Source organism: Schistocerca serialis, chromosome 9, assembly GCF_023864345.2.
Source record: "Schistocerca serialis cubense isolate TAMUIC-IGC-003099 chromosome 9, iqSchSeri2.2, whole genome shotgun sequence".
Lineage (NCBI taxonomy): Eukaryota > Metazoa > Arthropoda > Insecta > Orthoptera > Acrididae > Schistocerca > Schistocerca serialis.
This window is the reverse complement of record NC_064646.1, coordinates 319,387,691-319,518,499: the sequence shown is the minus strand read 5'-3', so window position 1 is coordinate 319,518,499 and position 130,809 is coordinate 319,387,691. Positions and strand designations below refer to the sequence as shown.

Genomic DNA, 130,809 nt, shown 5'->3' with positions numbered 1-130,809 from the left:
CTGTTGTTTTTTGTGTTGTTCAGTAATAATTTTGGATACCCAGCAAAGAGCAAAGTTTTCGAAATTTCAGTTTTTCAGTGACAATTTCATAAATTAGTGAGCATGAGATCTGCGGAACTTCCATAGCAACGGCACTAAGTGTAAACTTACTGTTGTGCTTAATCTTCTCTTCAGTTGTGTGAACCAGTTCCTCAGTAACCACAGATGGGCATCCTTTTCGTCCTTCATTGAACAGTCTGACCCACCTCCTAACCATTGAATCACTCATAGCATTTTGTCTGTAAACCTCGCAGATTTGCCAATGAATTTCCTTTGGTTTAACTTGAATGAATCACAGATCTGTTTTCACACATGGCATTTTCAATTACGACAGACATTATAAAGAAGCACTACAAAGCACATTTCAGCAGCAGCAATCTGAAAATGGCGTACATTTCTTCTCCTCTAGTTAGAGGAACTGCCGCACATACTTGGAACTGCGATCGTAATGCTGCCACGAATAGAAACTGAAATGGAACTTACTTTGTGGACGACCCTCGTAATAAGGCCACCTCCAAGTGAATAGTTCTTTCTTCCTGATCCTGTTACTGGTAACTACCACATCCCTGTGCCCTTATGGCAGTAAGCAGCTGCAAGAGCCACAAAACAGTGTTCTTACCTGCACCAGACGTGTTTCTGGATACTACTGAATCCAAATCTCGGAAGGAGAAACCAAAAACGAAGGCTGATCTGAAGGCCCTGAATCTGTCCCCATTTCACCACTATGTTAGTTGTTCAGGTAGGTGACAAATCACCCAAACCAAATCGTGAAGAGTTCGGCAGAAGATAGTGCCAACCCTCAATATAGTAAGGCATAGTCTGATTGTTATCTGATGTGTTGTTGAATGTATCACATGCTGAGAACAAAAATTTCTTTATGGGCTGTTAGAAAGTTATGTCTTCTATATTAATTGTTTTGTCATATTGTATTTATATTCTTGTCTTTGGAACTGAAACACGGGTACCGAGAAGAGAGGACGGAAAGGATTAGTTTGTTATAGTGTGTGACTAATTAAGAGGTGATGGAAGAAGACTGTTGGAAGTCAGAAGAAAAGGAAAGAATTGGCATACAAGGAGACCATATAGCAATCTGATTTTTATATTTTCTGATACTTATGCTACATGAAGTTCAGAACTCAAATAACCAAAGCAGTTTGACACAACTTTAAAAAATTCTCCAGAAAATTGATTTTGAAGTTTTCCAAGCATCTTTAACAATTAAAGTAAGAACATTTCTTCAACAGGCAGTGCAGCTCTGTGGTAGGGTACTCGCCTGTCGTGGGCAATGTTAGATTCCCAGTTGGTGCAAATTTTTTTAACAAAGATGCCTGTTGCATTTCCAAGACAGGTAAAGTACATAAAATTAATTTGCAATTTTTTGTTTAAAAAAATTCAAACAATCTTATCGTTTATAAAAGATGGGTAACTAAGAATTTATATGCACAATGAAAATTATTTTTTGTGCGATATGTAATTACAAATAAGACAACAGGCATTTTTCATAATAATAAGGTAATTAGCACATGCTTGATGAAATTTATTTTTAAATGATGTAGGTAATCAAACTTACTGGGAAAAAATGACTGAAATGAGACTCGAACCAGCAATCAGTCTGGACCACTACCATGGACTTTTTTTCTTTCTTTCCCCCAAAATACTTGCACTGGGGAATTGAAATCAGTCGGCTCACATGGAAGGCGAATACTGTACCACAAAGCAATACAGCCAGTCAAAAAATGAATCTTACTTTCATGTATTAAAGACTTGCGGAAAACTTCAAACTCCATTTTCTCAGAAATTGTTTTTGAGTTGCATGAATGCCTCTTGGCATTTGAGTTCTGATAGTCTTGAGGAGAGGTTGGTGGATGCTGATGTAATGCAACACATGCTATGTGGGATTCAAATCAGAAGAGCAAGCAAGCCTCATCATGCGTGCAATATCTTCTGTTTCTGAGAAAACATCAACCATGCATATTCTGAGGGTGAGTATTATTGTCCTTCAATATGAAGTCTGGGCCAATGGCACCTCACAACAACTGCACATGAAGTGTTGAGATACTGTCAATATACATGACTGCATTAAACGTTGCCAATTTTCATGAAGAGCTGTTCGAGTGGTCAGCATAATCCCTCCCCACACCATTAGGGATGTTCCTCGAGATCAGTCTCTCTCTGCAATGTTTGAGTCCTGAAATCATGTGAATCTGTTGAGACTTGCTCCCCAGACCAATTTGTGGCTCATCTGTGAGAAGAATACTGGCCCACTGTTCATAGTGTAGGTGGCATGTTGACTCCACTCTAGACGTTCCCTTGTGTGAAGACGCATCAGAGGTATACATATAACAAGTCTCTGATGCCAAATGCCACTCTGCTGAAGCTGTCTGTACACCGTTTACCTCAATGCAACACGTCCAGTGGATACTGTGAGGTCAGATGCCAGTTGCTGTGCAGGACTAAGGCAGTTCTGTTGTGCCCTTACAGCCAAATAATGGTCTCCTGATGTCACACATGGTCGGCGCTGCCCCGGAATTTGGGATACAGTTTTGGTCTGTATGAACTATCGCCACAACCAAGAAACAATTATTCACTCTTAAGCCATCGTGTCACATCAGTTTGAGACTGTCCTGCATCTGTTTTTCCTTTGGCTCTTCATTGCACAGTGTCTGATAGGTGTCTTCTGTGTACCATATTGCATCTGTGACTGTGTACACAGCAAGTGTGGGTGTGGGACTACCCGACAAATATTACCTCTTTTGATGGGTGCCGTGACGTAATCACTGGCATCGTTATCCTTTAACCAGAATGCCATCTTCTGTGTGGAACACGATCGTATGGACATCTGTTGACAGTTTGTATGATTATATCGGTACTTAGACACAGGATGAGAAAATAGCGGTTTGTTGCTTTAATTTTGGACACCAGTGTAATTCTAAATACACTCTTGTAAGTTAGCCCTTCCTTCTGCTGCTCCCTTCAGTTCCTTCCCTTTTGCACTGACACTGGACTAAATGTAATCTGTATTTTCATTACCTTGCTGGTCAGTATGTGCTCACACGTTACTCATTGGCTTGCCTTGTGTAGCTCCTCAGGAAACCTGATTCCTTACAACATACCGATATTAATCCATTTTCCTTGGTTATTAAGCTAATTAGAAGAACCAAATTGACCTCAAAAAGAATCTGGAGGTGTGAACATCAGTCATCAGGACCACGTCTAGTGATGAAATACCAGATTGGAAATTATGACGGCATGCATCCAAACAAATAGAGAATTCGCCCTTTGCAACATCTGTCCTCTTGTTGAGGAAGAGATGACATTTTGAGATATCATCAGTTGGACCTCCCAGTAACCTCCACCCTTCCTTTTACTGGGAGACTTTAATGCTCAGAACCCTTTATGGGGCAGTCTAAGGCCACTTAACATGGTAACTTCTTGAATCAGGCGTTCTTAATCTCGATTCTGTATAGTGAGTAATGGCTCCCATACTCACATTGTTACAGCACAGGTACCCTTTTCAGATATCAACCTAATGATTGGTAGCCCTAGTTTTTACCCTTTTATTCAATGGAAGGTTCACTACCTGGTTGTTTTATCCTTCCCATGCCAGTACTCATATAGACATCAGTCGTCCCCACCCCCACCCTCCGTGTACTATTCTTAAGAGAGCTGACTGGTGCATTTTGAGCAGTTCTCCAACACTTGGTACAGCTCCCCTGGCACTACTGAAGAGACTTTCAGATACACAACCACCAAAATCTTACACTCACTAGAACAAATGATGCCACTGATCATACAATCGAAGGTCAGTTCCATGGCGGGTGCCATGGTCATTAAATGCCACAGGATGGCAAACGACATGTGTCACCCAATGTTTGAAAGTCTATAACACACCTTTTTTCTGAGCAGGAACTTCTCGGCACACTGACAATGTGTTGCCTAGCCCTGATTGAAGACATAATAAAGTGTTACACTATCTGTCTGTAAAATGCAAGTGCAATGAAGAGTCCCCCTTTCCCCCAAAAAGGGAAAGTGCAATTATCCCACTTTTGAAATCTGGAAAAAATCTCCCAGGGAGTGGATAGCTACTGACTGATCCGCCTTACCAATGTTCTTTGCAAGTGATTTTGAGTGCATAGTAAACTAATGACTGTGCTGGTCCCTCAAGATGAAAGGTTCTTCTAATTCAGTGGAAACTGAAATGTCAAACTTTGTAAAAATCATATTCCATTAACATGAAGTTGCAGTACTATTGATGAGCAAAAATGGCAGTTTGTGTTTGATGTGTCACATTGAATATATTTTATATCTGCCTATATGGATGTAGATTTGATTTGATTACCTGGTAGAGATGTAGAGACTTACTGAAGTTATCTGATAACTTGTGTGTGCTCTTGAAGCCCGACTATGGGCTGTTAGCCGGCCGCGGTGGTCTAGCGGCTCTAGGCGCTCAGTCCGGAACCGCACGACTGCTACGGGCGCAGGTTCGAATCCTGCCTCGGGCATGGATGTGTGTGATGTCCTTAGGTTAGTTAGGTTTAAGTAGTTCTAGGGGACTGATGACCCAGATGTTAAGTCCTATAGTGCTCAGAGCCATTTGAACCATTTTATGGGCTGTTATCCTTGATGATATTATATTGTTGCTATTTTTAAGTGCGTGTCTGAGAGAGAGAGAGAGCGAGAGCACTAGGTAGTGTCACTTGAATCATTAAATATACTTTACTCCCGTTTGAATAGGATAGAAAGTTTTTTCAGATAAAAGCATTAAGAGTTCATTAAATAGGAGTTTGGAAAAGGAGATTTTTTTCCCCAACAGCATTCTATATGGCAGACTAGGAGGTGAGGGACAAGTACAGTACATGGTTAACAATGAAAAGTCCGAGAAGCAAGTAGTATGCTATAAAAGTACTACAGGAAAGACATGACAACTAAAGATCTGAAAGTATTTTGAGTATTACGTGAGACAAATAGTGTATGGGAATTTGGTTACCCTGGTAACAGTCATTAATCCATATATATTATAGAAATGGAAGTATGTTAGCTCCACATCTCCTAAACCCTATCAGAGGGGTGAGGGTGAAAAAGCAGTGTAGCCCATGACACGTGAATCCCATTATTTTATTCATCCAGTATTTGAGAATGAGAGCACTTAGTAATTTGCAACAAACTTTACACGTTATTTCAAACCTACATGAAATTTTATCTTGGTGACAACAGTCACAAATTGATGAAAGGAAGAAAGTGTATCCCATTTTTTATGTTCATGCAGTAAAAGTGCTACATGAAGCCTGACATTTTAATTTATTACTTCTTTACTACAAATTGTATTCATATATATCACTGAATGTACCAGTAAAATTATATCATTGCATGGCATGTTGTTCAGGTGATTGACTTCATAAACACTGAGATGCAAGAAAAACTGCGTGATGTTTAAATTTGTTACTTCTTTGCTATGAACTCTATTTGCAGCACATTTCGCAGACAATGCTCATGTATCTGCTGTATGTACCTACAATAATATATGATTGTGTGGTACACAGTTCAGGAAATATGTCATAAACATTGAGCTGCTTGCAAGCAAAACTACTGGGTGAAAGTAGCTAGGGACTGGTGGATACATATGGGGGGCGCCCCCCGCCAGTTAGCCTGCACACCATTCGCTTGTTTCTCTCGTCAATCAACTCAACTGAATCGAGTTATCGAGTAGTAATACTTCCCTATGTAGCACGTATATTTTATATGTTTCTGTCTGGCACATAGCTAGCTAACACATACCTATTAGAAAAGTCGCAGCCATTCTAGTGATCTCGATATGTTATTCTGCCTGGCATTTGTTCGAGAAAAGTTTAGAATATTCTACTGTTTTATTGTACAGAGAACCTTCGATACATAGCACGATAAATATGGACTATTCGATGAACAGGAAGCTAGTTTACATTCAGAAGCAGAAGGGTTAAGACTGAAGAATGAATAAGTAAAAAGTCCTAGTTGTAGCAAGTGCAAGTGTGAAGATTAGTCAAGAGTGAGACCCGACGATGTAATTAATCAATTTGCCAGAAAGTATAGGTGCGTAGAATTCATCATTTAAGGAAGAGAACCACAATTGTAACTTTTTTATATCATAAGATGGCAATGTCTTGTATATGTGTATAATCAGTTTAAATAAAACTTTCTTAAACTTTGTATGTGACTTGATTGTTTTTTATTACTGTAAAATAAAAGGTAGCCCAAGATATCCTTAGTGCCCCCCTTGAGGTTTTTCTGTATCTGCCACTGGCTAGAGGTACAGGTGAAATATATGTAACATGTTCATTTGTGGGCAAAACTGGGGTAAAAAGCTGCTTCTAAACCCGTCGATTGAGTTCAGTCGAACACGGTACATTATTACTTACTATCTGGAAAGAAATACTGTAAGGGTAATAACCAACAACCTCATATTGGGATGGGGATGATAACATGCCTAGAGAATGGGAGAGGAAGAGGTGGTCAGACGGAGGGGGGTGGGGGAAGGGATGGATACAGATATGGGATAGTGTGAATATCCAGGGTAACAAGGGACAGTTACAACTTTTGTGGATCAGGAGAGGATGCAACATCTCTATTACATCCTTCCCCCCACCAAGTCAGTGCATACATCGAGGTAAGAAGGAGTGCAACATCATACTAATAAGCGCACTCGTACTCCCAAGTTCTTTGTAAATTTGACTGTTTTGTAATTGCTGAAATAACATCACACCTCCTCTGAACTTGCAAAATAGTTTCTCTCCTCCCCCCCACCTCCCGCCCCTCCCCTTCTGGGTGCTTCACATCTTTTTCAGCCAGTGGAGTTGGTTACTGTAGAAAATCTTATACATACACGGGATAGGCAAAATAATGTGAAAAGTGGTAGTATTTGGATAGTTGTGTTTGACAGTCAACAACGTACATAAGGCACGTGTTGCACTGGACTGTGTGTGTTCAGTGCAACTAGGCATCAGTGCAGGTTGTTTACGAGTAGTACACACTTCGTATTTGGATTCAGAGGCCGAGGTCAACGTTCAATGAAAGACGTAACAGAGTTCAAAAAAGGGCAGATTGTGGCGGCACTGTTCACCAAGGACTCCACAAAGGGAATATTCATGGACGAGCTACTCTACTGAAACCATCAGTGACGACAACCAACGCAAAGAAGTGTAAATCATAGTGTCAGGAGCATAAATCCGGTACTGCTGGTCAGTGGAAATGCGCCATATGGTCCAACGAGTCAACATTTTCGTTATTTCCAATACTGGGCTGGATTTACGTCTGAAGAACCCCAAAATAAGCCTACAATCCTGATTGCTTGATTCCAATGATTAAGAATGGGGGTGGAAGTGTGATAGTGTGGGCAGCCATATCATGGTATTCTGCTGGTCCAATCATTACTTTCAAAGGCCGTGTTACAGCCAATGATTGTGTGAACATTTTAGGTGATCAAGTGCACCCCATGATTCAAATGTTGTTCCCCAACAATGATGCCATATTTCAGGCAATAAAGCACCCATTCATACAGCCAGTGGCAAGGCGCCCTAGACCACATGGCTACCCCGCGTGGCTGGAAAAATGTCAGGACCTTTCACAATTTCCCAAAACATTAAAATATGATTATAAACAACCTAAATACTTAAAAACACTTGATATGATTCCCTTCTTTAAAAAGGAATAAAACTTTATTTTTAAGAAGAAGGCTTTTCAGTTTTGTTGTCTCATTTCAGGTAAATTGTGCTAAACAGTGTTAGTCTTACTTTGTATATCTTCATCTTATTACTTCACATCCTGTGTGATGCAAGACATTGTCCTGTAATGACCAGTATTTCTATGTAGCAAGATATCACTTTATTATATATGTTCACTGTGATCCAATTTAAATATGAGGAGCATGCAACTGAACTGCTGCGTCTTCTCTGGCCAGCACTGTCCCAGGACTTGAAAATTATTGAACCATTGTGGGTGGTATTGGAGTGCAGAACCTGGAGCAGATTTCCACCTCCCTTGTCACTGCAGGAGTTAGAAGAGGTTCTGGTCGAAGAATAGCAAAACATTCCACTGGAGACTATACAGTCATTATATACCAGTATTCCACGAAGAATTGCAGCTATATATTGTGCAAATGGGGTCCAATGCCTTCTTAATAAACCATTCCCAAGTAAGTACAGGTGTTCATATTATTTTGCCTTTCCCCTGTATATGGTGCACAGGTCTGAAGCACATTCCATCCTAAAGCCAGTGATTGTGCTCAGGTATGGTGTCAGATGAGAGTTTAAAATGGACGTTCAAGTAATTCTGAGTTATTTTTCAGAAAGAGGTTTCTCCATGTTTGCTATTGAGTAGAAAACTGTATTGCTGGATAGGTCAGTGGAGCAGTATACATAAGAAATGCTATGCCAGTTGCACAGCTATAGCTGACTAGGTCCACAAGAACTATGGACCTTGCCGAGGCTGGATGGAAGCTTCAATTGTTAGAGAAAAATTCTTCCTTTCAGGTTGGGTGGCTTGCAAGTCTCAGTGACACAGCATACTTTTAAGTGCAACCACAATGGAGGGGTACTTGTGAAGAGGTCAGGTTAACATGTGGTTTCTGAAAAGAGACAGCAGCCTTTCAAAGCAGTTCTAGGAGCAACAGTCTAGATAACTGAGTGACCTAGCATTATAACATTAGCTGACATGGCCTTGCTATGTTGGTACTGTGAATAACTGACACCAAAAGGAGACTACAGCCATTATTTTTCATGAGGACATGCTACAGTATGGTTTGGGTAAAATATTCCAGAGGCAGAATACTCCCCCAACCATGATCTCCAGGTGGGGCTACTCAGAAGAATATTGTTGTCAGGAAAAACAAAACTGGCATTCCACCTGTTGGGGTGTGGAACATTGGACCCCTTCACTGGCTAAGTAGATTAGAGAATTTAAAAAAGAAAATGAATGAGTTTAAAGTAGATGTGGTGGAACTAGTGGAGTTCTCTGGCAGGAAGAATAGAACCTCCGGTCAGGTGAGTACAGAGTTATAGCTACGAAGTCAAATAGAGGTAACACGAATAGGTCGAATAATAAATAAGTAAATAGGAAGATGGGTAAGCTGCTATGTCAGGCATAGTGCATGTATTATTGTAGCAGAGATAGACATGAAGTGAACACCTGTCACACTGTTACAAGCTTATATGCCTACTAGCTCCACGCATGATGAAGTCATTGAAAGGATGAATGGCAAGATAAAGAAGTTATTCTGATAGGTAAGGAAGACAAATATTAAATCGGAACTAGGTGTACTCATCACTACGGTTTGTCTGTGATCCTTATTTATAAGACATTGGCCAAGTATGCTGAAACTGGACAGTTTTGTACAGTTATTACATACTTGATTGGAGGGGGACTGGAATTTGATAGTAGGAAGGAAAACAGCAGGAGAACATGAACGGGGGGAAAAGAATGTAAGAGGAAGTTGCCTGTAGAATTTTGCAGATAGTGCTATTTGATCACGAAAGACAGTTGCAAATATAGAAGACATCTGAAGACACAAGATTTCAGAAATCATATTATGTTGAGACTAAGACTTCAAAAACCATAATTTTAAAGTGTAAAATGTTTCCAGATGCAGATGTTGACTCTGGCCATAATTTATTGGTTATGAACTGAGGTTAAAACTGAAGATAAATTATGACAATGGACTCTGGACAAACAGAAAGCATTAGGCAACAATTTGTGAAATGGGAAAGAAGACAATAGAAGATGAAAGGCTGGCTTCGGGTGATGAAATATTGGAGGCAACAGAGGATGAAAGAGGCGAAAAAAGGCACTGTAGAAATCCTTGGATAATATGGGAGATAATGAATTGACAAAAGGAGGAAATGTGTGAAATGAAGCAGGCAATAGGAAATAAACATTTCTAAAATATGAAACTGACAAAGTGCAAACAAGGTTGTTGAAGCACGCGTGACTAGGGGGACAGGTAGAGGCCACCTACAGGAAAATTAAAGATACCTTACGAGAAAAGGAAATTAGCTGTATGAGTGTAAAGAGTTGTGGTGGCAAGCCAGAAATAAACAAAGAAAGGAGAGGTTTGAGGAATATATGGAAGGGGAATAAGATTGAAAAAATACTATAGAAAGTGAAGAGGAAGTTGATGAGATGGGATACACGATACTGCAAGAAGATTTTACAGACCACAAACACCTGAGATGAAACAAAGTCACTGTAGTAACCAACATTCCCTCAGAATTGTGAGATTTTTCAAAGAGCAGCCATGACAATACTATTCTATCTAATGTGCCAGATATAAAGGATGGCAATGTATCTTTACAGCCTTCTGCATGCCAGGAATGTCTCTTAACCACTACATTAAGCCACCGCTCTGCATAGCATTACTATATTTTACGCTCCAGTACAATGTTCTATAACCTTTTATTACTCAGTACACCCAGATGGGCCTAGACTCAACACCACACACCAAAATGTCTGCCCCCTCAAAATCGTGTGAATCTTAATATATTTAAAAATTATTACCTACATCATTATGTAAGACACATGCTTTTATTAACAGCTTATTAATTTTAATTCACTGTATAAAATAGACATATCCGATATGAATTTTAAGGTAAATAACTCCTTTTGCACCTTTAATGCGATAACTGAGCCTGCTTAGCTGCAAACGGTTGATTTGTGGCAGAATCATTGACAAAACAAGCCTCATTTCTTCAACAATGGGTTTGAGAGTCTCTCTCTCTCTCTCTCTCTCTCTCTCTCTCTTTGATGCTTTAATTTCAGGAAATGTCAAGAAGCCCAGTTCACACAATTATGTAGCTGAAAATGGTAATAACACATTAATTGCCATCTCTGAGATAGATGGGTATTTGCTGCTTATTGACAACCAAAATGTATCCAAAGATTTCAGTGTTTTTTTTCTGATTTCAAATACGCCAGTTCCTCTTGTAAGACTAAACCTAAATTATTTGGAAGATGTTTCAAATCCATGAATGGATCATGAACACATCAAAATCTTCAACACACTTCCCAGAACATATTTAGAAAGTCTACTGCAAGAGCACTAATTGTTCTTTAATTAAGTCCATTAACACCTTATTACTATCAGTAAGTGGCCATACAGTTGCGAACATCTTGCAAGATCCATTTTCAATTGTCTGTATCCACAAAATTAACGTATTAATAAATCCTTGAATATTATCAATATTACTCAGAATATCTTCATTTCTGTCTTGCATTTTTCTGTTTAGTTCATTTATGTGTACATAAACATCGAAAATATATACTAACTATACATAGTATATACATATATACTATGGTACCAAACTGCTAGGGTTATGAGTCCCTAAGCTGACTTGACACTTAACCTAACTTAAACTAACTTAGGCTAGAGCCAACACACACACACACACACACACACACACACACACACACAAGGGAGGACTCAAACCTCCATCGGCGGTAGCCGCGCGAACTGTGGCAAGGCGCCCTAGACCACACGGCTACCCCACGTGGCTGGAAAAATGTCAGGACCTTTCACAATTTCCCAAAACATTAAAATATGATTATAAACAACCTAAATACTTAAAAACACTTGATATGATTCCCTTCTTTAAAAAGGAATAAAACTTTATTTTTAAGAAGAAGGCTTTTCAGTTTTGTTGTCTCATTTCAGGTAAATTGTGCTAAACAGTGTTAGTCTTACTTTGTATATCTTCATCTTATTACTTCACATCCTGTGTGATGCAAGACATTGTCCTGTAATGACCAGTATTTCTATGTAGCAAGATATCACTTTATTATATATGTTCACTGTGATCCAATTTAAATAAACTTCAACTTACTTGTGGTTTTTATATTTATTTAATGATGCATTGCTTTCAAGCCTGCAGACTCAAAAGTTTCTTGTTTACTTCTCGTATATGTACATAGTTAGTTACTATTTACTCTTTCCCACATTATTACTATCTGAGGAATTGCTTGGCAGGTATGTGCCTACTATTCAGTCTCTAGAGTCAAATCTTAGTACAGCCTCCAGTCAATAAGTGTGGAACATTTCTGCTCCAACCATTGTTGTCTCTACTATCAGATAAGTCTATTCTATTATAGAACTAGTTTGGAGAAAACTTTCATATCGTGACCACCAGTCATTATACAGCTTCATACTTATGTATTCCTGCAATTACACTCCTCGTATGTGCAGTCACTGTGTCAAACCTTTATACCATGATAGATGTGGGGTGTACCTTTATTTCCATAAAAAAAAATATGGTACAGGTCACTCCCTTAATTGATTCACCTGACCATGATATAGATTACAACTTCTGGGGGTCTGTCTAATCTCCTACACATCATCCACTATTTGGATATGCGTCATCTTAACTTCATCAGCAAATGCAGCTACTAGTCCCCTCTTACCGTCTTTTATCACTCTGAAAGATAAGTTTCTCCCATAATTACTTTTTGCTGTCATTACCTGATTGCTCTCTATCTAAATACCACAAGTTTATCAAGACACTGTTGGTCCTGATTCTCCAACTCCTCGACGGCAATTCGGTGTAGATCCCTCAGAGTGGTTGGTGGGTCACGTCGTCCATAAACAGCCCTTTCCAATCTATTCCAGGCATGTTCAATAGGGTTCCTGTCTGAAGAACATGCTGGCCACTCTAGTCCAGCAATGTCATTATCCTAAAGGAAGTCATTCACAAAATGTGCACAAATTGTCATCCATGAAGACAAATGCCTTGCTAATATGCTGCCATTATGGTTGCACTATAAGTTAGAGGATGGCATTCATGTATTGTACAGACATTACAGTGCATTTCATAACCACCAGCGGTGTATGTATGACCCCACATAATGCCACCCCAAAACAGCAGGGAACGTCCACTTTGCTGCACTCACTGGACAGTGTGTCTAAGGCATTCAGCCTGACCGGGTTGCTTCCAAACATGTCTCCAAAGATTGTCTGGTTGAAAGCATATGCAACACACACTGGTGAAGAGAACGTGATGCCAGTCCTGAGCTGTTCATTCGGCATGTCGTTGGGCCCATCCGTACCACGCTGCATGGTGTCGTGATTGCAAAGATGGACCTCACTGTGGATGTGAAGTTGTGCATCACTCAGCCTATTGTGCACAGTTTGAGTCGTAACACGACGTCCTGTGGCTGCACGAAAAGCATTCAACATGGTGGCATTGCTGTCAGGGTTCCTCCGAGCCATAATCCGTAGGTAGCAGTCATCCACTGCAGTAGTAGCCCTTGGGCAGCCTGAGCAAGGCATGTCATTGACAGTTTCTGTCTCTCTGTATCTCCTCCAATGTTCGAACAACATCGATTTGGTTCACTTCAAGATGCCTGGTCACTTCTCTTGTTGAGAGTCCTTCCTGCCACAAAGTAACAATGCGGACACGATCAAACTGCGGTATTGACCGTCTAGGCATGGTTGAACTACAGACAATACAAGCCGTGTACCTTCTTCCTGGTGGAATGACTGGAACTGATTGGCTTTTAGACTCCCTCCATCTAATAGGCACAGCTCATGCATGGTTGTTTACATCTTTGGGTGGGTTCAATGAAATCTCTGAACAGTCAAAGGGACTGTCTCTTTGATACAGTATCCACAGCCAGCGTCTATCTTCAGGAATTCTGGGAGCCGGGGTGATGCACAACTTTTTTTTGTGTGTGTGTAATTACTAGGTTTAAACAATACAAAATATCTTATTCCTAGTATTTCTTGTTAGCTCTTTGTATCTTGTTATTTATTCCTCATGGACCTACTCCTTGTTGAATTCTAATTAGCAAACCCTCTCATTCACTTGTTAACTCTTAAGATCTTGCCTCTTATTTGGCTACACATGTTAGCATGCCATCAATTTGTCTTGCCTTCCATCTCCTACCTGGACTCTTCTCCCCTACGGTGTGTGTCACGATTAATAAGTTTCACTTACCTAACCTAACAAAAATCCTGTTTATCTATTGCCATTGTCATTCAAAAAATACTCACCACTGCAATCCCACCGTTGTAGGTTGTAAAGTCTGCTGTATACAATATAAAAAGAAGAGATCCTGTGATACAAACTTAGCATGTGGCCAAAGGAAAGACAGATTTGGTACACCCAACGGAGAAGTAAGAAAGGAAAGAGAGAGATAGGTGTGTTAGGATCGAAGAAGAAAAGAAGACAGTACCCCATAGACGGTTTCCCTTACCACCCCATACCCCAGGGACCCCATCTACTTGAGGTACTTCTCCGTGGCACTGTTGTTCAGCATTTCCTACAGATTTGACTTGCCATGGCTTCCCCATTGCAGAGACTTTGAAAGCTGATCCTAACAAACCTGTATAAAATTCAATGGAATGGGCAAGCATATTCACATAAGTCATTGTCTGTGATCAGTATAATTTCTGTGGTTGTTCCATTTGTCAGTAAATATTTGTTAGTGGTGCTATCACTACCAATGATTAACCTCCCTTAAAGAAAAAATTCAAATGTAACTCCAACCAGTCCATTCTTCTTTCTTTTAAGTTTGAAAGTGTACAAAACTAGTAACTTCTTATTCTAAATTCCAGAATATTTAACTTACTGTGTTTGTGGCCTATGCAAAGACCTAGTCAGTTAAAGATTTCTCCACAAGTGTCATAGTCTATAACGTTCCCACATAATAAAGCTAAAATTTTTCTTATTCTTATCTTAAGAATTTTCCTTAAAATGTTAATTTATAGTTAAGTTTATTAACTAAGCTCATAGCTGTCTTCATAAACATACCAATGCAATTATTATTGAATAAACACTAGACACTATGCGTACAGGTGTTGGGGTTGTATTATATATATATATATATATATATATATATATATATATATATATATATATATATATATATATATATATACACACACACACAAATATTCTGCACGTCCAGGGCCTCGCTGCGATGGAGCACTTCCTTTCACGCCTATCACCTGCCACCCTACCTAAAACCTCTTTCCTCATTACCTTGGCCAGCTTCATCCTGACCCACAACTTCTTCATTTTTGAAGGTCAGACATACCAACAATTAAAGGGAACAGCCATGGGTACCAGGATGGCCCCCTCGTACGCCAACCTATTCATGGATCGCTTTGAAGAAGCCTTCTTGGTTACCCAGGCCTGCCAACCCAAAGTTTGGTACAGATTTATTGATGACATCTTCATGATCCGGACTCACAGTGAAGAACTCCAGAATTTCCTCTCCAACCTCAACTCCTTTGGTTCCAACAGATTCACCTGGTCTTACTCTAAATCCCATGCCACTTTCCTTGACGTTGACCTCCATCTGTCCAATGGCCAGCTTCACACGTCTGTCCACATCAAACCCACCAACAAGCAACAGTACTTCCATTATGACAGCTGCTACCCATTCCACATCAAACGGTCCCTTCCCTGCAGCCTAGGTCTTCGTGGCAAATGAATCTGCTCGAGTCCGGAATCCCTGAACCATTACACCAACAACCTGAAAACAGCTTTCGCATCCCGCAACTACCCTCCCGACCTGGTACAGAAGCAAATAACCAGAGCCACTTCCTCATCCCTTCAAACCCAGAACCTCCCACAGAAGAACCCCAAAAGTGCCCCACTTGTGACAGGATACTTCCTGGGACTGGATCAGACTCTGAATGTGGCTCTCCAGCAGGGATACGACTTCCTCAAATCCTGCCCTGAAATGAGATCCATTCTTCATGAAATCCTCCCCACTCCACCAAGAGTGTCTTTCCGCCGTCCACCTAACCTTCGTAACCTCTTAGTTCATCCCTATGAAATCCCCAAACCACCTTCCCTACCCTCTGGCTCCTACCCTTGTAACCGCCCCCGGTGTAAAACCTGTCCCATGCACCCTCCCACCACCACCTACTCCAGTCCTGTAACCCAGAAGGTGTACAGGATCAAAGGCAGAGCCACGTGTGAAAGCACCCACGTGATTTACCAGCTGACCTGCCTACACTGTGAAGCTTTCTATGTGGGAATGACCAGCAACAAACTGTCCATTCGCATGAATGGACACAGGCAGACAGCGTTTGTTGAATGGACACAGGCAGACAGTGTTTGTTGGTGCACGGCCAGCACATCTTGGCACAGTGTTACAGCATCTGGGTTATCTGGATACTTCCCACTAACACCAACCTGTCAGAACTCCAGAGATGGGAACTTGCCCTTCAGTATATCCTCTCTTCTCGTTATCCGCCAGGCCTCAACCTCCGCTAATTTCAAGTTGCCGCCACTCATACCTCACTTGTCTTTCAACAACATCTTTGCCTCTTTACTTCCACCTCGACTGACATCTCTGCCTTTACAAATGTCTGCTTGTGTCTGTGTATGTGCGGATGGATATGTGTATGTGTGTGCGAGTGTATACCTGTCCTTTTTTTCCCCCTAAGGTAAGTCTTTCCGTTCCCGGGATTGGAATGACTCCTTACCCTCTCCCTTAAAACCCACATCCTTTCGTCTTTCCCTCTCCTTCCCTCTTTCCTGATGAAGCAACCGTTTGTTGCGAAAGCTTGAATTTTGTGTGTATGTTTGTGTGTCTATCGACCTGCCAGCGCCTTTGTTTGGTAAGTCTCATCATCTTTGTTTTTAGATATATATTTTTTTAAATTCTGTTTCTGGAAGAAGTGGTAATAGAAGGTATAATATTAATAAAAGATAATGGAAGAGTCCCCAGTTGTCATCAATCCACTAAGGATGCAAACACTCCTCGGGCCTCAAATCTTTCAGTCATATCTATATTATATAATCCTTTATCTTGCCCTGCATAAGGGTCTTTTAGATATACTGCTTTTGGGTGTGGTATATTCTAAAATTTACGACAACCACCGTAACAGTGAAAAAATGTGCTCCTTTCCTTCTTTAAGTTCAAGCTGTGATGAAAGTCACGTGCTAATATCAAATCTTTTATTTGAAAGTTTGGTACAACAGCCACATCGTTTAAATTTCTGACTTTTTTGTGGCTATGTAATCAGATTCACTTGTACCTTCTCTTGCAACATTTCCAAGTCAATCTCTGGGGAATTTGGCCATGTAAGCAATTTTAACAAGGGCTCTCCTATACAGGTTTTATTCACAATTTCTATAGGAGCTAATCCTGTTGACATATGCAATTGTGCCAAGGTAGTGTGCCGACTAGAACAGCACATTTTACACAATTGTCCTAATTTCTTTATAAAATGTTCACAAAGATTAGTTTGTGGACTATTTTTGGACAAAGTGACGTCCCACCACTTTCTAAGCCAAGAATTTCTTAAAATTGTGGCTAATAAATTATGGGTGATTATCAATTAATAGATGATGTGATATACCCACATCTTGAAAATGTCTCATTAATTCTTTTTCGGTTTCTTCAGAAATAGAGTTAGTATTAAGTGAGTGTACTTTATTTTGAACGGTAGAATTTACAAATTCATGTAATCATTCCTCCAAATTAGATAGCATTTCAGGTGTGTTAACTATTTCTCTAAGTATTTTACACTATTCTAATACAGTTAACATGCTCTTTCATCTCTCAGATTTGTTCTTTAACTTGTTTCAACTCTCTAATGGTAAATTGATCTACTTTGTTAAAATTACCATGTAATTCTTGGAATTGCTCTTTTACTTCCTCATGAACTAAATTGCATTGGTTATTGATCTCATCCTTCAACTCCTGAGGCAACTGTGTCAAAGTATTTGCACTATTAGTTAATTTCACTTCTATTTCCTGTTTGACATGTTCTGTTATTTCTAATTTTAGTTGTTCTTTTGTATTTTCTACCGTTACAGACAGCTCATTACTTTTAGACTCAACTTTGTCAGGTAGTTCCTTCCTAGTGCCAGATAACTCATACCTAGTATCACACAGTTTCTTATTTGTTGAATCCACTTTGTCAGATAATTTCTTAAAATTAGAATTCATTTCATCAGACACCTGTTGTAATAAACCATTAAACAATTCTGGAGCCTCTGCGACCATTTTTCTGCTAATGACTGCCATAGAGCACAAATATTCTCTATTTGTGACCCGTATTACACTAATAAATGTTTACTGCAGTTTTCTTACAACGTGATAACACTGTTTAGGCAAAAAAGTTTCCAAAATGGATTTATGTTATTTTCTGAACAGCTCATCCTTTCCAATGAACTGCACGCTCTTGTCATATAGCCAACGCAACTGTGTGTACATGGTGATGTACCATGATGATCTGCCCTGCTACGCACAGTTGATGTCTCGAACATAACAATAGGTGGACTGCACTGTGTCGTACAGCAGCAACCCTGCAGTGTTGCTCAGCTACTACTGCATCCCAGCCAATGTCAGGATTAGAAATCTTCTCCAGACCCGCTGAGAAAATACTGTCATATTTAAAATAATCTTTTATTTTTATGTCAACATACATAATCTTAATTGAAGTTGCCGTAATATTTATACCACAACTGTATGTGTATGGTTTTTCTTCAGATTTCGTGACTTTTTCTGATACTTCCTTTTGCTTTCTTCTTAACGTATTGGTATTGAGTTCAGACACTATAGTTATGTCTGTACTCTTATAGTTTCTCCTTTTCTTTAATCCTTGTTCCTCTTCATTTAATTTCAGGATTTTGTAAATTTATAGCTCTTTATTTTCTTCATTTTGCTCCAATGCTCCACATCCTGTCGCTGTTGCCAAATGAAGTGTTTTTCTTGTTGGTTTAGGGTTTTATGTAGCTGCTGGCTCGCTCCTTGTAGTTGAAGCTGAGTCAGAACACTTCTTGAGATGTGTCACCTGACATAATATGTGACGTATTTATCTTTTTCTTTTAATCCGGTCACCTTAGTTGATTTTCTTGAAGTAGAGGTCCTGCTATCTTGAAGTAGAGGTCCTGCTAATCAGTGCCTCTGAAATCCAGTGTGAAGCCAAGGAAAAGGATTGACATCTTCACATTCTGCAGCTGTTATCAGAGCAAAAGAAGATAACTTCTCTTATATTACAAAAAAATGCATCCACCACTTTCCTTATACACACACATATTTCCTTGAATGGGTGTAGAGATCATTAGAGTGACTCATGAATTAGAACAGAACACAACTTCTCATACTACACACACCCCGAAGGCTCAACATGATATTCCAGATTACAATATATTTTATCTATCACAAAACCATCTTGTCTTTTGTTTTCATTCTTGAAGAGTGTGGTTGCTCTTTGATGGCCGAGCCACTACCAAAACATAAAAGACCTCACCCACAGCAAGCGAAGCTATTTATTTGTTATCACACCTTGTCTTTCCCTAGTACTCCACACCTCCCGTTTAATGTCCACACATACAAAAAAAAAAAAAAGACGACACCTGTGCACAGCATATGTTCTGCATCTTACTCCCTGATTAATATTATTCTGTCATGGTCATCTTTTGTTGTACTAAATAAAAAGTGTGGAATGTTGTTTGCCTAAAGTAGGTACATGTAGACCACATCGAAGATAAGTTTAAGTTTTGGAGAAATGTCTGAAATCTCAAAGCAATAATGACCTTACATGTTAGACTGAAGAAAGGCAAACCTACATCTATAGCATTTGTAGATTTAGAGAAAGCTTTTGATGAAGCTTACTGGAATAATCTGTTCAAAATTCTGAACGTATAACGGGTAAAATAACGAAATCGAAAGGTTATCTACACCTTGCGCAGAAACCAAACTGCAATTATAAGAGCCGATGTACATGAAAACGAAGCACTAACTGAGAAAGGAGTGAGTCAGGCTTGTAGCCTATCCTCAATGTTACCCAGTCTATATTGGAAAAGATACTAAATTTTGGGGAGAAGTAGTAAAAACTAAGGTTTGCTCATGTCATTGTAATTCTGTCAGTGATGGAAAGGACTCGGAAATGCAGATGAATGAAATGCACTGTTCTTAAATAAGATGAATAACAATAAGATTAAAACAAGGCTATTGGAATGTAGTCAGATCTGGCAATGCTGAGTAAATTTGATTAGGAAATATGACAGTAAAAGTAGTAAGCGAGTTTTACTGTTTGTCCAACAATGAGACTGGATGTGGGTTTTAGGCAGTTCCCCACATACGACTCTAGTAGTGGTGGTGGTGGTGTTGGTGGTGGTGGTAGTAGTAGTAGTAGTAGTAGTAGTAGTAGCAGTAGTAGGAGGAGGAGGAGATTAGTGTTTAACATCTTGTTGACAACAAGGTCATTAGAGACAGAGCACAAGCTCCAATTAGGGAAGGATTGGGAAGGAAATCTGCCATGCCTTTTTAAAAGACCCATCCCGGAATTTGCCTGATGTGATTTAAGGAAATCATGGAAAACCAAAATCAGGATGGCCAGAGACAGGTTTGAACAATCGTCCTCCCTAATGCAAGTCCAGTCTGATAACCACTGCGCCACCTCGCTTGGTTACGATTAGGCGAATACTGGGTTGCTACTCAAATCCCCCCTTAGTTACGGGATACGATTCCACAATGGAGGGAAAGAAATTGGGGTCTGGAAGCCATCATCCAGTGGATACTAACATCGCCAAATCCAATACAGATTGACAAATTTTGACTTTTTGTCTGGGGTTTGCATGAAAATATGAAGTTCTGACTAAATAGACTCCGTTGATCAGGAATCTGAAGCCTGCTTCTCATCATCAGTTTTTTGCACCCCCCCCCCCCCCCCCTACTGTAATTGGTAATTGTCATTGTTAAAAAATGTACCCAGTGAAACTGGAAAGCACTTGCAGGACAGTGGAGGCAAAATAAAACAGTAAAATGGTCAAAAAAAGAATTGTGGAAGGCATATGAATTACAAGAAGCAAATTTTATGGTGGACACTTTCCAGGTATTACTTCCGTTGACATTTGCCCATGAATGAACACTTGATATCTGTCCCTGTGTGTGTCACTTCTCCTTTGTTACTACTGGCAGTAGTCAGACATCATGTTCATTCCCTGCTGACCTTGATAAGAATGCTTCAGAGTTTTAAGTTCCTGATAGAACCATTCACCATGTTCCTCTGATGTGTCAGCCAAATTTTCTTGAAAACTGTTTAAGTGTGACATTCAAATATGTAGTTTTAGAGAGACCTTGCATCCTAACTGTTTAAATAGCTGTAGCAAATCTTCCACTATTTCCTTGTAATTAGGCTGCTTATTCTGGCCAAGGGAATGATTAACAATATTTTTTAATCTTCTCCAAAGTTGCTGTTCTATTTCTGTCATTGTATTTGCAAAGTGCTCATCAGACGTCAACTTACATATATCTGGTCCAACAAATATCCCTTCTTTCAATTTTGCAGCCAACAGCTTTGGGAGTCAGCTATGCAGGTACTGGAAACAGTTTCCTGTATTGTCCTGTGCTTTCACACACTGCTTCAGCAATCCCAGTTTGATGTGCAGTGGAGGCAGTAAAATCTGGATTTTGAAAAAGTTACCATCCCCAAACTGAAAGTTAGATACTGGCATATTCCAACAACAACAACAACAACAACTCAGGCTACTTGCAATGATCAGAAGTCGACAACATTAAGTTTTGACAGATACACCAGTTAAGTATAAACTAAGAATGCAACATTACTAATTCCAATAACAGTAACATCAATTGCAACATACTTCTTAGAGAAGCCGAAGCAAACACAGTGTACAAAAAATTGAAAATTTCGGATTTAAATAGTTTATTATCACAACATGTTTAAGAACTGGATATGTTACAATGGTAAAGACAATTAGATTTTTTCTGGGAATTTAAAACATAGGCAGCAAATAGAGTTGCTGTGTACATTAAGCTATTAGACCAGATACTGGCACTGAGCATTAGATTTGTGTCTCCTGTAGTCCAGAACAGAATGACACAGTGGAAAGGACTAATGTATCAGTTTGTGAGACGGTACAGTGCACATTTGGTCTACCTGAGCAGTACTGAGCAGAGGCATGCAGTACAGCCATTTATATAAATAATCATGTTCCTGACACTGACTCCACAGGAGCTACGGAAGGCTAAAGTATCGTTTTCAAACCATTTTAAAGTATTTTGTTGTTAAGGCTTTGTCCATATACCAGATCAAAATAGAACAAAGTGAGGTTCCAAGGATAAGGAACTTATTTGTAGGTTACAATAAAATGACAAAAGATTGCTGACTAATTAATTCACAAAACTCAAGAAAATTTTGAAAGGCAGGAATCTTATTTCTGGAGGATGAGTGCATGCAGGACAAGGCAGCGGAAGTAGTGGTTGTCAACAGTGCTATGAGTGACAGTGCAGGCATAGGTCAAGACACAGACTGCATCCTGTATGCCGAGTTGGTGGTAAACATGAAAAGCTTCTGATGGACACTTGTAATCTAGAAGATAACCAGTCAGTAAGGAGGTCAGACTGTGTACCCAAACCCAAGAAGTACCTGTATTATGTCATCTATTTGCAAGTCTTTCCAGAAGAATGGTGTATGGGAACTTGTGGACTTGCCAGAGAGCAAAAGCATCATAGTTTACAAAATGAGTATTTAAAAGGATGAAGCAGCACCCTATCATGTTAGACTTATTGCTATGGTATTCACTTTTATGTCTTTCATAATTACAGTGTAATGAAGGACAAGTTATATCTATTTTTTATTTATTTTGGTCACAAGAATTTTATGTTGTTCTATGTACAAGAGATGTAGGACAAGTAATATACATAGACATTCAAAACTGTGACATGAAATATGATAGGGTAATAATAATAAAATTATATAGCAAAGCTCAACAAAAATTATGTAACTTACGTGTCAGGCTTATATATTACAATTTAGTAACACTGTCACATTCAAAGTAATATAAATTGTAATACTAACAATAAGTAAAATAAATTTGAGCACATCTTGGATACTAAATGTTAACATAGATTTACATCTCATTTTCATAATTTACATGTTTAATTTAGTAATGGACAAAATGTTTCTTAAAATTAATGTGAATGGTAATAATAATATAACTTGTTGCTCATTTCTAGCTTTGCTCTATGTTCCCTCAAATCTGCAAATGCAAATTAATTTCTGGTTTTTCAAATGTAGTGTTTAAAATGTTTCATAGATGAATGTAGACAGTGAGGTACTATCTGAGCATCTTGAAGTTAAATATCTAGGAGAAACAAAGTCATGTCTAGGCATGTCTATAACTATAAGGGGCGTTCAAAAAGAAACGAAACGGAGTCTGGAATGCGCAAACCTGTGACAGGAGAGTAATGTCGCGGTGCATGTAATGAGGTGTGGTTCCAACCACAACGTTCAAGTTCACAGCCCGTCGCTAGAGGGCATACGTGCACATCACGTGACAATACACAGCTAGCAGCAGCATGCATCAATCATCCAATGCTGCCAGTCACATTGCAAACAGTGACATGGAGGTGTCAAAGAGCAAATGGTTGGTGTTTGTTTTCTGACAGCCAAGGGTCAAGGTGTGGCACAAGCACTTCAGGGAACGGCGGGTGTCGTTAGCCGATGATGCATGGTCTGGAGCACCAAACTGAATTACCGATGACATTGTTCAGCTGGTAGATGCATTCATTACCCAGGACCGCTGAGTGACAGTGAAAGCCACAGCCGCTGTGGTCTGATTGAGTGTCAGAAGCGTTCACACCATCATGAAGGAACGACTGCACATGCACGAAGTGTGTGCGCCCAATGGGTGCCTCACTGTCTTCAACTACACCAGCACCAGGAAGCATGTTGAATGGCCCTCTGTCTTGCTCATCTGCGGCGCTATGCTCAGGAAGGGAATGCGTTCCCAGGAATCGAAACGACAAAGTCTCCAGTGGAAGCATCCAGGGTCACCAGCACCAAAAATGCCAAGGCCATCCACACGAGTGCAGGGAATGTCATGCTGACATCCTTCTTTGACCAAGATGTGCCCCTTGTGATTCACTTCCTGCAGCACGGGACAACAGTGAATGCCCAACTTTACTCGCAAACCTTGACCACCCATCACCTAGGACCAGGCAGTCAAACTCATGGGGTCATTCTGCTCCATGACAATACAAAGCCTCATACAGCCAACACAGTCATGGCACTCCTACAAAAATTCAAATGGGAGTGTCTCGTCTACCCTCCATACAGTATGGACCCTCTCCCTGTGATTACACCACTTTTGGTCCCCTTAAAAAGGCTACGAGGGACAAACGATTCACCTCTGACGACGACGTCCAGCTGTATGTGCATAACTACACTAGTTAACATTGCAGCCCTGTGAATTTGATGAGACAGCCATTCATTCACTGCCTTGTGTCACAGTGGGACAAGGGTCAATACTTCTAACATACGGGTACTGGTTTCTGTAATTATGCCTCCGGCTAGTTTCTTTTTTAATGTCCCTTATACAAACTGGGAGGGAAATAACATAAAACTCTACCAAAATAGTTATATTTCAGATGTGCTGAATGCTTTTAATATGTTTGACTGTACTCCTGTAGGAAAATCAGTGGAGACTGGATTAGAGCTGTGGGACGTGCGGTGTGATTAGGTTCAAGTGGCATAGAAATGACTTGTGGGATGTTCACCATCTATCACTGCTAACACAAGACTACACATAAATTAAGCAGCAAGTATTTTAAGCCAATATAATGGCAAGATCCACCCTATGCAAACCAGGGAACCTTGACAAAGTGGTATGGCTTGTATGCCCCAATGTTACATATAGCCATAACACAGGTATGGCCACGATAGAGGGGTATCTGTGGAGAAGTCAGACTAACCTATGATTCCTGAAGAGAGTCAGCTATCTTTCCAGTAGTTGTAATGGTAGGGTTGTAAAACTACAATAGACTATCATAAGTAAGCATAGACTACAGTAGTTTTTCTAGTAGCTTTGGTCACTTCATGTGCTACTCGCATTGCCTGTACATTAGATGTGTTTCATGTTAATCGGGCATTACCTCATAATGATCACTTTCTTTATGTATGCGATCAATAGCTTACTAAAGCCCCTAGAAACCATAAGTGATGAACCATTTAGAAACTGAGTGAGGACATATAAAGGGCTGTGTAACTCAGTTGTCCTCCAACAATGGAAAATCCAGGATGGAATGTAACAATACGAGAGAAAGAAAGTTGCTACCCACCATAGAGCGGAGATGCTAAGCAGCGATAGGCACAATAAAAAGATTCACACAATGATAGGTTTTGGCCATTATGGCCTTTGTCAGCAGTACACACACACACACACACACACACACACACACACACACACACCGCAAGTGCAACTTTCACACACATCTGCAGTCTGAGAGAGCTGAAACTGCACAGTGTAGTGTGTGCAAGTTGCACTTGCGTGTGTGTGTGTGTGTGTGTGTGTGTGTGTGTGTGTGTGCGCGTGCGTGCGTGTCTACTGCTGACAAAGGCCTTAATGGCCGAAAGCTATGATTGTGTGAATCTTTTTATTGTGCCTATTGCGGCTCAGCATCTCTGCTATATGGTGACTAGCAACTTTCCTTCTCTGGTATTGTTAGTTATCCTCCAGTCTGTTATATAAAAATAAACAGTGTTTGGAGCAAAATTGAAACTGCTGTTGTTTAGTTCAGGTTTTATTTGAAATTGTTGATTTGTAACGTGCAACAGAGGTATGTTGTACTAAGAATAAAGAAATCAATACAGATTGATCATATACCGCTAGAAAATACCACTACATCATTTATGTACTGTACCAAAACCACCAAACCATAGTTTTGGTAGAGCGAGACTCTATATCGAGGCAATAATCCAGATAGTTGACCCATGTGGCCCTGTAACATCAGCCAAACATGGCCTTGTTGTGCTGGTACTGTGAACAGTTGAAAGCAAGAGGAAACAACAAAGGCCTTACTGGCCAAAAGTATTATTTGTGATAGTCTTTTTGTTGTGTATCTGCGACTCGGCATCTCCGCTATATGGTGAGTAGCAACTCTCGTTTTCATAATATCGTTAAATTCCATCCTGGATTTTCCATTTTTTAATATAGTGTGGATGATTTGAGTTTCTTGAGCTAAGGTGCCACAAGAAATACAAGGTTTCTGACTGTGATACTTGCCATACTGTGTCAAACCTTTAACTGAAGATAATAGCTCTTAATGAGTAGATTATAAGGGCATTTTAATTTGTTTGATTTACTTAATTACACAAATTATTCAAAATCAAATTATTGTTGCCCCTGGAAAGCAGTACATACATAATCTGCAACTAGTACTGGTTGACTGTGTCCCGGTTAAACATTTAAGTAATCTACATCATTTGGTATGAAAGTACAACATTTTCGACAGGTTTTGTTAACAAAAAATGGAACTTCACAACCACGCCCTGCAAAGCAAATAAATCTCTGTTGACAATATGGTGGCACTAATTTTTAGTTATGCACATAAAAATCAGATCATGGGCAGCAGTGCAAGGGAGTGGGTGGAGTAGCAAATTGATAATTTTTAACACCAAAAGAGACTTGAAGAATTCAGTCGCGATGCTACTACTACACTGTGTTCCAAAGTTCCTGCAGTTTTATGTCAATGATCTTTGATTGGCAGTACTTAAAAAATCGTACTCTACCATGCCAATATAATCTTAAACATAATAATTATTATTTTTATTAAAATTGCTGACAGTTAACACACACAAAAGATTAAAAAAATGGGCAGTGAATCTGCTTGGCAGGACAGGGCCCAGACCATAGCAGGTGCTACATGAGTAAACTTCTACCGCTTTATACTGTGAAAGGAAAATTTGTGGCACCAATGATTGTTTAAAAATGTCCAAAAGCATAATTACTGACAGCTATAGCAACATTATTTCATTACAGTATCAGCACACAGCACAATGCAAGTGCCAAGTTCTGCATCCTAATGATTAAATAACTATAATAATTGAGCAGTTCTCAAAGTTTAAGACTCAATGCTTCTACACTTTAGTGAATTATCTCCTTTACTCCTAAATTATTTAAAATTTCATTTCATTTTTCTGTAGCTTCAAATCCAAGTTTTTACAATAACTACAACTAATGTAACAAGAATGAAATAAGTAACATACACTGATCAGCCAGAACATTAATATCATTGATATTGTATCAATATAAACCCGTCCAGGCAACAGCTGTGTCAACTGACGAGGAATGACTGCTAGTCAAACAAGTGCATGGCACATATACTGTCAGTGTACATGCTGCCCATGTGTAGAATGGGGAAGGTGTGTGGGTATCTGAATTTGATCGAGAGCAAACTGTGATGACCTGGAGGCTCGGCATGAGCTTTTCGGGAGCTGCATGACTTATCAGGTGTTCGAGGAGTGCTGTAGTGAGTGTCTTCAACACATGGTGAAAACATGTCCAGATGATGATGTTGGATTGGGTGGTCAGCCATTATTACAGATGTCAGACATCCTAGGCTGGGCAGACTGGTAAAACACGTCAGGCAGTAAACTGTGGTGGCTAACACTAGTTTAATGATGGGAAGAGTAAAAGTATGTGTGAACAAACACTGCACTAAACATTCCTAACGATGGCCCCCCACAGCCAGCGAACCATGCATTTGCCAGAACCATGCATTTGCCAATGTTAACACCACTACATTGGCAACTATGACTGAAATGGACACATGACCATCAGCAGTGGACATCGGCACAGTGGTTGAGCACTGCATGGTCTGATGAATCCCAATACCTTCTTTATCACGTTGATGGGTAAGACGAATCTGTCTTCCAGGGGAACAGCTCCTTGACAACTGTACTGTGGGACGGATGCAAGTTGGCAGTAGCTCCATTACGCTCAGAAGAATATTCATTCACATGGGCATTCCTGGATCCAGAGGAGGTTGTGCAAGGTACCAGGATGTCCGAGGACTATTGTACACTGATAGCAGACTACACACACCTCTTCATGATGATCATGTTTCCTAAAGGCAGTGGCATTTTCAGCACGATACTGCACCATGTCACAAGGCCACGAGAGTGATTGAGTGGTTTGAGGAACACAGTGGTGAGTTCCAATCGATGTGCTTGCCCCCCACCCAACTTGCCCAATCGAACACATCTGGGACGCGATTGAGCATGGTGTCAGGAGCTCATCGCCTTCCCCCCGCCCTCCCCTCCGGAATTTACAGGAATTAGCTGACTTGCATGTGCAGATGTGGGGTGGCATCTGCTTCTGCTTCCATACTACAATGTGTTACCACTGTTATCCGTGACAAAAGTGGACATACCAACTGTTATGAAGGTGGTCATAATGTTCTGGCAGATCAGTGTATTTTATTGCTTTCACAAGAAGAGTGTCCATAGTTCTACATATCTTGGAAAATGTAAAATTGTTAAATGGAATAACAATTAAAGCCAATACTTACCTAAGCACTCCATGCAGGCATGATGAAGATATACTGCATACCTTTTTATTCACTGAATGTTCAAAAGTTTACATTTTCACATCTCACAAAAAAATTAACAAATGAAAACAATAAATAAATAAATGTTAATTTAAGCAACCATGGTTTTACTTATTCCCCGGTAAAGCAAAAATAAGGTTGAGAAAGGAAAAGGTGAAATATTTCTGGAAAGTTTCACATTTTTATTTTTTAAATTATTCATTTTATTACAAATTACATGTTATTTTTATGACATGTTTTCTTTCTCTCAGGGTACATTAACAGACTATTAATCACTTCAGTCACTTTGACATTCAGTTTTACAATCTGCTCTTCTTATTTACAACTCAGTTACACATGAAATAAAACTTTTTGCACTCAGTTTTTTGTACATTTATACACAGGCTGACCAGAACTTATCACACCCATTTGGCATTGTTAGGATAAACAATGAGCTACAAATAAATTTTAACTGACCTTACAAAAATGCCTCTGGTTACTACCTGGGCAAACCACGATACATAGCTTTTTTATAATAAAAAAATAAACAAAAATAAAAAACTAGGAAGACTGATCCCATACTAAATTACACTGGTCTTCCCTCTATTAAAGGAATTATGACCACACAAACTTTCCATCACTTGCTGCAAGGGACACGCTCCAATTCATATATAAAAATAATCAAATTAAAGCTCTTACACCATATGTAAAAATAACAGGAATAATTTGTTTCCTTTATTAACCCTCTTCTGCACGGTGTTGCCTTATTGCAACAAACTATAAATTTATGTATAATGTTACGGAAACTGCTTGTATACGCATGGCGTTGCCTTATGGCAACACACAGTCTGACTGAGTCAAGGTAGACTGTGTTTAGCGGTGTTATATTGGCAGAAAATGCTGATGGTCTATAGTCGTTGCTGGAGGTCCACTATACGTAAACACATGCTACAACAGCAGAAAAAGTAAATTATTTATGCCATTTAGATCACACCTAAAAAAATTATATTTTTAAGGTATGTAAAATGTTGCTTAATGATAGCACAGATAATGTTTCAATGCCTCTTTAACTGAATGATAAATAATTACTCAATATTTTCGGTTTGTTGAAATATGTGAGTACTATTATCTTGCCAATGTAAACATAACCTTTTTCAACATGGGCAGATTCAGTACAATGCTGTTAATTATTTTTATTTTGTAGGCATGGCATCAATTCCAGCTTTATGCTTCTACAGTGGCAGACATTCAGTGGCAATTAGGAATATTCCTGAAGAAAGTGACGATTCAAAATTGGGTAACACCAACAGTGAAGAAGAATTTGCAGATGATTCAGAGGATGAAAGTGCTGGACATGATATTCCTCATGGAACTTCGGCTATAGCCATTTCTGAGACTATGACAGTGAAGGAGAACAAGAGTAAGAGGAAAAGGAACAAGAAGAGGAAGAACATGACGAAAACAATGTGCTACATTCTTTCCTAAGTAATTTTACACATATATGTAAATAACAGTGTTGAGAGTCTTCTGGGAAGTGTGTTGACATAAGCATGGTGTTGCCATATGGCAACAATCAATCATAAAATATTGAATAAATCAAAATTTCTATGTTTTACTTGTTACACAGTATTTTGTGTGTCAGACCCTACCCCCAGATATGGTTTTCACTGAAATTGGATCCATAAAAAAAAGTCATGCAATAGAGGGTTAACAACACTTGGGTTTCCGTATCACCACAGATGTACCAAGCCAGATACATTGCTCTATTTTTTAAATGGCATGTTTCCAGTAGGCAATAAACTATACGAAACACACACACACACACACACACACACACACACTAACTAGCTCTGACAGTATGTGTGATCAAAACCAACATGCACAGTCTTAACTTCACTATTTGGTTGCCCCTTCACAATTACACTATTTGGCTTCTCAATATGGGCCGGAACCACAAAAATGCTCCTTGGAAAGGTCTTAGGTTTGATAGGTATTGGTAGGACTTCCAGCTTTTCTTTGTTGGGGCAGTGTGGAACTTTCCTATGGATGTTGGACTTATCTGGTGTCTGTAACACTTTCAACTTTTCATTTCTGGGGGAATGCGGAACTTCGCTGTTGATATTAGACTTATCAGGTATTCGTAGCACTTTCAATTTTTTACTATTGTGGGAATGCGGAACTTCCCTGCTGAAGTCCAATTGAGTAAGTGAAAGCAAACGATCGACTTCCTTCTCCACTTTACACTTCGTTTCTCTGGACATCATACCTGAGCTGATACGGCGTCTCAAAAGCTGTAATTTATACTCCAGTCTCCTCAACTGAGAAGAATTTGTGTCCAGTCTTTCATTTTGTCCACTCACTTCATCAATGTCCTGTTGCCGAGTGCCACCAATGCCAAAATCTCTCTTTATGTTGTGGAGGTCGCGGCGAGTAATAAGGTGCAGCCTCTCCGGTTCTCCGGAATGGATGGAGCTCTTCACATCATCCAAAATTTTTTCGAAATGCACGCCCTTAGCAATTTGACCTGCAACAAATTTTAACTATTAATCCAAATACAAACCTATCATGCAAAACAAATACTAATATGGTTATAATAGAGGGAAACATTCCACGTAGGAAATATATATCTAAAAACAAAGATGATGTGACTTACCAAATGAAAGTGCTGGCAGGTCGACAGACACACAAACAAACACAAACATACACACAAAATTCAAGCTTTCGCAACAAACTGTTGCCTCATCTTTCCTGATGAGGCAACAGTTTGTTGCGAAAGCTTGAATTTTGTGTGTATGTTTGTGTTTGTTTGTGTGTCTGTCGACCTGCCAGCACTTTCATTTGGTAAGTCACATCATCTTTGTTTTTAGATATATAAAACAAATACTAATGTGTTGTGAAGCCTTAATACAACTGTATCACAGTATAATGATGGAGAATATGACATCAGTTGCTCAGACATCTGATAATTTAAAAAACACAATCCCATTATCAAGTTCTTAAAACCTTTATGCCATTAGGCTCAGTCAAAAATAAGAAAGGAGTAAATAAGGATTTTCAAACTTAAGATTCTCAATTATCCTTTTAATGGTACAACACATGAATTACCATGGCACTTAACACTTGTCACAGGCCTCTGTTTACTGACTGTTCTTTAAATTAAACAGATCACAAATCTTAATAATTTGTGTGTCATATTCTCTGCTCTGAAATATTACAAACTACTCTGATATTTCACTGTTTATTCTGAGAGACAGAAATGGCCTGAACTGTTAATATAGCGTATCACAGGTACTAAATGTAAGGACTCTTAAATTTCAGTGAAGCAAAGACAATGAAAACAGACATTTGGCTTAATTTAAACATAATGAATGACATCTTTAAACAACAGTTAAAAGTGACTAACAACTGAAGAACTGACCTATATGAATGGGGTGTTAGGTTACTTGCATCGAATTTTTACTTTACATTTGTGTAACAGAAGAGGACAGGACATCGGTAGTCTGTGAATATATGAAAAGTTCCATATGGCTTGGGATGATATACAGGGCCAAAACATAATGCTGCGATGTACTGGATGGAGTATATCAAAATTACATTAGACTGGAGCAATATACCGATTGTATTATGCAGTGCACCTTAGTTTAACACAGAAAATAAACTTTCAAACCTGTTATATAAATGTTAATCTCGGATTACGTTGTTGAGAACTAGGGTCATTTTGACTGCCGAAATTTCACAAATCTATTCAAATACAGTTCACAACCTACCGACATTACAAAACTGTGTTTCTGCTTTGCAAAAATATGAGTTAAAAAAAAAAGTAATAAAGTTGTTAAGTGAAGAAGATATTAAATAAATATGTGAATATGCCATTCCCCATTGCTGAAGCCCAAAATATTTTTTTCAGATTGTAAGGGTAAGTTATGGGAAGTTCGGCTTCATAGGAAATGAGTGCAGATAGTGTATCTCATAACAATTTGTGGAGACAACTTTTAATTAATGTGATTAGTTTATAGCAGCATAGTTAGAAAGGGAAATTCAAAATTTTTGCACAGAATGTTAAATATACCAAGTTCAACAGCAGAAAATCATTTTGGTGGCACAGTGGTTGCATTCTGGAGTACTGTCCAAAGTGTCTCAGTTTCAATCTGAGTCAGTTCTTGGATTTTCTCCACCATTTGCTACTTGTTTTGGGTTTGGCAATGTTTAGTACAGTCACTGAAGACAAAAAAGATCGAATATGTGAAAAAATACCTGTAGTCGCAAATTTTTCTACAGAATTGGAGGTGGGAATATATGTGTGTGTGTGTGTGTGTGTGTGGGGGGGGGGGGGGGGCCAAAGGTCACTTATTTCAATGTTTCTCTTGAATAACTCAAACCACAGCACGTAGCAAAATATTTCCCAATGCAGAATTAAACTACATTAACTTTCCTATAAAGAAGATTCTATTAATTTTTTCTCTAGGGCCAATAGTTTCTGCTTTGCTGCGGATGGAAAAATTGCAGATTATTAAAATTAATGTTTCAGTGGTATAAAACTTATTGTTTACTGTGTTCTGGGGATGCAACAGCATGGAGGGGTGGGGATGGAGGGTAGAAGCATGAGCAAAGTTAGGTCACCTTCTTCGTAGGACTGCAAACTGAAGACGAGCAGATGATCACCCCTGCTATCCCATATCATCACAAGAATCAACTACAGGATGTTCCACAAAGTTATACATTATACAGATCCTCCCCAATACGCCTTATGAATCACTGGCAATGCAGTGTGCATACACGCAAGGAGCCGTCTACAGGGTGAAAAGTATTTAAAATGACAAACTCTGGGAGGTTGTAGGGGACATCAAAACAATTATTTTTCCCTAATGTCATTTTTTCCTAATAGGAGTATTTAAACCGGTAGAGGAAGATTTCTCTGGCAGCAAATTAATTAAACCAACAAACACTTTTCCATTTTTTTATGACCAAGAGATAACACATTAACACGACCCAATTTCAATTACAGTAGATTTTCAAAAATGCCTCCATTGACACGTAAACAAAGGTTACACTGTCAGATTATATTCTGTCTGACACAGGCAAAAACCCCAGGAGTATCCTGAATTGTTCCTGCTGCTGCTACTATCCGGGCAACCAGATCCTCTTCTGATGCAACAGGGGTTGAGTGAACAAGGTTGCGCATCTCACCCCCACACAAAAACGTCAAGTCCAGAGAGGACATATCTGGGGATCGCGCAGGCCGTGGTACAGGACCAACTCTGCCAATCCACATTTCTGGGAACCGTCATTCCAGGAATCGATGAACACGACGACTGAAATGTGCCGGCACCCCGTCATGTTGGAATCACATGCGTTGTCTTATAGAGAGAGGGAAGTCTTCTAGCAATTCTGGCAATGCTCTGGTGAGAAAATTGTAATAGTGCCTGCCATTTAATGGCCTAGGTAGCAGATACAGCCCAATTAAACAGTCCCCAACACCACCGACCCACACATTAACAAAGAACTGCACTTGATGAGCACTAGTAACTGTGGCATGTGGGTTATGCTCACTCCACACATGTGGATTGTGCGTGTTGAAGACTCCATCATGTCCAAACGTTATTTCATCGGTAAACAACACAGAGGATGGAAATGTAGGATGCATTTCACACTGTTCCAGGTACCACTGCTAAAACTGTGCTCTGGGTGGATAATCAACTGGTTCCAGGTTGTGGACCCACTATAAGTGAAATGGATGTAACAATTGCTCTCAAAGGACTGTTCTTACATTCGTCTGATTCGTCCCCATGTTACGTGCAATTGCACAAGTGCTGACTGAAGGACCCTGCTCCACATGCTGCAAGACAACTTCCTCAAACTGCAGCGTCCTTACCGTGCGACGGCATCCCTGTCCAGGTAATCTGCTAAATGACCCGGTCCCACGCAGACATTGGTACACAGCAGCAAAGGTCGTATGATGCGGGATACGGCGATTAGGATATTGCTGTTGATAAACCCGGTGTGCACCTCGTCCGTTGTGGTGCGCTATGTAGTACACACCAACTATATCAGTGTACTCACTTCAGGTGTCTCGCTCTATTACAGGGTGTATACATGGACAAGGAAAAAAAATTCCCAGATTTCCCGGTTGAAAATACACTTTCTCCCGGATGAAAATACACTTTTTCGGTGTTAAGTGACAGTATACTTTTCCTTGGCGCTGTAAAACTTATCAATACTTTGATTGTTTATGGTTTTATACACTGACGTAGAATTATCTGGCATTTCAGAAAATGAAACTCGGGGAAAAAACACGTTTCGGAAAGATCTTTGATGTGCAGCAACATGTACGCTGCATATTTTCGTGTTACGAAAGTATAAATTTGAATTCCACCAAACACCGCATGTTACTTTCCGAAGCATTGAAATCGAGATTGCGACACGCTTTCTTAAGTCAGTCACAGATCATGTCACGTGATCTTGCCAGCTGATGACAGCATAGGACACATGATGTAGTCAGCCAATAGCAACATCACTTTTAAGTAGCGCGAACACACAAATAAGAAAAGTTAATGGTTTAAATTAATATACATATTGTTGCTACAAGAAAAGCAAAGCTTTCACATATAATATTGATCTCGGAGATTAATAAGCCGCAAGAGAAGCTAAGCTTCTACATATAATGTTGATCTCTTTTCCGCGTGTTACACTTTAAGATACATCACATAAATGTGCCAGTAAAATTTTTAATAACGACATAAATGTCTGATCTTCTGGGATAGAAATTCTTCTAGATGGTCATCCCCAAAGAGTTGATTTTTAAATGAGAGTCAAACGCTCTGTGATTTAAGAAATTCGTCGTACATTGTTGCACATAGTTCATCTTGCATAAAAGGAAATTAACTTTCGAAGTAACGCTTTTCAAACCACCATTCGCAATATTTTCCTGTGACCTGTTAGAAATAGGTTCGGTTCAGCAGTTGCCAGAGAGCGCCAGATAACAGGTGTCATTGCACTTGCGCAGCTACGATGACACAGGAAGGCCGTATGTTCGTACGTGTAAAACATTAAAAGATCTTGCATTAAAACGAATCTAATGTAAACAGCTGTCACATCACACTCATCGGAGGCAATTTTTTTGTTAAGAAGCATTGCACAGTCTTCCTAAACACTTTGACAAACTTTACTGTTGGCAGAGGCTTGTATGATCACTGTGTTTTGTTGTATACAGCGCATTTCCTTTGCGACTTAAGTTTTATTTTCGTTCCCCCCTCTCATTCACTTTTTGTTCCTGCAGTATAATTCTGCAGAAGCGGGATACGGGTCGACAGAAGCGTCCGATCCCACGCGTCGGCTTTGACCCGTGACGTAAGGGTGTTGTCGTGTGTGACGTCATGACGGCGCGGAGTTTGGTTTGAGTGTGGCTGTCTCCAGTTCTGTTTTATCTTATTTTATTTACTTTTCTGATCTGTTCGTTCTATCTCGTGAGATTTTTTTTTTTAATTTAAAAACACTTATTACTTATTTTAATTATCTGTTTCCTCCAATTTCTGTTTTAGTTTATTATATTTATCTTTCTGATCTGTTCGTTCTATCCCGTGAGATTTTTTTTTTAAAAAAGACAAAAAACACTAATCAGCTACTGAAGGGTTGCAGAGGTTACGACCCCTGGGGAGACGGGTGGGTATTCATGCGTGGCTGTCTTCACTTACACGTTGTAGCTACGCAAGGCGTCTAAATTTGTTTATATTTAGTTTGCCCCCCACCCAAAACACCCCATTTCCCACGCTTGTCCCGTTAGTGTCATTAGGCTTCTTGTGGAAAGTGTGCGTGTTTGTTTTTGTTTTCGCCATATTTGTGACGTCATGGGTCAAAGCAGACGGGCGGGATCGGACGCTTCCGTATTTCCACGGGATACAGTACTATTCTTTGTTAGAGTATTGGTTCTTACCAGTCAAAATTCCAAAAATTTAACTGAAAACTAAAACAATAAAAAATTCCCAGAATTCCAAAAGAATTCCCAGAATTCCAAAAGAATTCCCAGAATTCCAAAAGAATTCCCAGGTTTTTCCCGGTTTTCTCCCGGATGAAAAAATTCCCGGCTTTTTCCCGGATCTCCCGGGTTGTATACACCCTGTATTACTAAACAGAGACAATGCACTACTACACTGGTGGACAGCAGCTGCCTACAACTGAAGAGTGTAATACGCCATCTAACAACTGAAGATCGTAATATGGCCTCTAACAACTGAAGAGCATAATACAGTCTCCACCGATTTAAGTAATCCTCATAGGAAAAAATGATATTAGGGAAAAATATTAGTTTTGATGTCCCCTGCAACCTCCCAGAGTTTGTCTGTTTAAATACTCTTCACCCTGTATATTTCACACAGCGCGTTAACAATAAATGGAGCATACACGAGTTACTAGTAATACTAACACAAGAAATGCATATGAACAAAATCTACGTAAGTCTCTGCACTCTGTTCTAGACTGCTGGAGGAGAAATTGATTTTTAGTCGCCCTTTATGGTAGATGTAGCGCTCATCCATTAATGGGAAGTTCCCACCACCACAAGTGCTGATCATCTTTAATTTTGCACACAAGTATACCTCCTCGCATTTCCTGTCCAGTTCTCTCCTGCGAATAAACAAACTAACCTCAAGGAGCTCTTGTTTATATAGTGGAGTTATTTTCAGTTAACTGAGTGTTTATTTGCAGTTGTTAAGAGAGCTAATGTATAAAAAAAGTTCAACAGCTGGTGCTGTCAACCATCTACCACAATGGAGAGCCTGTCACACGTGTAACATGCTGTCAATACACATTCAACAATGTTGATTTCATTGTCTCCACTAACATTGGCTGGAATACTTTTCACAATGTGAGTTACTCATTTTTAAAGAAGAAGCATCACCCTGTCCTCAGCTCTCTGAACATCTGTAGGAGCCCAGATGCTTAAACTGTCTCTCTCTACAACAGAAGCAGCTCACCTAGGTGTTATGTGATAGTAAAATTGCAAACTGGTTAGAAAGAATTTTTGGCAATGACACAAGAGCATCTTGCGGATTTTGTTGTTGTGCTTTGTAAGCATCTTATGCCAACTTACAAGCCATAGTGGGACAAAAAACACAAGATAGCTGCAGCCCCCTAAACGAAAATACCTTTCAGAGCCATGAAAGAATCTTTAGACGTGAATCAAACTAAAGGTTCCCTTCCATTTTTTGCCATTGAGCAATCATATGTGACCACTTAAATGAGTTGTATGTGAGTAAATTCAGACAATGATGTTGCTAGAAAAGTTTAGATACATAGAACAAAGTGTAGTGGAATTATAAAACATGTACTAAGGCCCTATTTTGCAGAAAATTTGCGGCAAGATATCAACAGACATTAATGTGATCCAATTTTTAGAAATAACAATAATATATTACAGTGCTGCAACCAGTGCAATAATTTTATTTTTGAAATCAGCCGATCTCAAACATCTCCGCAATATCCTTTCTTTCAGGAGTGCTAGTTCTGCAAGGTTCGCAGGAGAGCTTCTGTAAAGTTTGGAAGGTAGGAGACGAGGTACTGGCAGAAGCAAAGCTGTGAGGACGGGGCATGAGTCGTGCTTGGGTAGCTCAGTTGGTAGAGCACTTGCCCGCGAAAGGCAAAGGTCCCGAGTTCGAGTCTCAGTCCGGCACACAGTTTTAATCTGCCAGGTAGTTTCATTTTCATTCTGTTTCCCTGGGGCAATATTGCAACTATTTCCGTGCATTACTATGTCAAGGAAAGATCCATTGTTTACCTTTTGTAATTTTTATCTACATGACTAACATGCAATTCACACTTAGATGCCTGGCAGAGGATTCATGGCACCATTTTCAGATTATTTTTTTACCGTTCGGCCTTGAATAGTGCACAGGAAAAATGAACACTAAATCTATACAAAATGAGCTGCCTTCTTTGGACTTTTTCAATGTCCTCCATCAATCCTATCTGGTAAGAGTCCCATACCATGCAGCAGTAGGCAGTCTCTAGTGGATCTGCTGCATCTTCTAAGTGTTCTGCCAACAAAGTGCTGTCTTTGGTTTGCCTCCCCCCCCCCCCCCCAATCACACATTATCTATATGGTCTTTTCAATTAAAGTAGTTCGTAATTGTAATTCCTAGATATTTAGCTAAATTAACAGCCTTGAGATTCGTGCAACTTATCTTCTAACCGAAATTTGATGGCTTTCTTATAGTACTCGTGTGGATGACCTCATACTTTCCTTTATTTAGGGTCAATTACCACTTTTCACACGAGAAAGATATCTTGCCTTTGCTGATGTGACATTTGTGTATTACACGGTGTAAAAACAGATTTTTCGAATTACCGAGAAAATGTTAAGTGTTAGAATGTTGGTGTTAGAATTATTTACCTCATTTACAATTTGCCGATTAACTGCACTGACCTCATACCACAGTTGAAATATGCTACAAATAACAGGTATGGAATTGATGCTTTCTTTAGTTCCAGTATTTTTATAGCCATCATATAGCTTTTTGACATCACAAGGAAAGGCTCAGATCATTTGTCTCAGAACTGTGAGCTGTGAGTTTTGATCATTCGTACCTCCTGATTTTTTAAAAACTGCATCTCCTGATCTTTGGATTTTAGAAATTGACAGGTACATAGTATCACAACAGTCATGTCATCATCTTATTTAGGCACTGGATTGTTTTCAGGGTGCTAGTACTTCCAGATCACACTCCGCCATATGGCAAGACAACTGGGCATAATGGAGATGCTCTGTTGACGCTTGATAAGATCATAGTAACTGGTGAACTCAGAAGCTTGCAGTTGATGGTCGGTTTGTCAACATCCCAGCTATTGCAGCCCAACCTCACCTCCACCACTGCCACAAATGCTGCATCAACTAACAGTTGTATTTCAAAGTACCTGAGTCAGGCTGATGATACAAGAGTGGAAATATTACACACTTTGCAGGCTGCTTTGTTTCCAGTCGTTTCCTAATGATAGTGTAGCTAGTAAGATGTAGCTTTGGTGGACCAAGACAATGTACAGTATTGTTGATGAGTAGTTCCGCACTTTAGGAAAAATACTCTCGAATATCTTGAAGAGGACGTTCCTTTTGTAATCTTATTTGATGAAAGCCTTAACAGGCTGGCTGAGTTGCAACAAATGGATATTGCCACAAAGTTAACAAACAAGTTGAAATGCGCTATTTTTCACCTGCATTTTTAGGCCGTACCACTGTTGTTGATACATTGGATGATTTTAAGACAGGAATAAACTGTCCTCTTGGAGTTGTACTGCGATGATTTTTTCCACCTGGATAAGAACACTGAAGATGCCTCTCGATGGGTATCTTTCCTGTAGAAGATCCATAATCTCTAATAGACATCAGTAAGAAGAGTGGTATGTTAAACAAATTCTTATTTAGAAGGCAAACACCTAGGGCATTTTGTGAATCTTCTTGCTTGATGCACCACATAACATGTCTAATGATAAACTAAACAATCTTTGGCCAAGGAGCTTCCAGGAATCTCCTGCATGTGTTGTAGATTACGTTAAACGTGTGTCAAGTTATGTTGAACACACGCCGTGTTTTTAATTATGTCTTCCAGTTCTAGAACTGTGCCTCTGTTGTTCTGCTGCAATTCTCTAGCTAATGTCCACATCTGGCTTATATATGATGTCAGGGAAAATTCGCATTTATGTTCAGTTTCCACCAAAAGATATGAAAGTTTAGCAGGAATGTATACATGCTGTAACATGTGCAAGCCCAGGAAGTCTTTTACTGACAGATGATCATTACAACTTGGAGATCTTACGATACCGAAATGACGTTCAAGTGGATCCTGATTAAATTTTGCTGTCAGGACACAGCTGAAACCTCTTTTCCACAAGAATTCAGATATTTGTAAGATTTTTTCAATTGTTGCTCTTGGAGACTGGAGAGTTCTTTTGGAAGCAAAGCTGTTAATTCTATTGACGAGAATGCTTTTCAGTTTCATTAATGTTTTGTGAGCCTCCAAGCTGTTGTACAAAGCATCCTTAGGAAACAGAGTTAAGTGTGTCCACTAAGTTGTTCATACATGTAGTGAATGATTCCGTTGATTCACTGCCTTTGAATCCTGCTCAATTTCCTTGAAGAATTTTATTCCATTGGCTGTTGAGTTACTGAATAACTGTGGAACTAATAATAATTTCATTCATTGAAATGGCAACGGATCAAAATTGTGTGAAAGTTAACTTGTGGCAAACTTTGTCCTGTGAATTCTGGGGTATTATCTTGTTCACAAACACTTCCATAAAAATTGTAGTTGATTATCTTATCATTGAAAAGTACCTTGGATTTATCAAAAAAAATATTCCTTGCGCATTTTATTACACGAATAGCATCTGAAAATGCCTAAATTCTTCTAGTTTAATCTGCTAGATTTTATAAAGAGCAGGTAACTTTATTTTTTATGCTCTAATTCCTAGTACTGGCCCACCTTTTTATTCGGTTGATCGTCATCAGCAGTGAATCCAATAATTGTTGTTTCGGCTTGCTCTTGCTGTATAATTACTTGAATCTAATATCTGTGAGATGACGTCATGAGGAGTTGCATTGGGTCTAGCATACACAGCAACAGGATGGATCCAGTAATGCAGTAGAGGTACAAATATAAACACCAGAGCATGATTTGCAAGTTTATTCTTACAGTGTTCTGGAGTATATGCCCCTACATTGACCGACCCATCAACTTTGAACAAAGTGCTATTGAAATGCAGTTCTTCATGGAGCTTAACTACATCAAAAATCGGCACACCTAAGCATTCATTTTCATCTCATCCTTCCCAAAAATAATACTGAATTGATTCCACAGCATGCGTATGGATTCTATATGAGCATTTGAGACCCTTTACTAAATTTTGTAGATGTATTTCAGAAGGAAGTGGCAACAGTCAGTAATGTCTGTGTTCTTTGGGTGACTTAATTTTTAAGAGCACACTGTCCAGAAGAAACTCATTATCGTACCATATTCCCTTATTGTTTCCCAACTATCTTTTGTTTATCTTAGTGTCTACTACAATTTTCTGTTTCTTACTTAAAAGGGGAGGGCACAATGTTGGCATCTTGGATTTACTTCAGACATTGTACACCCTTAGTAGGCCATTAAAGCATCATAATGTGAAAGTAGTAAGGTGCACTACTCTAAAAATTTGAGAAAATTGCAAGAGAAATTTTATGCATCTTTTACGTATATCATGTTATCTGTACAAAGTTGCTGGACGGATGAATTAATTGTGATTAGTGTTCCGCTGGGCAAGGTCGTCATGGATGAGGCGACAGTTCTAATCCAGCTTGTACCTACTATTTAATGTTTATTTCTTCATCACTGGTCTCATTATTTAATTTATATGTCATTTGAGAGGTAACATAATGAAAAACACTCACATGCATTTTCATGAAACTTTAGTGAATTTCTTATGTTATTTGACTATTTACTATTTGCAATTAAATTTTCAATGATGAGGGACAGGCTTGGAAAGCCCAAGTGAAACCTCAAGAAATAATGATGCGAATGATGTTATTCGCAATCAGTAATATAAGTCACTGTGTGCCAGATTAATGTAGAATTACTTGTTGGATGTGCTCCCGACATCACACGTTGTAGGATGTTCTTTGTCGTACAGACATGGAAAATATAAATTGAAACTTGATTCAAATACACATGTACTTTTCATTATATTACCCCTCAGGTGTCATACAAATTAAATAATGAGACCAATGACGAAAATATATAGATTAATAAATAAGCAGCCTTCAACTCTGCAACATTCTCTCACAACACTTTAAACAAATTCACAAAATAAACACAAGACACAACCAGCACACACCTCCTGATAAGGCAAAATCACATCCACTTAAGTCTCAGGTGGCAGTGCTGCTCGTAGTTTGTGGGCATGCCACCTGTCGTAAGTTACCTGTGTTAATGCGCTGGCAGTCGGCACACTTTCTCTTCTACTTACTATGCACACAGGAACAGTTTATTTTTAAAGGTACGTGTAAATATATCTGATGAAATGAGGCTGATCACATTTACAATATAGAACAATAATCTTCTTAATGCATTGCTTCGCTGTTGACATTACACTTATCAGGTATTCGTAGTACTTTCAATTTTTTACTACTCAGTGTGACATTTCTGGGCATATTGTGCCTTTACTTTACCCATGTTTAGCACAACAACAATATCCAGTGATGTAAAAAACATCACACTAACACTGGCACTATAGCTATGCACAAGGCTTACAGTTGCAGATTCGTTAATACTAGACTGCATAACAACACAGGAACAAAGACAGAACACTGTATTATAAATGTTTAGGCTGTATAAATTCAAGAGCTAGTAGGTGTAAATAAATTAAACAGTGCTATTTTCTGTATGTTGAATGGATCAAGTGATTTTTACACATTACTTTACCATAAAAGCACTCTCATATGTTTAAAATCTACCATAATACCCACTCACTCACCACTAGAAGGTTCTTAGAACCATCAGGTTTAGTGGGAAAACCACTAGCAGCACTGGCACAGGAGCACAAAACTGAGCAATATGAGCACATATTCTACAAAATGCGCAGGAAAGAGAAAAGTACATAACATGTTGCATGCGACTTCCCGATTTCTTCAAACTCAGAAGGACATTGATTAAAAAGACTAATAAGCAAAAAAGTATTCACAATTGGCCAAATATCAAAATGATGAGTTTTGAAAACAACCATTTTTGGCTTTACGATCATTAGCTAAAAATTGGGAGAAATAATGGAATAACTGGGAGGTGGGGGAAAAAGCAGAAAATCTGGAGTCTTCCGCCTAAGTCAGGTACTCAGGTATGTACTATCAACAGAACAGCAGTTGTCTGGTTTTAGAATACACACACACTGAAGAAGGGGTTAATGAAATCAACTCCCTTGTCCAAAGAGGAAGCAAGAAGAACAAACATTGAGAAAGATGAGTGGTGAAGTGTACCTTGTGCTGAGCCGCCACCTCCCCCCCCCCCCCCCCCTTTAACTGAAAAAAAAAAAAACCATGATGAACGCCAAAGATAGGTTGCATTGAGCTGCACGAGGGTATGCCAAAAAGGCCAAAGTCTGTCAGTCACTTGGCAAAGTTTCCCAGCTCGCCTGATGTTCTCATTCTCCTCACTTACATTTTAAAACATTACGGGTATAAACTTTTAATTGCCTAACACATCACTAAAACAGCAGGATAAAAAAACAATGCAGTCCCTGAAAATAAAATCCCATTAAGGTCAGTGAGATGATGTCTATGCATCACTTAACAGTCACAGCACTTCACTTACCGAGAACTGAAGAAAAAGATGAATGCCCGCTATCTTCTTAACTGCTTCAACTGCCTTTGAATGCATAGCTCCTTCTACATGGTTGATTACAGCCATCTTTCCAATGTTGCTGAGAGCGAAAGAATTGCTGCATATTGTGCAAAACACTTGCAATTCTGATGTCTTGTGGGCCTTGTTGCCCTCAAACCACAAGTCATTTAGCCATTTAACACTGTATTTCACACTGCTTGGTTTCACCATGATATACGAGGGCAGTTCAATAAGTAATGCAACACATTTTTTTTCTCGGCCAATTTTGGTTGAAAAAACCGGAAATTTCTTGTGGAATATTTTCAAACATTCCCGCTTCGTCTCGTATAGTTTCATTGACTTCCGACAGGTGGCAGCGCTGTAGGGAGCTGTTAAAATGGCGTCTGTAACGGATGTGCGTTGCAAACAACGGGCAGTGATCAAGTTTCTTTTGGCGGAAAACCAGGGCATCTCTGATATTCATAGGCGCTTGCAGAATGTCTACGGTGATCTGGCAGTGGACAAAAGCACGGTGAGTCGTTGGGCAAAGCGTGTGACATCATCGCCGCGAGGTCAAGCAAGACTGTCTGATCTCCCGCGTGCGGGCCGGCCGTGCACAGCTGTGACTCCTGCAATGGCGGAGCGTGCGAACACACTCGTTCGAGATGATCGACGGATCACCATCAAATAACTCAGTGCTCAACTTGACATCTCTGTTGGTAGTGCTGTCACAATTGTTCACCAGTTGGGATATTCAAAGGTTTGTTCCCGCTGGGTCCCTCGTTGTCTAACCGAACACCATAAAGAGCAAAGGAGAACCATCTGTGCGGAATTGCTTGCTCGTCATGTGGCTGAGGGTGACAACTTCTTGTCAAAGATTGTTACAGGCGATGAAACATGGGTTCATCACTTCGAACCTGAAACAAAACGGCAATCAATGGAGAGGCGCCACACCCACTCCCCTACCAAGAAAAAGTTTAAAGCCATACCCTCAGCCGGTAAAGTCATGGTTACAGTCTTCTGGGACGCTGAAGGGGTTATTCTGTTCGATGTCCTTCCCCATGGTCAAACGATCAACTCTGAAGTGTATTGTGCTACTCTTCAGAAATTGAAGAAACGACTTCAGCGTGTTCGTAGGCACAAAAACCAGAACGAACTTCTCCTTCTTCATGACAACGCAAGATATGTTTGGCCCAATGAAGGACGCAATCCGTGGGACGCACTACGCGGATGATGATGAAGTTATTGATGCAGTACGACGTTGGCTCCGACATCGACCAGTGGAATGGTACCGTGCAGGCATACAGGCCCTCATTTCAAGGTGGCGTAAGGCCGTAGCATTGAATGGAGATTACGTTGAAAAATAGTGTTGTGTAGCTAAAAGATTGGGGAATAACCTGGTGTATTTCAATACTGAATAAAACAACCCCTGTTTCAGAAAAAAAATGTGTCGCATTACTTATTGAACTGCCCTCGTACTAACAGAACTTTGTGAGAGTTACCACATGACTGAGGACAGAAAGCTGTTTGTTAACAACACTCCTGCAACAATGGAAAGCTGGTGCACCTTCAAAGGCAAGATGCCACAGAAAAAATGTATTTTCCCAACGAGCTACGGTTATTTCCAGTGGATTCCTTGATACCTGCAGCCCCTGCCTGTGTGTTTGTGCTCGCCTGACCTCGAGACTATACCTGCAGAATGTGGAAGTATTGTATTCACAGCATCCCTCATGCCTCACAAATGATCTGAGTTATCGAAATGAGATTTTGGCAAATGATAACACAGAAATATTTTAGTATTTTTCTGCATGATAAGCATGTGGAATTTTCTTTCCTACCACATTGTACGAGTATCTAGACTTATGTAATGGAATGCTGTAATTTTTTTAAAGTATTCGATAGCCACTGAAATGAGAATTAGCGTGGCTTCGCAACAAGATAAGAAATTATGTGTTTTTTTTTATACAAAAAATGGGATTTTTCAAAACTTTTGATCTGAATTGACCCCATTTCCTTGTTAAACACTGTTTCAGGATTCTGTAACTGCAGGTGCATTAGGATGTTGGTATGGTGACATTGTGCAAATTCCATTGTTTTGCCAAACGAAGTAAATTTTTAACAGGAAACAAGAGAAATGTAGCTGTTGTTCAAAATTCACCACTTCTGAGTGAGTGGTTTTCAAGAGACAGCAAGTTTTAATTGCTACAAACATAATGAAGGGTCTGGACCAACAACCGCAACAAAAAACATACAATTGTACCATGAAATACATTGTTTGTGAAAACTGACACACGAACATTACATACACAAGAAAGTAAAAAATAGGGTCTACATAGGGATGGTTCAAAAATTTGTAGACAGTACTCTGACTGTGGGCCACAGTGTTGCCATAAAAATGAAGCTACAAAATCTGACATGAAGTTTCAAAAAAAAAAAAAAAAAAAAAAAAAAAAAAAAGTTCTATGTTTGCATGACCATATTGCTTGTAGCTGCTTTGTAGTAACTGAATGTATTTTAAATCCACCTTCAAAGCTACGCTACAGATATAGTGCCAAGCAAGGAAATATATAAACAAACTTGCAAGCAGATGACCTTTCCTGATGTGAGCAAAAATCTTCAGTACTAACATCAACATCTTTTGCAATGAACTGTTTTTAGATGCAGAAAAAAAGCCAAATGGTACATGTGTTTCATTACGAGTGATGTTATTTTATTCCAATAAACCAAAACATCTGGTGATAAAAACACACATTTCGTTGGCGTTGTGAGACAGATTTAAAGTGCCTTCACTGATTTCAGCAACGCCCTAAGAAAAACAGAGGCCTCTTGAAAGAAGTATTTAAGGCAGAGAGGAGTTGCGTAAACTAGTATTATGGGTGACCCCAATAAAATGTTGGTTCTACTATGTTCGTTGCTGTCGGTTACCACCCACTGTGTTATGTCTATTATTTTACAGATATGCTCTGATTTTTCTTTTGAGAAATATAAGAATACAAAGTGCATAAACTGCCAATGACTGCCACAATTTCTTCTTCTTATCGCCCATACTTTCTAATATATATACTACCTTCAAAATGCCAAAATCTACCAGAACGACGGTATGACAGCAGTATTTCAGCGGCTTCTACATGCAGAGCGGCTTCTACATGCAGACTCTCAACCGGGCTAGTGTAAAAGGCACCAGTGGCCAAATGGATGCCACGATGCGGATAGTACTGAGACAGCGTAAGAAGGATGGATGTGTAGTTGCACGAACCAAACACCCATAATCTAGTTTTGAACAGACAAGGACTGGTACAAACGAAGGAAGGTGGTTCGATCTGCTTCCCAGGAAGTACCGCTGAGGATACTTGGGACATTGAGGAATTGTGTACAGTGGACGGCCAGGTAAGACACATGGGAGCACCAAGAAAGTTTCCTATCAAGCATGAGCCCCAGAAATTTCGTAGTTTCAATGAACAGAAGAGAAAAAGGCCCATGATGTAAGCACTGTGGAAGAAACCCACTGCACTGCCAGAAATTCAAACAAACTGTTTCGTCAGTGGACAAGCAAAAGCCACTGTCAATGCTCCATGAGTAAAGATGATCAAGATAACGCTGAAGACGCCATTCAAGGAGCCAAGTCGCTGGAGAACTGCAATAGATAACAAAATCGTCAACGAAAAAGGAGCCAGAGATGCCCGGCGAGTGACAGATCATAATAGGGTTAATGGCAATAGCAAAGAGGATGATGCTCAGGATGGAACCCTCAGGCATACCATTTTCCTGGATAAAGGTGTCAGAAAGGCAAAACCCACACATACCTTCAAAACTGTTTTAAAAATTCCTGTCGGAAATGGGGCATGCGGCCATGAAAGCCCCACTTGTAGAGAGTACGGAGGATACCACTCCCCCAAAAAACATGACCACAGCCTGGTATTTCTGCATAAAACCGTTCATGACACAGGTTGACAAAGTGACATGGTCAACTGCAGAGTGACGCGCTCAAGATCACATTGTGCAGTGGTTAGTAAATTGCAAAACTCAAGCCACCGTACCAGCCAGGCATGAATCATGTGTTCCATCACCTTGCAAACACAGCTGGTGAGAGAAATGGGGTGATAACTAGAAGGATGGTTTTTATTCTTACTGGGCTTAGGTAGGGGTACGACAAGGGCTTCACGCCAGCATCTCTGGAAACATGCCCTCTGGCCATATGTGAATGTACATATGAAGGAGAAAGTGCTTACCCACAAGAGAAAGGTGCTGCAACACCTGAATGTGAGCACTGTCCAGCCCTGGGGTGGAGGATCGGAATGAAGTGAAAGTATGATCTAGCTCCCTCATAGTAAAGGTAGCATTGTAGCACTCGCGATTCTGAGAAAATAAGGGTATCGTCTGAGCCTCCCACACCCATTTGCAATGGAGGAAGGCTGTGTGATAATGGGCGGAGCTCAAAATCTCTGCAAAATAGTGGTGAGATAGCACAGAGCTGTCAGAGGTTGGCCCACACGACAGAAGAGGGAATGGAACTGTTGAAAGAAATAGTAAACGAAATCCAGCTAGCTTTTCTGCTATCCCTATGAACGCGACAACACTGTGCACGCAACTGTTAATAACAAATGCAGTTTGCCATCGTAGGCTGATTGTTAACAATGCAGCGAGCACGTGTCCGCATGCGAATTGCATCACGCCACGCTTCATTCCACCAAGGGACCAGGACACTGTGCGGTAAAGAGGAAGGGTGAGCCATGGAACGTTCTGTGGCAGGAAGAATAATGTTTGTAAGATATTGTACCTGGTCATCACAACTGTGTAAAAGTTGTTCGTCAAAGGTCGCCAGGTCGGAGTAAAGCTGCTGTTTGAGTGTGCATGTACTTGAGGTAGGTGTCAGCAAACAGATAGCACATGGGAAACGGTTCCCTGAGTATGTGTCAGAGAGAATGGACCACTCTAGACGATGGGCAAGCTGGGCAGTGCAGAAGGAGAGGCCTAAATGGGAATAGGAGTGCATGGAGTCTAAAAGGAATGTGGGTGCTCCCGCATTAAGGCAGATGAGGTTAAGTTGATTGAGACGGTCAGCAAAGAGGGCTTCTGGGAGAGCACCAGAGGGGTTGATGTGCATTAAAGTCACCGAGCAGCAAAAAGGGTAGAGGGAGTTGCCTTGGTGACACAGATATGAGTTACTAATAATACAAGTTAATGACATCTTTGCACACTATTCTACAAGGCTAGAGGGAAATTTAGTCACATTGCATGACAGTTTTAGTATTCTTCTAGGAAAGGCAACTTCCTCCACCATGAGTACTGCTTGCTTTTCAGTTTACATACAGATTGTACATCCCCAGCATATCCTGTCCAGTTCTCTCATGTGAATAGATAAAATAACTTCACTGACCTCATGTTCATAGAGTGGAGTTATTTTTGGTTAACTGAGTATTTATTTGCAGTTGTTGATGAGCTATTAGGTAAAAAAGCTTAACAGCTGGAGCTGTCAACTGTCTACCACACTGAGGAGCCCGTCAAGTGTAACATGTGGTCAATATGTATTCAACAATGTCTATTTTATTGTCTCCACTATCAATGGGTGGAATACTTTTCACAGCTTGAGGATATTAAATTATGCATCACCACGGCCTAAGCTTTCCCAACATCTGAAGATGCTTAGAGGCTGAAATTGGCTCCCACTGCAAAACAAGTAGGTCACCTAAATATTATAGAACTTCAGGTATTTCAATGTTAAGACAAACAATGCATTATAGCAGATTACTATTCTAGATTTAAATATGATCAATCATATTCCACTGGACCTACTGACACCCGTCTCACAAGATGTTGTGTACGTGTGATAAGCAGCTCCACCTAACGCAGCCCACTCTGCAACTACCAGTAATTCCTTAATGGAAGAGATTTATGCAGCCTACAAGGAAGGCAGTTAATCGATCAGAAGTTCAGTAACTTTCTGGTCATTCATTAATTCATCATCAAGTGCCTACACCAAGGTTTCATGGCACATTTACCAGTCCAATCTCTTATAAATTAAGCACTTCTCAATCATTGTTTATAAGAGTGAATTTTACATAAAAGCTCACTTAATTCAGTATTCAGTATTAAGTTTATTCACCATTGACCACTTACAGCGGAATAGGTCTGAACATTAAATATACAATTAACAACAACTTTACAGTAAAGTTTTTTCAATTTAATTCCTTTTCTTTTAGGAATATTCTTATATACTAATGTCAATGCTTATTTCAAAATATTCTGTTATCTTATAAAATGGGTGTTTGAGAAGCCAGTCATAAACCTTACGTTTGAAAATATTATTGGTCAGTGACCGAGCAGATGCTGGAAGTTTATTGAAGAGTTTTAAACTCATTATTTTGTGTGAGTTTGCAGTCTTTGTGAGTCTGTGTCTTGGTATGTCCAAGTCCAGTTTGCCTCTGGTGTTGTGGGGATGTATGTTCTCTCCGGTCTCGAACTCATTTAAGTTGCTTTTGACATAAAGCAGGGCTGTGTAGATGTATAGATTCACCACAGTTAATATCATGTGCTTGATAAAGAGGGGATGGCAGTGTTCCTTGGGCTTAGCTTTGCTTATTATTCTAATTACTTTTTTTTGAATTTTCAGAATTTCACTGACAAAGCAAGAATGTCCCCATAACAATATGCCGTAGGAAATGTGTGACTGAAAGAGGCCAAAATATACCACCTTTAGATACTCATCAGTGACTATATCTGTCAGTCTCCAGATGAGATAACACACTCTTGCTATTCTCTTGCAGATATGGCTAATGTGTTCCTCCCAGTTTAATTTTGAGTCAATGTGGAATCCTAATAATTTTATTGATTTGCTTTCAACAGCTGTAGTTAAACCCAGAATTAGCTCTTGTGTTTTATCAGGATTACACAGGAGTTCATTAGAAGAAAACCAATCCATTACTAGTTCTAGTTTTTCCTGTGTTGCCTGATGCAGTTCTGTTGTGTCATGGTGTGTATTGAGCAACATTGTATCATCTGCATAACACACAACTGAATTTGCTCCTACATGGTAAGGTAAGTCATTAATTGCAATGATAAACAGAAAAGGACCTAGGACTGAGCCCTGAGGCACTCCAGTCCGAACTTCCTTCAGTGAGGAGCATCTATTTTTAATGAGTGCAAATGAGTACTCTTCCGATAAAGTGAAAATAACTCATCCCATTCCACTATCACAGATACAGCAACAGTAGATAAATTACTCAAATGGGTGAACAGTCTCTGCTGCAATTATGTAATTGTCTTATTAATTCAAATTGCACAGTTCCCGTGGTTAGTGCAGCCCCATACTGGAATAATATAGAAACAATTACAGCTCAAGAACATGGAACTAGCCAGCAGCTGATCTAATATCGCTAAAACATGAGTGAATTTAATAAAACTTTAAAAACTTACTTGGTTGAAAGTGGAAAGAGTTAAGTATGGGACCTGGCTGTCATATAAAATAGTGGTGGAAACATCTGTCTTTAACTATGAGTTAATACTGGAAAACCCTAAGTACAGTTAAAAAGATAAATAGCAAAAACACTAAGTATAATGAGTTTTGTGTGTGTGTGTGGGGGGGGGGGATCTTATATAAACGTAATAAGAAAGAGCTGTCACATAATTAAACGAACCACAGCAGAAGGAAGAGCCAGTGCAGTGGTAGGTACGCGTTTACAACCATTAAAATGAAAGAGGTGGAACTGCAGTGCGCTCGCCAACTGTAAACAATAGAACAGGTGCAGCGAAGTTACGGACTGCGTGAGTTGCCGGCCAGCTAGCTGGCGGCACTGGAGCAGTGGGAATGCAGAGGAGGTGATCAGAGAGGGAGGAGGGAAAAGCGGGGAGGTCAAATAAATGGAGAATCTTGTGCATTAATATGAAAGAATAGGACAAGGTATTCATGTAAGACAGAGGGTAATGTTATGATAAAGAGAAACTTGGTGTGCTGGTAGAGGAATATCTTGACCTGGAAAGAGTGGGAAAAAAGGTGCCATAAATGTTGAAAGGAAAGACACAGAGGGAAGAAATTTGTTTAATAAGGAAATAGGATAAGAGGGAAAGGGATGGTAGTGGAACAGGGCAGAAAGATTTAACTTTGGAAAGAAACACCATAGTACTTTATTGATTGAGACAGTACTCTGCAGACTATCTTACAAACTTGGAAATTTCGAATTCTTCCAAAAGTGAAAGTTTTTTATTTTATTTTATTTTTTTTATTTTTTAGTATAGTGGAAGATTTGCAGCTTATCTAGAGGAGGCTGGTCCTCCTGAGATGACTGGAAGTGGCTGAACTGTTTTGATGGCATCCTGCCTAGTTAAAAGGTGTTGTTGAACTCTAGTCGGGCTCTTCCTGTTTGGCCAATGTGCAATATTGAGCCCTGTAGCACATGATTTTGTAGATCCTGGAGCTGAAATGTGTGTCTTTCAACAATTGTTTGCTGTGATAGCTACCGTCATGTGATGGTAAGGAGACATAGACGGACTGAGGAGAAATTTTGTTATTGTATGTTTGGTCTACAGACTAGAATGGTATCCACTGGTTCTAGCAATGTGACAGGTTAGCATGCTCTGTTCAACAGTTTCTGAATCTAAGGGGCTGTCACATAAACAGTCAATGATACAAGAAAAGCAGCTTATTTTGGGGAAAAAAAAAAAAAAAAAATTGGCAGGATGTAGAGTGGATGATGACGACGACAATGGCTGTGGAGTTTCTGTAAGTCCCAAACATTACATAACTATTGGAGAAAGCAAGTGTTAGCCCCGATGTCTATGAGGTGTACATCATCCATGGATGCATTCATTATAATAAAATGTCACCCATATATCTGCAACAAAAAAGGTTTTTCTTGCAAAAGGCAGAGACTTGCACAAAATAACAGTTTTCAATGGCGTCAAGAAATATGTCTGCTAAACATCTCACGAGGCAGTTGCCCATTGCAATGCTGTCTACTTGTTTATACATCCCGCTATTGAAAGAAAAATAACTGTATGAGGTAATGAGGCAGAGGAGAGAGAGAGAGAGAGAGAGAGAGAGAGAGAGAGAGAGAGAGAGAGAGAGAGAAGCTCATCAATATCATCTGGATTTACTTTGCCAGGTTGGTTGGTTTGTGGGATTAAAGGGACCAGACTGCTATGGTCATCGGTCCCTTTACTTTGCCATTTTTGGACATGTTGTCAAAATTAGATGTTCATTGCTTGAATGGGAACATTCGTATATAGATTTTATTATGTCGAGGGAAGCCAAATAAGAAGAGGAAGGGAAAAAATTCCCTTGTAGTTGCTCATCTAATACTTTCCAGTTAAGGATATAGTAGGAGGTTTCAGAGATATAAAATTCTTTAAACATTTTTAATATGAATTAGCAACAGATTCAGGAGGGCTGTCTCTACAGTTAACAATGGAATAATTTAGAAAATGTTCCTTGAGGGTTGTAATCTGGGAGCAAAAGTTTGGGATCCTTGGATTCACAACTTTTTGTTTGTAGTGGTTATCAAGGGAAATTACATTAATATAGTCACAAATGCAAGCTTGTATCTCCGTAACATAAATCTGTGTTTGATCATGATCAATGGAGTGGGTGGCATTCTCATAAAAAAAAGTAAACTTTTGCTAATATAATCAGCCCAATACACGGCAACAGCTGTGTTGCCTTTTTATGTGATGATGGCATCATGTTCTCCGAGTTTCTTACTTACAGATACTACTGTGCTATGATCACTGGAAACAGTTTTAGACCTTTGTTAAGCAGATCGCACTGTAGTACCAAACTGAATAGAGCTGAGGGTGACCACTCTTTCTGCAAATGAGAAAACCCTTGGTATTTATGGCTCTGATTTAGACCATAACCTGATGCACAGTATGTTTTCTTTAGCTGGTAGATCTTTTAAAATTGCCAATCTTTAACAGGTATGCTGATTTCCTGTATGAGGGAGGTAATAGCTTTCATAAATTTGTCTAGTTCAGAGTGGTCAAGCTCATGAACAAGAGAAAAATATGCATCATATACGACAAGATTAAACTTTTCTTTATGGGAGTACATGCAATCAATTTCAGAATTTCGTTGCGATACAAAAAAATGCTCCCTCTCCTACAGCATTTCTTAAATGTGCCAAAATTCTGTTAAATTTTGACATCAAGCACCTCAAAGAATGCACATGATTACTAAAAATCGAACTTTTTATGATACTATGTTATCTACCTTCTTCCTAAAACGAAATCCCCCATTATCACCCATCCCCCCCCCCTCTCTTCCTTCTTACCCTATTTCCTTATTAAAATCAATTCCCCCCCTCCCTTTCAACACTTACGGCACCAAGTTCAAAATTTTCCTGTAACAGCACAAGTTTCCCTTTCCTTTGTTATAACATTACCCTCTGTCTTACATGACCTTCACATCCCACCATTTCCTCTTTAGCCCCCCCCCCCCCCCCCGCCACTTTCCTATCCTTTCATAGTTCCCCATATATTTAACCTCCCCCTTTTCCCCATTCTCCTGCATGTCATAGGACAGTAGTATCTGTAAGTAAGAAATTCAGAGAACGTGATGCCATCATCACAGAAAAAGGCATTTATATTCCTGCTGCTCCAGTTCTATCACCTGATTGGCCCTCAGTTCACAGTCCCCAGTCTGTAACCTTGCTGCACCACTTTGGTGTTTATGGTCAGCAAGGGTCCTGCAGATCAACCTCTTACAGCTTAATGGTTGTAAATATTTGCCTGACACTGCATCAGTTCTTCCTTCTGCTATGATAGGTTTGATTACACAACACCTTCTCTCTTACTACAACCAGTTTAAGTCAATGTTTTTGCTATTTACATATTTACCTCCTTTTGGGGACCCGTTACATTAACATGTAGTTCATGACGATCATTTTTCCACCGTCAATTCACATGAAAATTAAGGTCAACATTTAATGCTTAATTTTTTTTTAAATTCACTCAACTTTTAGTGATATTAGAAAAATACCACATATACTTTCCGTGCAACAGTTTAACATCATAGAATCTCCCGTGATACATGTGCCACTGTTTTCAAGTGCCATTATCATAGGCTCACAATGATCAGTTAATCCAGCCAGGAGCAAAGTTCCTATCTACTCTTCACTTACCAGAGATTTCATTTCATTTAACTTAAATGCAGTTGTTATTATTTGATCGCAGTAGTCGTCTAGCGACTTGCATTTATCTAATTTATTTGTGATTGATGATCTAAGTAAGGCCACTATGTGAGTCCTGAGTATTCAAAAGCCTTTTTCCAAGGGTGTAACAGCTTCTGCTGCCGTATTTGTGTCCGTTATATGGGAATAATTCATATTAGCCATGAAAAGTATAGTTCAGGAATGTGCCTTTTTTTTCTCTGCTTGCAAGAATCATCCCACAATCAAATTTCTCTGCCTAACTACAGGTGTTTATAAATGAATATTGGGGTTTTAATGCTTTATAATATTTATTACATAAAACTTACAATTATAAATGATATGTCAAAAGAATGAGCAACTCAAAACAGTTGTGTTTGGCACCAGTGCCCATGCGCAGCATGCAATGTATGCGCCGCAATCCGCTAGATTCCCAGCTGAAAGTTTATGAGCCTTTCTTTTTTGGTGAACCTACTGTAACTGGTACTTCTTACCTTGATACACTAGAGCAATGGCTCTTCCCTCAGTTGGAAGAAGATGAGCCTGAGAACTTCATTTTCCAGGAAGATGGTGCGACACCTTACTGGCATAGCGAAGTACGTGATTGAACTCCACTGTACCCAAGCGCTGGATAGGCCGCAAGGGACCCAATGACAGGGCTTGCTTTGCATGGCCTCCCGATCACCCGACCTAGCGCCATGTGATTTTTTCCTTTGGGGGCTTCATCAAGGATCGTGTGTACATGCCTCCTCTACAAGCAGACCTCCCTGAATTAAGAAACCGGATTAAAGCTGCTGTTGCTACAAACACTGAAGACACACTTATCAACCTTTGGGAAGAACTCGACTATAGACTCGATGTGTGCCGTGTGACAAATGATGCTCACATTGAACATTTATAAGATAAAACTGAGTTGCTCTTTCATTTGACATATAATCTATAACTGTAAGTTTAATATAATAAATATTATAAAGTGTTAAAACCGACATTCATTTATAAAAACCCTGTATTTTTATGCACAATCAACTTTTCAACCACCCAGAAGTCCAGTTGGGGCAGTACCACTCATATTTACCTTTGAGTGAGAAATAAATATCATTAGCCTGCACACACGAATAATCAATCGGCAAAAAGTGAATGATCGGCACACGTGTAACTTCCAAACTACCCCTAGATTTCTGTGCACGATTTTGATTTTAACATTTATAAAACATTACTTTCGCACATGCACTTGGGCCCATGGGATTACAGAAGCGTCTGATTCCACCCATGACATCTCCAATATGGCGGAAACGACCATTCTCAATGTCTCTGATGTAATTACATAAACACGACAACAAACACAAAAATACATATAAAAACAACAAACAGATCTCCCTCCAAAAATATAATCGAACTAACAGGATCAGCATGGGAAACTGGGGGGGTTTTGGGTGGGGACAAACTAAATATAAACATGTAAAGACACACACCACAACCCCAAACCACACAAAATGATGACATAAAAACAACACAAAATTCCCACATACACCCACAATATCCAAGGGAACCAGTCACTTCCCTTAACCTACATAACTCAACCGCAATTGTCGATACCACAAAATAAAAACCAACACCCAAAAATTATACTTGGACCGCAACTATCGATATCACAAAACAAACACCGAAAACAACAAAAATTGGACTCTGACACTTCCCATAACCTTTATAGGTCAACTACAACTGACAATCTTTAAACTCATTGAGCAACAACACATTGGAATCTGACACTTCCCTAGACCTATATAGTAGGACAATTACAACTGATGATACCAAAACACACAGAGCTACGATGACACATTGGATCGGACGCCTCCGTTGACCCTTTCTTGAGTATTTTTCAATATAAATGTGAAAACTTTCTGAAATAATGTTTTACTGATCACTCAGTGCATGCATAACAATTACTAAATAGCCCAGAACCTGTGCTCACCACCAAGTAAAGAAAACTATCACTATAAATTTGCATATCTCTTAATACAACCTAACAAGAAAACACTTACTAGTTACTCATGAACTTGAAAACAACTTCAGATTTCTCTTCCACCTGAAACCACAGCTCCCCACACACAATTACCCACAACTTCTTTACTGATTTCATAGTTGACTCATTCAAACTGACTTGTCTACAGCCACATGAGCACTCCAATCTTCCCACTTATATACAGACTATTTTATAAAGTTAATTCAAAACTTACGTGCAATGGCTTCCCTATCAGATCTACTAAGCTGCAGTAAGCCTATATGCTGTTCATGGCCAAAGTGCGTTTTGAAATAAACAACAGTACAATCGCCACTTTCTTCTCTGTGGAGCTCAATAGCAGCAGTACAGTGGCTTCCTAACTTGATACTGCCTTGTGATTTCAGCAACCTTTTGCCTGTGGATGAAGACTGAAACTTCCCACTTCTGTGACAAACAAAAGTGATCCTTTCAGTGCCACCTTTTGTACGCTTAGCACCACAGTGTTGTACAAAGCTGCTTTTGGTTTCCTTCTCTTCTTTGGCCTTCCACTCCTGAAACTCTGAAACAATCATTACACAAAGAGGTTAACAGGAGTCTCTCATACCTTATAATGTCATTAGTCAAAGTCAATAGGTGGTATTAAAGGCTATAATTTACTCGAAAGAGACTAGAGTTAATGTTATTTTAAGCTCTATAAGTATGGTTTTAATCACTGTAAATCATATTTCACATACGGAAATCAACATTCATAGACGGATTGTACAATCCGATAGCCAAATTACGGATACCAAACTGTTACTGAACTCCCACAGCTCTACCAGTGTCTGCTGAAATGTTTCTGAAAGCAAATGTTAGTGTAACTACATTTGGTTGGAGTAAGATCAGTTTCCATGTCAGTTAATGACACTTGGTTGCTTATTAACATATCTCCTTATCAATACCAATGGGAATGCTAAATAACAGATTTACTGCAAATCAAACTGTAAATGGTTCTGAAAGATAACACAACTACCCTAAAAGCGTTCACCATTAACACGTCAACATATAACTCTGAACGGGAATGATTCTGTCAATAACATAACGTCAATGGATTAGGAGCCGCAATCAAATGAAGACTCCTAGCATGTTTCAACGCAGCTGTCTGTCATGCGATTTTTACAGACTACTGGTAATGGCTAGACTGCCAAAACCAGTAAAGCCAATACATAATTTTCTCAACATTGACACACTTTATAAAAGTTTACTAACTCTTTCAGCCAACAGCGTGGCAAATATGAACAAAATTAAAAAGTTGATTACGACTATCAACTTGCAAATACTCCGCACAACAATTTCACTACACTGAGTTGCAAACTAATTACAATACAAAGTTGTGTATGCAAGAGAAAACTTACCTTCCGGTGATTCGAACAGAAGTACTTCTTTCACCATCAGAGTATTGTGCTCTTCCTCTACATGTATTCTCAAATTAGCCAAAAAGTTACAGGAAAACCTGCAGCCTTCCTTGGGACATCGAATCGTAGCCCTCGTATGTGGCTGTAATTTATGTACCCCTCTATAGTGTGCAAACAAATTCTTTCTAGCTGTAAATTTTCTGCCACACAGTATACACAAATTTGAATCTGCCATCATATCTCAACAGTCAACAACAATCCACCCACATATCTACGCTGCTTCACGCGAAGACTCCGCTGCGATCGTGATTGGCTGAAGAAAGAGACGCCATCAAACGCAATTTTATCCAATCAGACACGTACCCAGTCTGTCGTGAACAGACTTTCACCCCCATTTATGTAGGGCTCCAAAAATCGGGTTTCGTAAACTGATTTCCCAAAACCGCTTCTGGGTGGTAAGGAAAAACATTTTGAAATCGATTCTGGAAACCCGCTTCTGGTTGCCGGGTTTCCATTTCCGCAATCGATTTTCGATACCATGTAAACACAACCGGTTTTAAAAAGTGCTTGGGCTGTCAGGTTTGTCTTGTTTTTTTTTTTTTTTTAAATTTCCAGCTAATAAACATGGAGTGAAAGATAAGAAGAAATATTACACTGGAGCTGTTTACACCTCGTCTAATTTCAGATCAATAGCGATTGTAGTGACGAAATCATAAACTGTATCAGCTGTTTTCCAGGCACCATATTTAACTGGGCTAGCAAATCTGATGCAGACCTTCACGTGTAAACACGACAGAACGGTTTCCGAAACTCAGTTTTCGTGTTTCGGAAGATATGACGCATGTAAAGCTTAGTGATTACCCGTTCTGTAGAGATTAGACTGCGTGAGGAACATGGACATAGAACGTAAATAACATCTATGGTCTATGAACATGAAGGAATTTATTTTTTATTCCAGAGATAGCGAGACGCTAATGTCTTTAATTGTGGAACGTATATCTTTGGACTTATGGGCGTGTTGTTGTTCTTAATAACCGCAATTATTTTCGCAATCAATAAACACAGTGCACAGTGCAATTTTCTTTTTAGTCGCTTTGCTTGTCCAGTGGCAACATTCACCAGATAATTCTCTTTATGATTTAAAGTGGCTAAATGTTCTTCAGTGGCTAATCATTTACTGGATTGGATTGTTATTGACGTTTGTTTGAGTGCAGGCTCATTTGCAAACAACTAACGTAAGTATTTATGGGCCAAGTTGTAGTTTAAACACTGAGCAATGAGTGAAACTTGTTTCGAACAATTTATTTGTTGTCATTTAGTTGATTAATCTACAATCCAAATTTTGTGCATTATTCATATTTTTGTGCTGTATCCCTGTTGTCATTTATTGCCGGCAGATACTATTAACTGACAATTTTCACTCGTATGTGTGCCCTCAGTTATAGCCCATTTAAGAATAAGAATACAACCTAATAACCAACTAAGAAAAAAGTGGATTGGCTTTGTATGATAAGGAAAGAAAGTGTTACACGGTGCCCTCCCAATCTTCTGTTTCTTGTAGTTTATGTGTGATATATGTACATAATATACAGCAAAATACGTAGAGGCTTGTCCATTATCTAACAAAGGTTTACTGAATCTACCTTGTAGTTTTAGTTTTTATAAATGAGAAAAATGTGTTAAATATGGCATGAATGTAGATATCGTGCTACACTACAGATTAATAGCTTACCACAACCGTATTTCAAATTCAGTAACTTCTCCAACTGTCAACCAGATTGGCACCTTCCAACCTAACACAGACCTTTGGCTACGCTACAAATTGGTCTGTCACCCCCAACAGTGTTTTTAATTTGAGGGTGGTGGGAGCAGTCCCGTCACGTACTAGCCTCCTGAACCTTCAGGTTAATGAATGCTATGTTAAGCAGCTGTTTGAATGCTGTGCCACAATAGTGGATCTGGAAACACCCAAGCTTATAATACTGACAGTTTACAGTTCATCAGCATGAAAATCCTAAGCTACGTAAACGCACTTACTTACCAAGACGTAAGTGGACAGTCATTGTTTGTGGAGACTTCATCTTTATTTTGTTGTCAGATGGTATTGCTAGAAGGCTCCTAGAGCTGACAATGTCCAGCTTTTGGTAATTTTTCATAGCAGAATACTTTATGAGGACATCTGGACATAGTCCAGTCTGATTCCAGCTCTCTGCTGTGATACAAGTGCGTCTTCAGAGCAGCAAGTTAAATGTTTATCCTTTTCTGTGTTTTCCATATACTATAGTTATTAAATTTTGTGGGTGTTTCTCTAAGAGGGTTAATCTTGCATTTTTGTAAATGTAAATTCATTCAGTCTGTAGCGCATTAGTTGCTCATTTGTTTCGTTTTGAAAGCAACTGTCCATTCATTTAGTAAGCCAGCCAGTCAGGCTCCAGCTCTTGACAGTGATACGAGTGCATGTACAGAGCGACAGGTTAAGTGTTCATCCTTTCCTTTGTTTTCCATGTAGCACATTTATTAAATTTCATGTGCATTTCTCTATTTAAGAGGATTAATCTTGTTTTTGTAAGTGTAAATTCATTTAATCTTTAGTGAAACAGTTACTCACTGAACAGCTCACTACATAGTTCTTTAATACATCATGTCTATTGGTGACACATCAGGAGGTTAGCAAGTCGCATATCGAGGATTGTCTGCTTTTATAGTCCGCTTCTTCAGTTAGTTTTGCTCAAATGGATAGGATGTGTGCATGCTATTTGCACACACAAGAGCAGCTGGCTGCAGTTCGCAAACAGCTGAACATGCTATTGGCTGTGGTCAGTCACCTACAAGCTGCTGTCTCGGGGTGTAGCGGTGGTGGAGAATCTGACATGTCGCTTGGGACACCTCAGATGTCACTTGTTTTATTTATGGGCTCTGCCTCCAAGGCACCACATATTGTACATGACGCAGTGGATCCGCTCTCGCAGCAGGATGAGTGGTGGGTAGTAATGCGTTCGCGTCACTCGAGGCGGAGGCCCAATGTGGAGACTGGCCTCCTGGTCTTGCCCTTTCATCCTGTGAGTAGACAGGTGGCCGCTCCTTCAGCAGGGTCCAAGCAGACACACGGGGAGAGGAGTTCACTAGTTATTGGGAGTTCCAATGTTAAGTGCGTTATGCAGCATCTTAGCCAGATAGCATTTGGGGCTGGATTGCTCAGTATGTCTGCCGGAGCTAGGGGGGGGGGGGGCTATCCGATATTTGGAGGCAACCTTGCTGGTGGCTATCAAACATGTTGGCCTTGCTCGAGGGGTGCAAGCAGAGCTCGCAATTTTTAACACCGTGCCCAGAGTTGATCAGCGTGCTTTGGTCTGGAGTCAAGTGGAGGGTCTCAATCAAAGGCTTTGTTGACTCTGGGGAGATCTGGGCTGCAGGTTTCCTGACCTGTATCATCATGTGGGGATTTGTAGGACTCCCCTTGATAGGTCAGGAGTGCTCTACATAAAGGAAGCAGCCAGTTGGGTAACAGAGTATTTATGGAGTGCAAATGAGGGGTTTTTTAGGCTATGCGGTAATAAGAGATGCTCTGATGAACACTCGCCACTCGATTCACAGCAAGAGAAGTCAAACAGCATTCAGAATAAAGACACTATGGCTGTCACAGTTTCATCACTAAACTATCATACTATTTGTAATAAAGTTACCTAATTTATTGCTCTCCAGGAAAGTCTTTGTGCTCAAATTATTCATGGGACTGAGAACTGGCTGAAACCCGAAGTGGAAAGCTCTAAGATATTTAGCAAGTCATGGAATGTATATTGGAAAGACGGATTAGAGGCCATAGTAGGGGGAGTTTTTATTGCAGTTGACAAAAAATATTGTCTCTATTGAGGTTGTTCAGTGTGACAATGAAGTTGTCTGTAGCGAATAACAAATGTAGATGAAGCTGAGTTAATTGTTGGATGTTTTTACCGACAACCTGATTCTGCTGTGGCAGTTCTAGAGTTATTCAAAGAAAGTTTGTGGTCAATATCGCACAAATACAGATCATGCAATACTAGTTGGAGGCAACTTTAACCTGCTGAATATAGCCTGGGATGTTTATGGGTTCATTGCGGGGGTTACAGACAGACAGTCGTTCAAAATATTTTTGAATATGTTTTCTGACAATTGTCTTGACAGCTAGGTCGGCAGCCCACACACTATGGAAATATCTTAGAACTTGTAGCTACAAATAGGCCCATCCTTATCTACAATGTCAGTATAGAATCTGGGCTTAGTGATCGTGATGTCATTATAACAACTATGATTACAAAAATTAATAAATCAGTCAAGAAGGCTAGTAGAGTGTTTCTGCTAGGTAGAGCAGATAAGCAGTTGTTAACATCTTACTTATACAGTAAATTGTCATCACTTAGTGCCAGTGAGTTGGATGTAGAGGAATTATTGGCAAAGTTTAAGCAGATTGTAAATAGTAGTCTTGATAGTTATGTGCCTAGTAAGTGAATAAAGGACCGAAAAGACCCACCATGGTTTAATAACGAAATTCGTAAGATGCTGAGGAAGCAGAGGCTATTGCACTCTAGGTTCAAAAAGGGACACACAAACAATGACAAGTGAATGTTAGTAGAGATTCGTGCATTTGTGAAAAGATCTATGCACGAAGCTTACAAAAACTGCCATCACACCTTAGCAAAATATCTAGCAGAGAACCCAAGAAAATTCTGGTTGTATGTAAAATCTCTAAGTGGATCTAAGGCTTCCATTCAGTCCCTTGTTGGCCAGTCTGGTGTGCCAGTTGAAGGTAGCAAAACAAAAGCCAAAGTTTTAAATTTCACATTCAAGAAATTGTTCACACTGGAGAATCATACAAACATACCGTCTTTTAACCATCGGACAGACTCCCATGTGGATAGCATAGAAGTAAGCATACCTGGCATGGAGAAGCAACTTGAAGATTTGAAAACAAATAAATCACCAGGTCTAGATGGGATCTCTGTTTAATTTTACAAAGAATACTCTACAACTTTGGCCCCTTATCTAGCTTGCAGTTATCGTTAATCTCTCACCCAGCACAAAGTCCCAAGGAAAACAGTGCAGGCAAAAGAATGGAATCACAAAATTACAGACCAATATCCCTAACTTCTCTTTGCTACAGAATCCGTGATCACATTCTCAGTTTGAATATAATAAACTTGAAACTTCCTGGCAGATTAAAACTGTGTGCCAGACTGAGTCTCGAACTTGGGACCTTCGGCTTTCCCGGGCAAGTGCTCTACCGGCTGAGCTACCCAAGCATGACTCAAAACCTGTCCTCACACCTTCAGTTCTGCCAATACTTCATCTCCTTCCTTCCAAACTTCACAGAAGCTCTCCTGCGATTTACGGAACTAGCACCCCTGGAGGAAAGGGTATTATGGAGACATGGCTCAGCCACAGCCTGGGGATGTTTCCAGAATGAAATTTTCACTCTGCAGCGGAGTGTGTGCTGATGTGAAACTTTGTGGCAGATTAAAACTGTGTGCCAGACTGTAACTTGAGCTTGGGGCCTTTGCCTTTGGCAGGCAAGTCCTCTGCCGACTGAGCTATGCGAGCACAATTAATGACCCATCCTCACAACTTCAATTCTGCCAGAATATTCTTGCTTCTAGTAGTTCTGCGAGGTTTGCAGGAGAACTTCTGTGAAGTTTGGAAGGTAGGAGATGGGATACTGGCAGACTGAAGCTGTTAGGACAGGTCGTGAGTTGTGCCTGCGTAACTCAAGTCAGTAGAGCTGTTGCCCTCGAAAGGCAAAGGTCCTGAGTTCGTGTCTTTATCCGGCACACAGTTTTAATCTACCAGGAAGTTTCATATCAGTGCACACTCCACTGCAGAGTGAAAATTTCATTCTGGTATAATAAAATTTCCTGAGGCTAAGCAGCCTGTGTCCACGAATCAGCATGGTTTTAGAAAGCGTCGTTCATGCAAAACTCGGCTTACCCTTTTTTTCACATGATGTAATGAGAACTTTGGATGAAGGCATATTCCATATTTCTAGATTTACAGAAAGCATTTAACATGCTGCCCCATGCAGGTTTTTAACGAAGGTACAAGCATATGCAATAAGTTCACAGATATGTGGGTGGCTCGAAGACTTCTTAAATAATAGAACCCAGTATGTTGTCCGCAATGGTGAGTGTTCATCAGGGACAAGGGTATTGTCAGGAGTGCACCAGGAAAGTGTGATAGGACCTCTGTTGCTCTCTATGTACATAAAATGATTTGGCGGACAGGAAGGGCAGCAGACTGCGGTTGTTTGCTGATCATGCCATGGTGTACAGTAAGGTGTCGAAGTTGAGTGATTGTAGGAAGATACAAGAGGACTTGAACAAAGTTTCCAGTTGGTGTGATGAATGGCAGCTATGTAGATGTAGATAGTGCAACAGCCTTTGTAAAGGAACATTAGAAAATTGAGTTCTGCATTTGCGTTTGGGAGAATGACTGTTCAAAACCACAGCCAGCCATCCAGATTTAGGTTTTCTGTGATTTCCTTAAATCACTTCAGGCAAATGCCAGTACAGTTCTTTTAAAGGGCACAGCCTATTTCCTTCCCCATCCTTCCGTAATCCGAGCTTGTGCTCCATATCTAATGACCTCATTGTTGATGGGTTGTTAAACACTAATGTCCTCTTCCTCCTTTCTCCTCCTCTGCATTTGCTTTGTTATCCCTCATTTTGGTTCCTCTGTCATATTTGAATGTCTGGACTTTCACTTTGATGTCAGTGATAGTCTTCACGTAAGACTTCAGTTTCTTTTGATTTTGCAAGGGGTCTTTTTATACAATCCAGCCACAGTAATAGTTAAAGGTTCCAGGCATTGTTCTTTGAACCACCAAATGCGTTTCATTCAGTACCTTTCTGTGTGTACCCACATGCTTTATTTTACACCTACTGTGTAGTAGTTGCTGCTTCTTTGCAGTGGCTGTATACCATTTAGAGTTCCTTCCTCCATGAATTGTTCTGATATACTGAGGAGGAAAATGGCACAGTGGTTAGCACACTAGACTTGCATTCGGGAAGGCATCAGTTCAAATCATTGTCTGGGCATCAAGACTTAGGTTTTCAGTGGTTTCTCGTAGTTGGTTCAGGCAAATGTCAGAATAATTCCTTTGGAAGGGTACAACTGATTTCCATCCTCATCCTTTAAATATTCTGATCTTGTGCTCCATCTCTAATGACCTGGATGTTGACAGGATGTTAAATGCTAATCTGTTTTAATAAGTACATATGTATCCAGAGTTTGGTCAACTTGCATAGCTGTTCTCTTCATGCTCCTGCATAGTGTTAAAACATTTTCGGCTCGTTCTTGTGCGACACTCCTGCCCCTTTATATGATTCACTGAAGATTTAAGTCTTTCTGCTTGCTTTTGTTTAGTTTGCTTGGACATGTGAAGCTGTCTACAGTAAGATTCTGTTGCTGCCAGTGTACAATTTCCATTAGGACCTTGGAGGTAATATAAGAAAAGTTAGGACTCATATGGAGATTTATAGACAGTCATTTTACCCCAGCTCTATTTGCAAGTGCAACAGGAAACGAAATGACAAGTGATGGTACAGGGTACCCCTCACCATGCACTGTATGTATTTAGATGTAGTTGAACATTTTTATTCAGCAATAATTGCTGCTACAACTGTCTTGTGGCCACCGACACCAGTTTCAGTGTGGACATACTTGAAAAGGTCAAGTCTATTTTGTTTATCTGCATTTTTTGTGAGATATGTTTTATGGGCATTAGGCCGTGGTGCAAGGTGTAATACTCTGCCTAACATTTTGTCTTCCAACACTGGAGACATCGTGAGAGACTGTGACAACCCAGAAAGCAGTTACAGTCTCAACAAGCCTAAGTTTTAGTATGTATCCACATAACGGTTGGTTCATGATGATATCAGACCACTGCCTAAAATTGCAGACTAACATGTGTTATGAAGCTTTACTTACCCAATTTCAATCCTTCTACTTTTCTGTTAAAGCTGTTTTTGTGTTTTTAAATGTGTGGCCTCTTTGTACATGCTAGCATAATACTGATTAGGTCTTGATAAAACCTTGTTATCAGAAAAAGAATTTAGTGGTTTCCTGGTTCCAGTGCAGGATTTGCTACTGCCAGTATATGTGTTGCCCAGATGACAGTTATTATTGTGTTCTTCAAGATGGGTGTTAATGCTTATTTTTGTAGTTCCTCTGTACACTTGACTGCATCTGCAAGGGATTTTATATAATCCTGCTGTGGCAAGCAACAGGTGTAGTCCTTTACATTGTTTAAGTATTCACATACCTTTGTTGTTGGTTAAACATCTTGTCAGTACATGTGTTCTGAGTATTCTGCTGATGCAACCTGTGACCATTTTTATGGATGGGAGGAAAACTTACCCCTTAGTTGGTCCTTTTTCATTAGAAGCTGCATATCTTGTAGGGTGTAGTGCCCTATTTGTCTCGTTGACAGAGTATTTTTCTATGCCATGGTGTACAGAGAGACGATAGAAAGTCAAAAACACAGGAACAACCTTAGCAGAAAAGTAGAAGTATTGAAATTAGACAAGTTGTGAGTGTTACTACTAAATAAAGCTCCATAACATGTCAGTGCTATTCCACAATCTTTGGGAGCAGTCTGCAAACGTCACGAGCTAAGCATTGCATGGATACATTTGAGCAGTTCAACTTGCTGAGCTTATTTGAAATTTTAACTGCTTTGTGGCGTGTTATGGCCCCAACATAAGAAGGTGAAACATTATCCAGAGAAATATGCCTTGGATCATGGCCTAATGCCAGTAAAACAAACATCACCAAAAACAGAAGTATCTGCCATGAAGGTCTGCTTTCTTTGTGTATCAGTTTTAACTTGTCCTCAGAGGAAGCATTTAGTATTGTTCCACGTGATTTGTTGGCATGCCCACCATTTACAAAATTGTAATTAACACAGTCACTTGGACAATTTGAGTCTTTTCCAGTGCTGGCTATATGATTCCGAAACACACATTTTAGCAAGCTGACGTTTTCTGTAAAGTGTTGGTTCACATCTATGTGCAAATCTATCAGACTAAATGTATGTCGGAGCACCGCAGAATGAAGTATTCAATTTGGGAACAATCATCTTGGCTTTGGCTGAGGCATTTCTTCACAGTCTCTTTGTTCCAAGGGTGCTATTCCAGCAAGGTATGCAGGAGAGCTTATAAGGCAACTCGTGTGTTGTGCCTGGATAACTCAATTGGTAACAGCATTGCCTGTGAAAGGCAAGGTTCTGGGTTCAAATCCCAGTCCAGCGTACAGTTTGATCTCACAGAAAGTTTCACATCGGTGCACACTCTGGTGCAGAGGGAAAGATTCCTTCAAGTGAAGTATGCTGAGTTAGATCAGCTCCATTTTCATAGGGAGACTGCTCTTTAAACTTCAGGCAATATAAGTACTTCATAGGTCTGGAGCCCTGGGACCAACTCAAGTGGCGAGGTGTTTTAGTACATTGGACCTCGCATTTATGAGTGTGGCTGTTAATAGTCACCGCTCAGCCATATAAATTTAGGGGTTCCATTGTTTCTGTAAATTGCATAACACAAATTCTGTTACGTTTCCTTTGAAAAAGACACAGCCACTATCCTTCCTCATACTTCCCCAAACCTTATCTTGTGCTCCATCTGTAATGGGGCCATTGTTGACAAGACATTAAACCTTAATCTTCCTTCTTGAGGTCTTGAAAGAAATTACGGGATGAAAATGTATTAAGTTTTCATGATGTTCTTGTGACGGGTTGAATGACACACCACCTGTTATTTTATGCCTATCTTAACAATAAAATGTTTCGCCAAGATAGAGATGCATGATTAATTGTGTATTGGCCCTCTGTGGTTGAGAAAGAGGACAGTGAATCTAAGTTAACTAGCTGAAGTGAATTGTGATATATGTCAAAGTCAGTTTAATTGTAAAGTAGTTTTTTGTGTGTAGTCATTATTAATCTGTAAAAGATTTTTTGTCTCTAAATGAAAAACTGTCTAACATTGTACTAATGTATGGAGAATGTCACCATCAAAGGTATAAAAGAATGTTGTTGTTGTTGTTGTTGTTGTGGTCTTCAGTCCTGAGACTGGTTTGATGCAGCTCTCCATGCTACTCTATCCTGTGCAAGCTTTTTCATCTCCCAGTACCTGCTGCAACCTACATCCTTCTGAATCTGCTTAGTGTATTCATCTCTTGGTCTCCCTCTACGATTTTTACCCTCCACGCTGCCCTCCAATACTAAATTGGTGATCCCTTGATGCCTCAGAACATGTCCTACCAACCGATCCCTTCTTCTGGTCAAGTTGTGCCACAAACTTCTCTTCTCCCCAATCCTATTCAATACTTCCTCATTAGTTATGTGATCTACCCATCTAATCTTCAGCATTCTTCTGTAGCACCACATTTCGAAAGCTTCTATTCTCTTCTTGTACAAACTATTTATCATCCATGTTTCACTTCCATACATGGCTACACTCCATACGAATACTTTCAGAAATGACTTCCTGACACTTAAATCAATACTGGATGTTAACAAATTTCTCTTCTTCAGAAACGCTTTCCTTGCCATTGCCAGCCTACATTTTATATCCTCTCTACTTCGACCATCATCAGTTATTTTGCTCCCCAAATAGCAAAACTCCTTTACTACTTTAAGTGCCTCATTTCCTAATCTAATTCCCTCAGCATCACCCGACTTAATTAGACTACATTCCATTATCCTTGTTTTGCTGTTGTTGATGTTCATCTTATATCCTCCTTTCAAGACACTGTCCATTCCATTCAACTGCTCTTCCAAGTCCTTTGCTGTCTCTGACAGAATTACAATGTCATCGGCGAACCTCAAAGTTTTTATTTCTTCTCCATGAATTTTAATACCTACTCCGAATTTTTCTTTTGTTTCCTTCACTGCTTGCTCAATATACAGATTGAACAACATCGGGGAGAGGCTACAACCCTGTCTTACTCCCTTCCCAACCACTGCTTCCCGTTCATGTCCCTCGACTCTTATAACTGCCATCTGGTTTCTGTACAAATCGTAAATAGCCTTTCGCTCCCTGTATTTTACCCCTGCCACCTTTAGAATTTGAAAGAGAGTATTCCAGTCAACATTGTCAAAAGCTTTCTCTAAGTCTACAAATGCTAGAAACGTAGGTTTGCCTTTCCTTAATCTTTCTTCTAAGATAAGTCGTAAGGTCAGTATTGCCTCACGTGTTCCAGTGTTTCTACGGAATCCAAACTGATCTTCCCCGAGGTTGGCTTCTACTAGTTTTTCCATCCGTCTGTAAAGAATTCGTGTTAGTATTTTGCAGCTGTGACTTATTAAGCTGATAGTTCGGTAATTTTCACATCTGTCAACACCTGCTTTCTTTGGGATTGGAATTATTATATTCTTCTTGAAGTCTGAGGGTATTTCGCCTGTTTCATACATCTTGCTCACCAGATGGTAGAGTTTTGTCAGGACTGGCTCTCCCACGGCCGTCAGTAGTTCCAATGGAATATTGTCTACTCCGGGGGCCTTGTTTCGACTCAGGTCCTTCAGTGCTCTGTCAAACTCTTCACGCAGTATCATATCTCCCATTTCATCTTCATCTACATCCTCTTCCATTTCCATAATATTGTCCTCAAGTACATCACCCTTGTATAGACCCTGTATATACTCCTTCCACCTTTCTGCTTTCCCTTCTTTGCTTAGAACTGGGTTTCCATCTGAGCTCTTGATATTCATACAAGTGGTTCTCTTCTCTCCAAAGGTCTCTTTAATTTTCCTGTAGGCGGTATCTATCTTACCCCTAGTGAGATAGGCCTCTACATCCTTACATTTGTCCTCTAGCCATCCCTGCTTAGCCATTTTGCACTTCCTGTCGATCTCATTTTTGAGACGTTTGTATTCCTTTTTGCCTGTTTCACTTACTGCATTTTTATATGTTCTCCTTTCATCAATTAAATTCAATATTTCTTCTGTTACCCAAGGATTTCTACTAGCCCTCGTCTTTTTACCTACTATATCCTCTGCTGCCTTCACTACTTCATCCCTCAAAGCTACCCATTCTTCTTCTACTGTATTTCTTTCCCCCATTCCTGTCAATTGCTCCCTTATGCTCTCCCTGAATCTCTGTACAACCTCTGGTTCTTTTAGTTTATCCAGGTCCCATCTCCTTAAATTCCCACCTTTTTGCAGTTTCTTCAGTTTTAATCTACAGGTCATAACCAATAGATTGTGGTCAGAGTCCACATCTGCCCCTGGAAATGTCTTACAATTTAAAACCTGGATCCTAAATCTCTGTCTTACCATTATATAATCTATCTGATACCTTTTAGTATCTCCAGGGTTCTTCCATGTATACAACCTTCTTTCATGATTCTTAAACCAAGTGTTAGTTATGATTATGTTGTGCTCTGTGCAAAATTCTACAAGGCGGCTTCCTCTTTCGTTTCTGTCCCCCAATCCATATTCACCTACTACGTTTCCTTCTCTCCCTTTTCCTACACTCGAATTCCAGTCACCCATGACTATTAAATTTTCGTCTCCCTTCACAATCTGAATAATTTCTTTTATTTCATCATACATTTCTTCAATTTCTTCGTCATCTGCAGAGCTAGTTGGCATATAAACTTGTACTACTGTAGTAGGTGTGGGCTTCGTATCTATCTTGGCCACAATAATGCGTTCACTATGCTGTTTGTAGTAGCTAACCCGCACTCCTATTTTTTTATTCATTATTAAACCTACTCCTGCATTACCCCTATTTGATTTTGTGTTTATAACCCTGTAGTCACCTGACCAGAAGTCTTGTTCCTCCTGCCACCGAACTTCACTAATTCCCACTATATCTAACTTCAACCTATCCATTTCCCTTTTTAAATTTTCTAACCTACCTGCCCGATTAAGGGATCTGACATTCCACGCTCCGATCCGCAGAACGCCAGTTTTCTTTCTCCTGATAACGACATCCTCTTGAGTAGTCCCCGCCCGGAGATCTGAATGGGGGACTATTTTACCTCCGGAATATTTTACCCAAGAGGACGCCATCATCATGTAATCATACAGTAAAGCTGCATGCCCTCGGGGAAAAATTACGGCTGTAGTTTCCCCTTGCTTTCAGCCGTTTATAAAAGAATAGCAGTAATAATCAAAACTACTGTTATGGGAAAAAAATCACACAGTTCCATTTGAAGAAACAAATTTGATATCTTCCATTTTCCTCTATTACTCTTCCCAAGCATTTGACACTTTCCACCTCCCTCAGTTGTTCATCTCCAATCCTTATCTTCCTTTGTAGTTGCAACTGTGATCTCACATTTGTTTACATTAAATTTCATTCCTTACTCCCAGTTTCTTCCCAAGCACCCAGCTGTTCCTGAATCTCCTCCTCCATGTTTCCCCATATCGTCAAGTCATCCCCGAACACTATTGCTTTCATCTTGTCTTCTCCATTTTTTTCTGCCTCCTTAGTCATTATCTCAACCACGACCATGATGAAGAGGAGAGTGACAATGCAATGCCCTGCTTCACACTGCTAGTTTCTGGTACTAATTCATCCTTCTATTTTCCACTTTCACACACTCAGCCTTCCACACTACAATTCTTCCACTTTGCTTGTTGTCTCTTTTTCTACTCCCTTTTTTTCTAGCATTTCCTATGCCTTTTCTAGATTGAGGAAGCCCATCACAAGTTCTTTCCCCAATTCATTGTGGTGCTCGTGGAGCTGCCTCACTGCAAATAAGGGGTCAAAATTTGACCTTGCAGGTCTGTTCCTCTCTCAAGTTGTTCTTGGCTCTTTTTTGGCTTCTGCTCTCCAGGATCTTTTCATACGTGCTATGTAATCAAAAGTATCTGGACAGCCCCAAAAACATACATTTTTCGTATTAGGTGCATTGTGCTGCCACCTACTGCAGGTACTCCATATTAGTAACCTCAGTAGTCATTAGACATCATGAGAGATCAGAATGGGAGACTCCACAGAACTCACAGACTTCGAACGTCATCAGGTGATTAGGTGTCACTTGTGTCATTCGTCTGTATGCAAGATTTCCACCCTCCTAAACCTCCCTAGGTCCACTTTTTTCAATGTGATTGTGAAGTGGAAACTTGAAAGGACATGTACAGCACAAAAGCATACAGGCCGACCTCGTCTGTTGACTGACAGAGACCGCCGACAATTGAAGGGGTCGTAATGTGTAATAAGCCATCCAGACCAGCACACAGGAATTCCAAACTGCATCAGGATCCACTGCAAGTACTGTAACAGCTAGGCGGGACGTGAGAAAACTTGGATTTCATGGTTGAGCGGCTGCTCATAAGCCACACATCACGCCGGTAAATGCCAAACGACACCTCGGTGTAAGGAGCGTAAATGTCGGACAGTTGAACAGTGGAAAAATGTTGTGTGGAGTGACGAATCTAGGTACACAATGCAGTGATCCGATGACAGGGCGTGGGTATGGCGAATGCCCGGTGAACATCATCTGCCAGCGTGTGTAGTGCCAATAGTTAAGTTTGGAGGCGATGATGTTATGGTGTGGTTGCATTTTTCGTGGAGGGGGCTTGCACCCCATGTTGTTTTGCATGGCACTATCACAGGACAGGCCTACATGGATGTTTTAAGGCCTTCTTGCTTCCCGCTGTTGAAGAGCAATTCGGGGATGGCTATTGCATCTTTCAGCATGATCGAGCATCTGTTCTGTGGCAGAATGGTTACATGGCAATAACATCCCTGTAATGGACTGGCCTGCACAGAGTCCTGACCTGAATCCTATAGAACACCTTTGGGATGTTGTGGAACGCCAACTTGGTGCCAGGCTTCACTGTGCAGCATTCCGTGAAGAATGGGCTATCATTCCCCAAGAAACCCTCCAGCACCTGACTGAACGTATGCCTGCGAGAGTGGAAGCTGTCTCCAAGGCTAAGGGAGGGCCGACACCATATTGAATTACAGCATTAGCAATGGAGGGCGCCACAAACTTGTGAGTCATTTTCAGCCAGGTGTCTGGATACTTTTTATCACATAGTGTATCTTGGCACATTGCAGTACCAGTGTGACTCGCCTGCAGTTTCTGCAGTCCTTCCTACTCCCTGTCTGAATATAGGGGCGATTTGTGCCCTCTTCCAATCTTTTGGTGCCTTCGTCTCACTTCACACCATCCTCATCATTCGATATGGCCGCTCTTTCCCAATTTCCCCTGCTGTCTTCACCATTTTGACATTTACTTTGCCCATACCTGTGCCTTTCCTCCTTTCAATCTTGTCCAGTGCCATTTCCATTTTTTTCGATGACAGTCCTCCCCCCACCCCCACCCCCTTCCCCCTTGCCTGCCTCCCAAAGTTTTTAATTCTACCTCCTTCAGTCTATCATCCTTATCTCCTAGTCCATTCACCTGCGCCCCCTCCCCCCCCCCCCCCCAACCCTACCCCTAGAGTTTTTGCTTCTATCTCCTTTATTCTATCATCTTCATCTCAAAGTCCATTCAGATTTAGATTTATCAAATGCTCACAGTACTCCTCCCACACCATATTCAGTATCTCTTTGTTATTAACTTCTTTCCCCGTTTCTGTCATTATTGCATCCTCTCTCAAACCTCTCCTCTTACTTTTGACAATTCCATGTAGTACTTTCTTCTTATCTGCTCTCTTCCTGCATAATATTTGTTCATTCTTCCATCCAGTTGCTTCTCTCCTCAGTCACTTTCGAATTTTGCTCTTTCTTCTTTTTCTTATACCCCTCTCTTGCTCATTCAGTCTTTTCTTGGAACCATAGTCTGAAGGCCTTGTTCTCCATTCCCACTAACTCCTTGACACTTTTATTCCACCATAGTGTCTCCTTCCACCATTTTCTGTGATTTGTCCTTACACATACACCTACTGCAGCTTCTACTATAGCACTTTTAAATTGTCCCAATTCCTCTTCTCCTGTTTTTTGTGCATACTTTGGTAACTTTTCCTTATAATATCTTGTTATTCTTTCTTGACTTCCTTTTTGTTCAGTTTTCATATGCTAATTCTCATTTCCTGGTTCTCTGTCTTCCATTCTGTCACGAGTCTCATTGCCCATCATAAGAAGCCAGTGGTCATTATCCATTGCCGCAGATAGTAGTACCTTTATATCTGTTAATTCCTCTTTGTTTCCCAGTCAGAGAGCATGTAATCCACCAAGAATTTTTGCACTAGATTCCTGCCATACCACATTATTTTGTGGCTCTCTTTCTTCTGAAACCAGAAGTTACCTACCACAAAGCCATTTCTCATGCAAAATTCCAGCAATCTCTCTCCATTTCTACTTTTCCCATCCTTCTGCTCGCAATACATTTTCGTTCTCTTATCTTTCTTTACATATGTGCATGTTCTAGCCACTCATGACTATTACCTCGTATCCATTCAATTGCTTTTGTAGTTCTTCCTTAAACTCTTTCTCTTGAGATGAGCAGCCCACGTGAGGGGCTTACACCTGAACCTGAACCATCTTCATATTTCTTCTCTTTGTTTTTATTCCGACCTTCATTATTCAGTTGCTTATCCTCTGTACCTCTTCTTTCACACTATCCCTCACAACCACTACTCCCTTTTTTCTTCCTTCATTTCCACTCCAGTACAATCTGTAACATTTCCTCAGATTGCAGTAATGATTTAAATGCAGGTTACACTATTTTCTGTTTTGCAACCCTTTCTATAAAGTAGTTCTTGACTAGCAATAAATAGTGGTTTGTGAACTTACAAATTGCCAAAATGTATCCATACACATATAGTGTTTCATAATTGTATGTAATTCAAAAATGGTTCAAATGGCTCTAAGCACTATGGGACTTAACATCTGAGGTCATCAGTCCACTAGACTTGGAAACTACTTAAACCTAACTAACCTAAGGACACCACACACATCCATGCCCGAGGCAGGATTCGAACCTGCGACCGCAGCAGCAGCGCGGTTCCGGACTGAAGTGCCTAGAACCGCTCGGCCACAACAGCCGGCGTATGTAATTCATGTTTGTATGAGACATCACAGCATCTACCATAAGTGTGATGTATGGTACATATAACTTACTAATTACAGCAGAGACTCACTAGTCTGTTGTTCAACTCTTTGACTAGTTTTTGAATGTGCATGTCTTCCCTTCATTCAAATTTGTGTGTACTATCCTGTCTAGAAATAATTTTTCTGTCTAATATATTCTTTGAGCATTGCATTACACACACTGATAATGTATCTTTTAATTTAATATATCAAAACATGAGCTGCTTGTTGCAGGTTCCACAATGAACTACGGACGGAAGACCCCAAGTATGGGGACACCATCTGTCTATTCTCATATGACAAACAGGTCCTCTGCAGGTTTAAAATCTTCTCGGTCACTTCGATCATTAAAAACACCATGGTATCAGAAACCAATATTACAAGATGCCATTATCCTTGATTTACAAAGAGGAGCTCTTGTGGTAGCTGTTTATTCACTGGTAAGTGTGTACTTTAATTGTTGGGCTCACACTTAGAATTTGTGTTACTATGCATGTGTTTTTCAATAATGTTGATGTGAAACTATAGTCTTTGTCACAACTTGTGAAGTACTGCATAAGGTTTACTAGTATAAGACAAGTTTATTATTATTGACATCTGATTAATTTTAATTCCACAGGTTCTCAGTCTGTTTACAATCAGCACGGCTGTATTTGATATTTACTGCCTTGCAATGGCAACTCCAGGCTCGACTCATTACGGATATTACATTATCAGCTTTGAATTTGTTTATGTTGGCAGTTTGCATGGTAAGATTCAACTAGTCACACGGTAACTTCCAAAATCTTATTATTCTGCAGCTGTGATGCGTGTAAAGCTATAGGTTTCCATAAATGAGGCAAATATTGGTAACAAAATAAGAAGACAAAAAGAGAAGCTATACTCACCAATTGGAGACACTGCAATAAGACAAAACTCTAATGAAGGATGTGGTATCGTTTACATAAACGTAACTGGACCACTAGGTCCAACTTCCTTTGAAATTGATTTGGTCCCATGTTCAAAAGAGTTAAACCATCTGCATTGTTGCAGTTGGTGATACTGATTGTGAGTGTGTCTCACTCACAGGTGGGAACGGACTGCCAACAGTGAAATTTGTATGGTATGTTTGTCACACAAAAAGCTGACAGGAGATCATAATATTTCATTCCAGTGTCAGAAATTATGACCATAAAAAATTATGATCATTTGTTATTGAAGGACGTTCTTCTGTTGCATGTATCGGTATACTTTAGGATGCTGTCGAACATGAAACATAAACAATATATGTCAGCTTGTTGCACAACAGTTGAAATTAATAATGATAAACACTATTCTGTGATATAAAAAATAATAGTTAATTATTTGAACCAGTTTTGTGTATGTCTAATGCCACAATATTTCCATACTCTGATTACAGTTACTTGTTAGTTGAAACTTCATACCTCAAATCTGAGTTCCTCTGGCCAGAACTCTTAGTGTCCTGCGCAAATTGTGCACAGTTGTCTGTGTGCCACAACAAAGTGTCAGTTAGTTTGCTGTGTTTGAATAGTGTGTACATGTTAAGTCTGCTAGCAGTACGAGTTACTATTGTGACATAGTGGGTATGACTTGATATGCCCGTTTTGGCAGCCCACTTTCTTTTCTCACACCTTAACCTAAGTGCAGCTGACAGTTGTGTCATCAGTGTGAGAGCATGTGGCACAAATCAGTTATCAAGTAATTGTAATTAGGCTGTGGTATTGTTACTTTCAGTAGAGTAATTAATGATGTTTCTAATAATACTATTTGTTAAGACTCACAGTAGTAAAACATATAGAGATAGAATGGTATTGTGCTCCTTAATTACTGTGTTGTCTTGAAATGTTTCATTCATTTTGAGAATTGTTAAGTTCATTCACATGGTTTTCTTTTTTTATTTTATTTTAAGCAAATACTGTGTTTTTATATCAATAAAAATTTCAGAGACCAAATTTTTCTAATCACTGTTTGATTTTTTTCCAGTTCGAAACGCACTTGTTGTGTTTGCGTTGTTTTCATTAATTGGAGGAATGGCTTTATTCGTGACAAGCATCATGCTTATTCTTGCTCTTCGAAAGGTGACTTGAACTTATTATTTGTAATTATGAAGTTCCAAATGTTAAGCAGCAATATATGGTTGTCATTCTGTTGTTATCTTGTCTTGAAAAGCTATTATTTGTTTAAATAGTTTAAGAAGTATTTCTGTTCTGTGCTCGATGAAGAGGATTGTATATTATATTGGATTATTTCATATTTACACAGTATTGCATTCATTTCATTCCCTACAATTAATAATCATAACTCTTCTATATGCAGTATAATTTACAGTGTGTAATTTAGATGAAAGATATGAAATATAAGGCTATGCTGAATGATGGAAAATGGAAAGGGAGAATTTTATGCTTTTATAATGTAAACATGATCATAAAAAAATGTGCTAAAGTGCTCAACATCATAAATAGTGAGACAAAAGGACATTTCATATCTTAAAATAGAAAGGAAAGATAGGGCACACTCATAAATATTCAAGTCACAGGAAATTATAGTGAATATATTGAGTTGGCATTTCAGCTTGTTGCATGTAGGACTGAACATTTATCTTCTCGAAATTTATTTCTTGTCATTAGTCTATTGAATTTCCTTGCTTTGGGGTTGTATTAGCCCTTGAAATGTGACATTGTGTGTGTATACCAATATGAAGTAGATAAGTCGAATTAAAAGAATGGTTCTCCAAGGTTGTGCTGTTGTGGAGCTTCTAAAAACTAAAAAATATCCCAGACATTCTGTTGTTGTCAAGAAGATTGACACAGTACAAGCCAGTACCAATATTAAGTTAGGAACAACAGCAGGGGAAAACATGATTTTTTTAAAAAATGGCATGGTTATTTATCATTAATAATCCATGCCTCAGCAGTATAACAGTATATTGCTGATATTATGTCGTGGAATATGAACAAAAGTGCTGTAAAATTTATCTTTCAGGTTTTGTGGCTTTTTAGGTTATATGAAGGAAAACTAACACCAAATAGTTCTCCAAGCCTCATTATTATTATTATTATTATTATTATTATTATTATTTTCCTTTGTTGACAGATGTAATGTGATTATTTGGATGGCGTTTTGAACTTTTAAATAGCCTGAAGCTTACATATTGGGATAAATGATGCTGGTTGATACAGTCTGTGATAATGAACTCTGTTTAGAACAGTGGTTCGAACCTTTCTGAGACCATGTGCCATTGGTGTAATCAAATGTTTGCTAGTACTCCTCCCAACCGCCATCATCATTGTCAGCATCTAAAAATGAAACTAATTTTCTTTGAACACTTTCATGTTTAACATGACAAAAGATAAATGATATTAATTTGTTGTAGATGTTTTACTAACTCTAATAATAATAATAATAATAATATAGTTCTTGCAGCAGTGTAATACCCTTTACATAGTTAACTATTGTTTTGCTGTCCATTAGTTTATTGGTGTGAAGTGAATAATGATGCCATTTCTGGTCTGTTGTGGGAACTATATACATCTTGGAGAAGGCACCTTCATGAGATATTAAAGCACATGTTATGTGTATGTCTCGATTTTACTGTGTTAAATGCATGGTGCAAAGTAGAAGTTGTGTGTGCAGGGGGTGAACTGTATGAGGAAGATGTTGCTCTTACATATGTTCCACAAACTGTAGCCCCCACCACATTGTGTCAGTGTTAATGCTATCATTTGGAAAGAAAAGTAATTATTGGTAACTTTTGTAATGTGTGATAATCTTTTGCTTTTTGCATGCAGTTTTGTCCTGCTTGTTTCTTTGTTGTCAGTCCATTTTCCATCATCACTATATGATCACTTTGTCTCAACTTTGGTTTTGTAGTAGTCACTATCACATCCTCAACTCCTGCCCTTTATCCATCTGTTTATTTTTCTATCCCACATGTACCTTTCTATTGCTTGTCACATAACATGCAGTTTTTGAACTGTTTGCACATTTTAACATCCATGTTGAAGAATGTTATCTGTGATATGACACCATTCATTGTGGGCTATCATTCTGTTGTTTCACAAGTCATTCTGTTGTTTGTTGCAGGAATATGAGAAGAAGATGGTACCATGGATTTATTGCTTTGCAGCATTTACACTGTTCCGATTATTTGCCTTCGTATTTGCATCTATTGTGAATGACATGATATTTTCGTACAATATTGCCATGTGCTTTTTGTGGATTATGTTTTCGGCTGCTAATGTGTATGGCTTTCTCTTGGTATATTCCCTGTACCTGGAACTTTGTGATTTGACGAAGCTAGAAGATCTGGCACATTTAAGAGTAAGTGTGAAAATCATGTGTGGCAACTTTTATACCCATAGTTAGCATAGTCTAGTTACACTTGTTTGCATGATGTAAATAGTAAAACAGCGCTTTCTGCAATTGTGCTATTCATTTTTGCAGAGTGAGTGTATGTATATATATTATTTTTTGGCATTTAGTTTATAAACAAGTATTGCATATCATTGATTACTTCTTTTGGCTGCACTCAGTTAATGCAGTTAGCAGTGGCAGTTGTTTTTGTGGTTTATCGTTTATAAATTATTTAGATCATATTTTTTGGTAATTGCTTTTTATGTAGTACGGTATATGAAAGTGTTTCAAGATTTTGGCTTACTTTTCTTTCAGTGACCATTGAAATTACTTAAGGTACAAAAGTTATTTGATGTAGTACCTTTTCTTTCAAATAAGAATAAATATTTGTGAGAAAATATGTGCCCAAATAGGTACTAATGGAGCAGGAGAGAAACACAATTTCAAAAGTGTTGTTAAATCTTAAACTTTCAAATTTTACTTAAATTCTTTCTTCAAGATTAAAACAGGAGCTGGAAAGGGCATGTGCTCAAATGCTTGAGGAAAGGGAAGTCAGTATAAACTATGCAGGAGAACACACACAGCACAAGATATCTTTCAGCAATTACTTCTCTGTAAGAATGTGTGCATGTCTTTTTTTTCTTATTCCCAGTCTTCAAATCGATGAAAAAATATTTAGAAAATTCGTGAGCAGGATGAATCAGAACAGAACCGACAAACGCGTTGAGGCACATCTTCTGAGTAGTGTGGTATGAGGGGCCTGTTACAGAGTTATTGCGTTTTGTTTGGTTTCTTGCCCCAGTTAGCTTTGTATCTGTATTGTACTGCAAATAGTGCAGAACTGTGCATATGAGAATGTTAAGCACTGTATGTTTGGTTTGGAAGCGAACTTGTTTCATTCCTTGTGCTTGCTGTTGACAGTAGTAATGCCCACTTTAGATTTCATCCTTAATCTTGCATTCAGTACTGCTCAGTTGCATCTTGTGTTGTTTCTGGCAGTTAGTTATGCACTGACAGTGATACACAGCAGTATGGAAAAGTTTACTGAGTTGGGTGATTTGCACTTCATATGTGACTTCACTGAATGCAATGAAACAATGACACAACACTAAGCCGTTCCTGCTGCCAATGTATCATAGGATTAAATTTTTGCTGGGGATGTTGCACTACTCTATGTTTTGTTTGGTACCTTCTAAATGTAGTGTATTCCAGCTTTTATCACTTTTGTGATATCTTTTCATGGGAACAAAGTTGACTACAGTAAAAAAACAAATAAATCATAATTACATTATTTCTCTGTAACGAGACACTGGAGAGAGTGGGTCCCTTATGCCAAAATACCTTGAAGGTATCCCTGAATGAACTTTGAAATTTTGCCAATGAAGTTCTGGTTCACCCTGAATATTTTTAAAGATGTACATTTGTCCACTTTGCTCACTGTCATTTCTGTTTCAGTAATTGGCAAGTTGACACTCCCCTTGCTTAATATATGTTGCTAGTATTTGTCCTTCGCATTCATTTTGCTTACAAAATGAGGGTATTGGTAATGGGTTGCAAATAATGGCTATTTCATAATGTTGTTGAACATTTACAATATATTTGACAACACCATTTATGAAAATGAAAACCTCAATTTGTTATACTTGATGTTTACTGTCATTATTATGCAGACTGAAGTCCAGCCAACCTTTCGCACTTTTCCTTATTTGTTGTGTTTCTTTTTTCCATTACTGGAAGCCTGTTCTAAAATCATATATTTCATCTGAAAATGACACTCATTGTTTTACATTATTGGCTTAATGTTTTCTTGACTTGGAATCACAGGCAGAATATGTGTTTATGGGTTGCATCCAATCGTTACATGTTATGGCATACGTTGTAACAGCGACCAGAATGGTTGCGGGGTTGAAGTGACGGAAAACGCGGCGGGATCCGCGGAGCAGCCCGCTAACAATAACACGATGGAAGAGGACGCACACGACCAACAAAGGACAGAACGAACAACAAGATCGAAACAATGGAGTCACAAGAAAACCTAACAACTACGTCCACTCCTAACACAGAATAAGAAAGTAAATAAGGTGTCTAAGGCGAGGCGACGTGTCCAGAGACTTACGCAAGGTTAGACTGGCTGGCTGAGCGAGAGGCAGGCGCTTAAGTACTCTGTCGGGGGGTGCCACTATTGGCCGCCAGAACCACGTGTTCCACTGTGGCGCCCTCACACTAAATGCAGGCCAGGAGGCGCACACCACCACAGCTTAAGGCGCGATGGTGCAGAGACCTCTAGGGGTCTTTGACATCCATGACATCTGGTGGGGATTCAAATTCCGCGGTGCGTGGTAACAGATCCCTCCCCCCTGAAACTTGCGCATAGGGGCGGAAGCGCCCCGGACTGTGCCAAGATGGGCGGCAGTGGGAAGAGGAGCCAGGCTCATCAACCGCTATTGGCGGGGAGGAAGGGACGCCTGAGGTATATATGACAACCGATCCAGAGTCCGGGGAGGGGGGGGTGGGGGGGGGGGGAGGATCAGTCGATCCACCCTGAGGCGGAGAGGGCCAGCGGCAGGCTCGCAGGGAGACAGCAATCGGGGGCAGGGACAATGACTCGAGGACCACGTCCGTACCTGATGGAGGTAGGGAAAGAGGCGGCAGCGCGAGTCCCATGGCGAAATGCGGGCGGAACTGATTATGATGGCGGTGCTCTAACCCTTTTGACATCTGCACCGACATCACACGCCGCACATGGGCCACGACGACCGTGACGGGTGTCCAACCCACCTTGCGCCCGTACTCGCGGGCCCACTTGGCCGTGCCAGGGGCATACTGCTGCGAGGGGGGAGGAGGAGGATGGCATCAGCAAATGGAGCAGGGTCTGCGGCTGTTGCCCATGAAAGAGCTCTGCCGGACTGCGTCCATGAATTAGTGTAGTGCGATAGGTGCTCAAAAAGAGGGTGAGGGCCGACGTGGTTGGAGATGTGTCGACCACGTTAGTCAACTGGTGTTTAAAAGTGCTCTCCACCGCACCATTGGACGAATGGTTGAAAGGGGGGCTACGGATATGTTTGATACTGTTGGCCTGACAGAAGTCATGGAAGGAGGAGGCCGTGAATTGGGGACCATTATCGGAGACCAACTTGTGTGGCAGGCCCTCAATGGCGAGAACCTGGGCCAGGGATGTTAGTGTAGCCTCCTTGGTGGTGGATGCCATGCGGACAACGTATGGGTATTTAGAGTAGGCATCAACAATGAGTAACCACACGGACCCCAAAAACGGGCATCGATATGGGTGTGATCCCAGGGCCGGCGAGGCACAGGCCAGGGTGCAAATGACTGCGGAGGGGGGGGGGGGGGGGGGGGGGGCTTGCCTGGTGACACGCACAAACGATGCACCCACGGACCAGGCACTCAATATTACTATCTATGCCAGGCCAATACACATGCTGGCGAGCCAAAACTTTCATACGGGACGTACCCCAGTGACTGCGGTGTAACAAACCAACCACCCAATGGGCATCCGACTCTGTGGCCAACAGAAGGACATCATTGACCACAGAGAGCCTGTGGGACAGGTGGCGCCAGGGGCTGAAATCGGACTGCATCCAATGAGTAACATAGGATGGCCACCCGTGGACCACGTAGTTGAGAACCTGCTGAAAGATAGGGTCGCGGCGGGTAGCCGCAGCAATGTGAGCAGCCATAAGAGGCAGACCATCCAGCGCATCCCGGCGGGCGGAATCAGTGTGAAAGAAGAGGACCTCCTCTTGGTCAAAGGCAGGATTGGGGCCTGCTGGGAGACATGACAAAGTGTCCGCGTTAGCATGGTAGGCGGTGGGCTTATACTGGATGGTGTAAGCGTAATTACGTAAAAACAATGCCCAGCGCTGGAGACGTTAAGCCGTCCACGCTGGAAGGTGAGAGTAGGGTCCGAAAAGTGTGACCAAGGGTTTATGGTCTGTCAGGAGGCTGAACTTTGCCCCAAACAGATAGGTGTGAAATTTTTGGATAGCGAACATGATTGCCAGAGCCTCCTTTTCAATCTGGGAGTAGTTCCGTTGTGCTGGGGTCAGTGTCTTAGAGGCATAAGCGATAGGCTGTTCAGAGCCATCAGCATCCTGGTGGCAAGGACAACCCCAATGTCGTTTGCCGACACATCAGCTGCCATAACCAAGGGGCGGTCCGGGGAAAAGGGAGTAAGGCACGGGGCGGACTTCAGCATTGCCTTTAAACAGAGAAAAGAGTGGTCACAGGCAGGAGTCCAATCAAAAGGTACCCCTTTGAGATGCAAGTGATTGAGGGATTGAGCAACGGAGGCAGCTTGGGGCAAGAACTTTAAGTAATAAGTCACCTTGCCCAGAAACACCTGGAGTTCAGATAAGTCCTTGGGACGAGGAAGGGCCTCAATGGCCATGACATTATGACCCAAAGGGCGAATGCCATCTTTGCTAAGCCAGTGGCCTAACTATTCCACTTCCAGTTGAAAAAAACAACACTTGCCCAGCCAACAGCATGAACCAGCAGACTGTAGAGCGTGAAATAAGGCGCTGAGGTTTTGGAAATGTTCCTGGCGGGAACGTCCGGTGACCAAGATGTCATCCAGATAATTCACACAGGCAGGGATAGGCTGTGTAAGCTGCTCCAGGAATCACTGGAAAATGGCCAGCGCCGAAGAGACACCAAAGGGAAGGCGCTTGTACTTATACAATCCGAAAGACGTGTTGAGAACCAAGATGTTCTGAGATTCGGCATCCAAGGGCAACGTGGTATGCCTCAGCCAGGTTGATCTTGGAAAAATACTCTCCCCTGGCAAGCTTCACAAGAAGGTCTTCGGGTAAGTGTCAACGAGGGACTGAGCATTGACTGTAGCGCCGAAGTCCCCACACAGCCGAAGAGACCCATTGGGTTTCTGTATGACCACCAGTGATGTTGCCCATGCACTGTAAGTTACAGGCTCCAGCATGCCAGCGGCCTGGACCCGATCAGGTTCCTGCTTGACCACTGGCCGTAAGGCCACTGGAAGGGGCTGGGCCCGGAAAAAGCGAGGCTGTGCATCCGGCTGCAGGGTGATGTGCGCCTGAACGCTGGAAGCACATCCGAGATCTGATGCAAACAACGACGCAAAAGCGGAGCACAGATCTTCCAAGTCCTGAAAGGGAACAGCCATGGAAACGACCTTATCTTTGTCGGAAATTGAAAAGCCAAACAGATGAAACGCATCCAGGCCAAAAATATTCGAAGCTGATGGATGGTCGATGACAAAGAGGGTAAGGAGCCGGGGAACACGCTTGTATGTCGCCTAGACGATGAACTGTCCACGTAGGAGAATGGAACCGTCTCCGTAGGTGACCAGATGGCAAGAGGAAGGCGAAATGCAGGAGAGCCCAGCGGGGTATATGTTGCCATATTAATAAGGGAGACGGTGGCCCCTGTGTTGTCCTGAAAACTGACATCCTCAGTGAAAATGCAGAGCGTGAGGAAAAGCTTCCGCACTGTCATCCTGTGGGATGACCGATTGCAGAGCATGGACTGTATCTCGAGACCCAGGAGGGGCTGGAAAGAGCGAGTCGAACAACTACGACAAACCGATTGGATGTGGCCCTCCTTGTTACACAGCGTCCACGTTTTCCAGCGGTGGGGACAGTCAGCCCGCGAATGGGCAGTAAAGCATTGTGGGCAAGATGGAAGTGGACCGGCGACAAGGGGCGACCGAAGCCGCCGATGCCATAGAGATGTCGAACAACGAGGAGTCCCGATGGTGTTGGCCTCTGTCAGCCGGGCCATGTCGCTGCTGCGAGGGTGGAACCCGCCGCGATCGCCGCCACCTGTGCTCACGCCATAAGAAGCTCGTTAGCTGCTTGAGCAATTTCAAAGGATTGGGCAGTGCGGAGAATCTCTTCCAAGGAGGGGTTTTAAAGTTTTAGTGCCACAGTACAGACCTCAGGATCAGGAGCCAGCTGAACCACCACATCCCGGATCAGGGAGTCCGCATATAAAGCCTTACACTGCTGATTGGTGCACGTAAAATTGCATCGACGGCTGAGACCCTGCAAGTCCGTGACCCAGGAACGATACGATTGACCAGGCTGTTTATAGTACTATTGGAACTCCAGCCGAGAGGCGACAACATGGTAGCATTGGGAATAATAGTTTGTCAACAAAAGGCAGATCTCCTGGAAAGAGAGAGCCACACGATTGGACAATGGTGCCAACTTGCGGAGAACAAAGAACGTGTCTGGGGAGGCCCAAGACAAAACAGCGACCGCTGCAAGGAGTCGTCCAAGACCTGAAAAACCGTGAAATGTTGTTTCAGCCAGTGTAAGTAGGTTTCCCAGTCCTCTTTAGCGTCATTAAAGGGTGGAAATGACGGCGGACGCGGGAAAGCATCGGACACCCGAGGACTCTGAAGCTGTTGTGGTAACGTGTCGCGAGCATCATCTTTGTCCGTTAGCAACTGCAGCGACTTTTGTAAGATGTCTAACTGGAGCTGCTGCTTCTGCATGAGCTGCTGCTGTTGCTCCAGCAGGTAGGCCAACTTCGCCTCCATACCAACAACGACCACCGTTTACCTCGTCGCCAAAATGTTGTAATGCCGACTGGAATGGTCAGGGGGGTTGAAGTGACGGAAAATGCGGCAGGACCCGCGGAGCGGCCCACGAACAACACAATGGAAGAGGACGGACACGACCAACGAAGGACAGAATGAACAACAAGAAGATCAAAACAATGGAGTTACAAGAAAACCTAACAACCACGTCCACCCGTAACACAGAACAAGAAAGTAAATAAGCTGTCTAAGGTGAGGCAATGTGTCCAGAGACGTACGCAAGGTTAGACTGGCTGGCTGAATGAGAGGCAGGCACTTAAGTACTCTATCAGGAGCGCCGCTATTGGCCGCTGGAACCACGTGTTCCACTGTGGTGCCCTCACACTACATGCGGGCCAGAAGGCGCACGCCACCACAGCTAATGGTGCGATGGTGCAGAGACCTCTAGGAGTCTTTGACGTCCATGGTGGGGATAAAAATTCCATGGCATGCGGCACATTATCATTATTGATGTCATTAGATGTGTATACTTCAACTCCAGTACTTGTATAAAGACTGCATATGTCAACTGTAACTTCTTTACTATTAGGGAAAAGTTACAGTTCTTTATCGTACTTCTTGGTTTTTGTTGCTACGGAGATTATTATGCCAAGAACAGTGACCAAATTTAACTTTAGCATTCCAGATGAAACGTATCACTTAACAGACACAGATTTTACAGGTGAAAATATCATAACATAAGAAATGGAAGCATATCTCCAGAAAATGGCTGCAAACTTGGATGGAAAGGTCCGGAAAGTTGATTTATGTGTAGTATGTGTAAGTGCTGAAAAGTTCAAGTTCCTGGAGATTGGAGGTACATGCTGTATCAATTTGTCGCTTTCTGTAGAGGAACTGAGTACAGTGTCACCTGTGAAATTGGAATGGCATTAACCACATTTCAGTAATGACCTCTATTTGTTCAACAGTGCGCATGATTATCCCCACAAAAATTAACTTTTCAATAAAATTTTACGCCACCACATGTATTTGGAATCCCCAAATTCACAGCTAAAGTGATGACAGTTTTGCATTAATAGAATCCCTACAATACAGGGTACAGATCACTAGATGCTTCGTATGTGTAAAAGAATACCAATTTGCAAGTCAATCTATATTGGATGGCACTTGAGTAAGAAGGAAAATAACAAATCAATAAAATAGCATAATTCACCTATAATCTCAATAAATGTTGATATCTGATGGGTTGAAGCGGATGCTGAGAGTAACATAATGAGGTGACGACTTGCTGATTTTGACACTGAGATGCAACATGTATATCAAAGAAACCTGAAAACCTATAATCAGCTCTGAAAATGTGGTCAGCTAGCTCAGAATTGGGAAGGGGGGAAATAAGTACAGATCGGTAGACCAAAAAATGACAACAAATGAAATACTGATTAACAAAGCAGCTCTTAGATGGTAACAGATAGAATGTTGCTCAAATTAGAGTTCCCAGGAGTTATTGAAATGGTTGTTCTTGTGTAAAGTCAATGCACTGTGTTAGCCTCCAGATTACACAGCAGCAGTATAATGAGGTTGGTGTGGTGTCAGATAATGTAGTGAAAGATATTACTAGTTGTCTCTTTCCACACTTAAAAAAGATTTACGTGAATGAATGCTTCTAGTGACAGCCACACAATTTAGCTCCTTGACTAACATTCTAGTTAGTTGCATCTGATTGTTTATTTCAAAATGAATATTTTGGGATTTCAGCTGTGGTCCATTTCAAGCAAAATTTCTTCTGCTTGCTACAATGGATATTAAATGTTAATCATTTGTTATTCTTCTTGTATTCTCTCTGTTGCCATTTCAAAATTCAAAGTCAACATTATACTTACAAAATGGAATTCTGTGAAAGACGGGATGGAAGATGTATTTGTTGAATTAATGAAAGCATTCACATTGTAGCAAAATAATTTGAACCATTGAGTGATGACGCTGATACATCTCATCACCAGTCTACCAATGGCCTTGCAGTGCTACATCCTTTGGTGAGAAAAGTGTGATTAGTGTATTTTGGAGTGAGGAGATGTGCTCTACTTGGGATGAATCTTTTTTATTTATATTGTTATGGTTGTTTGACAGTCACTTAGAAGCCCTACATATCTTGATTTCACATCAAAAAATGCCACCATCTTTGCACATCTGCTTTTCATGGCTGCTTCATAGTTACAGCACGAAGGCATACAGCTTGGCATGTGTCGTAGAGTTCATCAATGAACTGCATAAACTGTGGGAGCACTTGTTACTCTTAAGTGACTACATGAAATCTGCAATGCATGTTCTGTTTATCCAGAGAAACCAACAGAGAAATTTTCAATTGTCTGTTCTCTTTTCCATATTAATATGTGTGTTTTATGAACAGAGCTTAAAAAATTCCAGTTCATTATTTTACGATTATTATGAGAGAAGTTTGAGAATTGAATTACTGTTTGTACTATTGTGATGTGCCAACCTGTGGTATAAATTATTACAGCATGCAATAAAATCAGTTTCCTGGCATTTTGACAGGTCAGTTGAACAGTGTTTGGCCACTCTCTCACCGTTAAGGGGTGACCATACACAAAGAAATAAAAGATCACTGCTAAACTGACTTTAGGTAACACATGGCAAATTAATCTCCAATAAGACAGCCTATTTCCACAAAATAAAAAAGTGTACCATTACTGATAGCTCTTTATTATGGGCTCAGTGACTAATAATTTCAAGTTTGATTGCATGGTTAAGCAGAAGTTATGCTCCTAAACATACCATCACAATTGCCAAGTTAACGCTCAATTTGCTCCTTTTTTTTTGGGTCCGCAGCTGCAAAATCAGGAAAATAGAGACCTTACATGTGATATAATAGATACTTCATGTACAACTTTCTTTTTTCTTTTGTAATACAAACATTCTCGAAATACACATATTCTCATCTGGATAGCCGAACATATTATTGCACCACTTCTTGGATTCAGGTAGGCAAACCTGCATCCAGTTGAATCAACCTCATGTATTAATAATGAGGGTTGATGAGCTGACCAGCCTGTATATGAGTTTTAGGTAGTTTCCCGCATCCAGCTAGGTAAATATCGGGTTGGTACTCATGTCCCACCTAAGATACACGCTACACAAACATTTAGAAATGTTCTGACACTTCAGCATGAGATCTATCCTAAATGCAGACAGATGAGGTACGGTACACAAATTCCATCCCGAAGGAGTGGTGGCATCAGAATTGGCATCTGGTTTCAAACTGTCATTAACATTTGTCAAACCTCACATAACAATGCTGACTCCATAGAAACAGGAACAGCCAAGGAAAGCGAAGAAGAAGGAGAACCATTTTCAAAATATCAAAATTTCAATTTCAAATGCACTTGTATATGTCAATGTCTCACGCAATATCACAGTGTGATGTGACCATGTGTTCACAATATCTGTAAATATATGCTGCCAAAACAAAAATTGCAACAGGTTTCTACAGACATTATCTTGTGCAAATACTATTCAGGCAGTAATATGAAACTTGCAATGCTCTCAATGGGTTGCATAGAGATTATTTCAGTGCGGTTCTGCTACAATTTTCATTGTCCATTTATACTGCAGTATTTCTTTATGATCTATCAATGCGTTTTGTACAGCTACTACCTACAGCTTTTTCAGCTAAAAGAACACAAATGGATGGAATCATTATGCTTTCGAACAGTTTTGGGTACTATCTTTTAGGGCACTTGAAAAGTAAGTCTGTTAGCTAAACACATTTCTGTAGCTGTGTCATTAGTTTTTTTTAGATATAGAAATTTTCCCATTGTGCAGTAAGTAGCTGGTAGCTAAAGTATGCCACAAGTTTCATGATATTTGATCAGAAATAGTTCACCAAGTTAGGTCAGTATGTTCTCCACTGGTGTTTTGGCAATTAACTTGGTATGCATTTAAAGTTATTACACTCGAGTAGTCATGGTAAGTCAATATTAGTCTGTCTGTTTGAAATGTGTAAGGTTTGGTATAATTGTTGATCAGCACAACAATCAAGCAAATACTAGTAGCTATGATGCATTTCCAGAGATGTTATAGCGTATAGTCAGAAGTGTAGAATATTCCAAATGTTTAAGAAATTATTATATTATCTGGCCTTTCACACCTTCATTTTGCTTTGATGGTGACATCTAGTATTTGGTATTTAAGCCGAGGACTGAGGCATATTTTTGTGACAGATGTTTCACTTCCTACTTGTGTCATACTAAAAAATAAATTGGTTTTTAATATTCTGTACACATTTATAGCCTGTAATGATGCTTTTTGTGTATGCTGAAAATTCAAGGGTTGGTGCATGTAACAATAGCCAGCTGCATTTAATCTCTTCTTCAATTTTGCACTATTCTGCATGGATGTTTTTATGCACTGTTTTGTGTGCAAATGTGAAAAATAATACCTTAATTTTATTGTGCTATGTGTTGTAAATGCAAATGTAATTGTACTATGGCTGAAAAATGTTTCATTTTCTTTTTCTAGATGGGCACAATGACATCGTTGAATGCGTCTACTACCCACTCCATAGCAGGATCTCGACCAACAACACCCCATAGCACAGTCTCAACAGCTCCTGCAACAGGATTTTGAAATGTGTAGACAGGACTTGACATAAAATGACAAAGAATTGAAATTAGCAATGTGGATGGTCCCACTTTTCTAGAAATAATTTACACCTGATGAGTGCTGTTAATAAACAAACATTATTTTTACAAATATTATTTTTTGCGTGATGCCATTTGTCAGTAGTTTAAGATTTTTGCATTTAGAACATAACTTGGTCATATTTACCCATCAGTTTTGAAGAATAAGTGCAGTTTTTGGTGTCATGCCAGCATTTTGCGCTACTTGTCATAAAATATGTGCAGCTGTAAACCACAAATGCACTTGAAAGATTTTGTCTATGAATTCAGTTTAAAAAAAGGCAGGCTTTAATGTTTCAGTTTATTCAAGTGGATTAATTCAAATCTCAACTGATTAAGTGTTAAAGAATCATGAGAATATTATTTGTATTTCACCCGTTCTCATGAGATTCTTTTCCTCTGTGAGAAGTACTTAATTTGACAGCATTGTAATGTATGTATACTCACAAAGAAAAAGACCTTGTTCTTGAATCTCATTCGTGTTTTGGAAGAATGTATCGTGATTGCGAGTCTTCACTTTACAGTATGATACTAGAAATGTTATTGTCTTCTCTATTGCTGTCGAACAGTTCATTGTCATAAGAAAAACTGTGCTCACAGATTATTCATATATTTCACATACAAACAGTGATTTTAAAAGTGAGAGTTGACTTGTCTATAAGTCACTTATAGCTTCACTGTAGCTGGACAGTGTATATTTTTGATAGATACTATAAAAGTGAGATTAATTGGATCAAAAGGAAAGTTCGCTTGAAAAAACTGTTAAATTGCAGGCAGACAGAACGACTGACCAATACTTACACTTAAGATGGGAAAGTTCAAATACTGCTGGTACATAAATTTTAATGTAGGAAGTAAAAATAACATTTAGCCACCAGAACTGTTGTCCTTTTCTATGGGAGAAAAGACGGGTAGCTTGGGGAAGGTTGGAAGGAGGAGCATGTAGCTTTGACAGATGTCCCAGTTTGGGGGCTGTGTAACCTGCACCTCTTTCTCGTCAGCGTCCAAGGTATTCCTCTTTTCTTCTTGAGGAAGTACTAGCAGTTCTGAAAACTAGACATTATTGTTTCTATTTTTAAATTTGCATTTTTGGTGCACATATAATACTGCCTCACGATGTCAAATACTGGTCAGCAATGCCATCTACTTGTATACTGATTTGTCGATACAGAGACTTTGTGCATTTATACTAATTTCAGTCCAATCAGTAAAAATGTGGTATATTACAGAATTTAAACTTTTGCACTATAATTAATGATTTCCAAGTTCCTGGCTTTGCAACAGAGTTAATGTTATCATTCTCCTTCAGCAAGATTTTGACAACCTCCCTAAATGTCTTTGTCAGGTGTCGATTGCAGCCTTTGAGTTGGCCTTAAATTCTGTAAGATTTTTATTCTTTGACAGTGCTTGTAAATATCACTAGAGTGGTGTGCAATGTGTCCTGTCCACAGTTTTGTTAGAGTCCAGATGGCAAGCATTGAACTCTGCACATGACACCTCATGAAGACAACTAGAGAGATTGTCAGAATATCATGGAAGGACGAACCTTTCAGTTTGTTTTGACACATCCCACTGAATGAAAACTGTGTGCCAGCCTGGGTCCCGAACCCAGAACAGCTGTCCAGGCACAACTTGTGATTCACCCTCACAACTTACTGGCAGAAGTAATGTTGTGAGTTGTGCCTGGATGGCTGTCAGTAAGAGCATTGCCTGCTAAAGGCACTGTTATGTGTTAGAGTTTGAATCTGGCACGCGATGTTCATCTGTCAGGAAGGATCATAGAAGAAAAGTGACAACTAATCTGGCAGCAGAACCCAGAAACTTGGAAAGGTAGCTGTGTGAACTTTGGCAGTATTAAAGAAAAAAAAATTTTTTTGTTGTTGTTGTTGTGGAAGAGTATTAATCTTTACTTCCTGCTATGAGGAGCTCCTTCTATTTTAATAAATATTATATTGTGAGGTACCAAAAGATTCATTTCAGTATTAAAACAGAGTTTTTTAGTACAGTCTATTTAGTTATCATCAGTATTCTTGGTTATTTCATAATAATTGGGGATGGAACATGTAACAAATAATATTTTTGTGTGTAAAAGGTCATGTGGAGTTATTTGCTGTGCAGCATTTAAAGTAATTGTCATGTCAGTCATGTAGCTGGCACAATAACTGTATAGCATTATTTGAATCTGTATGTTTTTCTTGAACTGGAGAATCTGCACTTTTTATTGTGTTTTATGTGCTACTATGTCCCTATTTTTTAACTAGTTCATTATTATGACTGGTCAGAGTATATCTAAGTGACAAGTTTACATGTCCAGTAAAATATTGATGTGTTATATCACATTTGTGTATATCATGAGCTTGCAAATCCGTCCAACTTTTTATTATATTTCTTAAATATTTTTTGATTATACAGGTTACAATAAATATTTTAATGAATTTGAGTTTTGTATAATGTGATTATGCCAACTGTTTTCCTTTCAATACTTGAAATATCTGAAGCTAAAGAACTAATCAAAGAATCTTAGGAATCAATGAAAAGTGAATGAGGTAAGGTACTGGCGGAAGTAAAGCTGTGAGGATGGAACGTGGGTCGTGCTTTGGTAGCACAGATGATAGAGCACTTACCCACAAAAGGCAAAGGTCCCGAGTTCGAGTTTCAGTCGGCACACAGTTTTAATCAGCCAGGAAGTTTCTGTCTCATTGTTTGTGGACCCCTAATACAGCTGACTTGATTCTCATCTCACTGGGGTTTTGAGTGTACTGGCATTTAAGATAACCAAGAGACAACTGTAGTCATGGCAGCTGAATGATGCAACACAGCATGAGATTTCAAGAGAAGTAGTTTCAGTAGATTTCAAGTTTTCTTTTTTACTGTGGTGCGTTTTCTGAACAATGTGCACTGTAGCAATAAATCAGCTGCAGTGTAAACTTGAGGATGAAAATTAACTGTTGCATTCAAACAGGGGAATATGTGGTGATGCGACATTCTCTCTTCCAGCTGACACATAAGCCATGCAGTATGCAGTAAACCATCGTACTTGCACAGTAGAATTTACGAAACGACCAGTTTAAAATTTTAAACATTCATTTTCCAGACAAAACTTAAGATTACTGACATTAGTGTACAAATTCTACTAGTAATGTTCTTATATAATCAAACTGTAAGTATATTTACAGTCAGCAGTCATGGGAAACTTGAATTTGGATGCTTGACAACTGAAAATGGTTTCTCAGTCATTTTTCCTGAACAAGTGAGATGGAATATTGTATTCTGGCCACTCATTGCTCTGTGCCACCATGGCAGGATGACATGCTCAACTATTTCTGTATGCCTTCAGTAATAGATGAAAGTTTAGTTTGATCACCTGTTTGTACTCTTTCAGATTCATAGTATGATGGGTGGTCACACTTTCACATTGCACATTGGAAAGACAAGTTGTCCACTTGGGACTTCCAGATATATCTAGTCTCAAAGATTATCTACCCACACTCCATATGTCATGCTAAACTGTTATCTACCTCTGATCAATGCAGTAATTTCATCAGTGTGCTGTTCTAGTTTTCCCACCACTTGCTGATTAGTAGAACAGTTTGAGGTACTGAATACAATGAGTTCAAATGTTTTGAGAAATTAGGGTCAGAAGATATTTTGGAACATTCACTTATGCTTGGAACTTGGGAAGCGGGCTGGTATTTTAACATACAGTTTCATTCTTTATCAGACTGTCAACACCTATGTGCACTCGTAGACTACTATGTGAGAAATGTTTAAAAAATGCCAAAATTTGTTAAGAAAACTATCTGGAGGTTTGTAGAACCAAAAGAAATCATGGTGTACGTATGCCAGTGATCATCAAAACTTTTTTGCTCAGAAACCAATACTGACATTGTGGGGCAACACCTCAGACCATTTGTCTACTGAACTTATTATTTGGTAACCTTCACAGATTAGCATGTTATGAGTCACAGATTAGCATGTTATGAGCCCACAATAGACTAGCAATAGTTAAGGTGCGATAAGTTGGATGTTGGCCTCATCCTGAAAAGTTTTTGTTGGCTGTTCTGTTTCAGATTGCTGCCAACTTCAGAGATCACGAAGCTGTGACATTGTAATTGCCTGACACAGTGTTGTGTTGGTAAGAATATAATCGATAACAGTAATTGCTTAAAGATATGTCCTATCAACTGATGCCTTCTTTTAGTCAAGTTGTGCTATAATTTTCAATTTGCCCCAATTTGATACAGCACCACCTCAACCTAACAATATAATCTTCTGCATTTGTCTGTAGTACCACATTTCAAAAGCTACTATTCTCCTCTTGTCTGAACTGCTTTCTGTGTATGTTTCTTTACCATATAAGGTTACACTCCAGCAAATACCTCCAGAAAAGACTTCCTAACACTTAAATTGATATTAGATTTAACAAATTCCTCTTTTTTTAAATAATGACTGACTTATTATTGTCAGGCTGTGTTTTATATCGACTCTTATGTACCATTGTCAGTTAGTTTTCAGCCCAAATAGCAAAACTCATTGTTTACTTTTAGTGTCTCACTCCCTAAACTAATTCCCTCAGTGTCACCTGATTTAATATGATCGTATTCTAATACCCATATTTTACTTTTTATGCTATTCATCTTAAAATCTCTTTTCAAGGCACTGCCCATTCCATTCCACTACCCTTCCATGTTGCCATCTTTGACAGAATTACTGTATCATCAGATGACCTTAAAGCTTTTATTTCCCTCTTTTTGAAATTTCTCTTTCATTTCCTTCACAGCTTGCTCAAAGTACACATTGAATTACATAGGGGATAACTGGCAGCACTATCTCATTGCCTCCTCAGCTACTGCTTCCATTGTATATCTGTCGATACTCATAACTGCGGTCTGGTTTCTGTACAAGTTGTAAATATCCTTTCATTCCCTTTATTTTATACCTGCTACAGGTTTAAATCCGGAGCTATTCCTAAAACGTCATTCCAAATTGTGCTAAATGCATTATCTGAAAATTATTTCAAGCATCTAATTCATGAGCCCATGTGAATAGTTAACGGTTGTGAAAGCACACTATGTCTTAGCGACAAATAATCCTGAGCTAATAATGAGCATCAAAACAGATACTGGGATTAGTGAACACACAGTTGTCGTAGTGAGACTGAATACTGTAACTCCCACATCTTCCAAAGATAAACGAAAAATAACTATAAAAAAAAGCAGATAAAAATTCACTTGACACGTTCCTGAGAGACAATCTTCACTCCCATCAAATTAGTAATGTAAGTGTAGACCAGATGTGGCTTGAATTCAAAGAAATAGTATCAACAGCAATTGAGAGATTTATAACAAATAAATTAACAGATGATGGAGCTAATTGGTACGCAAAGTAGGTCAGAACACAGTTGCAGAAACAACTAAAAAAGTATGCCAAATTTAAATGAACCAAAATCTCCAAGATGTGCTATCTTTCACAGAAGCTTGAAATTTAGCACAGATTTCAGTGTGAGTATAATAGTTTCCAAGGCAAAACTTTGTGTTGAAACCTGGCAAAAAATCCAGAGAGAGTCTGGTCATATGTGAAGTATGTTAGTGGCAAGACACAATCAATGCCTTCTCTGTGTGATAGCAATGGAAATAATATTGACGACAGTGCTGCCAAAGCAGTTACTAAACACAGCCCTCCAAAATTCCTTTACCAAAGAAACTGAAGTAAATATTCCAGAATTCAAATCAAGAATTGAGCCTCCTCCGGCTCCTCTCATGCGGAAGGAGTCTACCTTCCATAGTCCCCCTCCTGTGGTCAAGTGGACACCAGCCAATGGCTGAAAGAGCCACTAGATGCTGGTCGAAGGGCTTCACGGTCTTCCTCTGTCCCTGAAGCTTTACAAGAAGCCATCCCAGCAAGCCCCTAAGGAACGGCGAGAGGGCAAACAAGCAAAGAAGAAGTCCGTTAGGAAATGGGAGACTGGTGGCGCCCACACCACCACTCCCTAATAGTTCTGCATCTGAGGACAAAGTAGAGATTCTGGCATCCCATGAGGGTCTAGATCTAGCCGACACCATGGATGCAATGGTACTGGCTGCGAACACTCAACCGGTGGCGGCAGGTGACCCTGAGGCATAATATTCCCTCTTCGTTACTTTGTGTCTTCCCAGACGATAGGAAGCGTCCTTCTCTAATGGAATTGCGGCAGTTTTTTCTCCCACCTGACTGAGTTACCACAACTCTTTATGTGTTACATCTGCTTTCAGCATTGCCCTTCAGGAAACCTGGTTTCCCGCTATGCGGACCCCTGCGTTTCGTGGCTATTGGGGGTACTGCAAAAACCGTATGGACTGTGACAGACTTTCATGTGGCGTTTTTATCTATGTCCTTTATCTGTCTAGCGAACCTGTGACCCTCCAAACACTTTTAGAAGCTATGGGTATCGAGGTGAGGACAACATAGCAAACTACCATCTATAGCATCTGCCTCCCTCCAGATGGTGAAGCGCCGCACCATGCATTGGCTGCAATACTTTCCCAACTCCCCCTACCTTTTATACTTCTGGGTGATTTTTGCCCGTAACGCTATGGGGCGGAACGAACATTACTGGCCATGGTAAAGATGTCCAGGACCTACTATCTCAGCTTGACCTTTGCCTTCTCAATACAAGAGCCCCCACACATTTCAGTGTGGCACATGACACATACTCGGCCATTGATCTCTTGATCTGCAGTCCCGGCCTTCTCCCGTACATCCACTGAAGAGCTCACGATGTCTTGTGTGGTAGTGACCGCTTTCTGCTGTTTCTGCCCTTCCCCCAGTGTCACTCATCTGGATGCTTGCACAGATGGCAGATGGGCTCTTACGAAGGCTGATGGCCTGCTTTCACCACTGCTACCACCGTTGAATCTCTGTTGCATGGCAACACTGACAAAGTGATCCACAGCGTCACTACTATCATTGTTGCCGCAGCTGAATCAGCAATCCCTTGTTCCTCACGTTGCCTGCGGCAGAAGTCAGTGCCTTGGTGGTCACGGGAAATCGCTGCGGCCATTCGAGACCATAGGTGGGCCCTCCAACTTCATAAGCACCACCCATCCCTGGAGAACTTCATTGCCTTCAAACAGCTCCATGCCTAGGTCCACCTACTTGTCACACAACGGTAGCAGGAGTGTTGGGAACGATACGGCTCCACCATTGGAACATGAACCACTCCAGCCCAGGTTCGGATTAAGTTCCGATGACTTTACTGCTATCAGACCTCTGCATGTGTACCTGGAATTTCCACGCATGGAACTGTGTCCTCTGATCCAGACGTAATCGCAGAGCTTGCCGAGCAATATGCTCGCACCTCTGCGTCTGAGAAAGGGCATCCCTTTCATCTCCTCAAACAACAGGTAGAACGACAACACTTATCATTTGCTCCATGTCAGCCTGAGCCATGTAATGTTCCCTTCAGTGAGTGAGAATTTCTCAGTGCTCTTGCTGACTGTCCTGACACATCCCCTGGCCCAGACCATATCCATTCCAAATGATTAAGCATCCGTCAGCGGATTAGCAGTGCCATCGCCTTGCTGTCTTCAATCTCATCTGGAGTAATGGCAAATTCCCATTGCAATGGTGGGAAAGTATCATCGTTGCAGTGCTAACCCGCTAGATGTGGATAGCTATCGTCCTATGAGCCTCACCAACATTCTGTGCAAGCTGCTTGAATGTATGGTGAGCCATTGGTTGTGTTGGCCCCTAGAGTCTTGGTGCCTTCTGGCTCCGTCCGAGTTTTTGCCAAGGACGTTCCACCACTGACAACTTGGCCCTCCTGGAGTCTGCCATTCAATCAGTCTTTTCCCAGTGAGTACACCATATTGTCATCCTTTCTGATCCAGCAAATGCCTATGATACCACTTGGTGACACCACATCCTCACTATCGGCATGAGTGGGGACTCTGGAGTCTGCTCTCAATTTTTATATGGAACTTCTTGTTGCTCCACACTTTCCGAGTTTGCTTCAGTGCTTCCTACAGTTTGCTCCTTATCCAAGAGAACGGGGTCCCACAGGACTCTGTCCTGAGTGACCCACTCTTTTTAATTGCTGTTAACAGTCTTGCACTAGCAGTAGGGTCCTCAGTATCTTCCCTCCTATAGGCTGATTATTTTTATATTTCCTTCTGCTCCTCTTCTACTGGTGCAGCTGAAGGCCTGTTGCAGGGAGCCATAGGAAAGGCACAGACGTAGCCTTCACTCATGGCTTTTAGTTTTCAGCTGCCAAGACTTGCGTCACGCACTCTTATCGTCGTCGTAATGTCAACCCCCATCCAGAACTTTATCTTGATGACCAACTACTTGTAGTGGAGACTTACCACATTTTGGGACTGGTCTTCGATGCCCAGTTAACTTGGTTTTCCTCGTCTTTGTCAGCTTAAGGAAAAGTGCTGGCGGCATCTTAATAGTATTTGATGTCTGAGCCACACCAACAGGGGTGCTGATTTCCCAACACTGCTGCAGCTGTACAAGGCTCTCGTGCAGTCCCATATTGACTATGGGAGCCTACTGTATGGTTCAGCATCGTCCTCCGTGCTGCAGCTGCTAGACCCTATCCACCACTGTGGAGTTTGGCTTGCTTTGGGAGCTTTTCGAATGAGCCCAGTGAATAGCCTCCTCATGGAAGCTGGTGTTCCTCCATTGCAGCGCTCTGGCAGAAACTACTGCTTGCAAATTATACCACCCACATTCATAGTTCGGCTCACCACCCCAATTCATCTCCTTTTTCCTAAAATGGCAATCCATCCCCCACAGTGGCGGCCCAGAACAGGACATACCCTTGCAGTTTGTGTCCGCCCACTTCTCACTGAACTTGACGCTTTCCCACTATCACCTCACCTGCGGGTCCACTTACATACACCTCGATGGTCCATGCTTTGGTCACAACTTCTTTTGGATCTATCGCAACACCCAAAAGGCTCAGTTCCACCTGAGGCCCTCTGCCAGCAATTTTTCTCTATTCTCGGTAAGTTCCAGGGCTCAGAAATAGTCTAGACCGATGGATCAATGGTCAACAATCTTGTTGGTTTCGCTTCAGCTCGTGTTGGACATACTAAACAGTGCTCCTTGCTGGCTGGCTGCAGTGTTTTCAGTGCACAGTTGGTAGCCATCTATCATGCTCTTGAGCATATCCGCTCCTGCGCTGGCGAGTCCTTCGTCATCTCTCAACCAGGCTTCCCTCGCCGTCCTTTGGTACTGGCTATCCAGGAGTGTCTCTAAGTCCTCGGCAACAGTGGACGTTCAGTGACCTTCATTTGGACCCCAGGACATGTCGGGATCCTGGGCAATGAACTTGCTGACCGCCTGGCCAAATAGGCTACAAGTAAACCAATCTGGAGATTGGCCTGCTGGAGACTGATCAGAGATCAGTCTTCCACTGCAAAGTTTTTGCGATCTGGGATACTGAATAGCACACCCTCTGTACACCAAATAAACTATGTGTTATCAAGGAGGCAACGAATGAGTGGCGGTCATCCAAGCAAGTCACTCGCAGGGACTCATCCTTTGCGGCTCCGCATCAGCCATATTTGGCTAACACATGGTCACCTCCATCACAAGGACCCACCTCGGTGTCGCTGCAGCTCACATATGATTTTTGTCCACATCTTGTTGAATTGCCCTATTTTAACTGCTCCGCAGTGGACTTTTATCCTTCCCATCATCCTGCCTCTGGCGTTTGACAACAATGCCTCATTGTCTAGTGTTGTTTTATTTGTATGGGGAGCTTTTATCACTCAATCTAAGGGTGGGAACCTGGCCTTCTCTCCCAGGACTCCACTCTCCCTTGATTTTATCACTTCCTTACTCTTTCTTTGGTGTTTCTTTGCCTTGTTATTCTTCTTGTCCCTATTCGTGTTCATCTCGCGTTCCCTTTTAGGCTGGATATTTTAGGGCATTGCAGAGTGGCTGGCTCATCCTTTTTTATTCTTGTGATGAGCCAGCCTCAGCCACCTGCTATATTATTTTGATACCTTCCACTACTTTTCCTTTTAGTGTATGTTTTCCCCTTTTAGTTAGCTTCTTTCGCTTCATCTTTCCATGTGGTTCCCTGTTAGTTTTCCGCCCTTTTCCTTTCCCCTACTCCTTTTGGGAATTGTTTTAACTTGAGTCGTCTTTGCATGAGTAAAAATGGACTGATGACATTGTAGTTTGGTCCCTTTATAACCCAAACCAACCAACCTGTAACTTACAAGTAGATATTCTCAGAATCGTGAAGCAACCTAAATCACTTAATAAAAGCACCGGGCTGTATACCAGTTAGGTTCATTTCAGAGTATGCTGATGCAATAGGTCCATACTTAACAATTATAGACAACCAATCACTCAACCAAAGAGCTGTACCCAAAGACTGGAAATTTGCTCAGTTAACATCAATATTCAAGAAAGGTAGTAGGAATAATCCACTAAATTACAGGCCCGTATCATTAACATTGATACTTAGCAGGATCTGGGAACATATATATCGTGTTCAAATATTATGAGAAACCTCAAAGAGAACAGACTGTTGACACATAGTCAACACAGGTTTGGAAAACCTTCTTCTTCTTCTTCTTCTGTGGCACTACAGTCCAGGATGAACCTTGGCCTTCCCAACGAGCTTCCGCCATCCATCACGATCACGATTCCCTCCTACAGTTTCTGCATCTGAGCTTCCGTAGGTCTTCTTCCACTCCATCCAGTCATCTTTGTCCTTCCAGATTACCAAAGAGAACCTTCTTTATCACCAGACTCCTCAATTCTTGCGACATGACCACCTCATCTTATCCTTCCTGATTGTATGATTTCTGTTACAGGAGCATTGGCATATATAGTGTAAAATTCTGCATTGTACCTTTTTCTCCATTGTTTTCTCTCATACACAGGGCCAATTATTCTCCCCAAAACTTTCCTTTCAAATCCGTCAAGGGCCATGTTTCCAAAGCATAAGTGAGAACTGGTCTAACAAGGGTTTTATAAATACTGAATTTTGTTGGGTAGCTGAGGAGTCTTGACCGGAATAAATTGCTTAAGGTGAAATATGCCTTATTTGCTGATATTAGCCTACTCTTAATTTCAGTTAAGATGTCATTAAAGCAAGTGACTGTGGAACCAATATACTTGAAGCTATCAACTCTTTCAAATGTGTATCCATTCACTCTCAAAGTTGACAGTATGTTGGGTTGATATTCCTTCCCACAGGAAGGATTTAGTTTTATCTTCGTTTATCATAAGTCCCATATTCTTACTTGCTTGGCTTAAAGCTGTAAAAGCTTCTTTCAGTGCTGGTACTATCCATGCTATGATGTCTACGTCATCTCCATATGCTAAAATCTGACTTGTAAAAGATAGTGCCCCTGGTCTGTAGGCCTGCTTCCCTAATCACCTTCTTGAGTGCTACATTAAATAATAAACATGCTAATGCATATCCTTGATGTAGCCCATTTTTTATTTCCAGGGGGTCTGAGTTATTTTCTCGAACTCGAATGCAGCTTCTTACATAAGACATTATCATTTTAACCATTCTCAGGAGTTTTCCATGTATTCCCATCTCCTGTAACGCATGAAACAACTAGTTTCTATTGATGCTGTCATATGCAGCCTTAAAGTCAATAAAGAGGTGATGTGTTCCAGTTCTATATTCAACAGTTTTCTCCAAAATATGGCACACGTTGAAAATCTGGTCTATTGTTGACCTTCCTCGTTGAAATCCACTTTGGTATATTCCAATTTCTTTATCTACCTGTGGGAGCAGCCGATCAAAAATAATATTAGGTAACATCTCGTACCCCAGGTTCAGGAGGGTGATTCCACGGTGGTTTCTACACTCCATTCGGTTATCCTTTTTATGTATGGGACATAATATTCCTTCATTCCGTTCATCTGGTATCCTTTCCTGTTCCCATATGAGAGTGATAAGTTCAAACAGAGACTTCTCTAATGTTGCTCCTCCACATTTTTAGCAACTCTGCAGGAATGCTATCAATGCCGGGAGCCGTGTTATTCTTCTGTTTCCTTAAAGTTTTTTTAACGTCCTCTAACCCTGCGCCATCCAGTGGCTGTTCATCATCCAATCCTTGCTCACAGTCATTATAGATATCCTCTGCTTGCTCTATCTCTCGATTCAGCAGGTCATTAAAAGTATCTTTGCCATCTTTCCAGAGTCTGTTTACTCTCACTTACTATGTTTCCTTCTTCATCCCTAATCAAGCTGCTTTTTGGAGAAAATTGTCTTCTAGCATTATTTACTTTTATAAAGAACTTCCTTGTTTCATTCTTCTTGTTGGACAATTCCATACATTCTATTTCAGGCTTAGTCATTCCCTTTTCTTTCGGCGATGCGTCATCTTTTCGATCCTCCTCTTCTCTCAATAATCCTCCAACAAGCTTCTTGTGCAGTTCTCCTGTAATGTCTTTTGGTACGCAGTGTTCTTTTCTTCAGTCACTCTCTTACACTCTTCATCAAACCATGTGGGTCTTATTGATTTTCTCTCCATACCTAGTGTTTCCTTAGCTGAAATGTCTGTAGCTCTTTTTATAGTCAGCCATTTTTGTTTTATCATTACTTGCTGTTTGTTTGCCTTGTTATTCTTCTTGTCCCTATGTGTGTCCATCTCGCCTTCTCTTTTGAGCTGGAGATTTTGGTGTATCACAGAGTGACTGGCTCATCCTTTTTTATACTTGTGAACAGCCAGCCTCGGCCACCTGCTATATTATTTTAATACATTCCACTACTTTTCCTTTTAGAGTTAATTTTCCCCTTTTGGTTAGCTTCTTTTGGTTTTTCTTTCCATGTGGCTCCCTGTTAGTTTTTCGCCCTTTTCCTTTCCCCTACTCCTTTTGGGAATTGTTTTAACTTGAGTCTTGTTTGAATGTGGATAAAGGGACTGATGACACGGTAGTTTGGTCCCTTTAAACCCCAAACCAACCAACCTGTAACTTACAAATAGATATTCTCAGAATAATGAAGAAACCTAAATCAATTAATAAAAGCAACTCTTCTGGCCTGGGCTGTATACCAGTTAGGTTTATTTCAGAGTATGCTGATGCAATAGCTCCATACTTACTAGTCATAGACAACCAAACACTCAACAAAAGATCTGTACCCAACGACTGGAAACTTACTCAGTTAACACCAATATTCAAGAAAGGTAATAGGAATAATCCACTAAATTACAGGCCCATATCATTAATGTTGATACGTAGCAGGATCTGGGAACATATATCGAGTTCAAACATTATGAAAAACCTTGAAGAGAACGGTCTGTTGACACACAATCAACACGGGTTTGGAAAACATTGTTCTTGTGAAACACAACTATCTCTACACACACAAAGTGTTTACTGCTATTGACAGGCGATTTCAAATTGACTCTGTATTTCTAGATTTCCAGAAGGCTTTCAACATTGTACCACACACGCGGCTTATGGTGAAATTGCGTGCATATGGAATATTGTCTCAGTTATGTGACTGGATTTGTGAGTTCCTGTTAGAGGTGTGACAGTTTGTAGTAATTGATGGTAAATTATCGATTAAAACAGAAATGATTTCTGGTGTTACCCAAGGTAGTGTTATAGGCTCTCACCTGTTCCTTGCCTATATAAACGACTTCGAAGACATTCTGAGCAGCTGTTTTAAGTTGTTTGCAGATAATGCTGTCATTTATCATCTAGTAAAGTCATCAGAAGATCAAACCAAATTGCGAAATGGTTTAGAAACGAGATCTGTATGATGTGAAAATTGGCAAGTGATCCTAAATAATGAGAAGTGCGACATCATCCACGAGTGCTTAAAGGATTTGGTTAAACTTTGGTTACAAGATAGATCAATCAAATCTAAAGGCCATAAATTAAACTAAATACCTACAAATTACAATTACAAACAACTTAAATTGGAAAGAACACATAGAAAATGCTGTGGGTAAGGCAAAACAAAGATTGCATTTTATTGGCAGAACATTTAGAAAATGTAACAGAGACTGCTTACATTACGCTTGTCCGTCCTCATTTAGAGTACTGCTACATGGTGTGGGATCCTTACCAGCAAGAATTAATGGAGTTCATTGAGAAAGTTCAAAGGAGAGCAGCATGTTTTATTATCGCGAAGTCAGAGTGTCACTGACATAATAAAGGATTTGGGGTGAACATCATTAAGACAAAGGTGTTTTTTGTTGCAGCAGAATCTTCTTACTAAATTTCAATTGCCAACTTTGTCCTCCGAATGCAAAAATATTTTGTTGATGCCAATCTACATAGGGAGAAATGATCATCATAATAAAATAAGGAAATCAGAGCTTGCACAGAAAAATGTAGGTATTGGTTTTTTCCGCACACTTTTTGAGATTGAAATAATAGAGAATTATTGTGAAGGTAGCTTGATGAACCCTCTACCAAGCACTTAAGTGTGATTTGCAGAGTATGTAGATATAGCCCTTCAAAATTTGACAACATTGTCAAAAGCTTTTTTTTATAAATCTACAAATGTTATAAACATAGGTTTAACTTTATTTGATGTATCTTCTCAGACAGGTTGTAGAGTCAGTATTACCTTGTGTGTTCCTAAACATCTTCAGGTCCAAAGTGATCTTCCAGTGTTCAGCCTCTACCAGTTTTTCCAGTCTTCTGTAGATAATTTGTGTCAATATTTTTCAACCAAGACTTATTACACTGATGCATCTTCCAAGGATCTCAATAATTCGGAAGGAATTTTGTCTGCTCTAGGGGCCTTGTTTTCCCTTACATATTTCAATGTTCTGTCAAATTATTCTCCAGTATCATATCTCCCATCACATCTTCACCTACTTTCTCTTCTCTGTCTATAAGAGGTGTCTTCAAACTGCGGCCCGCGGGCCGAAACCGGCCCGCGAGGGCCGGCAAACCGGCCCGCGTTAGCTGGCCGGACATCCCCGGTATCCGGCCCGCCAAATATTTGAGGTGGTACCTATACTGCCAACAATTGAGTTTCGAGGTCTATCGCAACCAATAAACCGCGACATTGTCGGAGCTCTATCTTCACAAAGCGGAAGGTCATGATTAAACTTGTGGCTATCCGCAATTAACAGACAGATCGTTCTCCGTGCGATAGTGAAAAAAAAAAGAACGGTTGACAGACTAGTTTGGCGAAAAAATTTCTTTGCATTTTTATTCTACTCACGAGTCTGGTGCAAGTCTTTCAAACGGACGCCACTTCGGCGACTAGCCTTAGTAATCAATCATTATGGAAGATGCTTCTTAAGCGAGGTTTCACTTTCTTGTGATTAGGTTGTAAAATACACATAGCAAGTAAATCGTTTAAAATATTTTTATTTAAAGGCAATTTAAAGAAAATACAATACCTGGTGCACATAATGATATTGGATATTTTAGTTGTAACTGATGTATAAAAATAACTGTAATTAATTTATATCTTGGAAACTCACAGTGTTAAAGTATTCACGTAAAGAAATTTAACATCTTAGTGATAATTAGTGACTTTCATGTAGCTGTAACTTTCCTTTCATAATTACCTCCAGTTGTGGATCAAGTTTACTGGTAGAGATAATCATCAGCGACTTCAAATGCTCATCACTTAATTTTGATCTGTAAATACTTTTCGCATGTTTAATTTTGGAGAAAGTTTTTTCACACAATTTCTTTAAAAAAGTCGCTACATTGAAAATCAATAATTTCAAACTGAAGTTCTGCTGGTAACGCTTCTATATCGACGTCAAAGGGATTTTGAAATATCTTGATATCGTTTGAATTTGCGTCGATATCTGAAAACCGTGATTCAAAATTAATTTTTAAAGCGCCCAAAGCTTCAACTGCGAAAGTTACAAGAAACATACTGGGATAAAGATTTTCAATAATCTACCTAACCATATTAAATCAGTAGGTAAACTCTGTAGTTTTAAGGCTGAAGTAAAGGCATATTTAATTGATCATTGCTTTTACAGTCTGACAGAATATATAAAAGCCAAACAACAAAAATAAAGATGCATTATTAATATTCTACTTTGTATATTGCCTGTAATGTTTGTTGTATGTATGAATCTTTGCTAAATTACTTCAATATCTAGTCCTTAGGATTGCAATACAAACTGTATTTTATCTTGTAAATACCTAACCATGTCCAATATCTTTGTATATATTCTATACATATAGGATTTGAAGGACTAAAATAAATACATAAATAAACGGAATCTCAGTTTGCTGACAATGTTTGGCATGTATTAAAATGCGTGAAGCATACTTTGTTCAACTGAGATTGAAACAAAGCAGTCTTTTGTCGAAAGGACTTAACATGCGTGTATAAATCAGACAGAAGCTGGTTTTCACCTTGCAATTTTAAATTAAGGTAATTTGTATGTTTACTTAAGTCTGTAAAATGCTAGCTTCCATAACCACTCACCGTTCCCTAACTCAGCCAGAGGGCGATTCCTTTCGTTAAAAAAAAATTCAATTACTGTTCGGAATTCAAAAAAATGGGTCAGAACTTTACCGCAGCTAAGCCAGCGCACTGCAGTATAATATGGCAAGTCGCTTTCCTCAATATCGTCAAGAAACTCGGGGAACTGGCGATGACTGAGTGCATGGGATCTGATATAATTAACAACTGGAATAACTGGCTTTAAAACTTCTGACATATCTAAATGTTTTCTGCACAAAGGTGAATAATACAATGCACTACTAACGATTTTGAGCCACCGTCATTTTTCTATGGCCTTAGAAAGGAGAGCAACAACACCTTTATTTTTCCCACACATGTTTTTGCCACCATCAGTTGTAATACATTTTAATTTCTTCCACTGAAGATTGTTTTTCTGAACTGCCCTTTCAACTCCTTTAAAAATATCTTCACCAGTGGTCGTCCCATGAATACTGTGAATATCAAGGAGCTCTTCACACACTTCATAATATTTGTCAATCCTTCGAATAAAAAGTAGTACTTGAGCAGTATCTGATATATCTGTTGACTCATCCACAGCCAAAGGGAACAAGTCTAAGTCTTGATTTTTGTCACGCAGTTGTGCTGATATATTTTGTGCAATGTCATCTGTTCTTCGAGCCACAGTTTTTTCCGACAAACTGATGTTTTTAAGTACATTAACTTTTTCTGGACACATTTCTTCTGCTGTTGCAATAATGCAGTTCTTAATTACTTCACCGTCGGTATATGGCTTACACTGTTTCGCTACTAAATGAGCCGCACGAAAACTAGCACAAGTTGCTGCATGTTGCTCAGTATTTACTTTCTTAAACAGCGATTGCTAGGATTTAGCTGCCGTTTCAGAGACTCATACAATTCTAATCGTTCGCATCCTCTAAACTTGGAGTAATCCTGAAACTGCTTAGTCTCATAATGACGTTTTATATTGTATTCTTTGAAGACTGATATTGCTTCATTGCAAATAATACACATTGGTTTGTTGCTTGACTCCACCACGAAATATTGACATCCCCACTGCTCTTTAAAAATTCTACATTCACTGTCAACCTTTCGTTTCTTTTCCATATTTGTACAGAAGTTCACAAAGACTGTAACCCGAAAAAAAAATTGTGCTATTTAATACTAATTGCTATTTAATACTAATAAAGCTAGGGAGTAGTCTGCCTAAACAAAATGCAATGAATTTATTTTTAAGGTACTTTAATTATTAAATTAAGTACTCACAATTACACTGTAGTTGCACTAAGAAGTACAGTGAAAAAATACTCAAGTCATGCTATACGTATTTCAATTTTTAGATTTTCCTTGTCTCTTCGAATTCAAACTTTGAATTGTCCCACACTTCGTCGTATCACCTACTAGTACAGCGCATAAAACACTAAAAAACTCGTGAGACACTCGCAACATAGACACAATCACGCAACAGAACTGTTAAATATATGCTCTGGCTACAAGACTACATAACTAAACTTATTGTTGCACCGTTTGAAATAACAATGCGTTGACATACTCTACCTCTGTTACGTCTTGCAGCAATAGTGTTGAGTTTGCAGGACGCTTTCGTGAAGAATGTTCAGTGATAAAATACGCCAGAATTTCGGTGAGGTACGTCCACCAATCAAAATTATGTAATTAAATAAAAATCGTAGTTCGTTTCAGTGCTAGCTATTCCCACGACCTTAGATTTTTGTGATTTCATCTTTCCTTTAGCCTAGGGTGTCCATTTCTTTTTCATTGAAAAAGGGGACATTTAAAATAAATTAGAGAAAAACCTGGGACAATGAAGAAAAAAAACGGGACATAAATACGAGGTGCGGCTAGAAAAAAACCGGACTGATGCTGGAAAAAACATTTATTTACAATTATTTACAATTTCATGTTATCTCCTTCAATGTACTCTCCTCCTCGGTCTCTACACCGCTCCATACGAATTTTCCACTGTTCATAGCAATGCTGCAGATCATTCTCGGTAAGTCCATACATTACTTCCGTCGCGTTTTCTTTTACTGCTTCAACAGTCTCAAATCTAGTTCCTTTCAAAGCTGACTTGACTTTAGGGAAAAGAAAAAAGTCAGAGGGGGCCAAATCAGGTGAGTAGGGTGGATGATCTAAGATGGGAATGTTGTGTTTTGCCAAAAACGTCTTCACTGACAACGCACTGTGAGCTGGGGCATTGTCTTGGTGAAGGATCCATGACTTTTTTCTCCACAAATCGTTCCGTTTTCTCCGTACTCGCTCACGTAGGGTAGCCAGGACGCTAATGTAGTAATGCTGATTCACTGTTTGTCCCTCTGGTACCCAATCAATGTGCACAATCCCTTTGATGTCAAAAAAAACAATCATCATTGCCTTGAATTTCGATTTTGACATTCGTGCTTTTTTTTGTCGTGGAGAACCAGGAGTTTTCCAATGCATCGATTGGCTTTTAGTTTCGGGATCGTAAGTAAAAAACCACGATTCATCGCAAGTAATAACATTTTGTAAGAAGGTGGGATCACTTTCAATGTTTTCCAGGATGTCAGAACAAATCATTCTTCGGCGTTCCTTCTGTTCAATTGTGAGACACTTTGGAACCATTTTTGAACACACTTTGTTCATGTTGAAACTTTCATGAAGAATCTGCCTAACATTTTCCTTGTCAACTCCTGTTAACTCAGGCACTGCTCTGATTGTTAAACGGCGATCTTGTCGAACAAGTTTACCGATTTTTTCAATGTTTGCATCAGTTTTTGCTGACAATGGTCTGCCAGTGCGAGTGTCATCACTGGTGTCTTCGCGACCATCTTTAAATCGTTTAAACCACCCAAACATTTGTTTTCGCGATAAACAATCATCGCCGTACACTTGTTGTAACATTACAAACGTTTCACTTGCAGATTTTCCTAGTTTGAAACAAAATTTGATGTTAACACGCTGTTCTTTCTGTACACTCAACATTTTCCGACGCACAGACAAAACGTCAACTACTTAAAACAGACGCCACGGGCAGACTGAGTGCAGGAGGCAGATGAAACTCGAGCAGTAGGCGGAGCGAGAGTCACGTGACAGGCCACGCGACTTTCAGCCTTATTGCATTCGTTTTATTGTTTCACCAGTAATAGTCCGGTTTTTTTCTAGCCACACCTCGTATTGTATTGACTAAATTTGATACACATACAAGTTTACCTTTACAATGTGCACTCAGATGGTCCCAAATCACTTTTTACAATTATTCTGCCACACTATCGCCGTACTCTTCACTTTTATGTACTTTATCAAGAAGTGCATTTTCGTTTGAAATTGTATCATAAAAGTCGGTACATGATACACCATCAAAGTGTGTTTTGACAGTGAGCAAGGCCCTCACTGTTTCAACTTTCATTTTTTTTTTTTTTCATCTGACCACAAAGAGTTCACTAAGGAAAACACACGTTCCACAGCAGCATTTGACCCAGGAAATGCCAGACAAAACTCCACCAAATGAATCATGTTTTTCATGTTAATGTTTTTACTATTGAAAGAAGCAAATATTTTACACCACGTTGCACTAACACATTCTTTGTCTCCTTCACTTTTTATGAAGTTCTGTGCATGTGAAAATTCATCGAACAGTTTGTCTTCATTAACAGGAAAATTCGGTACAATACTTTTAACAAAAACACAAGTCCTGAATATCCTTCCACTGTAGCTGCTCCTTTTCCATATTAACCCACTCAAATGCTTTAAAAGGTGTGAGAAATGGTAAACACCATTCTTTAATATACTCAATGCAAGAGTCATAGAAGATGTCAACATAAATATGAAATTGTTCTACAGTAATTTCACCCTCTTCTTCCAGCTTTCTTAGAGTCTCATGCACAAAGGATGTGAGAAATCTTTTAGGTTTTCTACATTGTAATTTGCCCAATAATTTGTTTATTTCTTGATTAACTTCCACTATTGTGATTTCTTGTTTCTCAACACATTTAATTGTTGTGGAGAAAGGATTTAGTTGGCTAACAAGAAAATGTAGAAGAACAATAGACACAGGGTTATCAAAGAATTGTTTAAGGATAACAGGACACTTATCAAGGGAAATGAAATATGATTTCAAAGCAGGAAATATCACTACAATTCTTTCCAATGTTGGTAGCAGAGATAGCCACCTTGTCTTGCTGTGCCCAAATACAGTTTTGTATTCAGTTTCAGTAAACTTACAGAATGACTTCAGAGATTTAACACTTACTGTATATATGTGGAAATGCTGATAGATTTTGTTTACAATTAACTGGCAGTCAATGGGTAGGCAATGCGAGCCAGTTTGTAAGGAATTGTGCATCACATGTGCTGGACAGCCAATACCTACTATGTTATTCACTGTGTTCTGTTGCAGTTTATAGAACAAATTGGTTTTCCTTTCCTCTGCTTACCACCAAAATTGGTGTTAGTGTTGTATGCAGTTTCCCTCAATATCATATTTCTTTAAAACCTCCAGCACAATTCTGAAGTAAATGTGAAATTTCTCCAGCTAAATTAACCATTTCGAGCACTTTCACCATGATGACATTTTCAGGGTGAAAATACCTGATAAGGAGAGGAACCAACTTCAAATCCAGATGATTCAATGTATCAATCATTACAGAAATGAATCGAGCACTTTTCAGTTAATTTAAAACCTGTTGAGCTGCATGTGGTGCAATAACATTTGAAATGATTGCATTACATTTTGTGTGTCCACATGTGAATTTAGCATTGAAAGATTTTTTACCAACTGCTGTAGTACAGTCCATTGACTTAAAGCTATGGTTATGCATCGCACTGTGGTATGCAAACATAGCCTCTTGTGCTGCCAACTGCCTATCCATTTCTGTTACTGATTTTAAGTTTACATAGTAGTCACTCACGCATTTATTTGCTCTTTTCGTTTGATCACTCATGCGATGTTTCTTCGTCTTAATGTGATTCACAATGTCAGACCTTCCACCATGACCAATAGCAAATTTTCATCTGCACAACGTACATTCTACAGTTTCTCCACTACCAGTGATATAAGGAAACTCGCTTTTTATATTGCTCTTAAAATTACACTTTCGTTTAGGCGTAATGAAACGGTGATTGCACAGCGTAAATCATTAACAATATGGTGACGAAAGCCAGAGAGCAAGTATCAGTGGTGTAGAGTATCTCTGGACCAAAAGGACGGATTCAGTGGATCGATTTAGAAGAATCTTCGTTGTTATTCGTAACCTATAGTGCGTTTAAAATTACTTGCGATTTTTGACAGTTCAGTACATGTTTGGGGTATGCTGAAAACCATCACACGCTTCCTAGCGTAAATAATTACACAGTTAATAGCAAGTCTAACAAGCAGTACTTTAGCCAAGCGGAATCATAAAAAACGGGACATTTGAGCGTCCCCAAAAAAACTTTGGGGACAGCGGGACATTTTGGTACAAAACGGGACTGTCCCGAGAAAAACGGGACGAATGGACACCCTACTTTAGCCTTACATTACGGTGATCATGGAGTGCTAGGGTGCTTTAATCCCACTAGTAGATCTTGGCCCCGTATGACTTCGTGGAGAAGTCAATGTAGCCCGCGGACTAAAAAGTTTGAAGACCCCTGACCTAAAGTATGTGGTACTTGTCTCGAACTTTTATGCATGAAGCCACACCTCTCGGAATCATCAGGAATGGAAATTCCTGTGGGAAGGTGTTGGGCATTTATGAAGATGCAGTGATTTTTGCTACCACTACATAGTATTGGAAAAAGAGGAAATATTATAGAAATCTGAAGATGATTTGACAGTAACACAATAATAGTTAGCACAATTTCAAATTGCAGTATACAGCAATAATTTATGGGCTTGACCACAAAATTGGTTAACATTGAAGCCTTCTAAATCAGAATGTTGCCATTCAGAGGCTACTTGCGCATCAAATTGCCAGAAGCATACAGTGTCTTCCTGGGCACTCTCAGTCCAATTCCTTTGATTTACACTAATACTTTTTGGGGGCAAATGTTCTGTCAAGTAACTATAGACACAGTTGCAACAACTATTGCAGAAATGAAAATGAATTCTTGAGCAGCACAAAGGCTACAATCATATTACAGTTTGATGTTTCTGTCAAAACATATTAAGCATGTTACTAAGAAAAATAGGCCTTCTGTATCACTACAGGAAACTGAAAAATTTAAAAGCATTCCTACAGATGTACTGAATATAACAAAGTATCACTTGAAAGTCATAGAAATTTAACAGACGCACCTAGATGGATACGAGGTAGTATCGCATTACCGTAGGTGTGATATGAGGAAAAGAGCAGTGGCTATATACACAAAAACTGGAGTAAAGTTCCAGATCTTACTCTTTCGTGAATTCTGCATTGAAAAACTCTGAGGACTGTGTGTAATGACTAACCTTGCTGAACATACAAGCCAGCAGTTCTGACAGAGTATATGACCCTCACAGCAAATCTTTTAAACTTCGTTTCTCAATCAAAGAGGTTAGTAATAAGATTTGATTGCAATAACTATTTAATGTTGTGTTGGATAGTTGTGATCAAGGGTAACTGACAGCCAGCTATGGTTTGACCCTCACAGTAACATTCTGAACAGGAACAGAAGGACATTGTTAAGGGCAATTGATAATTTCAACAGACTTGTTAGTACAGGTCTACATCTACATTTATGTCTTTACCCTGAAAATCACCGTGAAGCACATAGCAGAGGGTACATCCCATTGTACCAGTTATTAAGATTTCTTCCCGTTCTGTTTACATATCGAGTGCGAAAAGAATGAGTGTTTGAATGCCTTTGTGCATGCTGTAGTTATTCTAATCTTGTCCTCACAGTCCCTATATGTGTAATACATTCTGGGTTGCAGTACATTCCTGGAGTCATCATTTACAGCTGGTTCTTGATACCTTGTTAATAGACTTTCATGGGGTAGTTAACATCCATCTTCAAGAATGTTCCAGTTCAGTCCCTTTAGTATCTCTGTGACATTCTCTCACGGATCAAACAAACCTGTACCCACTCATGCTGCCCTTCTCAGTATACTGGGTGATCAAAAAGTCAGTATAAATTTGAAAACTGAATAAATCACGGAATAATGTAGATAGAGAGGTACAAATTGACGCATATGCTTGGAATGACATAAGGTTTTATTAGAACCAAACAAAAAACAAAGTTCACAAAATGTCCGACAGATGGCGCTTCATCTGATCAGAATAGCAATAATTAGCATAACAAAGTAAGACAAAGCAAAGATGATGTTCTTTACAGGGAATGCTCAATATGTCCATCATCATTCCCCAACAATAGCTGTAGTCGAGGAATAATGTTGTGAACAGCACTGTAAAGCATGTCCGAAGTTATGGTGAGGCATTAGTGTCAGATGTTGTCTTCCAGCATCCCTAGAGATGTCGGTCGATCACGATACACTTGCGACTTCGGTTAACCCCAAAGTCAATAATCGCACGGACTGAGGTCTGGGGACGTGGGAGACCAAGCATGACGAAAGTGGCGGCTGAGCATACGATCATCACCAAACGACGCGCGCAAGAGATCTTTCACACGTCTAGCAATATGGGGCGGAGCGCCATCCTGCATAAACATCGTATGTTCCAGCAGGTGTTTATTATCCAGGCTGGAGATGATGCGATTCTGTAACATATCGGCGTACCTCTCACCCGTCACGGTAGCAGTTACAAAACCAGAATCACGTATTTACTCGAAGAAAAAAGACCCGATAACGGTAGATGTGGTAAATCCAACCCATACTGTGACTTTCTCGTTGTGTAATGGAGTTTCCACGACAGTTCTACGATTTTCGGTATCCCAAATTCTGCAGTTGTGGGCGTTGACCGACCCTTGGAGCGTGAGATGAGCTTCGTCGGTCCACAACACATTACTCAACCAATTGTCATCTTCCGCCGTCTTTTGAAACGCCCACACCGCAAATGCCCTCCGCTTCGCTAAATCGCCAGGTAACAGTTCATGATGCCGATGGATTTTGCACGGATAGCATCGGAGGGTGCGCCTAAGTGCCCACCAAACAGTAGTGTATGGAATGCTGGTGCGACGTGCGACTGCACGAGCGCTGACTTCCCTGTGCATAGACGAACCCGCTACAGTCTCCATTTCTTCCTGAACTGTTTCAGCAGCATAATGCCTTATGCTCGGTAGACCCCTATGGGGTCTATCGTCTAAACAACCCGTGGCTTCGAATTTCGAAATCATTCTCGCCACAGCTGCATTTGTCAACGGACCTTTACCCGTTCTAATCCCCTTCCTATGGCGATAGGATCGTAACCCTTAACTAGCACATTCCCTATTCCGATAATACAGCTTCATTAAAAGCGCCTTTTCAGGTAACGTCAACATGCTGCGACTGCTGACGCATCTGTTTTCTCTCTCTCATTACAGCTCCTTTTATACACGATTGTCATGCGCCATCTGTCGGACATTTTGTGAACTTTGTTTTTTGTTTGGTTCTAATAAAACCCCATGTCATTCCAAGCATGTGTGTCAATTTTTACCTCTCTATCTACATTATTCCGTGGTTTATTAAGTTTTCAAATTTTGATCACCCGGTACAACATCCCGTGTTAATCCTATTTGATACGGATTCCACACAATTGAGCAATCTTCTAGAATGGATTGCACAAGTGAGTTGTAAGCAAACTGCATTGTAGACTGGTTGCATTTCTCCAGTATTCTACCAATAAACCAAATCTGCCACCTACTGTACCAACGACTGAGCCTATGTGGTCGTTTTATTTCATGTCCCAATGAAGTGCTACACCCATGTATCTGTTTGTATATTATAGTCATAGAATATATTTTCTCTTTTTGTGAAGTTCACAATTTTATACTTATGAACAGCTGCTACCATGTCTCAAGTGAGAAGTCCATACCTCAAAAAAAAAAAATAAAATAAACGCATTAAGAAACTGAAAACACACGTGGCGTGATCACTGTCTCAAATTATTAAAAAAATAAACTTTGTGCACAGTTTGGGTCAATCCCATAGATTTTTCATGAAAACGCCCGGATAAAATCATAAAAAATGTTACATAGTATTGAGTAATTTAATTATCAGTGTCTTTAATAAAATGGTTACACAGAGTAGTATAATGGATACAGAGTAGATAAATCACAAATTTGGACTGTTGCTGTCCCCTGTAAGTAAGAGAGAGTGGGGCTAGTGTGGATGGGGGCCAGAGTGGACACAGAATTATTTCAGTGAAATAATCTTTGGAACTTTTGTACGCCATGTTGGTAGTTCTGTAGCATGTAGATAACAATCAAACAAAATTTGGTGCCAGTCTGGTTATTGTTGCAAGCTAGAGAAGTGAAAATTCGATTTTTGTCCTTTCTATTCGGTTTTTGTCATAACAAATTTCAAGATTACTCCAAAAGGTTAGTACTGAACATATTATCAGTTCTCCTTTATAAATTTATAAAGATTTCCCAAACTTTTTCTTGCGTAATGTTTCATCTAAATACAACACATTTGCTACACTTTGATTTCATATCCAAAAATTACCCATTGGGGCAAGTGGGGACACTTGAAAAGGGGCATGTGTGGACAGCGTCCACTGTTACCCCAGTCCTGATTTAGAACAGATGCCAACTTTTAGTTTAATAATTTTATGTTTATAAATGATTTTAGTAAATTGTCTACACTCCTGGAAATTGAAATAAGAACACCGTGAATTCATTGTCCCAGGAAGGGGAAACTTTATTGACACATTCCTGGGGTCAGATACATCACATGATCACACTGACAGAACCACAGGCACATAGACACAGGCAACAGAGCATGCACAATGTCGGCACTAGTACAGTGTATATCCACCTTTCGCAGCAATGCAGGCTGCTATTCTCCCATGGAGACGATCGTAGAGATGCTGGATGTAGTCCTGTGGAACGGCTTGCCATGCCATTTCCACCTGGCGCCTCAGTTGGACCAGCGTTCGTGCTGGACGTGCAGACCGCGTGAGACGACGCTTCATCCAGTCCCAAACATGCTCAATGGGGGACAGATCCGGAGATCTTGCTGGCCAGGGTAGTTGACGTACACCTTCTAGAGCACGTTGGGTGGCACGGGATACATGCGGACGTGCATTGTCCTGTTGGAACAGCAAGTTCCCTTGCCGGTCTAGGAATGGTAGAACGATGGGTTCGATGACGGATTGGATGTACCGTGCACTATTCAGTGTCCCCTCGACGATCACCAGTGGTGTACGGCCAGTGTAGGAGATCGCTCCCCACACCATGATGCCGGGTGTTGGCCCTGTGTGCCTCGGTCGTATGCAGTCCTGATTGTGGCGCTCACCTGCACGGCGCCAAACACGCATATGACCATCATTGGCACCAAGGCAGAAGCGACTCTCATCGCTGAAGACGACACGTCTCCATTCGTCCCTCCATTCACGCCTGTCACGACACCACTGGAGGCGGGCTGCACGATGTTGGGGCGTGAGCGGAAGACGGCCTAACGGTGTGCGGGACCGTAGCCCAGCTTCATGGAGACGGTTGCGAATGGTCCTCGCCGATACCCCAGGAGCAACAGTGTCCCTAATTTGCTGGGAAGTGGCGGTGCGGTCCCCTACGGCACTGCGTAGGATCCTACGGTCTTGGCGTGCATCCGTGCGTCGCTGCGGTCCAGTCCCAGGTCGACGGGCACGTGCACCTTCCGCCGACCACTGGCGACAACATCGATGTACTGTGGAGACCTCACGCCCCACGTGTTGAGCAATTCGGCGGTACGTCCACCCGGCCTCCCGTATGCCCACTATACGCCCTCGCTCAAAGTCCGTCAACTGCACATACGGTTCACGTCCACGCTGTCGCGGCATGCTACCAGTGTTAAAGACTGCGATGGAGCTCCGTATGCCACGGCAAACTGGCTGACACTGACGGCGATGGTGCACAAATGCTGCGCAGCTAGCGCCATTCGACAGCCAACACCGCGGTTCCTGGTGTGTCCGCTGTGCCGTGCGTGTGATCATTGCTTGTACAGCCCTCTGGCAGTGTCCGGAGCAACTATGGTGGGTCTGACACACCGGTGTCAATGTGTTCTTTTTTCCATTTCCAGTAGTGTATATTGTAGATTGTGAGGGAACACATCTGTAAAGCCGACAGCGCTAACATTGATGAAGAAAAGTTTAGAAAGCAGTAATAGAAGTTTTGTTCAAAACAGGGAATATTCGATGAACTGCAGAGAAATTTGCATTAAACAAGTCTATGCTACAGAAACGCATCACCACTGATAAGAAATAAGAAAGCATTCAGATCCATCCAGGTGAGTTTCCAAACAACTATGCCACCATATAATAAGTCTATTGTTCTTTGTAAATCAACTGTCTTAGACAAATAACAGACACAGTTGTGTAACTGCAAAAATCCTTTTCTATTCCCACATTGTGGCTGACTACTGCTTTTTTCATATCCATGTGAAGTGACTGGAAATTCAAATGAATTAATCCAAACACTTAATATGACAGAATCCAAATACAGAGTTTGCAATGTCTTTACAGATCCTGAAGATAAATTACTAGCTCATTACTTCATGAAGGCATTGAATTTACATTAGGGACTGACATACAACCAAACACATGAACTGGGTTATATGTATGCTAAAAAACTGCAAAAAAGAAATTACCCTATGAGCTGCGATGTAAGATGTGTGGCAGAAAAGCACTGATTGTATGGATTTTTACATAGGCAACAGAAGCTATCACTTCGTACACTTCAAAATATGAGCTTCGCAATGAATGCAGCATTTAACAAAGTAAATGTTAACATTTCTTTGACAATTTTTTGAGTGTATTGGACAAATTTAAGTTCACTCCAGACAGGATAATGTTGTAGTTGTTGCTGTGGTCTTCAGTCCTGAGACTGGTTTGATGCAGCTCTCCATGCTACTCTATCCTGCACAAGCTTCTTCATCTCCCAGTACCTACTGCAACCTACATCCTTCTGAATCTGTTTAGTGTATTCATCTCTTGGTCTCCCTCTACGATTTTTACCCTCCACGCTGCCCTTCAATACTAAATTGGTGATCCCTTGATGCCTCAAAACATGTCCTGCCAACCGATCCCTTCTTCTAGTTAATTTGTGCCACAAACTTCTCTTCTCCCCAATCCTATTCAATACCTCCTCATTAGTTATATGATCTACCCATCTAATCTTCAGCATTCTTCTGTAGCACCACATTTCGAAAGCTTCTATTCTCTTCTTGTCCAAACTATTCATCGTCCATATCTCACTTCCATACATGGCTATGCTCCATACAAATACTTTCAGAAACGATTCCTGACACTTAAATCAATACTCAATGTTAACAAATTTCTCTTCTTCAGAAACGATTTCCTTGCCATTGCCAGTCTACATTTTATATCCTCTCTACTTCGACCATCATCAGTTAATTTGCTCCCCAAATAGCAAAACTCCTTTACTACTTTAAGTGTCTCATTTCCTAATCTAATTCCCACAGCATCACCCGACTTAATTCGACTACATTTCATCATCCTCATTTTGCTTTTGTTGGTGTTCATCTTATATCCTCCTTTCAAGACACTGTCCATTCCGTTCTACTGCTCTTCCAAGTCCTTTGCTGTCTCTGACAGAATTACATTGTTATCGGCGAACCTCAAAGTTTTTATTTCTTCTCCATGGATTTTAATACCTACTCCGAATTTTTTCTTTTGTTTCCTTCACTGCTTGCTCAATATACAGATTGAATAACATCGGGGATAGGCTCACTCCCTTCCCAACCACTGCTTCCCTTTTGTGCCCCTCAACTCTTATAACTGCCATCTGGTTTCTGTACAAATTGTAAATAGCTTTTCGCTCCCTGTATTTTACTCCTGCCACCTTCAGAATTTGAAAGAGAGTCTTCCAGTCAACTTTGTCAAAAGCTTTCTCTAGGTCTACGAATACTAGAAACGTAGGTTTGCCTTTCCTTAATCTAGCTTCTAAGATAAGTCGTAGGGACAGTATTGCCTCACGTGTTCCAACATTTCTACGGAATCCAAACTGATCTTCCCCGAGGTCAGCTTCTACCTGTTTTTCCATTCATCTGTAGAGAATACGCGTTAGTATTTTGCATCCGTGACTTATTAAACTGATTGTTCGGTAATTTTCACATCTGTCAGCACCTGCTTTCTTTGGGATTGGAATTATTATATTCTTCTTGAAGTCTGAGGGTATTTCGCCTGTCTCATACATCTTGCTCACCAGATGGTGGAGTTTTGTCAGGACTGGCTCTCCCAAGGCCGTCAGTAGTTCTAATGGAATGTTGTCTACTCCCGGGGCCTTGTTTCGACTCAGTGCTCTGTCAAACTTCACGCAGTATCGTATCTCCCATTTCATGTTCCTCCCCCCATGAACCATGGACCTTGCCGTTGGTGGGGAGGCTTGCGTGCCTCAGCGATACAGATGGCCGTACCGTAGGTGCAACCACAACGGAGGGGTATCTGTTGAGAGGCCAGACAAACATGTGATTCCTGAAGAGGGGCAGCAGCCTTTTCAGTAGTTGCAGGGGCAACAGTCTGGATGATTGAGTGATCTGGCCTTGTAACATTAACCAAAACGGCCTTGCTGTGCTGGTACTGCGAACGGCTGAAAGCAAGGGGAAACTACAGCCGTAAATTTTCCCGAGGAAATGCAGTTTTACTGTATGATTAAATGATGGTGGCGTCCTCTTGGGTAAAATATTCCGGAGGTAAAATAGTCCCCCATTCGGATCTCCGGTCGGGGACTACTCAAGAGGACGTCGTTATCAGGAGAAAGAAAACTGGCGTTCTACGGATCGGAGCGTGGAATGTCAGATCCCTTAATCGGGCAGGTAGGTTAGAAAATTTAAAAAGGGTAATGGATAGGTTAAAGTTAGATATAGTGGGAATTAGTGAAGTTCGGTGGCAGGAGGAACAAGACTTTTGGTCAGGTGATTACGGGGTTATAAATACAAAATCAAATAGGGGTAATGCAGGAGTAGGTTTAATAATGAGTAAAAAAATAGGAGTGCGGGTTAGCTACTACAAACAGCATAGTGAACGCATTATTGTGGCCAAGATAGACACAAAGCCAATGCCTACTACAGTAGTACAAGTTTATATGCCAACTAGCTCTGCAGATGATGAAGAAATTGATGAAATGTATGATGAGATAAAATAAATTATTCAGGTAGTGAAGGGAGACAAAAATTTAATAGTCATGGGTGACTGGAATTCGTCAGTAGGAAAAGGGAGAGAAGGAAACATAGTAGGTGAATATGGATTGGGGGGAAGAAATGAAAGAGGAAGCCGCCTTGTAGAATTTTGCACAGAGCATAACTTAATCATAGCTAACACTTGGTTCAAGAATCATAAAAGAAGGTTGTATACCTGGAAGAATCCTGGAGATACTAAAAGGTATCAGATAGATTATATAATGGTAAGACAGAGATTTAGGAACCAGGTTTTAAATTGTAAGACATTTCCAGGGGCAGATGTGGATTCTGACCACAATCTATTGGTTATGAACTGCAGATTGAAACTGAAAAAACTGCAAAAAGGTGGGAATTTAAGGAGATTGTACCTGGATAAACTGAAACCAGAGGTTGTAGAGTGTTTCAGGGAGAGCATAAGGGAACAATTGATAGGAATGGGGGAAAGAAATACAGTAGAAGAAGAATGGGTAGCTCTGAGGGGTGAAGTAGTGAAGGCAGCAGAGGATCAAGTAGGTAAAAAGACGAGGGCTAATAGAAATCCTTGGGTAACAGAAGAAATATTGAAGTTAATTGATGAAAGGAGAAAATATAAAAATGCAGTAAATGAAGCAGGCAAAAAGGAATACAAACGTCTCAAAAATGAGATCGACAGGAAGTGCAAAATGGCTAAGCAGGGATGGCTAGAGGACAAATTTAAGGATGTAGAGGCTTGTCTCACTAGGGGTAAGATAGATACTGCCTACAGGAAAATTAAAGAGAACTTTGGAGAGAAGAGAAGCACTTGTATGAATATCAAGAGCTCAGATGGCAACTCAGTTATAAGCAAAGAAGGGAAGGCAGAAAGGTGGAAGGAGTATATGGAGTGTTTATATAAGGGCGATGTACTTGAGGACAATATTATGGAAATGGAAGAGGATGTAGATGAAGATGAAATGGGAGATAAGATACTGCGTGAAGAGTTTGACAGAGCACTGAAAGACCCGAGTCGAAACAAGGCCCCGGGAGTAGACAACATTCCATTAGAACTACTGATGGCCTTGGGAGAGCCAGTCATGACAAAACTCTACCATCTGGAGAGCAAGATGTATGAGACAGGCGAAATACCCACAGACTTCAAGAAGAATATAATAATTCCAATCCCAAAGAAAGCAGGTGTTGACAGATGTGAAAATTACCGAACTATCAGTTTAATAAGTCACAGCTGCAAAATACTATCGCGAATTCTTTACAGACGAATGGAAAAACTGGTAGAAGCAGACCTCGGGGAAGATCAGTTTGGATTCCGTAGAAATGTTGGAACACGTGAGGCAATACTAACCTTACGACTTATCTTAGAAGAAAGATTAAGAAAAGGCAAACCTACATTTCTAGCATTTGTAGACTTAGAGAAAGCTTTTGACAATGTTGACTGGAATACTCTCTTTCAAATTCTGAAGGTGGCAGGGGTAAAATACAGGGAGCGAAAGGCTATTTACAATTTGTACAGAAACCAGATGGCAGTTATAAGAGTCGAGGAGCATGAAAGGGAAGCAGTGGTTGGGAAAGGAGTGAGACAGGGTTGTAGTCTCTCCCCGATGTTATTCAATCTGTATATTGAGCAACCAGTAAAGGAAACAAAAGAAAAATTCGGAGTAGGTGTTAAAATTCATGGAGAAGAAGTAAAAACTTTGAGGTTCGCCGATGACATTGTAATTCTGTCAGAGACAGCAAAGGACTTGGAAGGGCAGTTGAACGGAATGGACAGTGTCTTGAAAGGAGGATATAAGATGAACATCAACAAAAGCAAAATGAGGATAATGGAATGTAGTCAAAGTAAATCGGGTGATGCTGAGGGAATTAGATTAGGAAATGAGACACTTAAAGTAGTAAAGGAGTTTTGCTATTTAGGGAGTAAAATAACTGATGATGGTCGAAGTAGAGAGGATATAAAATGTAGACTGGCAATGGCAAGGATATCGTTTCTGAAGAAGAGAAATTTGTTAACATCGAGTATAGATTTAAGTGTCAGGAAGTCGTTTCTGAAAGTATTTGTATGGAGTGTAGCTATGTATGGAAGTGAAACATGGACGATAACCAGTTTGGACAAGAAGAGAATAGAAGCTTTCGAAATGTGGTGCTACAGAAGAATGCTGAAGATAAGGTGGGTAGATCACGTAACTAATGAGGAGGTATTGAATAGGATTGGGGAGAAGAGAAGTTTGTGGCGCAACTTGACTAGAAGAAGGGATCGGTTGGTACGACATGTATTGAGGCATCAAGGGATCACAAATTTAGCATTGGAGGGCAGCGTGGAGGGTAAAAATCGTAGAGTGAGACCAAGAGATGAATACACTAAGCAGATTCAGAAGGATGTAGGTTGCAGTAGGTACTGGGAGATGAAGAAGCTTGCACAGGATAGAGTAGCATGGAGAGCTGCATCAAACCAGTCTCAGGACTGAAGACCACAACAACAACAACAACAACATTTCATCTTCATCTACATCCTCTTCCATTTCCACAATATTGTCCTCAAGTACATTACCCTTGTATAGGCCCTCTGTATACTCCCTCCACCGTTCTGCTTTCCCTTCTTTGCTTAGAACTGGGTTTCCATCTGAGCTCTTGATATTCATACAAGTGGTTCTCTTATCTCCAAAGGTCTCTTTAATTTTTCTATAGGCAGTATCTATCTTACCCCCAGTGAGATAACCCTCTACTTCCTTACATTTGTCCTCTAGCTATCCCTGCTTAGCCATTTTGCACTTCCTGTCGATCTTGTTTTTGAGACGTTTGTATTCCTTTTGGCCTGCTTCACTTACTGCATTTTTATATTTTCTCCTTTCATCAATTAAATTCAGTATTTCTTCTGTTATCCAAGGATTTCTATTAGCCCTCGTCTTTTTACCTACTTGATCCTCTGCTGCCTTCACTACTTCATCTCTCAAAGCTACCCATTCTTCTTCTACTGTATTTCTTTCCCCCATTCCTGTCAATTGTTCCCTTATGCTCTCCCTGAAACTCTGTACAATCTCTGGTTCTTTGAGTGTATCCAGGTCCCATCTCCTTAAATTCCCACCGTTTTGCAGTTTCTTCAGTTTTAATCCACAGTTCATAACCAATAGATTGTGATCAGAGTCCACATCTGCCCCTGGATATGTCTTACAATTTAAAACCTGATTCCTAAATCTCTGTCTTACCATTATGTAATCTATCTGAAACCTGTCATTATCTCCAGGCTTCTTCCATGTATACAACCTTCTTTTATGATTCTTGAACCAACTTTGATGACTGTGGCATTCCTGCCATAATGCAGCTTTCTTAAGTTATTGCAGAATGTGGTAATAAGCAAGTCGGCTGCATCACGAGACAGAGGGGAAAACGTCCCCATGTGTGCTTCCTGTTCAGTCTCAGGTATGGCCATACCGCCAGTGTTTGTTTTTCCAAAAGTCCATATGAGAGACAAATTTCTGGATGGTGCACCAAATAGTAATACTGGATTCGACAACAAATCAGGATACATGACAACTGAATTGTTCCTCGAAGTTTTGAAGTATATAGCTGTTCAAAAGACAATTACCTACTCATACTTCTGGATAATCATGCAAGACACATCAGCACTGATGTTATCAATAAGGCCAGAGATGAAACTTCCTGGCAGATTAAAACTGTGTGCTGGACTGAGACTTGAGCTCGGGACCATTGGCCAGAATGGCCGTGCGGTTCTAGGTACTACAGTCTGGAACCGAGCGACCGCTACGGTCGCAGGTTCGAATCCTGCCTCGGGCATGGATGTGTGTGATGTCCTTAGGTCAGTTTAGTTTAATTAGTTCTAACTTCTAGGCGACTGATGACCTCAGAAGTTAAGTCACATAGTGCTCAGAGCCATTTTTTTAAACTCAGGACCTTTGCCTTACACGGGCAAGTGCTCTCCCATCTGAGCTACCCAAGCATGACCCGTCCTCCCAAATTCAATTCTACCAGTAACTTGTCTCCTACCTTCCAAACTTTACAGAAGCTCTTCTGCAAACCTTGCAGAACTAGCACTCCTGGAAGAAAGGATATTGCAGAGATATGGCTTAGCCCCAGCCTGGGGGATGTTTCCAGAATGAGTTTTCACTCTGCAGCAGAGTGTGTGCTGATATGAAACTTCCTGGGAGATTAAAACTGTGTATCATGTGAGACTCAAACTCGGGACCTTTGCCTTTTGCGGTCAAGTGCTCTACCATCTGAGCTACCGAAGTACGAGTCACGACCCGTCCTCACGGATTCAATTCGGCCAGTACCTTGTCTCCTACTTTCCAAACTTCACAGAATCTCTTCTGTGAATCTTGCAGAACTAGCAGTTGTGGAGATATAAAGTAAGTAAAGTAGTAAGTAAAGATGGCGGCGAGTATACACATAGTCTCAAATCACTCTGTAATTTGTGATCATATTTCATCAGTGAAGTGTACTATATGCCATAAAATTGGATTAAGAATTTGCGTGTTCACTCATATGTGGTGTCATGCACATTGTTTCTCATGATCGGAAGTTCTAAATGAGTGCGACTGTGGTATGGAATGCAATGGGCGGAACAACGCCAATGAAATGCACAGTGCGGGTTTGCACGTGAATGTACAGAATGAACTTAGGAAAGAACTTGATTATATTATAAAATACGATAAAACGCTTGAAAGCTTGGTAAGACGTGTGAGAAATTCCTCAAAATCTAGCCTTCAACAGTTCTCAAATAGGAGTCAAATAAGCAGCACGAGTCTGATACAAAAGGGAGTATACTACTCAAGCATAAAGGTGTTTAATACACTCCCATCCGACATAAAAAATCTTACCAGTGAAATGCCAAAATTTAAGAGTAAATTGAAGGAATATCTTCTGGAAAAAGCATTTTACTCTCTTAATCAATTCTTTAATGTAACATTGTAACTTAGATGTAATACTTTACTTGTAATATTTGCTATTGCCACTTTGTAACTTAATACATGTTACGCCAGTATGGGAATTCGTGTTCAGGCAATTGGTACTATCAAATTCCTGCTAATGTATAGTTTGTAATATGGAAGATTGGAATTTATTACATTATTGTTTTTTATTACCTCTGTTTTACCATAGAAAATGCTTAACCCGTAACTATTAACATACTTTGTTTCTTTTACACCAATTGCAATTTACATTTGTTAGCATATACAAGTAGGCTACTGTGTTATTTATATTGTGACTCGTTCCATATCCATGCAATTCTGTCATATACCAGATCTACAGAACACGAATAAATAAATAAATAAATAAATGTCCAAAAACAGCAGAGCTTACTTTAAAACTAAGTAATAGGTTTAGTGTGGTTGAAAATAACACAGAGGAGAAAGAACAATCGAATTGTGCTATGATCCACACAGACAGTTCAATAATCAATGCCAAATTGCGCCTACAAAGCAAAACAAATAGCCCTACTATTTGTAAACAAAACAAAAAAAACACATGTTTGAAAATAGACATGAAATCCTTATTCTAGTAGAGAGCCATGGAGGAGATGTAGTCATAATTATGAGTTCTAATAAAACAAAAACAAAAATTCAAGGTAACAGGGATAATCAAACCAGGAGCGCCACTGTGTGAAGTTTTAAATAGCTGTAAAGTATCTATGACAAATGGCAGCACATGTGTAATAATTAGAGGCGCCAGTGATATATACCACAATGAAACTAAACATGATGCAACAGTTTTAAATCAAGTAATTTGTAAAATGCCTGAAGTGAAATTTTTTGTTGTCAGTAAACCTTATAGGTATGATCTGCTGTAAAGCTCTTGTGTGAATACTGAGATTATTACTGCCAACATACTTTTCGCCAAGATATGTCAAGGTTACCCTAATGCTGCGTATGTTAGGATAAATAGTGATTGCAGAGAGCATTTTATAGAACATGGACTTCACAGAAACATGAAAGGGAAAGTAGCCATGAAAGCAGAAATATCGAACACTAGTAAAGAGTCAAAAGGAGTACGAAACACTATCACACTGTCTGAAAACGACCTTATTACAGTGTCAACATTAGTGGAAATAGGTAGAGCTGATGTCCCACAATCATTGGTAACAACAGAAGATTCTTCAACGTTAGAAGAAGTAAAACAATCTGAATTGTTGTCCAGTACAGCAGCCAACTCATCAGTGGTGTCAAAATCATCAAAAGCATATGAACCATTATCATCAGCAGCAGATGTACCACCTTCTCCACCAGGTTCAAAATCAAGCACAGCACCTGTGACTATTCCAGCAATCAGAAGAACAGAAGCAAGACCAGTGGTACAAAATGCAACTCAGACATAGTCAACAGAAGAAAAATCAACACCATCAAAGCATCGTTTATCAACATCATAAGCAGTTTCAACATCCACAGTAATGTCAGTGCCAACCGTAGTTCCAGTTTTAAATGAAACTACAGTGTCAGCCAAAGTTCCAGTATCATTTGGAACATCAGTTACAAAAACAGATTCAGCATCAAAACTGGCAGCATCTTCAACATCCACAGAAACATCAGCTTCAGAAACACCTCTAGTATCCACTGAAACAGCAGCTACAACAACAGATACAACAATTATGATGGCACCTCCAGGGGTAAGAATTACAAGGAGCAGGAAACGGGCAATTCTTAAGGATATTTGGTATCCAACCTCAACAAGAAACAGTCAGTAACTTTGGGAAGCATAAATATGAACTCCTCTCAAGCTAATTTTAATAATTTAAAAACTGTTATGTTGGCTGAAGAGCCAACACCGTGTTACTAGAGGAGGCCGGAATGCACGCGTTTTAGCTCACGCAGGCTGGCGTGAGAAGGGAAGGACTATACTGACGAGAGGTCTGGAACATGACAAGGGATTAGAATTCAGAAAGCGGACGTAATTAGTTGGATACTTAACTTTAATCCATTAATGATGAACGTCGCTCTTGACAATACATGATTCACAATATTATCTGTTCAGAATAGTAACTGAATATGGCACCTTGCTAGGTCGTAGCAAATGACGTAGCTGAAGGCTATGCTGAACTGTCGTCTCTGCAAATGAGAACGTCTGTAATCAGTGAACCATCGCTAGCAAAGACGGCTGTACAACTTGGGCGAGTGCTAGGGAGTCTCTCTAGACTAGACCTGCCGTGTGGTGGTGCTCAGTCTGCAATCACTGATAGTGGCGACACACGGGTCCGACGTATACTAACGGACCGCGGCCGGTTTGAAGGCTACCACCTGGCAAGTGTGGTGTCTGGCGGTGACACCACAAAAATAATGAGCCTTAACTTGAGATTGTAGCCAGTGTAGATTGTATTTGTATTCAAGAACATTGGCGCAGGAGTTATGAACTAGAAAATATTTGCATTTCGCTATACAAATTAGTAAGTGATTATTGCAGGAAGGAAAAAAGAAACGGTGGTGTTTGCATTTATGCAAAACCTGGAGTAAAGGTTAAAAATATGACTAACTGAATCCTTGAGCGAAGAAAAACATTTTGATGCTGCAGCAATACAATTGATTATGCAAAAGAGTAAATTAATAATAATGTCAGTGTACAGATCACAATGTGATGATCCTGAAATTTTTAGAAATAAGTTAGAGGCACTGCTCAATATACCACATGATAAAAAATCAACAATAATTATAAGTGGAGATGTCATCTTATTCACTGAAGGTGCATCCATAGGTCAGTTCCTGAATGTTTTACAGATCTTCCACTTGCATCCGCATATAACTAACCCTACAAGAGTAACAAACTCTTCAAAAAGTCTCGTTGTTGTTGTTGTGGTCTTCAGTCCTGAGACTGGTTTGATGCAGCTCTCCATGCTACTCTATCCTGTGCAAGCTTTTTCATCTCCCAGTACCTACTGCAACCTACATCCTTCTGAATCTGCTTAGTGTATTCATCTCTTCGTCTCCCTCTACGATTTTTACCCTCCACGCTGCCCTCCAATACTAAATTGGTGATCCCTTGATGCCTCAGAACATGTCCTACCAACCGATCCCTTCTTCTGGTCAAGTTGTGCCACAAACTTCTCTTCTCCCCAATCCTATTCAATACTTCCTCATTAGTTATGAGATCTACCCATCTAATCTTCAGCATTCTTCTGTAGCACCACATTTCGAAAGCTTCTATTCTCTTCTTGTCCGAACTATTTATCGTCCATGTTTCACTTCCATACATGGCTACACTCCATACGAATACTTTCAGAAATGACTTCCTGACACTTAAATCAATACTGGATGTTAACAAATTTCTCTTCTTCAGAAACGATTTCCTTGCCATTGCCAGCCTACATTTTATATCCTCTCTACTTCGACCGTCATCAGTTATTTTGCTCCCCAAATAGCAAAACTCCTTTACTACTTTAAGTGCCTCATTTCCTAATCTAATTCCCTCAGCATCACCCGACTTAATTAGACTACATTCCATTATCCTTGTTTTGCTTTTGTTGATGTTCATCTTATATCCTCCTTTCAAGACACTGTCCATTCCATTCAACTGCTCTTCCAAGTCCTTTGCTGTCTCTGACAGAATTACAATGTCATCGGCGAACCTCAAAGTTTTTATTTCTTCTCCATGAATTTTAATACCTACTCCTAATTTTTCTTTTGTTTCCTTTACTGCTTGCTCAATATACAGATTGAACAACATCGAGGAGAGGCTACAACCCTGTCTTACTCCCTTCCCAACCACTGCTTCCCTTTCATGTCCCTCGACTCTTATAACTGCCATCTGGTTTCTGTACAAATTGTAAATAGCCTTTCGCTCCCTGTATTTTACCCCTGCCACCTTTAGAATTTGAAAGAGAGTATTCCAGTCAACATTGTCAAAAGCTTCAAAAAGTCTCATAGATAATATTTTCACAAATGTAGATGCCATAGATAGAGATGTAATAAATGTTGATGCAGGAATATCTGATCACAATGTGCTCATCCTTAAATTTCCCATAGCTGCTGTGGCGAAAAATAGTTCATTTCAAATGTACAAAAGAACCTTCTCCACAAATAGTTGCAGTCACTTCATAAATACACTGATTAAGCAATCATGGGCAGAAGTACTGTTGCAAACTAGCACAAATGCTGCACATAATGTTTTTTCTTCCCTGTTTATGTTGAATTTTGAAATGTGTTTTCATAAAAAATCTTGTCAAAACAAACTCATATGGGCATTAACATGCTAACTCCTGGATCACAAAAGGTATTATAAATTCCTCCAGGACCATGAAAATGCTTAACTATAAACTGAAAAGTTGTACTGACCCCAAGTTTAAAGTACATGTAACAAACGACAAAAAATATATATAGAAAAGTAATTACACAAGCAAAATCATTAAGTAATGATAAAGTAATAAGAAAATTGGGTAATAAATCAAGAACTACTTGGGAAA

At 40.1% G+C, this 130,809-nt stretch overlaps 2 protein-coding genes across 2 annotated transcripts; one reads left to right on the top strand and one right to left on the bottom strand.

Moving 5' to 3' along the window:
• Nucleotides 1–28,573: 28,573 nt before the first annotated feature.
• Nucleotides 28,574–59,063, bottom strand: LOC126418571 (uncharacterized). The gene is made up of 3 exons (XM_050085388.1): nucleotides 58,223–59,063; nucleotides 57,064–57,387; nucleotides 28,574–30,877 (listed from the first exon to the last, which is right to left on the bottom strand). The coding sequence occupies exons 1-3, from the start codon at nucleotides 58,458–58,460 to the stop codon at nucleotides 30,198–30,200; spliced, it is 1,242 nt and encodes a 413-aa protein (XP_049941345.1). The 5' UTR covers nucleotides 58,461–59,063; the 3' UTR covers nucleotides 28,574–30,197.
• A 136-nt stretch (nucleotides 59,064–59,199) lies between these two features.
• LOC126418575 (uncharacterized) lies at nucleotides 59,200–93,260 on the top strand. The gene is made up of 6 exons (XM_050085391.1): nucleotides 59,200–59,457; nucleotides 75,469–75,674; nucleotides 75,854–75,983; nucleotides 77,218–77,312; nucleotides 79,318–79,554; nucleotides 90,665–93,260. Exons 2-6 carry the CDS (start codon nucleotides 75,477–75,479, stop codon nucleotides 90,770–90,772), a joined length of 768 nt encoding a protein of 255 aa, XP_049941348.1. The 5' UTR covers nucleotides 59,200–59,457; nucleotides 75,469–75,476; the 3' UTR covers nucleotides 90,773–93,260.
• Nucleotides 93,261–130,809: the final 37,549 nt, after the last annotated feature.

Excerpts from the sequence above, each read along its gene's own strand:
- LOC126418575 (XM_050085391.1), top strand. The coding sequence starts at position 75,477 with ATGAACTACGGACGGAAGACCCCAAGTATGGGGACACCATCTGTCTAT. Across the intron at positions 75,675-75,853 it reads TGGTAGCTGTTTATTCACTG|GTTCTCAGTCTGTTTACAAT; the intron begins GTAAGTGTGTAC and ends TTAATTCCACAG. Across the intron at positions 77,313-79,317 it reads TTATTCTTGCTCTTCGAAAG|GAATATGAGAAGAAGATGGT; the intron begins GTGACTTGAACT and ends TGTTTGTTGCAG.
- LOC126418571 (XM_050085388.1), bottom strand. The coding sequence starts at position 58,460 with ATGATGGCAGATTCAAATTTGTGTATACTGTGTGGCAGAAAATTTACA. Across the intron at positions 57,388-58,222 it reads TCTGTTCGAATCACCGGAAG|AGTTTCAGGAGTGGAAGGCC; the intron begins GTAAGTTTTCTC and ends TGATTGTTTCAG. Across the intron at positions 30,878-57,063 it reads TGATAGGGAAGCCATTGCAC|GTCAAATTGCTAAGGGCGTG; the intron begins GTAAGTTTTGAA and ends AATTTGTTGCAG.